Source organism: Schistocerca cancellata, chromosome 7 (genome assembly GCF_023864275.1).
Source record: "Schistocerca cancellata isolate TAMUIC-IGC-003103 chromosome 7, iqSchCanc2.1, whole genome shotgun sequence".
NCBI lineage: Eukaryota > Metazoa > Arthropoda > Insecta > Orthoptera > Acrididae > Schistocerca > Schistocerca cancellata.
The window spans coordinates 307,694,911-307,839,089 of record NC_064632.1 but is presented as its reverse complement, the minus strand read 5'-3'; the positions used below and the strand labels follow the sequence as shown (position 1 = coordinate 307,839,089).

Here is a 144,179-nt window from a genome sequence, read left to right as displayed (position 1 = left end):
CCAAAGTACTGTTATCCAAGATGGCGACGATGACGTTATCCAAGATGGCGACGATGACGTCATTCAAGATGGCGGCCATGACGTCAGCTGATGACAGAAGTACTGTTATCCAAGATGTCGGGTTTTGGCGGGAAAGTGCCCTGCCCCCCTCCCCCAGAAAAATGGCAGGAAGTTTATATTCCAACAGGATAATGCCTCGCACTGCGGTTAGATCTACTAACCTAAGAAAAATCGCAGGAAGATAGGTCACTTGAGCTATCACACAAACCTAAGTCATCTGACCGCCACTTCTTCCTATGAAGAGGCGCCAAGTTTGAATTTTGGTGCTAAACAAAGGTCAATTCCAGTATCTCTACTAAACTAAGAAAATGACGTGAAAGAAAGGACACTTGGACTAACCTCATTCACCCGACTGTCACCTCCTTCTAAGGATTCATATGAAAAGGACTTGTACATAAGTCTCTATTTAAACAATTTCATGCAGTATGGCTATCTGGTGTGTTCACCACAAGGTCCGGACTCCTACTGATTACGTATACAGTGCCAGAGGATGCTCTCATCTGTGATGTAACCCAAGATAGCAGGAAACAGTGTGTTCACCAAGAGGTCTGGACTCAAACTTACCTACTTCACAGCGCCACCACCAGAGAGCACTGTCATCTAAGACGGATATCATGATGTCAGGTGATGACACAAGTACTGTTAAACCTGTGATGTCACAGACACACTGATAGGGTTCCCACCCCAAATGCAAGATGGTGGCCGTGGGGAATTCAAAAAGTGCTATGCCCCCCTCCCAGGCGGGAAATTCAAATTTTGTCAGATTTTCGCAAGTACCATGCCCTCCTGGACTTGGAAGGAAATAGTTAAAGTCTCCACCACGATCCTCAACCGACCGCCACGTCCCCTTACCAACCAATGTTGGCGGGCTAACATGTACAAATGTGTACTAACGTACACTAATGTGTACTAACGTGCACTAATGTCTACTAACGTGTTAAGCACGTGACGTCATGGGGACCATGGTGTCAGTTAATGATGCAAGTGCCACTACCCCTGGCAGGAAGATAGAATTTTGGTGGGAAGATAGGTCAATTGGGCTACCTTCACTATCCTAACCCCCTCCCCTCCCCGCCCCCAGAAAATCTGTGGGAAGTTCAAATTCCAACAGGATAATGCATCACTCCATGGTTATCTCTACTAACCTAAGAAAATTGAGGGAACATATGTCATATGTCACTTGGGCTACATCCACTAACCTAATTCATCTGACCACCACCACTTCCTAGGAACTGGCATCACATTTGAATTTTGGTGGTAAAGAAAGGTCAATTCGTGTATCTCTAATAAGCTGAGAAAATGGAGTGAAAGAAAGGGTACCTGAACTACCTCCACTAACATAAGTCATATGTCCGCCACCTCATCCTAGGAACTGGTGACAAGTTTTAATTTTGGTGGGAAGATAGTCCAATTGAGCTACCTGTGCTACCTTAAGAAAATGACTAGAAAGAAAGGACACTTGGACTACCTACACTAACCTAAGTCACCCAAGCGCCACCTCCTCCTAGGGATTCATGGGAGAAGAACTCAGCCTGCACTGGGCTGGTGGAGAGAGGAAGGGGTGTCACAGATCGTGCTATCCAAAACTGTTCCATCGCTCCTAAATAATTCAGTACACTAATGTGTGGACATGAAATCAATTTGTAACCTGTCCAAATAACGCGTAGCACTGCCTACAGACCTGTTTGCAAAACAATCCAAAAGACATACAAAAGCACGGCCCACAGCCCCCTGTACACTGTACCACACTGGAGGCTACCAGTGAAGTGATGTGACCATCAGCTGCCAAGTCACACACAGCTGCCCACAATCATGAGGCAGTGAGATCCCATTCATACTCTGTACCTCAGAAAATCCTCTCAAAATACGTGTTCAACTGGGTACAGTTGGTGATGCAACCAGGCGAGAGTGAATACCTATTTTTTCAGAGTGCGCTCACGCCTGATCCGGACCGCATGCTTGTGTGTCTATTAACATTGCTTGCATGATCACGCTATAGCTGTGGTACGGGTCAAGTCAGAGGACCTTTCGCCTTTATTTTCTGCAGAGGAGACTTTCAGCACTAAAATTATTTTCCACAGAGCGCTAAATTGCACTCACAGTTAAACCCACAAAACTTGTCTACTGATCATGAAATACATACACACTAGACTCACAAGAATATCAGAAGCCAGGAACATATTTACTAGTCTAACTACAATTAAACATTATTTTGATTGCTGCAGCAGTCTGACACCGATTGATGTACATGTAATTTCTACTATTGACGGTTGTGGTTTGGGAACAATTTTTCATATCTATAGTGCACATAATTTTCCCTTTAAAAAACCTCTCTCATACCCTCATGGTTATCTATATGCTGAATCTACACATCCCTCATGATAGGACACACACTCATCTTCTCTAGTCATGCTACAACGTGAGCCATAGTAACTTTACAATACAATATATACACATTTTACACAAACAGTGCAGTTATCTTTTATATCTATACAGCATCCAAAAAAATTATGGTGTGCCTACAATCACACTGGCTGTATGTCAAGATGCTCCTCAGTCCTAGGGAAGCACCATCAGCCTTTTCTTTCTGCTGGCCGGTGTGGCCGAGCGGTTCTAAGCACTTCAGTTTGGAACCGTGCGACTGCTCCAGTCGCAGGTTCGAATCCTGCCTTGGGCATGGATGTGTGTGATGTCCTTAGGTTAGTTAGGTTTAATTAGTTCTAAGTTCTAGGCGAATGATGACCTCAGATGTTAAGTCCCATAGTGCTCAGAGCCATTTGAACCTTTTCTTTCTTTCTTTCTACAGACGGGACATTCAGTGGCAATAAACTATTTTGCGCTGATCACCATATTGCACCAACAACTAAACTTCGCATAGTGCCACACATATCATCAAATACAGAAAGACTCTCACTCAATTACACTGCTCTCCCGCTGAGGACAGGAGTTTGAATATTAGAGCGTGAAACCAATCTCCAACCCAGCAATATATCAACACATACCATGTCGATGTAGTAAACACACAATTCGTATCCTCCGCCATACAAAATCATCCCTTTTACAACAGAGCCAGCTCACCGAAGTCGCCCTCTGAACTGTTCTACAAATCCGAGATCGTTTCCCCTCAGCACAAAGGCGTTACTGTTTCTGCTCCGAACCTGCTTGCTGGCTCACCCACTTTTCTACACACACCTCCACATTCGGGGATTACATGAACACACATATTTTGCATGGTTCGCCATAACATTATACCATTTTTGCGATACTTCTCGATACCAAGCACTAGGCAGCATCCTACCGACCACTAGTGCAACATAATTCCCAAGATATAGACTGGAAATTATTTTTCTACAAACCCAAAACTTTAGCGATGTGCAGCATGCTGTAAACCACTGAGTAACTAGAAACAAATAAACTAATATTTCCACTCTCGAATATCGATGCCGGTGATTTAGCAAATTTAAAAACATACTTATAACTTACGAGGTCAACTAAGGTGTTTCTCTTGTCTAGAGAACCAACAAATGTGTCTTCCACATGCTAGATGCACACCCACAACCGATATTCTCTCAACTAAAGGAAGGCACGAAATGTGCAGAAGCAATCAACTGAACAATGGGAGGGAATAACGGTCCAGTGCAAATGCATTTGTGTACACAATGTTCTCAAATTTCCACTTGATCACGAAAGCAGCCCAACACATACTAGGTATTAGTTCGCTATATAGTCGTCTAGAGGAGGGCAAAGTTAAGTCAGATACATTCCTAAACTCCAATAGGACTCTGCATTCGGATGGCTGCTGCCATTAAGGGGAAACGTGAATCATACCTGCACAGATCACCAGTGCTGCAGGCCGAGCATGCACAAGTAGAATCAATCATCCTAATCAGTCAGATATATATTTTATCCCTGTCCTTACAACTAAATGTTACAATCACAGTCTCAATTGAACGGCAGCCGACATTGAGCGAAGTATAGGAGCTACACCCTGCTGAAGGCTGTGACTCTGGATATGGAAATATCTGTACCTTCCTTAAAACATAGTCATCTCCTTTCCACATGTCGGAACACAAACACATGCATTATAAGACTGATACTCAAATGTGAACATATCACGCTCCCCCCACTACTACTAAATATAATACTTGACATGTGGTGCATCTGCCTCTGAACATAGGTCGCGACTATAGTCACAGCAAATTCACACTCGAATGCTAACTCGGATGGGATATGCTGTGGATCTGCATCCCAACACTGATTCGTACATTGCATGTGGTGGATCCACCTTCAAACCCTATCCCGTGTGTGGCATAGGGAGGAGTGAGGAGTTGATGGACAGAGAGGTGGAAGGCGGAGATTGTGAGAGGCAGGAGGAGCAGGTAACCAGATAGGGGGAGGAGGTGACAGTGAGTGGGAGAAGGAGAAGATGGACGAAGAGATGGGGAGGACGAGGAGATGGGGAATAGGAGTTGGACAAAGAGAGGAAGGAAAAAGATTAGGACATATTTCTAAAGCCAATACATGTTTAGCAGTCGTGAACCTTTGGTGTGTTCACTAATACTCGATATAAGCAATGCCGTATTACTATAGAATTAGAAAATTAATGTAGCTTTTTATAATTGCAAATTAAGTGTGAAACTTGCACATCAAGTCAAGTAAGAAAAACCAAATAAATAAAATTAGTGATAGTTATCAAAAAGCATTTTTTGACATGGAAAAGTTACTGTCAAACACACTGTGAACAACAATAACCATCCTCTCAGTATCATGATAATGTCATTTAACATGCATAAATATAGTGTCTATTCATTTGCTGCAAAAGGCTGGTAGACGAAAATGACAAATAACTTCATGAAAAATACCTGAATAATGTGGATTCTATCAGTATTAAAAGCAGATTATCAATTTGATTATAATTTAAAAATGGAAAGAAACATTACACACTAATGTTAAGTCATAAAACGAATTGAGGAATTCAATTTATAAAAATGCATGTCAATAAAGCGGATATCAACCTTAACCTACTACTGTCAAACTGTGTAAAATGAAGCATATTAGCATCCTTTAATGTTGCCATATGTGAGAGTGATGGAAAATATCTAACAGTGAAAAATAAGTAAAAACAACTAACATACATAAGTATATAGTAACATCACAAGCCTTAATCCTGGCGGTAATACAGGAACAAAAATCAGTATCTTACATGGAAAAGCTACTATCAAGGACACTGAGTACTACTTTAATAATATTCTACATATCTGGATAATGTCGTATGACATGTGAAATACAGTGTCACATCATTTACTAAAAAGAAGTGAAAAAGACGTAAATGGCAAATGAATTAGAGGCAGACACACAAACAATGTGTATTCAGTCAATAACAAAAGCAGATTGTTAGCCTTGTCAATGCACAGAAACACAATATATGTAAGTAGTACATACTAATAAAAGTAATGAAAAAACTGAGGAGTTCATTTTAGATAAACCTTAACATACTACCCTCAAACTGTATAAATTCATGTATATAAACATCATTTGACCTAGGAAATATAGGGGAGCGATGGGAAATATCCATCAGCAAAAAAATAAGTAAAAACAAACTGCAGGGTATCTTGCAACATCAGAAGTCATAATTCTGTCATTAATACAGGGTCATGAACCAGTAACTTATCAGGGGAACCAAACAAGATGAAAACATGTAAGAAAACACAGGGTACATAAAACAGGAATTGAAACTCAAATAAAACTTAGTATCTAAAGTTCTGAACATTTTCGATAACAATAACAAATGAGCAATTTAAAGGAGATATCAGCATCCAGATAATAGTAAAGAAAGCTGTCCTTGTTATGAAAGGAACGAGCAGGGGTACATAATCTAATAGTGCATGGTATATGAAGTCAGCTTAAAAAAGTTAATCATGGAGTGGAACTTACTGGAACCTTAACAAGAATGTGTAACACAGTAAGAGTGTGGAGTGAAGGTTGTAAAAAAAACACAATATAAACTAGAATAACAAAGATGTGAAATCACAAGGCTTACACCCCAAAAACTACAGAGCCATGGTAAAGCACTGATCAGTGAGCATGTAAATGAGGATGTCACTCACAAGATTTTAATAATTTCAGTAAAATCATTTAAGTAATTTTTATTTTGACCTCACCCTACTTATTCAGAATCTTATCTGACAGTGTGATCACATTGGAAAATATTTCTGTTTCTTCCAGTAAATTCATACATTCTTCCATGCTGGATTTGTGTAGCTTTTCATTTGGTAATTTATATTACTAAGAGAGTGTTTGTGAGTTGATGCACAACTTGGGTGTGAGTGTTTTGTGGACCTAGTTTTTAGCCTCCTCTGTGTGTGAATTGTGCAGAATTTTTCAGATCTCTACCATTTCATTTTACACACTAGAATGAACATATATGGATTCATTCCCTGTACTATACTGTAACTTAATGTCAATGCTATTACTAGTATCAAAGAAGATAGTGACATTACTTTATCCTAAATATCTGCTTAATTCTCTCTGAAACCATGCCATGATAAGGAATGACAAAATACCTATTTTCTCCTTGTCATTTGCTTTTTACAGTGTAATTTCATCTCTGGTTATCTCTTCTTATATTTTATTTTCTTACTGTACAATCTGCCTGTTATCAGTGGTTCATAAGCATTTTGTACTGTTATGTGCTAAATGTTCTCAGTACTAACATTAACATTTGAAAGTGGCAACTTAATTATTCTATTCAGTGTCAAATGGGAAAAGGCATAATAGTGTGCCAAAAATACCTGTTTATAATCATATCAGCATTTGTTAGTTTTCTGCAAATATTAAAGTGTTTTCTACTCTAATTTTTAAATATTTTTAGAGCAAGGAAATAAATATTTCTATTTTCTTTCGTTTCAACAGTATATTTTATACATGGGTGTATACTGTTAAACAATTAGTATAACCTGTATATGACCTTAGTATCCCCATTTAAAAAAATATGGTATCATCAACATGTTGTTTGTAATAGATAGTTTTATTAACAATTGGAGATTTGTTGTTTAAGATTTTATGTCCAATACTATCCATTAATATGTTGGAAAGGGTACCACCTAAACAACGTATCAGCATCGAGCCATCTGGTTGTTTATGAAGTTCTCCACTGAAAGTAAAGTAATTGTTGGACAACACTAAGGTAAATAGTTCCAAAAGCTTCATAATTTATGGAATACTGATTTTCTTAAATACTGTATAATATGTTTCTTAACAAGCTTAATAGATTCTTTGAGAGGAATATTAGTGTATAAGTTACCACATCAAACGTACTGAATGTAGCATTATCCAGAATCTGAATGTCTTCCATATAAAAATCATGTCATTTGTATTTATAATCATATAACTCTCCAAGATAGAGATTTTAGTGATATTGTGGTTTAAGTTTTGGTTAAGCAGGTAACCTGGGCTGTCAATATAATTTACAGTGGATGTAAGCAGTGTACTCAATTTGTGAATATTAGTCTGTACTAGGAGTTTCAGTTTTGGATAAAGTAATTTTGTTGAACATTATTTTCGTCTGTTACATACAGCTTGGAGATTTAGAATATATAGGAAACTTTATATCTACAGTTGATAGATATTCTTTGTAATCAACGTTCTACAAAATAAAAATAAATATATATCACCTTTTTAGATGGGCATGGAGCAAGATTTTGTAAGATTTAGTATCATAAAGCTGTATTTAAAACATATAATGTCGACACATTCATCTGCAGTGTCCTAACAATGTAGCACACTGAACCTCCATTACAATCTATGTGTTTCATTTTATATAACGGATGGTTTTGACTGCTAACATCTGGGTAGTCATTTGGAGGAAGTGACCCTGAAACCACTTTGTAGATACTCTAGCTGAATGGGGGAGACTAAGTTACCATTACATGCTGAAGAAACTAAGTCACACAGCCACACCTGGTGAATAATATATCAAACATTCTTGTATAAAACCTTAATTAATTCTTGCATATACATTTACAGAGAATATGGAAAGATTCCAGATATGATTGGGGAATATGCCATATCTGTATTTACGGGAAATACTGATGGAAAGTGGTCATATGTTGGTATACTTGCAGAATGATGTTGGCTGTGAGAGTGTTAGCCACAGATCCTATAATGGCACTGACAAAAAATGCTGTACAATTTATTTGTTTTCTAAAAGTTGTTCCCTACAAATGATATTCCACAGGTCCTAAGTACCTTAAAATGCTACTGTTCCGAAGAGTAATGTTTTTTCCATATGTCTTAAGAAAAAAAAGCAATGTATCAAAAAGACTAAGTCTGGTCCCTATTAAAGAAATTACTCTTTTAAATGTAGTTAATATTGAAGATTTTAAGAGGTGGCATGCCTTTACAATGCACACAGTAACTTGTCCCCTCTCATATTTCTATCTTACTCTGAGTAATTCGATTTGGGAAAGTATGGCCGAGTATTGTCATTACAAGGCTGGTATTGAGAACTCAGAAGATACGAATATTTTCCTTTCTAATTGCATGTGGTGAAAAGTTGCTATTGCTTCACACACGGACTCTCCACGCAGTGTCTCTCGTCACCTGCGTGGTCCGGTGACAGGCTGGTTCTGCTGATCTTGAAAGGGTTATGCTGACGGGTGTGAGGGAGTCGAGTGGATGCTGTCCAGACGTCGACATTGTCATAAGAGCGTGGGGGACATGTCTACAGGGGCCTGAAGGAGCAGCTGGGACTAGAGATTCCGTTACTTCGCAGAAACTTAGTGAAAACACTTTCTGATGGGCTACCATCGAGGTGTGAAATGACTTGTGTTCCCAGGCAATCTTGGCAGGCAATTTCCCACGTTTTCTGCAAAATCATGACTGTGATTGGCTTGCTCAGGGGATAGCTCCGTGACGTAGCAAAATCGGCGCAGAAATTGGCATCAAGTATCTCCATTGGTGGAACAGTAGTGCTTCGGCAGTAGAGGGGAATTTTCCGCCGGTTTTCGAGTTGCTGATTGGCACGATTTTCCACGGTCATGGTCGTGGGGGCGGTAATGTTCTGAGCGCGGCCTGTACGTGTGCTCTTAAAGGAGTCGGCTCTCGCCTTTCGGTCGGAGTAGGTTACAAGATTGAGCTCTCGCTGCTCTGGACATCCTGCCTTGCATTGGCTGTCTAATATACTTTTATTTAATTGTAACTGTTTGACGAAGTTCCTGAAGTTTCGAGTTCAACATAACTTTACGAGTACAGTTGGCAATTAAACGTTCTGCGTACAAGTGGCCTATGTTGTCCGTCTTGAACAGTTTTGGCTAAAGTTGACCGTATCGGAGCTACTGTGTGACTTCGCTTGTTAAAATCAATCACCTTACTGTCAGTGATTGTGTGGCGAGCCTTTTTCGTCTCCATCAGAGGCGCATTTGTATTGCTAGGAAGTCTTTAGTATGGAACAACCAGACCAGGATAACTTGTTTTGGGCTATTCTCGCGACATTATCATCACCACGAAGGGCAACCAGCCATCGCCTCCCGTACGTCAGATCGGGTCCGTGCAGTTAAGAAGACAGCTTGGTAACATATGTCTGCAGCACCGGCAGATAGGGAATTTTGCTATGTGACAATCAGAGCTCAGCAGAGCGCGCCTGTTCCCGTCTTTTCTAATGTGGTTCTGTATTGGGTGTTCACTGTCTTGAGTTCTCACTAATGTAGCAGCAATTAATGTTGGGTTGGCTGGCTGTTTCTCTTAAGATTTGAGTTGCAAGGAATTGGCTCCACACACCACATGTCATGAATGTCACAAACTAGTTTATGGACAACTTCACTTTCACAGGATTTATTTGAGTATCCAGTTTGACGTATTGTAAATGTTTCATGTGTTTTGTTTATTATTTTGAGTTTAGTCATAATAAATCAAAATGTTATTTTAGACAGAACTTTCGTTTTGTAGATCGGTAGAGCAACCATTTCATTTCTCACCACATTAATGAAACTTTCCTTTATCAAATTAATTTCTATCAAATGAAATTATTGCTGGTGCCAAACTCTTTTCTACTCCGCTTGCAGGGTCGATTACAGTCAGTTCGCATTTCTTCTTAATCCATGTACAACAGCAAAAGTCGGAGTTAGAAAAGGGGGAGCTTAGAGCATCATTTCCATATGAAGATTCTAGACGAATTTAGAGTTAAAGACACTGCTAGCCCCAGCACCTCACAATTTTGCATGAGGGAGAAACTATTAACTGCTACTCTAACAAGAAAGATCATTACTGATATGTAATCAATGCTACTATTTATTTTACACAGACTATTTCACTGTAAAAATACAGCAACCAGCCACTTTTTAATTTATTTTATTTATGCCAATATGCATTTCGGGTTTGCATCCATCTTCAGCTGGCAAATTACATGGATCTTCAGTTACTACAGTAGCGCAATCTCGACAGCAGTTTGGATGCTGCAGCAGGCCTGTGCAAAAACGATTCCAATCATTCACTTCAATTTTGCGAGTTTAAAGTTACGCACTATCAGTTGTTCATTTTCCTTACATTCTCCTCTCCTTGCTTTTTCTTGGCTTTTCATCTTTTTTGCAACAACACAAACACTTTTTATCACGTATTTTACACAGGTGCACTGTGTTATCCGCCATGTTGTCGACTGACAGTTTTTGTTCACATACAAACTGTTTATCTATGGACAGAGTTATATTTTGCGAAAGTTTTGAGGTTCTAAGATAAGCTACTGTTTTCTAAACATTGACTTGGGTGACAGAAGTATTCTAAGTACGATGTATACAATTTTTTTTGCAGTATTGAAGATAATAAACTAACATAACACATTTATACAAAGCAGTAATTCATACATTTACAATATAACAATGATAGAATTAAGATTTTTATGTTTTATATTATTACATGCATTTGTTGGGTTTATATTAGATTATGTTATTTCTTGATTGTGCTTAGTAAGTGGTTTGATAAGTAGAGTGTGGAAGTATTTCAGAAATATTCGGTTTGGCAGCTCTGTTTGGTCGTTAAGTATGTCAGAAGGGGATGCATGTTTATGTGAATAAATTTCGATTTCTTCTAGGAGGTTCATTCTTTTTCCTTTGTTGGCTAGGTGGAGAACTTGTAGGTTATGAGATATGTCTGTTACTTGATGTTCTTCTTCTGCTACATGTTGGGCGAATGTGGTTTTATTTAAGTTTTTTAAACAAAGAGCATCCATGTGTTCTCGAAACCGTATGCTGAAGTTTCTCCCTGTTTGGCCTCTGTATGTTTTTGGACATGAGTTGATGAATGATCAGATTACCATAGGCCACAAAGTTAACAGTTTTATCATCAAACAAATAGAGAAAGCAAATAATAATAATAGTATAAAGCACCATGACAGTACAATACTTAAAAGTGTTAATAAGAAACTAAGTGACAATAAAGCTTGAGTAGTAAAAGCAGATAAAAGCAATGCTATTGTTGTAATGTATGAAAGAAGAAGAACATCAAGTAACAGACATATCCCACAACCTACAAGTTCTCCACCTAGCCAACAAAGGAAAAAGAATGAACCTCCTAGAAGAAATCGAAATTTATTCACATAAACATGCATCCCCTTCTGACATACTTAACGACCAAACAGAGCTGCCAAACCGAATATTTCTGAAATACTTCCACACTCTACTTATCAAACCACTTACTAAGCACAATCAAGAAATAACATAATCTAATATAAACCCAACAAATGCATGTAATAATATAAAACATAAAAATCTTAATTCTATCATTGTTATATTGTAAATGTATGAATTACTGCTTTGTATAAATGTGTTATGTTAGTTTATTATCTTCAATACTGCAAAAAAAATTGTATACATCGTACTTAGAATACTTCTGTCACCCAAGTCAATGTTTAGAAAACAGTAGCTTATCTTAGAACCTCAAAACTTTCGCAAAATATAACTATGTCCATAGATAAACAGTTTGTATGTGAACAAAAACAGTCAGTCGACAACATGGCGGATAACACAGTGCGCCTGTGTAAAATACGTGATAAAAAGTGTTTGTGTTGTTGCAAAAAAGAAGAAAAGCCAAGAAAAAACAAGGAGAGGAGAATGTAAGTAAAATGAACAGCTGGTAGTGCGTAACTTTAAACTCGCGTAATTGAAGTGAATGATTGGAATCGTTGCTTTTGCACAGGCCTGCTGCAGCATCCAAACTGCTGTCGAGATAGTACAACTGTAGTAACTGAAGATCCATATAATTTGCCAGCTGAAGATGGGTGCAAACACGAAATGCATATTGGCATAAATAAAACGCATTAAAAAGTGGCTGGTTGCTGTATTTTTACAGTGAAATATCATTATCCACGGCCACGGAGCTCAACAGTCCAAATATAATGTACAAATTGTTATTAAACACATTATATGGAAAAAAATCTGTATTCAGAAGAGCATGCAAGATACCTGCATTTACCGTAAATAGTAATGGGAAACGGTCATATATTTACATACTCACAGAAAAATGGTGGATTCCAGGGTGTTTACTACATTAGGAGATTTGTGAAAAAATTTGTGTGTAGACCCCCGATCCCATTTGGATGTCCTTAAGAAAGGCTGGTTATGTTGTATCAAATGTGGTGGACTGGACAACTCACTTCTTGTTATTCCACAGAATTTAAGAGAAAAGTACTATAAATTGCTACTGTTCATACAAGATATTTTCCCACAGATCTTCAGAAAAGTAAGCAAGTGGTGAATAGATTAAGGCCAGCCTCTATTAAATAAATTACTCTTTCAAGTGCAGTTAATGTGGAAACCTTTACCATGAAGGGAAACAATAAATTACAAATAACCTTATAGGTCAGGCATCAACATCTAAAAACGTTGTACATAATGTAAAGGACAATCAAATAATTTAAAATCAGAGATGGTAGAATAGTCTTCATAAAAATGTAGTGGAGGTCCATATTTGCAATACCTGTTTAAACAGGTGGACCTTCACTCAATTTTAATACAGACTATTTTACCATCTCCGATTTTAAATACCTTAAACAATAAACAACTACTGCGAATTAGGACTTTCACTCAATTTTAGTATAGAGAATTTTAGCCATCTATGATTTAAATTGTTTGATTGTCCTTGAAACTATAACTTGCAACTTGAACATGAACAGGACACTGCCAATGTGTAAACGAAATTTACAAATTACTTTAAACACATTATATGGAAAAATCTGGATCCAAAATCGTAAATAAGACATCTACCTTCACTATATCCTGTATATATCAATGGAAAGTGGCCACACATTAATATACTGGCAGAAAAATGATGAATTCGTGGTCGTTTACTACACTAGGAGCTACGAGACAAAATTTGCTTATAAATCTCCATTCTAATTCAGATTTCCTTAGAAAAGGGGTTATGTTACTTCAAAGTATGATGAACTGGACATTGTGCATCCTGTTATTCCACGGGTCTTAAGAGAAAGAAAAAAGGTATTGAATAAGACTTAAGGAAATTAGTTCTCTAAGTGCAGTTCATGCAGAATACTGGACAGAGAGGAGATCAAGGTCAAAAACACGAAAAACTGATGCATTTGGCGAAAACAATTGCCTCAAAGGAAAACTGTAAACTGCTACTAGGAAAAGAGCAGGCATTACCAATGCTCAAGTATGGCTTACAAATGACGTTAAACATAGTATTAGGAAAAGAACTGCATACAAACAGGGAATACCTGATATTTGCATTCACAGTGAATACTAATGGAGAGTGATCATTTGTGGGTTAACTGTCGAAAATAATGGTTTCAAGGACGTTTATTGTATCAGGAGATATGCCAAAAATCTGTTTATAAGCCTCCATTCCCACTTGGATCTGCTTAAAAAATGCAGCAAATAAAAGGCAAATTTAAAATCCTCCAAATCTTCTTGGTTACTGGCATGTTTAATATGTGCTGTCTTATTAGTAAATTTGTTACATTTTCTAGGTGCTCTGGTAATAAAATATGGTACTAATGTCACAGATAGCAATACATATTAGTTAACAATATACTTTGTACATAACAGAGACAGAAGATAAGTACACGTTTTTGGATATTGTGCATAGTTTGCACTGCATTAGAGATATGCAGTCACAGATCTTTTGGCGGAGTTAGCAAAAAATGCTGTCGAACCCATTTATTTTCTAAAAGTGGTTTCCTACAAATGACGTTTATCTATAGATCGTAAGAAAAAGAATTATAAACTACTCCTGTTCACACAAATAATGTTATCCCATATGTCTTAAAGAAAAGAAGCAATGTATCTCCATTAAAGAAATTAATATTGTAGGTACAGTTAATGTGCAAAACTGGAAATGGAGGAGATCGAAGTCAAGTAAACGAAAACTGGGTTATTTAGCGAAAGTAATCGCTGCCAAGAAAGACTATAAACTGCTACTGTGATTTCCTACAAATAAATCGTTGAAAATAATATTATTCCACATATCTTAACAAAAATAACCAATGCATCAAACACTGTAAAGCTAGTCCCTATTTAAGAAATTTCATCTTTAATTGCAGTTATTGTGAAAACAGGAAATGGAAGAGATCAAAGTCAAAAATACTAAACAAACTGTAGTATTTGACGAGAACAGTTTCCACAAATGGAGCCTATAAACTGTTACTTAAAAAAGAACACGTCACTGCTGATATGCAACATGGCTTACAAATCACTTTAAATACAATGTATACATGTTCTCTTTGTAAATATACAATCCTAAATTTGCCCTTAAGTAGTTGTTTTTGAGGTAGAGCATAATAGCAGGCAAACAAAACACAAGCATGGTTGATTAGTTCTTTGTTACCTTTTGGCAGAGATGGGCTAAGGTGATTCTGCACTCCTTAAAGAATTTACAAGGCTGCGACCCCCCCTCCCCTTACCCTGAAAACTACCAAATTTAGGAAATCTTGTAATTTGTTAGGTGGGTTTAATAAAAATGAAGTGTTACTGAAAAATGTTACTTAAATGGGATATGTAGATGAAAGGATACAGATTGCTGTTCCGTAGATAAAATCAGAACGGAGGAATATCTGCGAAGAGGCCAGTTCAACAGTGGTTCCTGTAGAGGGGCAGCACAGCCTTCTCAGTAGTTGCAGGAGCGACAGTGTGGATGACTGAATGATCTGGCCCTGTAACATTAGCCAAAATGGCCTTTCTGTCCTGGAAATGTGTACTGTGAATGGCTGAAAGCAACGAAAGCTACATTCTGACTTTTTTTCCCCGAGGGCATGCTGCTCTACTGTATGGTGAAATCATTATAGCATGCTCTCACGTATTAAATCTCAGAGGTAGAATAGTTCTCCATTTGGATCTCTGGCCTGGGACTACTCAGGAAGATGCCATCATCAGGGAAAATGAAACCCGCATTCGGTGGGTTGTAGCCTGGAATGCTGGATCATTTAATTGAGTAGTTAAGTTAGACGATTTAAATAGAAAATGCATAGGCTGAAGGTCTATATAGTGCAAATTAGTGAAATGTGGTAGCATGAAGATTGGGAGTTTCTTTCGGGTCAGTTCCAGCAGGAGCATGTCTAATAACGAATAAGAAAACAGGGATGCAGGTGAGTTACTATGAACGGCGTGTTGGAACGCATTATCGTAGCCAAGACAGACAAAATGCCAACAGCCACCACAGCAGTACAACTTTATAGACCATCTAGCTCCGCAGGTGATGAAGGGATAACAGTAAAGGATGATGGGATAAAGGCAGTCGTTGAGGCAGTTAAAGGAGATGAAAATGTAACTGCAGTGAGTTACTGGAAACAGGTAGCAGGAAAAGGAACAGAAATAAAAACAGTAGAAGAATGTGAGATAGAGGGGGGGAGCAAGGAGAAATGAAAGAGGAATGCGCCTGCTAGAGTAATTTAATCATTGCCAACACTTGGTTTAAAAATCATGAAATAAGGCAGTGTATTCACAAGAACCTTCAGACACTGGAAGGTCTCAGTCAAATTATACAGTGTTAAGAGTGAGGTTTCCAAACCAGATTTTGTACTGCAGGACATTTCCAAGGGCAAATGTGGTCTCTGACCAGTATTTATTGAAGACTAAAACTGAAGAAATTGTAGAAAGATAGGAAATAAAGAAGAAGGGACCTAGATAGATTGAAGCAACCAGAGGTTGTCGAGAGTTTCAGAAGTACCATTAGGCAAGTTGCACTATCGTGACCTTAGAAAAGTTCAATATATTTTAATACGTGTCAGATCACACCGAGAGAAGTGAGCTGGGTTTCGTATGCAAGACGGCCCGCATTTATGACGGAGGATACCGGGGGTAGACAATGTTTCCAAAGCAGCGTGACGCTACTTGCTGCTTAGAGATTCGACAAACATGTTATAAAGCAGCACAACGGCGCCGATAATGAAGGTCTATAGAATAATAGGAAACATCCAAAAGCGCGTATTGGAAGAAGTACGATGTAGTGAGTAATCGGACATTTAGACGATCACATGTCGCGGGAAGAGTCCAAGGGAATGTTCCAGAAAAAGACTGACGAGGGCAGTGTGCAACCAGAGTCAATTAGGAAAGATATAGAAGACTCATGTAGCAGTGAGTAGGGTCAGTGTTCAGTTACGACAGCGAGCGTTCAAAGGGCAGTGACATTCCGCAGCGGCATGTTATGGAGCAGTAAACACTTCAACTACGAAAAGACGGCAATAGGCTCTGGTGAACATACAGTTTCTGCAAGCTAAGTAGCATTTTACAATATTTATTATAATAGTTCTGAACATACTGTCTATCTCTGCCTGAAACAGTCTGAAAAGCGGAATTTCAGTGAATAGCAGGAAAAAGTTACTACCTGGTACTTGTCTTTTGAACAGCAGGCGGAGTGGCCTGTGAGTGCTAGTGAAGCAGTTCACGGCGCTGATCATTGATTAATTAGGCCAAGTGGCTGGCAATTAACAGACTGAGTGACAGTCAAGCACTCGTCTCTGATACAGATCCTTTGTAGTAATCATCTGACATTCTGATAAGGGGTATTGGTCCGACACTTCACTAAGTTAATAATAACTTGCTACTTCAGCAAACTATTCCTGCCAAAACCCCGAGACTTATGAGTCTTCTGAAACCTAATCCACCCCCAACCAAGGAGATTTCCTGCATCACATCTCTACCATAAAGCAAATTAAACCCAGAATGTCGTTAACATCATATTAGACCACGCAAGGGTAGATAACGTGGGCCAGGACACGACAGTACTGAAACAGGTGAAAGGAGTACAATATAAAACGAACTGGTAACTTTGAGACACAGTGAGGGCAGCAGAGGATCGCATAGGTAAAAATACAAGACTTGGTAGAAATCTTTGGATAACTCAGGAGATACTTAGTTTAACAGACACAAAAACAAATTATTTTTAAAAATGCAGAAAATGTAACAGGGAAAATATGTGTACAAAATTAGACTTACAGAAAGGGCAAAAAGATTACCCGGGAATGTGATGAGGACATATACAAGTCTGTCGAAGTACATATAACTAGAGGAAAGACAAATGCTCCGTATCGAAAAATTAAGAAGACTTTTGGTGGAAAGAGAAGCAACTGTAGAATATCAAGACCACAGAGAGCAAACCAGGTTAAGAAAAGAATCGAAAACTGCATGGCAGCAGAAGGAGGGAGTGAAGCAGTGTTGTAGCCTATCCCAGATGTTATTCAATCTGTACTCTGAATGAGCCGTGAAAGAAGCAAGGAGAAATTTGGAAGGGAATTTAAGATAAAAAACAGAAATAAGAGCTTTGCAATTTTCTGATGACATAATCCTGACAGAGATGGCTAAGGATTTGTAAGAGCATTTGAAGGGGATGTTTACTATCTTGAAAAGAGGTTACGCAAAGATCATCAATAAAAGTAAAACAAGGGCAATGGGACGTAGTGGAAGTAAATCAGACATGCTAAGGAAATTAGATTAGTAAATGATACATTGAAAGCAGCAGATGAATTTTGCCATTTCGAATACAAAACATCTGATGGTGGACAAAGTAGGCAGAATACAAAAGACAGGCAAAGCATTTCGGAAAGAGATCAATTTGTTAACATCCAATAAAAATTTATGTGTAGCCTTGTATGGAAGTGAAACATGGACAGTAGGCAATTAAGACAAGAAAAAAATATAAGTTTGTGAAATATCGGTTGCATAGGATGGAGTAGCATGGAAGCTGCATCAAACCAGTCTTCGGACTGAAGACCACAATAACAAATGAAAAATGTTGCACAGAATCAATTAAATGTATCACTGTTGTAAATAAATTAAAAATTGTTTATAGTTCCTATAGAAACTGAAAGTAAAAGAAAATCTATATCTTATTTTCTTATCTCAGGTACTGCACATTAATTTTAGTACTGTGTGTGGTAAAGAACAGATTTTATTGGTTCTTCATAAATTATTAATAGTGCATAAACTATTAACTGGAAATAAAAGTAGAAGGGCTACAATTAACTGTTGAGAATATATTCCTTTCCAGGCATTGTGTATTTATTACAATTTTAGTTTGCTTTGAGCGAAACAAATTCATTGGTTAAACCAAATTTTGCAGCTATGTCCTATTCTACAGATGTGACAACTAAATTTGATACTCTACTTCACCTACACTTGACCTTAAGTAGGTTTCTTATCATTTCTAGATTGCTGAAACTGCATTGATAAGATACTCCAGTCTCTGAGATTGTCATAAATATTCTCAAAGCTGTTTCGATGTTAAGACAAACATTTCGTAACCCATAATTTAAAATGTCAAAATTGGAAACTGTGTCGTGCACCTCATCAGGTCTTTCTAATGCAATTGGAAAGCCGCTGTTTTCTTAACTAGCTCAGCTGCATCGATATATCTGCTGTATTTGGTGCAAAAACTGCTGTATATTTTCCAAAATGAGATACAAAGCTGCCATTGAAGGCGGTTCTTATAGACGATTAAACTGAAATTAAATGTTATATTATGTGAGATCTGTTACCCATTTCCCTTTGGGCCTATTATTGTATCAAATAATTTGAAGCACTCAAGTTTAAACAGTTTCAATCCAACCATTATTTGGCAAAAACTAGCAAAATCGTAAGTCTTCGGTCGGGTAGTACTTTTGCTTCTGCACCCGCTCGCCAAGCTTTGAAATCCTACAATATCACAGCACAGGGTTTCTCAGACTGTGTTCCGTGGAACACAGGAATTCCGTAGGAACTGAATAAGTGCTCCATGAAAAACTATTAATAACAGTGCGTTTGTTTCAACATTCTTGTCTTATTTTATAGTTTTTTCAATGCGTTCTGAATTATTGATTATGCTTTAGAATTGCGAATAATCTCCAAATAAAACAAGCTTTTCTCGTTTTTGAAATTTTTATTAAACTTCAAAATAAACAACGTGTTCCATCAAAGTACTAGGACTCTCAAAATATTCCGGTAGATGTCATGTTTAGAAACTACTGCCGTAGCGAAGTTGCTGCAGTAATTCGTTTTTGAACATGAGCTAGCTGTGTAGGCAGTAGCTCTATGAACGGAGCGCACTGCTGTCGCACAGACTACGTGACAGCTGCTCGGTAGTTGTAATTTCTTCATGATCTTGCTTCGATGAAGTGGCTCTGTGACAGTAGTGAGTGTTACAGTCTTGGACCGAGGGAAAGTATTCTTCTCGGGGCCAGAAGGCAGGAACACGAGGGGTAAGAGAACTCACGTACCTCTCCCGGCTAATTCTTAAATAATTTTTTTCTCTTTTTATTTTTTGTTCAATGAATGGAGTAGAAACAGGGGGCTACAATGATGGAAGTACTCTCGACCACACACCGTAAGATTGCATGCAGGTGTTACGCATCTAATGACATCGTCCGGCCAAGTAAATTTGTTTTGCATTTAACAAATATTTCCGTGGTAAAGTCTCCAAGTTCATCTCTGTGAGACAGGGTGTCAAGTCAAAGTAACATTTCTCCTATGTTGGACGTTCAGTAAGTAGTGCAACATTTTTTTCTGAAAGCAGGTTGGTTTCATTCAGGATCCCAATACACTACATTATTCCACACTCTTTTGTATATAAAGCCCTATTTTTAAACATAATCTCCGTTCAGTGCGACACCCTTAAACACCTTACTGGAAGGTCCTCTATGCCCACATAGTACCACTCTGCTGGTCGACGTGGCACCCAATGTCTTATAACCAGCCAGGTATTGACCTCCGTGGAGTGTATCCTTCATTTGGCCAACCAGATGGAAGTCTGAAGATGCGGGATCCAGACTGTAGGGTGTATGAGGAAGAAGTGTCCAATGAAGTTTTGTGAGCTCATGTCGGGTGCGCAGACTCGCGTGAGGCCAGTTGTGCAGAGAGGTGTTTGGTTGTGATCCGTCGATCATAACGAATAACAGTGTTGGCACATTCCAACATTGCAGGAGAGAGAACTGTGTGCAGCCGGCCAGTACGTGAGAGATCAAACAGATTTACTCGACCTTGTTGCGGTGATGAGAGACGCCTTGCCAAACGACTCGCCGTGTTAAAGTTTTAACCGTGGCTACGTTGTCAGCGACCGTTACAAAGTAAAATTAAAGCAATAACAGCCCTCGGTCGCAGAAATGAAGGCTTTTTGACCTACGTTTCGGCCACTACTAAGGGTGCCTTCATCTGAAATACAACATTTTAAACTGACCTATAAAGTAAGTACAAAGTTTTGGGAAAAAGATTTTGTAAGTGTAAGTACTGACTTGCAGTACAAAAAGAAAAGGCATAGTACTTACATGTCAAATGTAAAATAAATATCAAGCGATAAAGCTTTAGTCACAAAATTTTAACATAGAAAACATAGAAGGCAAGCCACTATGGGCTGCTCACACACGTCGAGCTGCGGTAGCATCAAACTGAGCAATTGCTGGCAGATGAATATTACACCAAAAGTGCCATATAGTAGGCAGACGAATATTGTGATGAACATTATTTAATACATGAAGTAAGAGATAATATTTCATCTGACAGCAGCAGACATGGTAACAATTCGTCTACAAAAGAGCTTAGAAGTACAGTTTAAAGGCTGAAAACGCGATTGCAGAATGCAAAGGGAGCTGAAACCTCAGCGTGTAGAAAAACGATATAACATGAAATGTAGTTAATATAAACCATTTAATGAACAAAAAATTATGGATCGACATAGACAGAGAAAATATTTCGGTAACGGCACGAGGGAACACTAAATCAAATATCAAGTAACGGCTTTATACCGTTGAAGAGCTTTTATTACGTAATTATAGCTGCTCATTAAGAATGAGGCCATATTTCGAGAAAGATGTTTAAAAATTTCTAATTCTTCAAGAACATCTAATCTACGCCCTTTCTTCTCAGTGAGCAAAATGTTGATATCGTGAACAGCTTTTGGCGCGTGACCTGTAATCAGAAGGTGGTCGGCTAAAGACGAATTTGGGGTGCTGGTACCATTGTTTCTTAAAAGATGTTCTTTGTATCTGACTGTAAAGGCACGACCAGTTTGTCCTATTTAGTAAGAAGAGGAGGTGTCGCAAAGAATCATATAGACACCAGAGTTTTTCAAAGGGGAACGGGGCGATTTTAAATTATGAAGAAAATTCTTTTTCAAACTATTATTGGTTGTAAAGGCGACATTACAGTTGTATTTATAACGAAGAAGGCGTTGAATCTGGTAGAAGATGGTCCCCAAGAAAGGAATACTTCTATAGGTTGGACTCAGTGATAGAGGTGCCGAGTGTAGTAATCCTTCCTTTTTAAGGAGGTTATCTACTATGGTAGGTTCGTATTCGTTATTGACTGCTATCGTTTTGATTAAATTCATTTCTTCCTCGAATTTTTTCTTCTAGAGCGGAATAGAAGTAGATCTGTGAACAGCAAAAGAAAGCGTTCTTATGAGATAGTGGGTGCATAGAAGACGCAGGTACGATCTGATCGATATATGTTTCTTTACAAAAAACATTCATGAGATTTTGTTTTCTTTTACTGTAAGCGTCAAGTCAAGAAAATTCAATTAACGGGCCTCGTTTTCGAGTTCGCTGGTGAATGATATTTTCTCTTGAAGTTCATTCAAGACATTGAAAATAAGCTCAATGCCATCAACAGGTCTTTTGTAGATGATGTCATCGACATATCTGAAATATGGGAGAATGCCTAGCGGTGTTGCTGAGAAACAGTTGAAGAACTCTTCTTCTAGGGAATTGACGAAAATGTCAGCAAGGAAACCAGCTAACGGATTTCTCATAGCGAGACCGTCGGATTGCTGAGACAATTGTTCATTAAATTCAAAATAGTTGAATTTGACTACGACTGTAATTAGATTCATAAAATCAGTGATTTGTTCATCTGAAAGCTCTTTTTTGAAACGACGTAAATTCTTTCCTACGATTGTAAGCATTTCTTGTATGGGAACGTTTGTATAAAGATTTTTGATGTCTAATGAAAATAACTTGGTATCTGGGCTGCATTCTAAATCTTTTATTTTATGGACTAAGGCATGACTATCGGGGATGGAATAATTGTTCTCGAAAACGAATGATTTTTTTCAGAGTTTCAAGAAAGGTTTGATCAAAAATTTTGCGTCACCTGTAGCTGACCTGACTTCCTTTTTGCAGTTCCGGAGTCGGATCCTCATGCAGTTTCGAAATATTATTTTCGTTAAAAAATCTAAGGTTTTAGAAATATATTCAGAATTGTAGGCAATAACCAAAAAGCAAACTTTGTCAGACTTAGTTATTAAAGCATTAGCTTCTTTAAGTTTATTATTGACAGATTTACCAATTTCCTATCGTTATGCGTAACATTTTGAATACAGGCCGGGTTTTTACTGAGAATGTTAGCTACGTCAAAGGCGATTCTAGTTTGAGATACATTCAACACCAGTTTTTAGGTCGACAAGCATTTTTCTATTACAGTTTGTCTGCCAAGCTGGGCATGTAATTGTACTTTAGGCCTTTTTCGAGTAAGACAGTTTCATTCTGTGTAAAAGTGATGACAGTCTTATGTAAAATTCTTTTATAAGGTACATGACTGCTTTTCTTATAAGTACTTTAAAAGCATTTTTCAGCAGGAAACAGACAAAATTTCTTTTCGTGCTTTTGCAGTATACATTGTTTACAAATTTCTAAATGTTCGTTAATCTGTATCCAGAAATCGTCATCGTTAAAATTATAATTAATACGGCAGATATTTGTGAGCTCTAAATATAGATAACATGCCTCTTCATTGAGAATACCGTATCTTTTTTAGCATATAGATTTTTTAACATGATCTGAAATTAGATTTTTAACTATAGGCCTAAAAATTTGGGATCTTTCTTACAATTTGCGAAATCAATATAGACTTTCACATAATTAGGGACTAGCACCCTTTTTTCACATTGCTTATTAAACTGAATGGCCATACCTGTACTTTTGCTACTCGCTGAGTTATTCAGCTCTCTTTGTAATTCTGTAATGGCGTTTTCAGCCTTTAAACTGTACTTCTAAGCTCTTATGTTACCCTGGCTGCTGCTCTCATATAAAATATTACCTCTTATTTCCTGTATTAAATAATGTTCATCACAACATTCATTTGTCTGAATTTTGAACGTTAAGTAGCCTGTTCGTATATGCGGCTACTAGATGGTACTTTTAGTGTAATGTTCACCTGTCCGCAATTCCTAATGCGGGCGCCTCAGTCTGATGCTACCGCAAATCGACATGTGTGAGCACGCCATAGTGGCTTGTGATGTATGTTTGCTATTTTAAAATTTTGTGACTAAAGCTTTATCGCTTGATGTTTATTTTATACGTGACATGTAACTACTATGCCTTTTCTTTTTATACTGCTAGTTAGTACTTACACTTAAAAATACACTCCTGGAAATGGAAAAAAGAACACATTGACACCGGTGTGTCAGACCCACCATACTTGCTCCGGACACTGCGAGAGAGCTGTACAAGCAATGATCACACGCACGGCACAGCGGACACACCAGGAACCGCGGTGTTGGCCGTCGAATGGCGCTAGCTGCGCAGCATTTGTGCACCGCCGCCGTCAGTGTCAGCCAGTTTGCCGTGGCATACGGAGCTCCATCGCAGTCTTTAACACTGGTAGCATGTCGCGACAGCGTGGACGTGAACCGTATGTGCAGTTGACGGACTTTGAGCGAGGGCATATAGTGGGCATGCGGGAGGCCGGGTGGACGTACTGCCGTATTGCTCAACACGTGGGGCGTGAGGTCTCCACAGTACATCGATGTTGTCGCCAGTGGTCGGCGGAAGGTGCACGTGCCCGTCGACCTGGGACCGGACCGCAGCGACGCACGGATGCACGCCAAGACCGTAGGATCCTACGCAGTGCCGTAGGGGACCGCACCGCCACTTCCCAGCAAATTAGGGACACTGTTGCTCCTGGGGTATCGGCGAGGACCATTCGCAACCGTCTCCATGAAGCTGGGCTACGGTCCCGCACACCGTTAGGCCGTCTTCCGCTCACGCCCCAACATCGTGCAGCCCGCCTCCAGTGGTGTCGCGACAGGCGTGAATGGAGGGACGAATGGAGACGTGCCGTCTTCAGCGATGAGAGTCGCTTCTGCCTTGGTGCCAATGATGGTCGTATGCGTGTTTGGCGCCGTGCAGGTGAGCGCCACAATCAGGACTACATACGACCGAGGCACACAGGGCCAACACCCGGCATCATGGCGTGGGGAGCGATCTCCTACACTGGCCGTACACCACTGGTGATCGTCGAGGGGACACTGAACAGTGCACGGTACATCCAAACCGTCATCGAACCCATCGTTCTACCATTTCTAGACCGGCAAGGGAACTTGCTGTTCCGACAGGACAATGCACGTCCGCATGTATCCCGTGCCACCCAACGTGATCTAGAAGGTGTAAGTCAACTACCCTGGCCAGCAAGATCTCCGGATCTGTCCCCCATTGAGCATGTTTGGGACTGGATGAAGCGTCGTCTCACGCGGTCTGCACGTCCAGCACGAACGCTGGTCCAACTGAGGCGCCAGGTGGAAATGGCATGGCAAGCCGTTCCACAGGACTACATCCAGCATCTCTACGATCGTCTCCATGGGAGAATAGCAGCCTGCATTGCTGCGAAAGGTGGATATACACTGTACTAGTGCCGACATTGTGCATGCTCTGTTGCCTGTGTCTATGTGCCTGTGGTTCTGTCAGTGTGATCATGTGATGATCTGACCCCAGGAATGTGTCAATAAAGTTTCCCCTTCCTAGGACAATGAATTCACGGTGTTCTTATTTCAGTTTCCAGGAGTGTATTTTTCCTAAAACTTTGTACTTATGCTACAGGCCAGTTCAAATGTTTTATTTCTGATGAAGTCACTCTTAGCAGTGGCCGAAACCTAGGTCAAAAAGACTTCATTTTTGCGACCGAGGGCTGTTATTGCTTTAATTTGACTCACCGTGTTTTTGTTCACTGCCAGGCCTCCGTAAACATTCTGCAAGCGCCTATGAATATCTGCGTTGCACTGATTTTCCGCCAAAAGAAACTCAATGACAGTTCTTTGCTCGAGGCACACCTGTAACCAACGCAACTTTCAAGGCTACGTATAGTTCCGCCACCAAAGGAACTTTGTGAAACTATAGGGGCTGAAGCGGGAATATTACACACGATGTCCCACAACGAATTCCGCATTTTTTCAACCGAAATCGGCCGACCAAAAAGATAAGTGTTGCATTACTTATTTGAACGCCCCTCGTACATAATAACGATAATGTGTTAGCAAGAGGCGTATAATATTATGCTTCCGTTGCAGGAAACGAAATACTTAAAAAGCAAAGTAAACTATTTTATTGGTTGTCCTTCGGTAGGTGTATTAACAATATGCAAGAAGTATAGATTTATGGATCTGTGGTAACGAGTTTCTTTATAAAATAACTTTTATTTCTGCTACCAGTTCATAATTTTCTATTTTAAATCCAGTGTGCGCTTCGACATGTCGGTGATGATTGTGATGAACCCCCATAGTGTCATCTCCTGACGCTAGTTCTCGGTATCTACGTAAGATGGCTTCGCAAGAACTACTTTGTACTTCACTTATGGAACCACACTTAAGTTCCAACATGCAGGTTGTAAGGTGCTACTGCTGATCTAACTTGTAGCTTAAACTCATCTTGCTGACTGAATAGTTTGATCTTTGTAAAAAAAAGTAAAACAAAGTAATACCATTCACATGCAGAGATGAGAACCAGCTAGGGTATACTGTATGTGATGTCCAAACAACTCATCTGTGTACCAGGCAAATGAATAAATTTTGCAGTGAAAAGATTTTTCTTGAACGTCCTACATCGTTTTCAAAGTACCAGTGTTCACTGCCTCTGTTTGTTGGCTGGTGGTATTACACATGAATGGGAGTGCTGGCTAGGGTCAGGCAGGACGACCACAGTTGCATGAAATGTATGAACAGCTCTTTGAACTCCGCCCACCCTGTCGGAATCTTTCCTCACGCTAGACTGACATTTGCACTGTATTCCTGTTGGCGGTCAGACTACGGCTGCACTGGATGGTGTAATGCAGGACACAGTGTGGCACAGTGAGTGTTACGCGAGTCCACTCGTGGGAATGACAACGTTTAAATAAATACAAAACACAAGTGTATATCGCTCTAATTTCATATCTTATCCTACATACATATGGCAGTGGCATTTATTTGAGAACCATATGGGTTACATCAGTGAGGTATGTCTCTTTTTCAACATAGTTACCCTGGTGCGAACACAACGAGAGATCAATACCGTCACTGTTAAATGTTCTACTTCGCTGACAGAGCCACAACCTCACCTCTGAACTTCTTCATCATCAGCAGAGTGAAGTCCTCGAAGGTTGTTCTTTAAGCTTTGGAAACAGATGAAAACCGAATGGGGCCAAGTCGGGACTGTTTGGAGGATGATCGATGGCAGTGAACCGAAGGCATCGGATTGTTGCAGATGCCACATTGTTCATGTGTGGTTTGACATTGTCATGCTGAGGGAGAGGATGCTCCATGTGTGGACGAAGTTTTCTGCAGTTAGAAACTCGATTGTAGAAGGCTATTTCTCATGCGCCGACATAGTTACCTTACACACCATCATGTCACATTCTACAGTTGAGAGCCCTCTAGTAGCAGAGGGTTGCAACTAGCATCAGCAAAGTGGGAACGTCGACCATAATTTGCATGACATGTAATACTTCAATTAGTATTGAGAACAGAATAAAAAATCAGGAGGCATTACTTACCAGAATTCCTTACAATTAAGATGAAACATCCACATACATGTCAGAGACAGACAGACCACGCTATCGTTTTAATTTTTAAATGTGTTGTCATACAACACTATACATATCTGGGGTAGTTGTTTTAACAAAAAAAACTATCTTTCATTTTTTTAATTTCATGCCATGTTTTACTTATCACACAGCACCTGAGACGCAATGTGTGTCACCTGTGGTGTTGTATTTAAAGTGGTACTGATAAATAGATGTCAGAAGCGATTCTGAATGTGTATTCATTAAATTTCGTTTTATTTTTACAATGTAGCGCCAGAGGAATGACCTTGGGCAGACTCGTGGAACACTTTACACAACAAACATCTTGATGACCCTTTGACCGTGCACAATGTTTCATTGTGATTATATTGTGTCAGCCATAGTCGATTCTCCACCTTGAAAAATCTGGCAACCATGCAAGCTATCCTTGTACCACTAGTCAATAGAACAAATCCCATTTCCCATTATGAATTTCCCGCCAATTATATTTCACCCAATTGGCCTAGAAGGGAGGGGGAGAGGGAGTGATCTTGACCTTGGAGGAAAACTGGTTAACAACGCAGACTGTCTTCAAATTGGTACAGCTACACTACTATAATTAACTTGTGCTTGTGCTCCTAGGAATGGCTTGCCACCCAAAGTTGAATTAGAACTGAGTTATTAAAACTGTATAATTTTGCTAAGTGGGTGGTTCTCTACAATGATAACTGATACTTCATTTTCTTGAGGTTCAACCCAAAGCTGCTAAAGCTTAAATGATTCCTGCAGGTCAGATACCAATTTTTGCGAACTTTATGGGTTTAGTCGGCGAGGAATGTATCATCAAAATATAACATCGTTCAAGGATGTGGTGTATTAATATCTGCTCTTCATGCACTGCACTGTGTCTCTGCAATAACTTTTCTTGCAAGAGTTTTAGTCTCAAAGATATGAAGGAGGCCTCCTATGGATAGTGTAACAGCGGCAGTGGCAAAAGTTAAGCCGTGAGGGAAAGTCGCTAGTCATGCCAGGGTAGCTCAGTTGGTAAGATCATTGTCTGGGTAAGAAAGTCCATCTTATAGGCTAGATTCCTGGTCCAACAAATATTTTAATCTTCTGAGAAGTTGCAGAACAGGGAACACACTGCTGAAGAGTGAAGCATTCATTCAGGTGTACACAAGTCGAATATTGTTTTCCGCAAACAGTTTTAATCTGCTGAAAAGTTTCAAAACAGGGCACCCTATGTTTTCCGCAAACAGTTTTAATCTACTGAAAAGTTTCAAAACAGGCCACCCTTCGCTGTAGAATGAAATATTTATTCACGTGTAGACAAGTCAAAAAATTAGTACCATCAGAGTCCTGAAACATACACTATCTAATCAGAAGTGTATGGATATTTATTAGTGGACATTAACATAAGGTCTGCCCATATTTATCCTTTATGACTGTTTGAACTCTGCTGGAGACACTTTCAATGTTGCTTTGTGTTGCATGTGGAGGAATGGCAGTCCGTTCCTCCTCAAGAGCCGAAACCAGAGGAGATAGCGATGTAAGTGGCTGGGGTCTGGAGCAAAGTCGACGTTCTGTCTCATCCCAAAAGTGTTGCATGGAGTTCTGGTCTAGAGTTTAGCAAGACCAATACATTTCAGAAAATTATTGTCTAAAAACACTGCCTCACAGATGCTGCTTTAAGACAAAGCGCTTTATCATGCTGATACAAACAATAATCGTCTATGAAATGTTCCTGTACGCAATAAACAAAGCTGTCAAATGTGTTCATTTCTTTCTGAATACTGGATTTTCTCAAGCGCAATGAGGCGACCTCACCCTAGCCGCGAAAACAAAGAAATTTGGAAATTTGTGGTAAGGTCTTATGGGATCAAACTGCTGAGGTGCCTAAGCTTACACATTACTTAATCTAACTTATACTAACTTACGCTAAGGACTACACACACCCATGGCCGAGGATGGAATCCAACCTCCGACGGGGAGGGACGCGCGAACCTTGACGAGGCGCCTGAGATCGCTCGGCTACCCCGCACGGCCGCCACGAAAACACCCCCGTACCCTAACACTCTCTGCTTCATACTTCAACCAAGCGAGGTAGTGCAGTCCAGGTTTAGGGTTTCCGTGATTTCCCTAAATCGCTTAACGCAAATGCCAGGATGGTTCTTGTAAAAGGGAAAAGACGATTTCCTTCTCCGTCCTTCCCCAATCTAAGCTTGTGCTCCATCTCTAATGATCTCGTTGTGGACGGGACGTTAAATACTAATCTTCCCCTTCTCTTTGATACTTCACTGTCGGCACTGCAAATGATGGCATGTAGCGTTCTCGAGGCATTTGCCAGACCGAAACAATTCCATCGCGTTACCACAGGGTATAGCGTGACTCATCAGTCGTTTCCAGTCATCCACAGTTCAGAGAAGTCGCTCTTTACACCAACTCAAGCGTCATTTAGCACTGACTACTACAAAAATCGGTGGACTATGAAGAGCTGCTCGACCATTATACCTCATTCTTGTCATTGTGCTAGTTGGATTGCTGGTCATACTGTGGAACTGACGAGCGATTTCTCCCGCTGATTTCACGCAATTTTTTTACTACCACCGTCTGCAATGCTCAACGGTCATTAACCACATGAGAACTCCCTGCTCTTGCAAGGTGACGATCCAATCCGATATGCTGAAAACTCCCTTGAAATTTTTTCGTACAGGAAGAATACAACGAAAGAAACACAACGTCACAATTTTAGCTGCTAAGACACATTCCAAGTATTTTTTAAAAATTTTGAAAATTGTCAAATTCGTAGCTAGCCAGGCGACTGGAGGAATTCACACCCGTGTCGTAGCGGTAGCAGACAGTGCGGGAACATATCCTTGCTTGACGACACATTGATAAAATAGATAACAGGGCACAAAGTGATCGTAATGTGTAAAGTGAATTTCATTTGCCGTTGACAGTTTCTCTGACAGAATTATTCGAAGTTACCTTTGGCTCGAATTTGTAAATCATTTAAGATCCACAATTACCTCGAAGAAAACGGTCTATTGACACACAGTCAACATAGGTTTAGAAAACATCGTTCCTATGAAACAGAACTAGCTCTTTATTCACATGAAGTGTTAAGTGCTATTGACAAGGGATTTCAGACAAATTCCGTATTTCTGTATTTCCGGAAGGCTTTTGAAACTGTACCGCACAAGTGGCTCGTAGTGAAATTGCGTGCTTATGGAATATCGTCTCAGTTATGTGACTGAATTTGTGATTTCCACTGAATGGTCAAAACACAGTCCTGTTGCACTAACTCAGGTCGTTCTGTTTCTACATGGGTTGCAGAAGGTGGTGGATGCGTCTTTCTCTGACTTCTGCTCAGTCCCGACTAAAATTGGAACGACCACATGCGCTAATCTGTAGAAATGGGAGCACTTGCAAGATGCGTAGGGGCTGACTAAAACCACGTTGGAATTTTACTGTAGCAGACATGTTCGAGAAAAGTGTCTCATTTCGAGATATGAGACTGCCAGAAATATGAGTCACTTGTGGGTGTGATCCAAGCAGGTATTTGGTTGAAAGGAAAGACTTGATTCCAAATAATGGACATCATTTCTTGAAGATAGTGTATCACTAGAGATCTGAAAAGCTATTGTACATTTTCTTACGAACTAAATCAGCGCGTCATCTACTACTACTGTTTGCTACTATTTGTGTTCCTTCACAGTCATCGCCTATAACTCAGTCGATATATCGCAGAACCTCCGACATGATATTGAGTCAGAATACGTTACAAGTACTATAGAAATATCTAGCTGGGTCGGTGTGAGGGAGTCGCAAATACCGCTTACATACCACGTCCCTTACCTGAATCACTTTCAAAATTCAGCTATTTTATCACGAGGCTGCTTCTTGGGCTACGTGTAACCAGAGTGCTGGTCTGATAATATACACTCCAGCGATCACCCTCTCGGCATTTGTCCGGACAGAAAAACCGCCTCATTCAGAGGTAATGTCGTACCTCGATTGATAAAGCCAGTATAGCCTTTAACATGGATACTTGTGTGCACCTGCAGAACCATGACCGCTTGTGACAGTAACATACAGTAGTTGTTGTGGTTGGGTTTTTTAATATCTGGCCGACTACGTCTCTCTTTCTAAGACGCAGAGGTAGCACTCGCAAGAAAAACTTATGAGACATGTCCAGCCATCGCTGATTTCCTTTCAGTATTATTTCGTATCGTAGGAAATCAGTTACTGATGAAGTATTATACTTAGCAGTTGTAGGGGCTGCGTGATAGGCTCACCTTGAGCATCAGGCTTATAAAGTATGTGTTTGTGTTTCAAAATATGCCAAGGGAGGAGTATGTCAAGTCATAAGAATGGTGCAGATATTTCTATTTCCAGAGGCATAGCCATCAGCAGGATGTATTTCCGATACTTCGCTCACTGTCGAATGTCGTTCAACTGAAACTGTAATCGTAACATTTAATAGTAAGTATAGCGATCAAATATATATGAGGCCAGTTTTTTTTCCTTGGACGATTCTTCTATGCTTGCTTTGCGGGCAGCGTCGGTAATTTTTGGCAGGAATTAATCACGTTTCTCGTTAACTGTAGGAGCCGTCCGAATGCAGAGGCCTGTTGGAGTGCAGGAATGTAGCTGACTTAACTGTTGTCCTTTAGACAACCGAACAGCGAACTAATTCTTCGTATGTGTTGGATAGCTTTCGTGATGATGTGTAAATTTGAGAAGATTCAATATGGATGTGTGTTTGTGCTGGACTGTTATTCCCTTCCATGTAAATTGTCTGGTTGACCGCTTCTGCTCATTTCTCGCCTTTATTTAGTTGTGGGAAAATCGATTGTGGTGAGTCCATCTATCATGTGGAAGACACGTTTACTGGAACTCTAGACATGAGAAACACCTTAGTTGACCTTGTAAATTATAGGGATGATTTGGAATCTGCTACATCACAAGCATCGGTATTCGTGAGTGGAAATATCAGTTTTCTCTATTTTTCTCGAGTTTCTTTTCGCAGACGTGACAAGTTTCTAGTTAGGTAGTGGTTTACAGCATGCCCCACATAGCTAAAGTTTCAGGTGTGAAAATAAATAATTTCCAGTTTATAGCTTCGGAATTATGTTGTGTGAGCGATCGGTAGGATACTGCTGTGTGGTTGATATCGAGAAGTACCGTGAAAATGGTATAATATTATGGCACCATGCGAAAATACATGTGTTCCTATAATCCCCGAGTCTGGAGATGAGTGTCGAAAAGCGAGCAAGCAAGCAAGTCCGGACCAGAAACAGTAACGTGTTTGTGCCGAGGGGAAACGAGTCCGAATTTGTAGAACAGTTCTGAGAGTGACTTTGGTCCACTGAGAGCGCTCTGGTCACCTGTCAGGGGTGGATGACCGCCGACCTCACATGGAAATATCCTGCGCTGCGAGGAGTATATATGGTGCTGTCTGTCTCCGCGGTATGTGTATGAAAGATGTAAAAGGGATGATTTTGTATGGTGCAGGATAGGAAATGTATGATTACTACATCAAAATGGTACATGGTGAAATATTGCTAGTTTGGAGATCTGTTTCATGCTCTAATATTCATGCTCCTGTCCTCAGTGAGAGAGCAGTGTAATTGAGTAAGAGTCTTTGCATATTTGACGATATGCAGGGCACGTTGCAGGGTTTAATTGTCGATGCAATATGGTGATCTGCACAAAATACAATCATAATGCTCTATTCATTCACAAGACATCCATTGTGCTGGGATGTAGGAACGTCTAAAACTGATTTGAACAAGATGGAGGCAAGGTTTGTACAGAAATTTTTGAGAAAGCAAGTGTTCAAAGACAAGTTGAAGGAGACCATCTATCTCTGGTGTGGATGTCGTCACTCATTTTCCACTGTGGCATTAGGACATCTCCAGACCTCTAGCTGTAGGATACCGAAAATTCTGGCCATTTTTTTCTCTTCTGTAAGACAGTGCTTCGAATTCTGTTTGCGTAATTGTTCTGATTTCCCCCGTCTGTGCTTAGAGAGTGCTCTTTTTCCAAACATCAAGTATGCTTTTATGATTAACAGTGTTTTCGTGAGCATGCACAGGTTTTTGGCGGTGAGAACCTTTGCGTATGTTGAAAGCAGGAAGGGTAACATGTGATGAACGGTCTGCTACGTTAGGAGCGCGAGGAAGAATGCTTTCGACGTTTATCTGCACTATTTTCATAAACAGGTTCTGTTAGGGCAAGAATTTCCGTACATACAAGCCGATAAATCACGAAAACTCCTACAAAAGTACATGTTAAGTATTTCTGGGACACTTATGCAATTTCTGAGAGTTTGCTATAGATACTGAGATTCGTTCCAGAACCACATCCATCAAGAGGAGACATTACCTGTACATTGATCGGTATCAGACTATAGCGGCAATCAGAATATTTAATTGTAGTTACACTGGTAAATATGTTCCCGGCTTCCAATATTCTTGTGCATCTTGTATGTATTTGACCATCGTAGACAACTTTTGCGGCGCTTACCTGTCAGTGGAATTTAGGGATCTGTGCAATATAACTTCACCACTGAAAGTCTCATCTGCGGAAAACAATGGCGGAAGGATCGCTATGAACAATGCACCCTCTGCTATTCTAGGAAGCATCAGAACATCTCTCTTGGTGCTGGACTGTACCACAGCTATGCGTCATCAGATGTGGGACCAGTGTGAGCGCGCCTTGGAGTTCTGTGACGTCAGTATAACACTCTAAGAATTCTAACTGTATACACGAAAATAGACCTAACTTTCACCTGCAGCGGTGCGAGAGCAATGGCTCACACTGGCTTGCGTGTGGTGGTGGCTCGTGGCTGTGGCGGCCGCTGAGGGGAGGTCAGCGGCAGTGTCAGGCGTCAAGTGGCAGGATGTGTTTTTACTTAGCAATCTTTTGTTTAAACTATATTTCATCGATTTCATCGACCAATAGGACACTGTGAATTAAGGAAAACTACCCCATACCTGTGAAGAATACCTATTTAATTAATTTGCATAATTTTTTTGTATCATTGTTGTGTTAGCGATACAGTAGTTAATGGGAGGGAGTGTGTGAGTGGGTGACATGGAGCAGAACAGCAGGTTATGTACAGAACACTACACTAATTTGCTTAACTTTTATGTCAAATGCAGTACAATAGTTTAAGGGGGTGGGTGACAAAGCAGAATGCGCCAGAAATGGCGTTGAAAAGCATGTGAAATTCATAAAGTGTAGCAGAAAATGGTGGGAGAACATAACTGATTACTTAATTTGGTATCAAAGCCTCTACAATAGTTTAAGGAAATTGGGGGGACATGGAAAACCAGTTAACGGAACCATAGATTAAGTCCTGACAAAGGCCCAAACATTAGGTTAAGACACTCAGAGTACGGCGCTGAATGTTAGGTTATGCAGCATGTTTGCCCCATGCTTCTTGCAAAGACCTACATGTTTCCAAACGGCAGGAAACGATGAACAAGAGAAATTCAACCCCCCCAAAAACTGAATTAAAAAAGAAAAAAGTCTGCTCTTGAATTTCCTGTTATAAGATCCTTCCTCTCCACCAATTTCCATATATTCCATACAGTGCCTTGAATCCCCTAAATTGTTTAAATAAACAATATTTCACACAATGTGTAAATTGTGTAAACAATATTCCATACACTACAATCGAATACTCTTCAAATGATCGATCAACTGAGTCTTTTTCCCACCAGTTCCTAGAAAGAGGTGGCAGTTGGATGACTTAGGTTACTGGAGGTGCCCTTTTTCCCGCCATTTTCTTAGGTAAGTATAGGTTGCATTGTTCTGATGGACACCAGGGATGCATGACAGGGGGCCTCAGCACTTTCCCAATTAATTAATTGAGCAATTTAATTAAGTAGTGAATCAAATTGATAAGAGCGATAGGGGGGCCTATTCCAATAACTCAGGCCTGAATGTGTGCCTATAGCAGTGAGGGGGGAGGGGGTTGGGGGAGGGGGCAGGGGGAAGAATAGATTAAGTGCCTGTCAATCTAAAGGTAATGGCAGTGACATGGAAAAGCACTTTCCAGAACAATAGATTAAGTACCTGTCTATCAAAGGAGAACAACAGATTTGCCCCTGAGTGCATACCAGCCTCTGATGTAGGCAACCTGCACTAACAAAATGGCGCAGCTCTCTCCTGGTCCTACTACTATCGTATTGTGATGTAATTGCAAAACTAGGGTTCTTTATGGCAGTGTAAAGTTTTATTAGTGACTGGAGATTGAGTACAGAGTTACGCCATAATTTTCAGTGTATTGAGGGATTTCTTGGTGTATATTTTTAAGTGAAAAATAATTGTTTGCTGCGCGATCGCCAGTTGTACTAACCACAGCAGACAACTGAGTAAGTCAGGAACTAAATAGCATGTATTTACTAGAAACAATGTGACAAAACGAAATTGGATAAATGTTTGTAAATGTGGAGATTAGTTTACAGTCGAAAATGGTCTTGTCTGATCAATAAATTTAATGGATTCGGATTATGAAATTAATTTGAAAAGTGAACTGTTGAATATTCTTTCGAAACGCAAGAAACCGACTGAAAGTCTTATGGAATTCTCTTTGAAAATGGAAAGAGAATTTCAGTGATTCCACAGCAATGTCATTGATCGTACCCCAAAAGTTGTAAGGTAAAATAACATTATAAACAAGAAGTATCCAGGAATTGAGGAATTTGCTGTAATTTGTTTCATAAGTACATGCAAGCTACTCAGAATGAAAGCTACTTAAAAAATGCAAAGGTGGTAAGTGAACTGCGAGTGACCAAAGAAATAAACTCAAAAAGAGAAAGAAAACCTGTTAATACAGTTAAAGACTTTGAAATGGGGTTTCTCCATACTACACATCTATGTGGTCTAAGCCTGTGTGAGCCTCTTCGCCAGAGAAAAAGTAGTGCCCTCCGAGATGGTGAAAGAGGTTGATGTCCTTCAGAGGCTTTACACTAGCATTTCACCAGCTATAGAAAAAGTAGTCTAAGTAATTTGAAGCTTAATAATAATTCGCTAAAATATGTAAATCTCGGTTAGTTCATACCCGCGTATGAGTTAAACGTGTGTGTATCGTGTGTCCATATGCTTTAATGCAGTGAGGCACGGCGAGAGAGTTTGCTGACGTCACACATTACGGCCCACCTGATTCCCCACCTACCGATTGCACTGTTTTGTGTTACTTCCTGTCCAGATTTTACGGCGCTGATTCCACCGTGTGTTCACAATAATAATGACGGGGCAACAGCAAACGCTAAAGATAAGTTTAATTTATTGAACACTAAAAGGTGAAAAATCATTTTAAAAGCGTTATTCTATGGAATTTTCTTTAGCATTTGGTACATGTCTCCAGTTTTTCTTAACAATTGCAAATCAGAACTTAGGCATAGAGTAGGAATATCTATAGAGTGAGCATTCAGATGCGGAAAAAAGAGTGTTTCTCGCCAACATACGTTGGCTCCAAAATCCGGAGCTTGCATCTGGTTAGCGAAGGGTCCTGGGTTGGATTTCCGGCTAGGTCGAAAATTTTTTTCGCTCGGGGACTTGGCGTTTGTGTTGTCCTAATCGTTTGATCTCATCAGAATCAACACCGAAATTGCAGAAGTGACCTTAAATAAAAGGACATGCGCAGGACGGAGTCTCCAACTCCAGACGGAGTCTCAGCCAGTTTCTTTGACTCGAAAAGTCATGTAACTATAGTGAGGCACATGGTTTTTGTCCGTTAGTGCACTGTAGATTTTCAGTGTTACTATATTGCTAAAAATGGCAAATCCCATTCAAAAATATCATGGATTCTGTAGATGCGTTTTATAAGTGTCTTAATAATATGCATTCGATACATGGAATGAATTTGGCGAAAAGTTTTGAAGAAATGCACGAGAGGTCATTTCACTTGTTTGCAACAAGCGTCACAGCTCTGATATCGCCATTTTTTGTTACAGAAAAGAACGGATAACCAAAGAAATTTTTTAGGCTATGTACTGCCGAATCCTGGTTCAATAAATTATGCTGCCTAGTCATTTCGAAATGGCTTCCTACCTACCATGCTAAAATGAAACTTTGGACATGTCCGAAGGAACAGATAACACCTTCATATAGATAAGGCTTACCGGCCAATGATCTTCTTCAGTGCGGGTGCACTCACATAACCGGAACTCTTACGGGAATCCGTAGATTGACTACCGCAGGTAATGAGTATAGTGGGCAGGGACACTACAAATGTAGTGGTGGACAGAGAGTTGGAAATGAGGGTCTCACACGGAGCGTGGCAGAGATAGTAAGTCCCTGCAGTCGCACTATCCCCTCTGTCCTCGATGGTTCAGTGGGATAGAGAGCCTGCTCTGTAAGCAGAAGATCCCGGGTTCGAGTCCCGGTCGGGGCACACGTTTTCAACTGTCCCTGTAGATATTTATCAACGCCTGTAAGCAGCTAATGGTCTGGATTTAATTGTAATTTCATTTCTCTTTGTGGTTGAAGAATTTCTATGCTCACCCCATAGATACTCTTACTTGGTGAATTTAATTCTTTATACAGTTGCAACTGAGTGAATGTACTGAACTGTAGACATAATAAGATATTTGGAAGAGGTGCATGTCATTACAGAAGTAAACGTCATAGTTCTGATAAGAAACAGACATGGTACTATATCCAGCAGTTTCCTTGAATTCTCCAACATTATAATAAACAAGCACTTACGCATTGGAGTAACGGAAAGATCCAATAAATCTCACTTCATGGAATATGGGAGTGAGTGGCAAGCGTGCATTGTCAGTGCCCACACCCACAAGAACGAAGGTGCCTCCATAGCGTGTAGCCTGTGGGCAAAATAACAATATTATGCTTATTGTATGGTGCGAAAAGTGGCAATTGACCCTGAATAAAGAAATGTGTGAAGTTATTCACATGAGTACTAAAAGAAATCCGCTACATTTCAATTACGCCATAAGTCACACAAATCTGAAGGCTGTAAATTCAACTAAATACTTATGGATTACAATTACAAATACCCTAAATTGGAACGATCACATAGATACTGTTGTGGGTAGAGCAAACCAAAGACTGCGTTTCATTGGCAGAACACTTAGAAGGTGCAACAGGTCTAGTAAAGAGACTGCTTTCACCACTCTTGTCCGCTCTATTCTGGAGCATTGCTGTGTGGTGTGGGATCCGCATCAGATGGGACTGATGGATAACGTCGAAAAAGTACAAAGAAGCGCAGCTCGTTTTGTATTACAGCGAAGTAGGGGAGATAGTGCCACAGACATGATACGTGAATTGGAGTGGCAGTCATTAAAATAAAGGCGTTTTTCGTTACGACGGGATCTTCTCATGAAATTTCAATCAGCAGTTTTCTCCTCCGATTACGAAAACATTCTGTTGGCACCCACCCACATAGGGAGAAATGATCATCACGATAAAATAAGAGAAATTAGGGATCGCACAGAAAAATTTAAGTGCTCGTTTTTTCCGCGCACCGTTCACTGACCCCTCTGCCAGGCACTTTATTGTGAATAGCAAAGTAATCACGTATATGTAGAGTGTAGATTGCTAGAACTATACATCGGACAAAAATCTGCTCATCAGAAGACAACAAGGGTTAGAAAATTAATAGTGACAACTATTTATTTACAACTTGTATAATAATAATAGTGGCGTGTGACGAGGGCCTCCCGTCGGGTAGACCGCCCGCCGGGTGCAAGTCTTTCGATTTGACGCTACTTCGGCGACTTGCGCGTCGATGGGGATGAAATGATGATGATTAGGACAACACAACACCCAGTCCCTGAGCGGAGAAAACCTGCGACCCAGCAGGGAATCGAACCCGGGCCCTTAGGATTGACAGTCTGTCGCGCTGACCACTCAGTTACCGGGGGCGGACTACAACTTGTATAAAATAGATACATGTTTCGAAGTATAACTGTCCTCCAAAGCAGTCACCAGCATTGTATATAGCCCGTTACCAGCGATTTGGAGGCAGTAGTATAACCTTAGTGCGCCAGTTGTGTTAACAGTTCGAGAAGAGAGGTCTGTCGCCAGATGGATCTCCGTTAACAGCTCTGAAGCGAATGCCATGAAGAGCTTTCTTCATCTTAGGAATCAAGCTGAAGTCACAAGGGCTTCAGTCTGGGGAGTGTGGTGGGAGAGCACTTTCCAGCCCCATCGATCGAACAAATCAGTCACAACTTGCACCACATGCACCCTAGTATTGTCGTGGAAAATGGTAGGCGGGTCATTCAGAAAATGTAGCCACTTCTGCCTCTCTGCCTCTCCTCTGTTTACGTTTGGAACACAGCCGGTGTCCAGCTGAGAAAAAGAATCGGCGACACTTTCAGCAGGACCTGCCCACCATTTTGCAGAACAGTGCTCGGACACGTATGGCCCAAGTTGTGACTGATTTGTTCGATGGATGGGGCTGGGAAGTCCTGTATCACCCACCCCACTCCCCTTGTGACTTCGGTTTGATTCTTAAATTGAAGGAGGCATTTCATGGCATTCGCTTCGAACTGTTACAGAGATTCGTCAGCATCGGCGCTGCTAAGGATATCCTACGACTTCCATATTGCTGGAGACAGGCTCTACACATGCTGATAACTACTTTGAAGAACAGTAAAACTTTGCATCTTGTATCTGTTTTGTGTAAATCGTAAATAAATAGTTGCCAATACTGAAGTTACAAGCCTCATATAAACTAGAAGGCAAAACTAGTTAACAACTGCATAGTTTGGCCGAAATCGGTGTCCACAACGAAATTTGTATTGTTGTCCGTCAGTCTTTCCACCTTAGAGGATGAGGTCCAATCCCTAAGATATGGCCGTCATCAACTTTGCGACGGATATTTAAAGAGTTTTTGTTGTTTGTTAAATTCGACTGGTAGAGTGCAAAGAGTCGGTGGGACAGCAAACGATAGGCAATTGGGTGGTTGATTCTATAATCGGAAATTCCAATGAGCAGTTCCCAAGAAATTAATTTATTTCACAGGACATCCTCATACACCAGGGCCGGTCAGGGCGTGCCAAAAGACTCGCAAGCCGGGTGTGTAGGCTACGTGTGAGCTGTGGCTCAGCAGTTCCCGGCTTTGCTCGGTTCTTTCCGGAAATATTCGGTACAGCATGACAGTCCATTTAGTATTGCAGTGAGGCAGCTTTCAGTCGGCACAACTCTCATCAGTTCGACGGAATCATGGTGTCAACGCTGTTTACCCTTTGCAATTTGTCCGTGGTATGGAGGATGTTCACAGATCCAGTGGCGGTTTGCACAAAAAGAGGCAGTCTAGCGATCTATCATCACAAGCCTTTAAAACTGGCAGCAGTGAGGGACCGAAATTCTCAGTATCTTTTATGCAGTTGCATGATCGATAGGTACTGAAAATTTGCTACGAAACGACATTACAATATCATGTGGCAAGAATTTAAGGATTTAGTTGACAATGAAACAGCAATAAACATTTTGTGCTAAATTTTTAGGCATGGAAGACGTTAAGAAATTGGTGGGACGAATAGTAAAATTTCTGAACACACACGTATTATTCCACTGTCAGTTGAAACAGTTTTCGATGGAACTGAAATAAGGGCATGGAGACTTTATATATTAATGCAGAGTAATTTGGCTAAGTCAAGAGGCAAGCCTGGAACGATGTTTCGATTTTAAACCCGCTATTGTTGAATTTATGAAGAAAAAAGGAGTGCAGGAACGAAAATTAAAACATCCCGAATGGATTGCTGACCTCGCATTGTAAGTGGGCTTGACTGCACACTGTCCACAGTGATACACTGCAAGGTGAGAAACAACGTGTTTCTGATTTGATAGGGATGCATTTAAATACAAAATTCCTTTGCAGAAGGAACAATTTCTGACAAACACAATCTAGCTCCATAATTTCACTGGATTTAATTGAAATGCGAGTTTTGACAAATTCATTTTGATCTTGGAATAATTACAAAGACAGTTTTGTAAACATTTTGAGGGCACTGCAAATCTTACACTTGTTTCGAGCTGTTTTCGGGACCGAGTGCCGTTTCAGTTGAAAGCATACCTGTGTATCATCAGATGGAACTGACTGATCTGCAGTGCAATTCCCGATTTAAAAAAGAATTATTTTACGTTAAAACTGTCTAGCATGTCTACATTGTCTTCGTCAGTTAGAGGTCCCACGTCTCTATATGATTTAGCAAAAGTGCTATCTTACTTTCATCAACATATGTGTGTGAAAACTCTTCTAGATTATGAAACTAAGTAAGTCACGATTACCTGGCAACCTGAATGCGGAAACCTCTGAAATTGTCTACATCTGTCCGTATGCCTACAGTTTGTACCAGACTAAAATTATGTCTTCAGCGACTTAAAAATAAATAATACTGAAAATATGTGTTCCTTGTCATCTACGTTGTTGAAAAAGGTGAAACATAAAACCAAGTCGTGTACAGTGCTACTGCATTGCCATCTAAATGTGGCACTTTCAAAGTTTTCCCCTCGTCGTCTTCCTCTCGCTCAGACAGCGTGCCGTGGCAGCGGGGAAAGTGTGCAGCTAGGCTTAACGCTATGAAATGCTTGTCTCTTGAGCCGAAACCTTGGTCGCCCCGCCTAATACTACAACGGTGCTATATTAAACATCTTAACTGATGTGACTAACGCAAAAGAAATTCACTCTTCTAATAATCTACCAACGATGAAGAGTCCAAAGCATGCTCAACAAAAAGCAAATCCATAGAAAGGCATTTTGTGCCATGCTGAATAGATACATAACCATCAGGGCACTTCTGCTTCCAACGAGCTAAACTCAGTGAGTCTACTTCTAATCTCAACAGTATTACTAAGTGCACTCACTCCGCGGTCAGGCCACGAGTGGCCTACCGGGACCATCCGACCGCCGTGTCATCCTGAGAGGAGGATGCGGATAGGAGGGGCGTGGGGTCAGCACACCGCTCTCCCAGTCGTTATGATGGTATTCTTGACCGAAGCCGCTACTATTCGATCGAGTAGCTCCTCAATTGACATCACGAGGCTGAATGCACCTCAAAAAATGGCAACAGCGCATGGCGGCTGGATAGTCATCCATCCAAGTGCCGGCCAAACCCAACAGCGCTTAACTTCGGTGATCTCACGGGAACCGGTGTATCCACTGCGGCAAGGCCGTTGCCATTCCTAAGTGCAGCAGAGTATTTTAAATCCACATTTACACTAACACACTGAGGTTGCAAAACTCATGGGATAGCGCCATGCACACATACAAATGGCGGGAGCGTCGCATACAGAAGGTATGAAAGGGTGGTGCATTGGCGAAGTTATCATTTGTAGTCAGGTGATTCATGTGAAAAGGTTTCCAATCTCATCATGGCAGCACGACGGAAATCAACAGACTTTGAATGAGAAGTGGTAGTTGCAGTTACATCCATGGGACATTCCAGTTCAGAAGTCGTTAGGAAATTCAACATTCCGAGATCCACAGCGTCAAGCACGCGCCGAAAATGTTAAATTTCAGTCATTACTTCTCACCATAGATAACACTGTGACAGACGGTCTTCACTTAACGAACGAGAGCAGCGTCGTATGCGTATAGTTGTCATTGCTGAGAGAGAAGCAACAGTGTGCGAAATAGTCTCATAAATCAAAGTGGGGCGTGCGGCGAACCTATCCATTAGGTCAGTGAGACCAAACTTTACGTTAATGGGCTATGGCACCAGACGACGGACGCGAGTGTCTTTGCAAACAGCTCGATAGCGCCTGCAGCGCCTCTCCTGGACTCTGGACCATATCGGCTCGACCCTAGACGACTGGTCAGGTGAGTCCCGACTTCAGCTGGTAAAAGCTTATCGTAGGGTCGAGTGTGGTGCAGACCCCATGAAGCCATGGACCCAAGCTGTCAAGAAGGCACTCTGCAAGCTGGTGGTGGCTCCATAATGGCGTGGGCTGTGTTGATATGGAATGGACTGAGTCTTCTAGTCAAACTGGTCCAATCATTGACTGGAAATGGTTATGTTTAGCTGCTTGTAGACCGGTTGCAGCCATTCATGGACGTTATGTTCCCAAACAACGATGAAATTTTTATGGATGACAGTGCCTCATACCAAAAATTGTTTGCAGTTGGTTTGAAGAACGTTCTGGACAATTCGAGCGAATGGCTTAGCCACCCAGATCGCCCGACATAAATTCCATCCAGCATTTATGGGTCATAATCGAGAGATCAGCTCGTGCACAAAATCCTGCACCGGAAACACTTTCGCAATTATGGCTGGATATGGAGCCAGCAGGGCTCAATATTCCTACAGCGGACTACCCACGCCTTGTTGAGCCCATGGTACGTCGACTTACTCCACTGCACCAGGTAAAATGAGGTCGACACAATATTAGGTGGTATCCCACGACATTTGTCATCTCAGTCTAATAATGGATTTTGTATAGGGGCGCACATTGGGAATGTGCTTAATGTTGGGGTTATATTTACTGATTATGAATTATTGTACTTTAGTACAACATTTGCAATTAATGATCAATAAAGCGATAACATGAGAACCGTATTATTTTCACACACGTGCGTTCACCGCCGTACCACCCATCAAGTTTTCCTCCTCAATCCAATATCCCACTCCACAGCTAGTCTTTACAGCTCCCACGATCCGTTAGTTGCACAACTGGCCATTAAAATTGCTACACCACGATGATGACGTGCTACAGACGCGAAATTTAACTGACAGGAAGAAGATGCTGTGATATGCAAAAGATTAGCTTTTCAGAGCATTCACACAAGGTTGGCGCCGGTGGCGACACCTACAACGTGTTCACATGAGGAAAGTTTCCAACCGATTTCTCATACACAAACAGCAGTTGACCAGCGTTGCCTGGTGAAACGTTGTTGTGATGCCTCGTGTAAGGAGGAGAAATGCGTACCATCATGTTTCCGACTTTGATAAAGATCGGATTGTAGCCTATCGAGATTGCGGTTTATCGTACCGCGACATTGCTGCTCGCGTTGGTCGAGATCCAATGACTGTTAGCAGAATATGGAATCTGTGAGTTCAGGAGGGTAATACGGAACGCCGTGCTGGATCCCAACGGCCTCGTATCACTAGCAGTCGAAATGACAGGCATTCTTCCCGCATGGCTGTAACGGATCGTGCAGCCACGTCTCGATCCCTGAGTCAACAGATGGGGACGTTTGAAAGACAACAACCATCTGCACGAACAATTCGACGACGTTTGCAGCAGCATGGACTATCAGCTCGGAGGTCATGGCTGCGGTTACCCTTGACGCTGCATCACAGACAGGAGCGCCTGCGATGGTGTACTCAACGACGAACCTGGGTGCACGAATGGCAAAACGTCATTTTTCGGATTAATCCAGGTTCTGTTTACAGCATCATGTTATGGTCGCATCCGTGTTTGGCGACATCGCTGTGAACGCACATTGGTAGACTGTATTCGTCATCGCCATACTGGCGTATCACTGGGCGTGATGGTATGGGGTGCCATTGGTTACACGTCTCGGTCATCTCTTGTTCGCATTAACGGCACTTTTAACAGTGGACGTTACATTTCAAATGTGTTACGACCCGTGGCTCTACCCTTCATTCGATCCCTGTGAAACCCTACATTTCAGCAGAATAATGCACGACCTCATGTTGCAGGTCCTGTACAGGCCATTCTGGATACAGAAAATGTTCGACTGCTGCCCTGGCCAGCTCATTCTCCAGATCTCTCACCAATTGAAAACGTCTGGTCAATGGTGGCCGAGCAACTGGCTCGTCACAATGCGCCAGTCACTACTCTTGATGTACTGTGGTATCATGTTGAAGCTGCATGGGCAGCTGTACCTGTACACGCCATCCAAGCTGTGTTTGACTCAGTCCCCATGTGGATCAAGGCCGTTATTACGGCCAGAGGTGGTTGTTCTGGGTACTGATTTCTCAGGATCTATGCACCCAAATTGCGTGAAAATGTAATCACATGTCAGTTCTAGTATAATATATTTGTCCAATGAATACTCGTTTATCATTTGCATTTCTTCTTGGTGTAGCAATTTTAATGGCCAGTAGTGTAAGTCTGCATTTAGGTCAGGTGTAGTGCGTATCAGCAAAGTTGCGTCCAGTGAAATGCCTTATTTAGAAGTATGGTTGACTGGAAGCTTATATTGTGTTCTTCTTGTACATAAACAAAAGCCAATGCGGATACGAAAAGAATACGAAACATTAAAGTGAGGGATAAATCACTAATCTAAATGGCCTGCCAGTGAACACTGCATGTATTGTAACAAAATAGGTAAAGTGAAACAATTATCTTTTATTTTATAGACCACTGATAATGTCTAGTACCCAGTGGGCGAAACATGTTTGGTTTAAAGCAAAATAAATAGTATGTTGCAAAACACTAGTAATATTTATTCTGATCTTCGTAAAAAAATAACTGAAGCAGCAACTATGGAAGAATGGCTGCAAATATTACATTCTGAGAATATACGAGTTGGTGACAAGGTGTTGTACGTCCACGCCATTCATAGAACGTGGAGGTTGAAAAATTACCCGCTCTGTAAAGCAGAATAGGCGGTGATGTGTGGCAGATCTGATGACAGTGTATAACACCGCAGTAAGCAAAAGGGTTTCGAAGCACACCGTTCGGCGCATATTATTCAACATGTGCTTCCACAGCAGATGACCCATACGTGTTCCCGTGTTGGCTCTACGAAATCGTCAATGCAATGGGCATCGAGATTGAACAGTGAATCAGTGGAAATACATCACCTGGTAGGATCAGTTACTCTTATTCTCTAACCAGGTCGACGGTCATATTCTGATAATTCATCATCCAGGCGAACGGCACCATGCCACGGACGCAGGTCAGTGGAGGCAGTATTTTGCTAAGGGGAACAGTCATTTGGGCTTCTTTGGGACCTGTAGTAATAATCGAAGGTACCACGAGAGTTGTTGTTCATGTGAACATTATTGCAGAGCACACGCATCCCTTCATACTTGAGATCTTCCCTACGTAGACTGTGTAAGGTAGCAGTATTTTGCACCTTACTGTAATATAATAATCGTTGCAAAGACGAGTTATATATCGGTTATTGTGTTATTTATCAGGCAATCAGCCTATTGAAATTAATATAGGGAGTATCAGACGGCATAAGACGCGTATTAACTTTAAGAAATTCGCATGTTGCATGAAGTCGGGGTTCAGGTGATATTTTCACGGAGTTTGGCTGGCGCGGACGAGCGGCACTGCTCAAAGGCAGGGCAGAGGGGTGCGGAAGTCTACAACCGACCATTACGAGTCGGCATGCGAAAGCGTGCCACTCGGGGAGACGCGCCGCCAGTGCAGGTAGGCACCCATAGCGCGGACAACAGAGGCAGCCCTTCGAGGGAGGGCGCCTCGTTGTCGCTGGGCGTCACGCCGACGCCACTATGTCGAGATGAGCTGGCGGCTAAGGGAGCCTTCCCACGAGTCTTAACGTTTTCTGGGGCTTTCCAACAAACGCGGTTAAGCTACTGCAATGACGTTTTTCCCGCGCGAGGGCGAGCAGAGGGACACAAATGGTGGGTTCAATTTTGAACGGAGTTTCAGTTTGTTTCAGAACATGCTAGGCGCAGTCAGGTGCGGAATGTTTTGATTGGCTGGAAGAAGCCAGGAAATAATAGTGGGAGCGAACTGTGCTGGTCTAGAGCCAGGGATTGGCCAGCTCGGAAAATAGCGTGGGGGTGCTGATTTTGCAGAGGGAAGCTTTTGGAGCTGTTATCAGGGGAGAAGCGTCTTCGCTCCTGTAGCGAGCGGACGTCGTGCTTTCGGCTCTGCTGTAGAAGAGTTAATTCTTTTCAGTGTGCTGTGCAGGACTTTGAATAAGTCTGCCAGCTGCAACTGAAACTAGTATTCAGTTAGGGGAACTGTCATGTTTTACCGTTAGAGACAGGCTGATTCTACTAATTACGGTTTGGAATACTGTGTCACAGGAAGCATACAGGAGCAGAGCAATTTCCTTGAGCCACACTTTATCAAAGACGTTACTGGATTCCGCCTTTGGGCTGGTGAGTCCCGTCTTAACGAGTGCGAGACGATTGGAAAGAAAGCAGAATTAGCTTTTGAATAGGAGTTTACGAGCAGGAAGCCTGTTCGCGAAAATAAATTCAGTTTTGCTACAATTGAGGCCCCTCGACGACGCAGACGCCATCGGCAGCTTGCTGACCTGTCCACGACGCTGCATTTGGTAACGTGATGCTCAGCTTCGGCATTTAATCCGATATTACCCACGCCTGTGATTACCAGAGCTCAGTTTTCCAGCCACGCTCTTATTGAGAATTTGGTAATTGAAGCAGGTTTGTCTGACGTATTTTATGCCGTCTAACAAGGGGAGAGAGTATAAAATAACAAGTACAGATGCGTTATCCGACCTTAAGAGTTAGTTTTGGAATTTAAGGGCCATTGCCATTACTAGCTTGATTTTATGACTTATAAATGTATGTCAGTGTTCAGTTTGATGTTAGGAAGATTATTATTCAATAAATGTGTTCAGTGCTATCCTTGTTTGTTTAGTAGTGATCAGTTCCCTGAACACTATTTAGTTATTAAATATTAATCAAAATTAGAAAAGGGGCAGTTTTAATTAACAGGTTGGGTCTCATAACAGGCCTTCAGCCAGAGCCAACGACCCGATCCAGCAGGGAAAGTAAACAAGTAAAAGCATTCTTGTTAAAACCCCCCGACATTTGGCGGACCCGTCTAGGATCCCTCATTATCATTTATTGAAATAAACCCCTTCCAACTGCATCTTCCAGAAGGATTACTGTCCATTTCACAAGGCCAGAATCCTGTTAACAGTGGTTTGAGGAGCATGATAGTGAACTCCAGTTGATTCCTTGGCCACCAAATTCGCCTCATTTTAGTCCGATGAATTACGTTTGGGACGCTATCAGGTGCCAGCTCCGCGTCAACAAACCACCAGCTGCTTAATTTACTGGAACTGAATGATCGTTACCAATGACTTGTCGAATCCATGTCACGCAGAATCGCTGCTGTATTGTATTTCAAAGATGGACCAACACGCTATTAAGCAGGTGATCATAATATTGTGGCTCATTAACATCTATATCACTCCTTCAAATAATCTTAAGATAGCAGTAATTTGTAATTTGTAGTCACTCTGTAGTGGAGTATTGTACGTCAAGGCAGTTCCTCCATACTCTGCTGCGTTCTGTTGTAATTGATTCTGACGGAATGAAAGAGACAAGTAAGCTTACCAGTAAGCCCTGCTTGATGGAAGATTCGGTGCCACAACACTCGATGGTAACATGGGCGGGTCCCCCTAGCTGACACTGCACCTCGGCCGCTATTTGTGTCTCTTCCATGCCTTCACAGACTCTGACAGTTGCATCCACCCCCAGTTTCTTGGCAATCTCTAGCCGATGCGTATTCAGATCTGCAAAATAATTTCAAAAGAAAACCCATAATTATAAATTATTGATACTTTTACATTAATTCACAGACAGAATAACAATCTGAAAACACCACAAGCATTCAAGTATACTGTGTCTTTAATTACACTGTGCAACAATGAAAATGTATATCGAATGAAAATAGCCAATTCCTATCAGTTCTAATGTGTTGATCGCGAACAGCACAAAGACAATTCAAAATTAGCTCTAGTTTTCATTTTCTACCGTTTTATTATGCTGAAATAGTTATGTACGGATTTTTATGTTAAGTTTAGAATAAAAAATTATAATGATCTGTCAAATTCATAATAACTAGTAACAATGGATTATATTATTGTCTCTGGTCTTAGCTGTGCGCAATATTTTGGATATAAACATTTTTATATCACCAGAATGAGATTTTCACTCTCCAGCGGAGTGTGCGCTGATATGAAACTTCATGGCAGATTAAAACTGTGTGCCGGACCGAGACTCGAACTCGGGAGTTCGAGTCTCGGTCCGACACACACTTTCAATCTGCCAGGACGTTTCATTTTTATATCAATTTTAGTGATTTTTTTTGTCTCCCTCCTCTTCAACTTCAGTGACTTTATTAATGCATGTAATAATTTTTGCGCATTTGTTTCCAGATTAACTACCTGTTGTTAAAGTTGACTGCTATTGAAGTGAACAAAAATGCCACGAGTTTGTGTTAACAGTGCTGACACGTTTTGCTATGTGTGTGGAGAAGTGACATTTGCCTCACAAAAACAGCAAATAACTCCATTGATTAAAAATGCTTACTGTTGTTATTTTGGGTGCAAAATAGGTGATCAGGATAAACCCTGGGCTCCACATGTGATCTGCAACACTTGTGCCAGCAACCTCAGGAACTGGATGCGTGGCAAAAGACGTTCAATGCCCTTTGCAGTGCCCATGATCTGGCGTGAGCCAACTAACCATATCAGTGACTGCTACTTTTGTATGGTTCCTCCTATCACGAATGGAATATCTAAGAGGAAAAAGCGGACAGTGAACTATTCTAACATTCTATCTGCCATACGTCCAGTTCTACATGGGGTAGGATTGCCAATACCTGAACCACCGACAGAATACGAGATTACTTCTGATGGAGATTCTGAATTTCCTGAACCATGTACGTCACAAGATCCAGAGTTTCTTCCAAATATATCATCAATTGACGATCCACAAAAATTGTATCAAAATGAGTTAAGTGATCTCATTAGAGATTTGGAGCTCTCTAAAGCTAAGGCTGAGATTTTAGCATTAGGACTGCAGCAGCGCATTTTTATGGAAAGCAAAGTAAATGTTTCATTCTACCGCAGAAGAGAGCAACAGTCCACTCCTTTTTTTAACATGCAAGGTTGTCTTGTGGCATGAGTAGACAAAAATGGTCTAATGAAGGCTCTCAGAATTAATTACAACCCTGATGAGTGGAGACTCGAAGTTGAGCTTAAAAGCAGTGCTTTTACATATTGGTAATGAGCTTCCTTCTATTCTAGTTGGGCATAGTGTGCATATGAAAGAGTCATACCATATCACGAAAATTTTACCAGAATCCATCAAGTATGATGACTCTCAACGGTAGATTTGTGGTTACTTGAAAGTGCTTGCACTGCTATGAGGTATGCAGTTAGCGAGCTCGTGCATCTCATTACAGTAAACATTAATGTCCCACCACAAAATCTCTTCTACCAGGTATAAAGAATATTAAGAGTGAACCTCTAGTAGACCCTAAAAAGCTTCTGCTCCGGCTCTTGCACATCAAGTTGGGCCTCATGAAATACTTTAAGGGGATGAACAAAGATGGCGACGCAGTTAAACACTTAAGGCAAAAATTCCCTTACTTAATTGATACCAAAGTAAACGATGGCATCTTTTTAGATTCTAGAGCTTTTTGGAGACCATACTTTTGATGGAATCATACAAGGTGATGAGAAGCATGCATGGAAATGTTTTAAGACAGTCTGTTTACAGTTCTTAAGGAACAAACGAGCAATAAATTACAAGGAGATTGTAGATAACATGTTGTCTCTTATGTACAACTTGGTTGCAACATGCCACTGAAGTTGCATTTCTTACATAATCATCTTGACTTCTTCCCCAAAGATTGTTGTGCTGTAAGTGACGAACATGGGGAGCGATTTCATCAAGATATTGTCACATTTCAGAAGAGGTATGCCGGAAAGTGGAGTCCTACTATGTTAACAGATTACTGCTGGACTGTTATAAGGGATGGTCCCGAGTATGTGTATAAACGTCAAGCTAAGCGAAAATGGTCGTCTTCTGAATTTATCTCTGAACAAAATATGTAATTGTATATATTGTACATATGGACATTTAATATTTGTAATCCTTTGTATACATTTGTGACCAGTTAATTTATATATTTTCTTTTGTGCTTTACATAGTGCTGGCACAAAGTAGACTTACAAAGTATTTTCATTCAAGTAATATTATCATCTTCGTTTTTTCTTAATTTTTACTTTTGGACTTCCAGAGTGGCACTTAAATTTATCAATGCATAACACATAATATAATTCAAGTAATTATTCACTTAAAGTTTGTTATGCTGGATCTTGTAACATGAATGCATATTTAGTTAGTGAGTTATTTACACAAAAACGTAGATTACTTAAAAAAACTAGAGCTAAATATTCACGAAGATGATGATTTTGTATCATTTTATACTGAAATAAATATAGCTAACTCAAAATCATGCAATTTACGCAATTTCTCTTCAAATGTTTTGTCCAGTGTCACAGTAGTTTCTACATCAGTCCTTGTAGAGCTACGAATATTTTTATTTTTCACCATATAAGCGTACGTATGATAAAGAGGCAATGATTATATAGCTGTTACCTGTGGCTGCGCTCGCATATCAATAATTCTGTTATGATAAGTGATGGTGAGGCAGTATGTTAGTAATTTAAAAATATCTGTGTATGTAGTGGTATAGATATGTACATGTGTGTGTATGAATAAATGTTTGCAGAGTTGTATAAACAATGTTTTTCGTCTTGCCATCTTTTTCAACCACATAGATATTTTGTGAGTTTGGTACAAGTCAGCGTGCCACATACAGTTGTCCATGAGAAAAAACAGTTTTTACCTAAAAGAACCCCGGCAACTTTGAGTGTGTGCCCTTCGGCTTTATTGATGACCATTACATAAACAATGTTCAGCGACATTTGCAATCTTTTAAATTCAAAAGACAGATCCGTCGGAATAATTGAGATTTGTTGAATCGAAACACTTTTTCCTTTAGCTGAACTAATTTAGTAGCCCTAAAATATTTGGCCCCAGATGTGTAATTTGGAAGCGGGTACCATTACACACACTGTCTTTTATTCTTTTGTTTACTGTTTACAACGAGCTCCATTGCAGTATTTGTAAGACTGCATATACGTATTGCGTGTGTATGCGTGTGTGTGTGTGTGTGTGTGTGTGTGTGTGTGTGTGTGTGTTTGCGTGGACTGTAGTGTGAAGTTTGTGTTGTATGATGATGATGATAATGAGAGAAGGGAGACGGTGAAATCCGGGGCCAGCACGTAACTTGCTCCTCGCAAATAGCATCATGGGTGCCGCCAAGCTAAACGTCCTCATCCGACGGACAGATAACTAACAATGTCATATGCCCTCACTTCATGAGACACTGCGGAAAGTTTTCGTATTTAAACCAGGACGTTGACGCAAAGTCTGTTTTTTTTTTCTTTTTCACCACTAGGATTCGAACCGGCTTACCCACGGGTCGAACACATTACGGTCGCACCAAGATTTATCACTAAGGGTACTGGAACACTAAACTTTAAACTTAGTTTATAAGAAGACACTGCTGACAATTTCAAAAAGTTAAGAAACTTCATAGAGTAAGGTATGAATTGTTCAGTGTCTATAATATCATCAACAGAGAGGTACTCTGCAATATCTCCTCCTACTTGCGACCTAATTGTTTGAGTTATCTGTCTCACAAATTCATTAGTCGGCTCCATAATTGCCCTCCCACTCAACCACTCAACCATCCGTTATTTCTCATATCTTCTTGGAATTCACGATAAACTTTGCTCACTAAGTCTTATGTACTGTGTACAATACTACAGAATTCACGATGTAAAGTAATCATGCCTTGGCATCTGAATCAATACGATCTTCGCCGATTTTGAGGAGGACATCCCGCGTATTGTGTAGCTTCTGCGACACTGAACAGATTTGTTTTTGCATTAAATTTTTTAAAATGTTGCCATAAGGCTGACTTCTTTGAACACGCATTTACCTCATCCGCCGGTGTGCTTTTAGTTATTACGAGCAGAATCTGTCAAGACATTGTACATTAAGGACGAACACAATACGAGAACTTATCGGTGTCTCAAAAACTATTCGCCTAAATATTGTGATATACACATATACTACGGTCGCAGGTTCGAATCCTGCCTCGGGCATGCATGTGTGTGATGTCCTTAGGTTAGTTAGGTTTAAGTAGTTCTAAGTTCTAGGGGACTGATGACCTCAGTAGTTAAGTCCCATAGTACTCAGAGCCATTTGAACCATTTTTACACATATTTGAAACCGTCTTTTTAAGCCGATTATATTACGCTAAAATTTAACATAGGGTTCCATTAAAAAAAAAAAAAAGATGGCCTCATATCTCTGTAATAAAAAAAATAGCACAAACATGAAATGCGATCTATTCAAGTAGCCCCTGTCCCTGCAATTCACTGTTCAAACGGCATCTTTGTGTCTATTACTGTTGGGGAGATACAAGGGTTACTATGACTTAGCTGCCTCACCCTGTATTGTAACAACAACGATTCTAACATGACAGAACAGTAGAACAGTGGGCTGGGAGAAAGATGCGGGTACGACATTCCATGCTGCTTCAACTCTTTACAAAAAGTTAATCAAGCGTAGTGGCTGGGAGGTGGGGGGGGGGGGGGGGGGGGGTACTGGCTTGTCAGAGTTTCAGCAACTCATGAGCAGATGTTTACAATGGCTTGGAGATGCGGAGAATGTACTGAAGAGGGCAGGTCAGGACAGCACGGACAACATGCGGCCTTGCATCATCATGTTGAAAGATTAACTCCCAGAGACCAGGAAAACTGATACAAACACAGGCCTCAACACGCCAGAAAAGCACTGTTCAGTCACATTAATGTCACCACCGTTCAAAAACCTGAATAAGAACCTTTCGTGGCACAGATCGCTACGAGACGTGCAGGAAGAGAGTCAGTGAAGTTGTGGAAGGTACTGAGAGGTATGTGGAGCCATCCTGACTCCAGAGCAGCGGCCAGCTGTGCTAGTTTTCTGGGCTAGGTTCTGTGGCGTGTACAGCCCGATCGAGGTGGTCCCACAGATTTGCGACTGGATTTAAATCCGGGGAGTTCAGTGGCCAGGGGAGTACGATAAACTCATACTGATGCTCTTCGAACTACGCAATTACGTCGTGAGCTGTGTGACACGTTCCACTGTCCTGCACGTAGGTGCCATCATGCGGAAGAACAAACAAACTACGGATAGAGGTGAACGTGGTGCCCGAGAACAGATGCATACTTGTATTGATGCAGTGTGCCTTCCAGAATGACAAGATCACCCACGGAATATCACGAAGACGTTCCCAAGACCATAATGCTCCCCCCTCCGGCCTGGACCCTTCCAACGATTGTTTCAGGGTCATATAAGCCAACGACTGTTTGATTCATCTAAAGAAGCCAGATGTCGTCACTCAGTGGCCATCCAACTGCTTTACTGGCGTGTAAAACCCCGCCTTCGTCGACGATGAATAGCAGTCAGCATTGATGTGCTCACCAGGTGCCTGCTGCGGAGGTCCACACGCAGCAAGGTTCGCTGAACGGTCATTAATGAGACTCTGTTGGTAGCCCCTTGGTTCACCTGGCCGGACAACTGCTCAACAATTGCACGTCTATTCGCCTGTTCACCTCTCCTCAGCCGTCGTTCACCCTATCATTTATGGCTCATGATGCAACACAGTTGTCTCGATGCCAGGTTGGATAGTGCCACTTTGTCAGGTGCGGTATACTTTAACTCGGACAGCACGCGAAGATTTTACACTCTTAGCCGTTTAGGAAATGCTTCCACTCTTGTCTGAAAACCGAATAATCATACCCTTTTGTACGCCAGCTAAATCACTCTGCTTCAACATTACAACGACTGCAGTACTTTCCGTGTGCCTCCGACATGTCTAATATACCCTTCTCCGCCTTCTGTGAGTGGTTGTGCACGTTGACGACTGGTGCGGGTTGCACTTAGCCTAGCCTCGTGATGTCATCTGAGGATCTTCCAGACTGCAAATATGACAACAATGGGCGGTTCCTCGGAAAACTTCAAAACAGGGTCTTCTTACTGTATTTTCGCCGTCACCAGCGGACCAAAACCCAGCTGAGTATTCTAAGGCAGCTATGCACAGCGAATGGCTGAAATTTTTACAATATATTCAGTATTCCCCCGATCCAGAACTCGAACAACCTTGAAAATTTTCTCCGTGTCTATATCCTTTTTCGAGATTCAGAGGTTCAAAGTTACCCTATGTGTACACGTAAAACCAGCACGTAAAATCAGGCGTGAGGCGAAAAAGTGATTTCAGCACGGAGAAATATGCTGTAAAGTGTCTCCGTTACCATCTGGGAGCCCATGCTGTAGTCGTAAATCACAAGCAAAATTTTTTTGCATGTAAAATCTGGCCTGAGGTGTAAAATTTGTTTATTGATGTTTCAGTTGCCGATAAGTTCAAATGGCTCTGAGCACTATGGGACTTAACATCTGTGGTCATCAGTCCCCTAAAATTTAGAACTACTTAAACCTAACTAACCTAAGGACATCACACACATCCATGCCCGAGGCAGGATTCGAACCTGCGACCGTAGCAGTCGCGCGGTTCCGGACTGAGCGCCTAGAACCGCGAGACCACCGCGGCCGGCTGCCGATAAGTGACATATCTAAATTTTACTCACCAATACATTACTTTCCATATAAGTTACATGCCCTGCTGCAACAGGGAAAAGAAGGGAACCAGCGGAGCACAAAAAATACGAATATATTCCTGTTTATTTAAAAGACTCTGACTGAAAAGTGGGATAACAGGTTGGTTGGTTGATTGTTTTGGGGAAGGAGACCAGACAGCGTGGTCATCGGTCTCATCGGATTAGGGAAGGATGGGGAAGGAAGTCGGCCGTGCCCTTTCAGAGGAACCATCCCAGCATTTGCCTGGAGTGATTTAGGGAAATCACGGAAAACCTAAATCAGGGTGGCCGGACGCGGGATTGAACCGTCGTCCTCCCGAATGCGAGTCCAGTGTCTAACCAGGATAACAGCTGTCTCATTCTACCTTCCTCAGCGCCTTTAAAAATTTTCCCAAAAATTTTGGCACGTAAATATATTCGCGCTTTTTCATTCTGAGAGAGAAGAAGACAGTGGCCGTGGCAAAGAGATGGTGAAGTGGTAAATACTGGAAGATAGTAGACTGTGGTTGTCTTACAGAAAGAGCAAAGGAGACAATGGCAGTGTGAGAGAAACAGAGAGACACAGTGGCAGTGGCACATAGTTGACAGTGACAGAACAGTGCTAGGAAGAGAGTGAAAGTGACAGTGCCTCAGGGAGTGGGAGGCGGAGGGAGGAGGGGTCGAGGAGGGAGGAATAAAGAGAAAGAGAAAATGGAAGTGGGTGAGTGTCAGTGGTAATGAGAGACAGAGTACACGACAATGACAGCGAGGAAGAGAGATAAAGTGGTAATGAGAAGAGACAGCAGCAGTAGGAAGGAACGAATGAGATATTAGCGGTAAGAGGGAGCACGAGGGAGACAGTGGCATGACAGGGGGGCCAGTAGCAGTAGGACAGAACGAAGGGACTGTGGCAATGAGACAGGAGGTGCTGATAGTTAGAGAGACACACAGAGATAATGACAGTGAGTGAGTAAGAATGGACAAGTGGGAGTGGATGGGAATGAGCGACTAATAGCGGTGGATTAGTTGATATCAGCGAGTTATAATTAGGGCAACTTATGGGAATGAAAGGAGAGTTGAATGTTAAAAAGAAGGAGAATATGTTCGCATGTCGAAATTTGAGAAAATATTTAAAGGCACTGCGGAAGGTAGAATGAGGAACGCCGCTTCTCTCACTTAGCGTCTTTTAAATAAAAGGTACATATTCACATTTTTGATGCTTCCATAGGAACATTTTTTCCTGTTATCTGTACGTAGAGGCCTATTAATAAATTAGCTTCCCTTGACGCATTTTTCCGTCCGTATGTGAAGACTAATTTGAGGAACTACAGGAGGTATTCTCAGACGATTTTTGTTAATAAACAATTGCTCCAGAAGGAAGGTTTGCATAACGCACATCATCTATTACCTCTACGCTAGACAAGTCGTCCAGCTGTAGATACTTAGTGCTGCACAAGCAAAGATTCTGTGGTTAATGTTGTTTTCTATTATTGTTACGTGTTAACACAGAGAACTTGTGTTATTACCTGATAATGTCGTTTCTTATCACTTCCATCTGAATAACAATAAATTCAACGACGGCTGTGTATTTTTACGTGCAATTACGTTTCTATTCTTTTCTTTCTTCATAGGTACTCTACTAAGCGGCGGCTCAACTTACCGGTATGTGGTAATGACCAAAGTGCATTATGACAGTCGTTATCGCCTCAAGATATCCATAGATTTCAGTCGAATTTTATGCAGTGAAATATGAAATAGATTTTGAGCATTTAATTTTGAAATATATAAAGACACGCCCAACAAAAAAAAACGGCGTAGAAAAATGAAAACCCCGACGCAGAGACAGCAAGGGCGAAATATTTCATTCCTCCTCGTAGAGACGGACGGATTCCACAGTGTTTAAACATCTTTTTCGTGAGTATTAAATGTGCCTATGTTTCGATCCTATTCACAAAAAATTAAGGACAAAGTGGATATCTTCCAAACGAAGTGCTTGGAAAAGACAGAAGAAGTGAAGAGCGAAAACTCAAAAACAACAACAGCATGCTATTTTTAAATTGGTTTCGTTGTACCGAGTCTTATTATGAAATAACTACTGGAGGGCGCTGCATTCCTCCTGAACCTCACAATTGTGGATGATGTACAATTTTAGAATTATACAACAGCTCAAAGTCAAACAATGGTACTTCAAGAAAAACCACAAATTATGTAATTTAATAATTGAGTCTGCTACATTCAGTATTAAAATTATGCATGTAACATGAAACTAAGTGTTATATAAAATAATATGTTTTAAGTCCAAAAGGTTATGTAAAGTGTTCTAAGAATCACAATACTACAACAGACAATTCAAAATTTTAAATTCGTCTTTGTTTCAAAAATCGTATCATCTTTTAATGTTTGCATCAAAACTCACTGTCTCCATATTTGTGCGAGAAAATGCTAATGACCACACTATACATTTTTACTCGTACCTCTGTTAAATTTACAGGTTTGAAAAAACGCTTCACTATTTCTAAGCACAAGTAACTACACAATAAGCTAGTGAGTTAGTTATATGTTCCAAAGATCCTTTGAACGATTTTTCTGTCGAATTGACGTGCAACGAGACAGGTTATAGGACGTATTTATATGATTAGTTTCGGTGGTGGTTACATGCTGGCCGTTCGCATAGTCTTAAATGACACAATTGTCTAAATTTAACACCAAGTTTCTTTTTTTTCCTGATCATGGAACTACACTTAAAATTAGGGACGTTTCCTGCAGGATACAATTTTTTTAAATAACAGTTCGTCCATGGAAAACAACGACTTTTCCAGAAAGAAAGATTTTAGATTACATTGAAAGCTCATTTCTGCTGGTCACTCAAATGATCAAAAAATTTTGCTGACGCATATGGAACTGTTTTTATGGGCCTCTGGAAGCTTTAGAGTAATAAAGATCAATTTTGCTCCTAATGTTATAACTATGGTCATCGCTAATCCTTACTTCTTTTGTGCAGCATGTATATACCCTGTCATTATCAACCACTGCGACGCAGAAGTATGAAATTTGGTGAAATGGAACCTACAACCTTGTTCTATAATTGTGCAACAACGTGGCATCCTGCGATGTCACCCTCGGCCAAGATGTCGACTCACGCGAGAGAAAGGTCAGGTGTCAAAAGTTCATGTGAAGTGTAAGGTGAGGTCACGTTTGCACCAAATTTCACCACAAATCTACCCACATTGCACCCCTTCTTTTGACGTCTACACGATGGAGTTCAGTGTCGTGCCACCCAGCATTAAACTCACGCGACTTTCCTACGTGCACCTAAAATCGCAATACAGCTCAAAAATTGATGTTGCCATACAAATGGTGTTATCCTGCCAAGAAAAAATTTCACAACACCCCTCGAAACTGGTGGTAGGCAGACTCAAACTCTACCCTTCACCTACAAGCTGCCGGGATAAAGGCGGGAGTCGAAGTACTATATTTATTTCTTGTCAGGAATTGTGTTCAACTGACTGAGATGCTGGTGTTGGACAGAGAGGAGTTTTGAGTATTACCTGTAAGCATAGAGCTGAGGACTATATCTATCGCTATTTGACGTCAAGAGTTCACTACAGAGACCTCCCCCTGCATTGCTTCACAATCACCTTGCAGCTCAGGTAAACGAAATTCAGGAAAGCCAAAACACGCTACCACTGCTTCACTGTCCTAACTAAGCATCGAAATTGTCGGGGAGAAAACCAGCATTCCTTATCAATGGGTCATAATGCAACACATGTTCTGGGGGCTGGGGAAAATCGTTGTCCCAAAAGACTGCACTAGGAGAGAGGGGTGGTCGATATTGTAGCATCAATCCACTATCCTACAAAACACTCTATGGAATAGCTTAAGTCTCATAAACGCATTGATTCTTCTCCTTAATACTTAAGGAATAACATTGTTTGTTAGAACCAACCGTAATTCGGTAATATCTATATTCGACAGCATGTGTAAGAACACAGTTCTGGATTGGAATACATGTTTCCCCTGCTGTAATATAGTGCCCCCTGTGTAATAATTATATCGCCTTTGTTGAAGTATATCTTACAAAAACCAATGTAGTTTACAGGGGGAAGGGGAAGGGTTAAAACTGAATGCAGACAGAGCATAATTTTTAAGTTTTTCTCGGTATTGAGTGTTGGGGACCCCCAAACCCCCACAATTCCCACATTTCATGGTACTTTTCCTATAATTTTACGTATTCTCAGTCAATTTACGTAATTTTAAAAGTCTTTGGCGATTTTATATATTTCGTCGCATTTCCCTCGATTTTCGTTGTTCCCATTATTTGCTGCAATTATACCAGGTTTTTCGCGATTTTTACTAATTTATGTCGTTCTTCATTTTTTTCGATAGTTTTCCATATGTATGTGGTCGTATTGCTGGCATACCCATGTGTTGTTTCAATTTTATACAGGGATATTTGCATGTCCTATATACCAATCTACTGAAAAATTCTCCTCTACATGCATGCATTTTGGATAGATAGTGAAAAGTATAGTAACAATCGCCTCGTACCTAGATGAGACTCAGGGAGTGGTGCAGATGATACCTCGTAGACTGGAAACAAATCCGTGTACTGCTAAGACGCATCAGAGAGCTTGTCTGCAGACTCATGTAGCGATGCCCTTGATGGAAACTCAAAGCCCGGCACAGTTCTACATGGTCACTTGATCTCCACTCTACCATGTAGGGATCTGCAACAGGGAGCTGACATGTGTACAGAATTGATTTCTGCTGCTACTCTGATATTTTTTCCCACAGTTATATGCTCTTATTGCTTACCAGATAAGTTTCGCTACTTTTGTTAATATTCATACCATCCAACTCCGATGCGTTCCCACAACCCTGTCAGGATATCTAAGAAATGTACATCTCAGGTACTTTTTTATCCTAGTAATAAGTTATTCATTAGTTGACAGTGTGTCAACTGCACTTAGCATTCTGGAACATGAGAGTTTCCCTTCTCTGTTCCTACAAAGTGCGCTTCCCCGGCAGTATAATTTACAAACAGTTAGCAAGTTATGCATTCGAACCGCAACAATACACCGCTGACAGCACTACACACATGTATACAGACTATGCCTGCATATTACCAACTGCGAAATCTCGAATTCAGCCACTTGTACGTTATTTTCGACAGTGCTACAGCCCTGCAAAGAAAAAAACTCTTAGCAAAACGGTTCTATAGGGGATGTAAGCGCATTTAAATTCATTCTGCTAAAGAGCATAACTTCTTTGATGCATGTTATGCTACCGATACTTTGTAACAATATTCTCTAGATTCTCCAGTAATAACAACAAACTAAACATGCTGCTGCGCCTATCACACCTTCTTTTATACTCTTAAAGGTCTGTGATGACGGCACATGATCATTCCAGTTTCACTATTTCGTGTGCTAGATGTCTGTTGGAAGGAGGGAGACAGTCCTTCTTAAGTATTATTGTCATGTATGAGATAGGACAGCACATTAGTCGAATGGTATGGTATAGCACTGTACTTGAATGCACCCAGTCACACACAATCAAATATTCTATAGATGCCAGAATGAGATTCTCACTCTGCAGAGGAGTGTGCGCTGATATGAAACGTCCTGGCAGATTAAAACTGTGTGCCGGACCGAGACTCGAACTCTAAACCTTTGCCTTTCGCGGGCAAGCGCTCTACCAACTGAGCTACCCAAGCACGACTCACGCCCCGTCCTCATAGCTTTACTTCTGCCAGTACATTGTCTCCTACCTTCCAAACTTAACAGAAGCTCTCCTGTGAACCTTCCAGAACTAGCACTGCTGAAGGAAAGGATATTGCGGAGACATGGCTTAGCCACAACCTAGGGGATGTTTCCAGAATGAGATTTTCACTCTGCAGCGGAGTGTGCGCTCCTTTCTTTCAGGAGTGCTAGTTCTGCAAGGTTCGCAGGAGAGCTTCTGTAAGTTTGGAAAGTAGGAGGCGAGGTACTGGCGGAAGTAAAGCTGTGAGGACGGGGCGTTTCTGTAAAGTTTGGAAAGTAGGAGACGAGGTACTGGCAGAAGTACAGTTGTGAGGACGGGGCGTGATTCGTGATTGGGTAGCTCAGTTGGTAGAGCACTTGCCCGCGAAAGGCAAAGGTCCCGAGTTCGAGCCTCGGTCCGGCACACAGTTTTAATCTGCCAGGAAGTTTCATTCTATAGACGCATTACATTTGCTCTATTTTCTGAATGTCTGTGTCTATTTCTGTGTTGCAGATGGATCGCATGACTCAGGGTAAACCTGAGTTAGTGTCAGAATGTTGACGGTCAACACTGGAACAGTCTGCACAATGAGGTAGCAATGCTCTTCGAAACAGAACAGTGAGACATCTGCTACCCCCATCACTGTAGAAGATGAGATTAACTGTATAGGTCATAACCTTCGGATAGCTGTTTGAAAATGCTCTGCAATGCCACAAACACTTCCAATTTCCATATGTTGTAATGTCTTCCACGTTTTTGACAATGAGTAACATCACCACTGTGTTCTTTTTTTCTACCATCCTGTGCGTTGTGGAAGCCGCATAGTTAACACCATGCAATGTTCACCTTTCTGTGAGGCCAATGGATTGAAATGTCTTATTGTCAGTTTAGCAGCACCTGACACAGACCTCTAGGTTATGGTAGAAAAACAAAGTGTATGCCGATGTACAAAGCTGTAGTCATACAATGTCTGGACGTGTAACAGCTGACGAAAATCTATTAAATTGCTTATGAAAGAACAACACGGGAACCTTCTCTTGTGATTGACAGTCTGTGGGTTACGGTCTTCCTCCAGTACAGGTCTGTGCAAGCAAATTCGGTCTCTGGCCACCTTCTCCAATGGAGCAATACATCTATATGTAATATGCTCGATGTCAACCCACAGACGGTATTTGTTTTTCGATATATCAGAAGAGAAATATGCAGTAAAATCTAATAGGAGGTTTATTACAAAGAGTTGTATGACTAGTTAAAGTTTGGATGCAGACAGGTTGTAGTTGTTACCTACTTTAAATGTTACAAAATAACGACGAGGAGTGCTTGCGAACATACTATATGACTGTATAGACGATTAATTGTATTGGTATTTCATACATCTGTAGTGAATGTAGCGCCCTCATGTATGACAATTTGTAATCTGAACATGTGGAATGCTCTCAAACTACATCGATTTTGCTCATAAAAACTAATATAAATCGACTGTATCTACTCTCGTGGAATCAAGACTGATTTCATTATTATCGCCACGATTGTGTGTTTAGAAATACACTACTGGCCATTAAAATTGCTACACCACGCAGATGACGTGCTACAGACAGGAAGAAGATGCTGTGATATGCAAATGATTAGCTTTTCAGAGCATTCACACAAGGTTGGCGCTGGTGGCGACACCTACAACGTGCTGACACGAGGAAAGTTTCCAACCGATTTCTCATACACAAACAGCAGTTGACCGGCGTTAACTGGTGAAACGTTGTTGTGATGCTTCGTGTAAGGAGGAGAAATGCGTACCATCACGTTTCCGACTTTGATAAAGGCCAGATTGTAGCCTATCGCGATTGCGGTTTATCGTATCGCGGCATTGCTGCTCGCGCTGGTCGAGACCCAATGACTGTTAGCAGAATATGGAATCGGTGGGTTCAGGAGGGTAATGCGGAACGCCGTGCTGGATCCCAACGGCCTCGTATCACTAGCAGTCGAGATGACAGGCATTTTATCCGCATGGCTGTAAGGGATCATGCAGCCACGTCTCGATCCCTGAGTAAACAGATGGGGACGTTTGCAAGACAACAACCATCTGCACGAACAGTTCGACGACGTTTGCAGAAGCATGGACTATCAGCTCGGAGACCATGGCTGCGGTTACCCTTGACGCTGCATCACACATAGGAGCACGTGCGATGGTGTACTCAACGACTAACCTGGGTGCACGAATGGCAAAACGTCATTTTTTCGGATGAATCCAGGTTCTGTTTACATCATCATGACGATCGCATCCGTGTTTGGCGACATCGCGGTGAACGCACATTGGAAGCGTGTATTCGTCATCGTGATGGTATGGGGTGCCATTGGTTACACGTCTCGGTCACCTCTTGTTCGCATTGACGGCACTTTGAACGGTGGACGTTACATTTCAGATGTGTTACGACCCGTGGCTCTACCCTTCATTCGATCCCTGCAAAACCCTACATTTCAGCAGGATAATGCAAGACCGCATGTTGCAGGTCTTGTACGGGCCTTTCTGGATACAGAAAATGTTCGACTGCTGCCCTGGCCAGCACATTCTCCAGATCTCTCACCAATTGAAAACGTCTGGTCAATGGTAACCGAGCAACTGGCTCGTCACAATATGCCAGTCACTACTCTTGATGAACTGTGGTATCATGTTGAAGCTGCATGGCAGCTGTATCTGTACACGCCATCCAAGCTCTGTTTGACTCAATGCTCAGGCGTATCAAGGCCGTTATTACGGCCAGAGGTGGTTGTTCTGGGTACTGATTTCTCAGGATCTACGCACCTAAATTACGTGAAAATGTAATCACATGTCAGTTCTAGTATAATATACACTCCTGGAAATGGAAAAAAGAACACATTGACACCGGTGTGTCAGACCCACCATACTTGCTCCGGACACTGCGAGAGGGCTGTACAAGCAATGATCACACGCACGGCACAGCGGACACACCAGGAACCGCGGTGTTGGCCGTCGAATGGCGCTAGCTGCGCAGCATTTGTGCACCGCCGCCGTCAGTGTCAGCCAGTTTGCCGTGGCATACGGAGCTCCATCGCAGTCTTTAACACTGGTAGCATGCCGCGACGGCGTGGACGTGAACCGTATGTGCATTTGACGGACTTTGAGCGAGGGCGTATAGTGGGCATGCGGGAGGCCGGGTGGACGTACCGCCGAATTGCTCAACACGTGGGGCGTGAGGTCTCCACAGTACATCGATGTTGTCGCCAGTGGTCGGCGGAAGGTGCACGTGCCCGTCGACCTGGGACCGGACCGCAGCGACGCACGGATGCACGCCAAGACCGTAGGATCCTACGCAGTGCCGTAGGGGACCGCACCGCCACATCCCAGCAAATTAGGGACACTGTTGCTCCTGGGGTATCGGCGAGGACCATTCGCAACCGTCTCCATGAAGCTGGGCTACGGTCCCGCACACCGTTAGGCCGTCTTCCGCTCACGCCCCAACATCGTGCAGCCCGCCTCCAGTGGTGTCGCGACAGGCGTGAATGGAGGGACGAATGGAGACGTGTCGTCTTCAGCAATGAGAGTCGCTTCTGCCTTGGTTCCAATGATGGTCGTATGCGTGTTTGGCGCCGTGCAGGTGAGCGCCACAATCAGGACTGCATACGACCGAGGCACACAGGGCCAACACCCGGCATCATGGTGTGGGGAGCGATCTCCTACACTGGCCGTACACCACTGGTGATCGTCGAGGGGACACTGAATAGTGCACGGTACATCCAAACCGTCATCGAACCCATCGTTGTACCATTCCTAGACCGGCAAGGGAACTTGCTGTTCCAACAGGACAATGCACGTCCGCATGTATCCCGTGCCACCCAACGTGCTCTAGAAGGTGTAAGTCAACTACCCTGGCCAGCAAGATCTCCGGATCTGTCCCCCATTTAGCATGTTTGGGACTGGATGAAGCGTCGTCTCACGCGGTCTGCACGTCCAGCACGAACGCTGGTCCAACTGAGGCGCCAGGTGGAAATGGCATGGCAAGCCGTTCCACAGGACTACATCCAGCATCTCTACGATCGTCTCCATGGGAGAATAGCAGCCAGCATTGCTGCGAAAGGTGGATATACACTGTACTAGTGCCGACATTGTGCATGCTCTGTTGCCTGTGTCTATGTGCCTGTGGTTCTGTCAGTGTGATCATGTGATGTATTTGACCCCAGGAATGTGTCAATAAAGTTTCCCCTTCCTGGGACAATGAATTCACGGTGTTCTTATTTCAATTTCCAGGAGTGTATTTGTCCAATAAATAACCGTTTATAATCTGCATTTCTTCTTGGTGTAGCAGTTTTAATGGCCAGTAGTGTAGGTGTTACCACAAGTCCTGTTTTATTTCATTCTCGGACGATTTGTTTCGTAAACGCTAGTGATATATAGCATTACCCTGGTAAAATAGGACCCGCCATAGTGTACAAAACATCGAAGTCCTGTTGAATTACACGTTGTTGTTGCTGTACGTAAAATGATTGCGTTTTTTCTGACATGTAAGCAATGGTGTGAAAGACTGCATTCTGTAATGTCATTTCCCATGTCTGAAATGTTTATAATACACATGTGCATGACAGTGTATTTACAGACACTGATTTGCATGTGAGGAACGCTCTCAAGCCATGCAAGTTGTCTATGTAGCTGAAAGATATTGCTTAACATAGATTTTTTTCTTCAGGGTTCAAATTCTCGCTTTTTCTTTGCTCTAATGATTGTTTCGAAATAATGAGGACATTCTTCAGAAATCAGTAGCTTTCGCAGCTAAATAGCGGAATTTTCTCCTAGATTTTATTTTCAGTGGGCATGTATAGAAGAGGTGAGAACATCACATCTGTCAGATGTGTAGCCCAACTCTGCAGTATGGTCATCAGTAATCGGCGGCATTGCTGTAGTTTATTTTTCGTTTCATTGGATGTCACAAAATAACAAGAGGCAGGGGAAGAGTGAGATGTGTATTGTATCCTGCAGTCGAACGTAAAAACCATACCGATTTTACTCAGAAACTAAAAGAAAATGGACTGCGTCTATTTTCGTGGAACCAAAACATTTATTATTGTCGCAATTGTGTTTCCTTCTTTTTAAATACATGCTCTCTTATAGGAGGTACGTTGATGTTAAATAATGTTCTTCATTGCAGGATGGTATGCATTTGTGGGTGGGGTTGCTGGAGGCATGTGGGCAGGATGGGTGGCGGCGTGGTGTGGCTACATTTTAGACAAACACGGTGCATCCAGGGTGACCATCATTTATCTCGCTTTATTCAGGGGCGATGTGACTGGTTGTGTATGAACATCTGAGATGTGGCTTTTTTCTCGCATGTCTCGACACCTTGTTGTCTGAAGCGTCGTCGAATGCGAGGGTGACGTCGCAGGGCACCACGATTTATACGTACACTGTGAAGATTTAGTTAAAATGCCTAACTCCTTAAAGAATTTGACTGTGGGTGAATACATACTATTCTTACTGCTAGATTTTGTGCAATCAAAATATCTTTCTAACTGATGAGTTACCCCAGAAAATAATTCCATAGTACTTTATTGACTGGAAATACGCAAAAAAATTTAGGATCTTGACTCGTTTGTTTTCAAGACTAGTAATTACAAGAAGAGCAAAAGTAAGTGAACTTAATTATTTGAGCAGCTCAGTAACAAATTTCTTCCAGCTCAAGTTTTCATGAAAATGTACACCCAAAAATCTGGGGAATTCTATCCTGTTTACTGTCTCCTGTTCATGTGTTTCAGACAACAGTTGCTATGACTCTGTTGTACAGAGCTGAATATAGTGTGTATTTTTAAAATTAAAGGGAAATCCATTTTCAGAGAACAACTTCATAATTCTTTCAAAAAAATCTTTAATCATTCCTTCTGTTTCTTTCTGTCTAATGGAGTTCATAATAACATTAGCATGATCTGCAAAAATCTAGAGTGATATACGTTTTCCTGTTCTTCTAAAATTTTACTAAACTAGAGAATGTGAGTTCTGCATGTACACCCCTTATATATCATCTGATGGTGGTTCAGTAATAAGTCGAAACCGTTAATCATAACATCTGAGAAATGTAAGTCCGAAACGTACAGATTTAGGGGATTACGTGCAGATATTGTGATCATTAGTACATCTTGTCACACATACTTGGTAGAACTGACCAACCTAAAAACATACTAATGCTAATAGCTATAATTATTAGTCTGCAAATGAAGTAAATAATGATGTAATGCTGTTCAGTACACCGTCCTCAGTCATCAATAAAAATGTATGCACTTATACCCCTGACAACCTGTATAATAGAAAGGTTTTTACGCTGGTCACCGTCTTTGCATGAGACAGCACGCCTAGTCTCTATAATCACTTACTACAAGAATACTGTCACAAGCTCTGTTCAGACGGCGATTGGAAACAAGAGCTGTTGACACCATCGTACCTGTGATAACAATCCTGACCGCTCCGTACGCCCTGGCTGCACAAATGGTGGCCAGGCCAACGGGTCCTGCCCCTACAATTAAGACTCTGGTGCCACAGGACAGATTAGCTCTCCGGCAAGCGTGTACGGCCACAGATAGTGGTTCCAGCAGCGCTCCATCCTCCAGGGTCAGACTGTCTGGCAACCTGCGAACACATGACTTTATTAGACAAACACGTTACGTCTGTACAGTCATATCGGTATTTACACTTGGTGACCAACAGAATAATCGCTCAGTCTGGAACCGCACGACCGCTACGGTCGCAGGTTCGAATCCTGCCTCGGGCATGGATGTGTGTGATGTCCTTAGGTTAGTTAGGTTTAAGTAGTTCTAAGTTCTAGGGGACTGATGATCTCAGATGTTAAGTCCCATAGTGCTCAGGCCCATTTGTACCATTAGAATAATCGCAGTTTCAAGAATATACAGCAACTAGAAGAGCAGGTCGTGACTTGGCTCCGATGTTGCTGGCCAACATGGTTTAAGTACCGACCACCCGACTATTCTAGCACGCTGTCTTGACCATTGCCCAAAACATCAAACTATTTTCCTACTTTAGGTTTAACTCCCTTTGAAGTCTACATCTACTTATACATCTACATATATACTCCGAAATCCAGCATATGGAGAATGGCAAAGGGTATCTGTGCCACTATTAGTGTCACTTCCTGTTCCAATCACTAACAGAGCAATGACTGACTAATTTTTCTTACCTTGCTTTGGCGGTCCTTACACGGAATGTACGCTGGCGGCAGTAAAATCATTCTGCAGGCGGCTTCAAATGCCGATTCTCTAAATTTACTCAATAGTTTTCTTCGAAAAGGACGACTTTTTTCCCTCCAGGGAATCTTATTTGAATTCCCTAAGCATCCCCATTGATGAGGAATTGAATAGAATTGGGGAGAAGAGGAGTTTGTGGCACAACTTGACAAGAAGAAGGAATCGGTTGGTGGGACATGTTCTGAGGCATCAAGGGATCACCAATTTAGTATTGGAGGGCAGCGTGAAGGGTAAAAATCGTAGAGGGAGCCCAAGACATGAATACACTAAGCAGATTCAGAAGGATGTAGGTTGCAGTAGTTACTCAGAGATGAAGAAGCTTGCAGAGGATAGAGTAGCATGGAGTGCTGCATCAAACCAGTTTCAGGACTGAAGACAACAACAACAACAACAACAAGCATCCGCATAATATCTGCATGTTGTTCGAACCTACGGGTAACGAATCTAGCAGCCCTCTTCTGAAATGTTGCGATGTCTTCCTTCAGTCCGATATGGCGGGGTTCCCAAACACTCGAGAAGTACTTAAAAATGGGTCACACTACTGTTCTAAACGCGGTCTCCTTTATAGATGAACGACACTTTCCAAAATTTTCCCAATTGACCAAAATCGACCATTCACCCTCCCTACTACCGTCCTTAAGCACTCTTTCCATTTCATATCGCTTCGCAGCGTTGTGCCTTGACATTTAATCGGCGGGACTGTATCAAGCAGCACACCAGTAATCCAGTATGCGATCATTACCGGATTGTTTTACCTACTCATCCGCATTAACTCGCATTTTTCTACATTTAGAACAAGTTGCTATTCATTTTGTCTAAGTCATAATGTATCCTGCTACAGTCATTCAACGGCGACACCCTCCGTTACACCACAGCACCATCAGCAAACAGCTGCAGATTGCTGCTCACCATGTCCGTCAGATCACTTATGTATATAGAGAGTAAGATCACTCATTAAACATTTCTCTGGGGCACACTTGACCGTGACCTTATCTCAGATGAACACTTGCAGTCAAGAACTGCGTACTGGGTTCGTTCACTTAAGAAGTCTTCGATCCACTGTCATATCTGGGAACGTATTTCGTATTAGCGTACCTTGGTTAGCAGTCTAAATGGGGCACTGTATCAAACGCTTTCCGGCAATCTAGGAATATGGAATCTGCTTGTCGTCCTTCATTCATTATTCGTAGAATATCATGTGAGGGAAGGGGGAAAAATGGCTCTGAGCACTATGGGGCTTAACATCTATGGTCATCAGTCCCCTAGAACTTAGAACTACTTAAACCTAACTAACCTTACATCACACAACACCCAGTCATCACGAGGCGGAGAAAATCCCTGACCCCACCGGGAATCGAACCCGGGAACCCAGGCGCGGGAAGCGAGAACGCTACCGCACGACCACGAGCTGCGGACGAGGGAAGGGGAAGCTGAGTTTCGGACGAGAGATGTTTTTTACATCCGATCTGATTTGTGGACAGAAGCTTTTTGCCTCAATGTAATTTATTACACCGGAGTCCAAAACTAAAGCAACAAATGGAAATTTTGCAAAATTGCTTTATTTTGCCATGAAACAGTACAAAGAGGTGACAGTAAAGTAGTAACCATGTAAAGAATGAAGGACATAAGTAACTGCTATATGCATAATGGTAGAAAACACTTTCTCCGTTTTTTCCAACTTAACAGATTTGCAGACACATTCCGACAACTGGTTAATGTGCTCAGAACGGGCTGCGACCACCTCTGGCAGCAATACAGGCCGGACAATGACGGGGCATCCTGCGAATGATTCCATCAATCTCATGTTGAGGCAATAACGTCCATTCTTCCTGCAGATCTTCTTGCAAGTATTGGAGAGTGGTTGGTGAATGCTGACGTGATGCAACCTGTCTTCCTGGTGCATCCCAGACATGCGCTATCGGATTCAAATCGGGAGAGCGAGCAGGCCGCGCCATGCGTGCCATATATTCCGTGTCCAGGAAAACATCAACTACACGTTCTCTATGAGGTCGAGCACTGTCATCCATCAATACGAACTCTGGGTCCACACTATTTCGCAACAACCGCACATGAGGTCCCAAGTTCTCTTCGCGATAAATAACAGCAGTTAAACCTTGCCGATTTCCCCATACAGTTTCATGAAGAGTTATTCGAGTGGTCCACATAACCCTTGCAAACATCATTAGGTATCCCCCTCGCCTTTTCCACAATGTTTGTGTTCAGTAATCGTGTTCCGCGTACCTTACCGGGACTCATCTGTGAGAAGAACATTGGCCCATTGTTCGGCGTCCAGGTGGTATGTTGACGACTAAGACGTTCCCTTCTGTGAAGACGCATCAAAGGTACACGTACAGTAGGTCTCCGACAATAAAGGCTACTATGCCGAAACCTTTTGTCACCGTTTGTCTCGATACAACACGTCCAGCGGAAGCTGCGAGGTCAAACGCCAGTTGCCATGCAGTATTAGGCGTTAGCGTCGTGCCGTTGCAGCCAAACAACACTCCTCTCTTTCTGATATCACACATGGTCGGCCCTGTCCTGGTCTTCGGGATAATGTTCCGGTCTCTGCAAAGTGTCGCCACATTAGATAAACAACAGAACGATACACATTAAGCCATCGGGCTACATCAGTTTGCAACTGTCCTGCTTCCATTCTTCATGTGGCCCTCGACTGCAAAGAGTCTGGTAGGCATGTTCTTTGTGCCATACCGTCCCATCTGTGACAGTATACACAGCGATCGTGGATGTGGAACTGCCCACCACACACTAATGCGTTTGATAGGTGCCCTGTCGTCAATGTTGGCGTGGTTTTCCGTTGACCAAAATGCCACCATCCGTGCAGAACACGATTGTACGGACATCTGTTTGTATGATTATGCCCTTGATTAGACACAAGACGGGGAAATAACGATTTGTTGCTTTAATTTTGGACTCCAGTGTATATTCGAAGTGAGAACATGTTCAAGTATCCTGTACCAAACTGACGTTAAGGATACTACTCTGTAATTCTGCGGGTCCACTTTTTACCGTTGTTAAGTACGAGAATCACTTGCAGTTTTTTTTACGCTAGAGCATAGAGATGGTGGCCAAGTGTAACTGAAATTGAGGGTAGGAGGGGAGATAGCTTCTTAATAACAGTCAACAACGTACTCAATGAAAGAGATACACTGAAGCGCCAAAAAAATGGTATAGGCATGCGTATTCAAATACAGAGAGCCGGCCGGAGTGGCCGTGGGGTTCTAGGCGCTACAGTCTGGAGCCGAGCGACCGCTACGGTCGCAGGTTCGAATCCTGCCTCGGGCATGGATGCGTGTGATGTCCTTAGGTTAGTTAGGTTTAATTAGTTCTAAGTTCTAGGCGACTAATGACCTGAGAAGTTAAGTCGCATAGTGCTCAGAGCCATTTGAACCATTTTTTGAAATACAGAGATATGTAAACAGGCAGAATACGGCGCTGCGGTAGGCAAAGCCTCTATAAGACAACAAGTGACTCGCGCAGTTGTTAGATCGGTTACAGCTGCTACAATGGCAGTTATCAAGATTCAAGTGACTTTGAACGTGGTGCTACATTCAGCGCACGAGCGAAGGGACACAGCATCTACGAGGTAGAGGTGATGACCATTCCACGACTGTATCGTGAATATCAGGAAACCGGTAAAACATCAAATCTCCGACATCGCTGCGGCCGGAAAAAAGATCCTGTAAGAACGGGACCAGCGACGACTGAAGAGAATCGTTCAACGTGACAGAAGTGCAACCCTACCGCAAATTGTTGCAGATTTCAATGCTGGGCCGTCAACAAGTGGCAGCGGGCGAACCATTCAACGAAACATAATCGATATGGACTTTCGGAGCCGAAGCCCCACTCGTGTACCCTTGATGACTGCACAACACAGCTATACGCCTCGCCTGGGCCTATAGGTAGCGACAATGGACTGTTGATGAAAACATGTTGCCTGGTCGGACGAGACTCGTTTCAAATTGTATCGAGCAGATGGACGTGGGAGGGTATGGAGACAACCTCATGAATCCATGGACCCCGTATGTCAGTAGGGAACTGTTCAAGCTGGTGGAGGCTCTGTAATGGTGTGGGGCGTGTGCAGTTGCTGTGATTTGGGACCCTTGATACGTCCAGGTACGACTCTGACAGGTGACATGTACGTAAGCATCCTGCCTGATCACCAGCATCCATTCATGTCCGTTGTGTATTCGGACGGACTTAAGTAATTTCAGCAGAATAATGCGACACCCCACACGTCCAGAATTGCTACAGAGTGGCGCAAGGAGCACACTTCTGAGTTTAAACACTTCCGCTGGCCACCAAACTCCCCAGACATGAAGATTATTGAGCATATTTGTGATGCCTTCAACGTGCTGTTCAGAAGAGATCTCCACCATCTCGTACTCTTACTGACTTATGGACAGTCCTGCAGGATTGATGGTGCCAGTTCCTTCCAGCACTACTTCAGACTTTAGCTGAGACCATGCCACGTCGTATTGTGGTACTTCTGCGTGCTCGCGGGGGCCGTACACATATTAGGCAGGTTACCAGTTTCTTTGGCTCTCCTTTGTCTATTGTTTAGTAGCGATCATTGAATACTCTTCCAAGAAGGTTCACACATTTAATAAATTAGAAAACTACTGAAATTAGTGCCAAACGTGCTGTTATTGTAATTTTAAAAACAGATCATTTTAAAACTAGGGCACTCACAGAATGTAGGTGCAAAATACAGACATAGGCAAGTCACTCAGCAAACCCATATAAGAAGACAAGGATTTATTAAAATTCCGGTAATGACTGTACTCAAAAGCACATTGGGCAAGCTGGTAGAAGTTTCGAAATCATCTTAAGGAACATCTCAATGTAAGCAGTTTGATATTCGAACTTTCATCCCACTTCAGTGACAATCAACATTCTATTTCAGATCTCCACAATCATTTGGAGATACTACATAAAGAGGGCAAGGGTGGTGTTTTAAAGGCGCTTGAGGAGATACATATAATACTGACCAACAACCAACAACCAAACGGAATTAAGACACCGGGCTTCATTGATCAATATTGACTATTTGCAATTTTTAAGTAAGAGGTCTCTGTATCTAAGTAGTTGGTTAGCTTATTACAGTTTTTGTTAATATCCAAGTTTACACTTACTGCCGGTCCACAAGAAGGTCATCTCATCCATTCAATGTGTACTCTGTTTTAATGTAACAGAAGTAAATAGCAACGTCATTATATTTGTATCACCCGCTTCCTATTCTTATGTTATATGGAGAGTCGAGCCTAACAGTTCGTGTGGCGACCGCAGTTCCTCAACACAGCACTAGCAACGCGCTTCTCTTATCTTGTGTGTTGTCCGCGTTAGCTCGATTTACTTAACAGTCTCAGTACTCATACGGCAGCCACCGCACACACTCCGGCAGCACAATGTGAACATCTCACTGCTTGTGTTGCCAGCTGCTACGATAACCATTATGTTGGTGACGAACACATATAAGCGTGTCGGCTTCCAGTAAATTTGATCTTCAGCATAGTCTTCTTACTTTCGATCATTGGTGGCTCCCAAAACATGTAAAAAACAATTTCTTTAGAGTATTGCTATATATTAATTTTTTTTAGTTTTCGCCCTTAACTTTTTTATTCTTCAGTTACTCCAGGTCCCAATACATTCCTGGATAACATTTACGAAGGACATTGTTAGTTGATTGACATAGGCCCACAGGAACATAGTATTTTAATCGCTTAAGTGGCGACAGTTCGTGATTTTAACAGAGATTAGCCCCGGTTTTGGCAAATGTTCAATGTTTCATGTGGATCGTCCCGAGTTTATTTGCTGTATCACTGTTTTTTAGTCTAGGTTCATTTTCTGATTCCTAATTCCATCCCGTCGTTTTTATAGACTGAACATTCATCATTGATGACTGAGAACATTGCCTAGCCACAGCATTCTGTAATAGCTCCGCACACCATATGACATGGCATTGTGAATAGCCATCTTTAGGTATGAAATTACAAATCTCATTCATTAAATACACGTAGGCCATTTTTTGTGGGGCATACGTGATACATACCTAGTTTCATGACTAGAAGTATATTATTTTCTTCCTTTTTTGAGTTTATTCACTCAGAATTTTAAGATATATCAGATAACTTCATTTCCCCATTATCAAAGTAACTGTTTATAAAACTTTCTGTAGATATATATACCAGAAGGCGCAGCTTAAAAGTTTCAAAATCGGTTGTGTGAGTCTCTATTCGACTTCAGTAAAAACATCTACTTCGAACTATTGGACTTTTAATTCAGTTTCATGTTTCAGTAATTTTAAAACATGGAAACAGGGTGATTTTTTTCCGCCGTGTACAAACTCTAGCGATTGATCGATGGAAGGATAGAGAACAAAAAAGTCTAATGGTCTTATGTTCGGAAATGCATGGTTTCCATGCTAGAGACCATTTATTCTGTCGTACATCATTACAGAGACTGCTGTGTAATACGCGCTGTACCATTCACCCACAGTTGCAGTATGTGTTGAAAATGGTTTCCACGTGCCTCAAAGCATGCGGAACGCGCTGTAGCACGTTCTGTCTCACATGCTCACATCGGCCAGGCTGCACACAAACAGTGTCAAAGGCAGCATGAATACGCTGTCCACTCTTTCCATATCTGGAATGGTCTCTGCATACACGATACTTTTGAGCTGCCTCCATAACCAGAAATCGCACGCGCTGAGATCCGGTGAACGAGTGGGCCATGCAACTAGACCCTCTCGTCCGATCCCCCAACTAGGAAAGACATATTGGGATGTGTCCGGATGATAAGGGCGAAGTGGGATGGAGCACCATCATGTAGCAGCCACGTAACCCTTTGAACCACCAATGGCACGTCTTCCAGCAAGAGAGGCAAAGTCTTCACAAGAAAAGCAGATAGTTCCGACCTGTTAGGCGATGTGGAAAGAAGACTTGTCCCAAAAAAAGGTTACCAATTATCCCGGCCCACACATTCCAGCTGCACCGACGCTGATGATTCACTGTCACCACACAATGAGCGTTCTGCATATTATCCCACAGATGATTGTTATGAAAGTTGAAAAAATGGCTTTGAGCGCTATGGGACTTAACTTCTGTGGTCATCAGTCCCCTAGAACTTAGAACTACTAACTAACCTAAGGACATCACACACATCCATGCCCGAGGCAGGATTCGAACCTGCGACCGTAGCGGTCACGCGGTTCCAAACTGAAGTGCCTAGAACAGCACGGCCACACCGGCTGGCCTATGAAAGTTGAAGATGCTACTCTGCGTAAAGGTAGCCTCATCTGTGAATAGGATGGATGACACAATCGCTGAATAGTGGTTGCCTGGTGAAGAAACCGATGTGGTACGTCTGTCGGTAGTAAGCCCTGCACACGCTGTAAGTGACAAGGGTAGTAACAATTATCATGGAGAATGTTCCACACGGTCGTCTGGCTTACTCTGTACTGGCGGTCCAACTGCCTGGTATTGATACGGTCGCCTTCCACATTGTTAATCGCATCTTCCTCCACGTCTAGTGTCCGAACATTGTTTCCTGCTTCCTGAAACGATCCTGTCTCAGACAAACGGCAAAACACTGTTGCAAACATTGAATTCTGTGGTTGTTGTCGGCGCGGGTAGGTCTCCTGATACAACGTTACTATCCGCCGCCTGTTGCCATGTGCCTTTCCGTAAGTAAACACAATGTCGGCAGGCTCTCAAACCGAATACGGAATCATTGAGTACAACGCTGTATCACATCCACTATAAGGTGAGTCAGCAAGAGATGTGAATCGGACACAAAATTACTAATTACTATGGCAAGAGAGGACGCTAGGGCATGACGTATCAAGACCCTCTAGGAGGAAATCATGCGTACTGTAACTGTGGGTGCTTGGTACAGCGCGCATGAGACCGCAGTCTCTGTAACAAAGTATGATTAAATAAGTGGTCTCTAGCATGGAAACCAAGCGTTTCCAGACATCAGTTCATTATACTTTTTTTGTTCCGTATCTTCTCATCGACCAATCCCTAGTGTTTGTACATTGTGGAAAAAATCACCCTATAGAGGGCGGTCCATTGATCGTGACCGGGCCAAATATCTCACTAAGTAAGCGTCAAACGAAAACGCTACAAAGAACGAAACTTGTCTAGCTTGAAGGGGGAAACCAGATGGCGCTATGGTTGGCCCGCTAGATGGCGCTACCATAGGTCAAATGGATGTCAACTACGTTTTTTTTTAAATAGGAACCCCCATTTTTATTAGATATTCGTGTAGTACGTAAAAAAAATATGAATGTTTTAGTTGGACCACTTTTTCCGCTTTGTTATAGATGGCGCAGTAATAGACACAAACATATGACTCACAATTTTAGACGAACAGTTGGTAACAAGTAGGTTTTTTAAATTAAAATGCAGAACGTAGGTACGTTCGAACATTTTATTTCGGTTGTTCCAATGTGATGCATGTATTTTGTGAACATATCATTTCTGAGAACCCATGCTGTTACTCTTTGATTACCTGAAAATACCACATTAATGCAATAAATGCTCAAAATGATGTCCGTCAACCTCAATGCATTTGGCAATATGTGTAACGACATTCCTCTCAACAGCGAGTAGTTCGCCTTCCGTAATGTTCGCACATGCATTGACAATGAGCTGACGCATGTTGTCAGGCGTTGTCGGTGGATCACGATAGCAAATATCCTTCAACTTTCCCCACAGAAAGAAATCCGGGGACGTCAGATCCGGTGAACGTGCGGGTCATGGTATGGTGCATGTTGGAAGTACATCGCCATTCTGTCATGCAGTGAAACATCTTGTAGTAACATCGGTAGAACATTAGGTAGGAAATCAGCATACACTGCACCATTTAGATTGCCATCGATAAAATGGGAGCCAATTATCCTTCCTCCCATTATGCCGCACCATACATTAACCCGCCAAGGTCGCATTGAGGTAGTACCATGTGTAAGCGAGGGCTGCGACATGATCCTAGGAGCAGATTTCTTGCATCAACATCATGCCAAAACTGACCTTGGACAACGAACTGTGGAACTTGGTGGAGTGTTATTTCAGTTAGGGGAAACTGTTGTCAATGCAGAACTGTCCCGAGGGGCGTTCAACATAACGAACAAACCATTTGAACAGCGTACATTATCATTAGGCTTAATTCGCATGATTATGCGTCTAGTGGCACCAGGAAGTCGCTTTGGGTAAGTGTGGAGTCAAATCTACCTGTGGGCACAGTATGTGTTATTGAACCTTTGGAAGATAATGAATTTTTCGACCCATTGCGTTGTTTTGTGAAACATAGTGTTGTACACGTACAGGAGGGGAACGACGGGCGAGTAGTTCCCGTGAACGTGGATAATTTAGCGCTGTAGACGCGAATTTGGGGAAAGGAGTTTTAGTATCAAATTTGTATGTGCCAGATGACGAAGACTGGTGTTCGAGAGGTACGCGAAGCGATCAACCACTAACTGCCGATAGAACTGCAAAGCGTGACAAAATTAAGCATTTGAAAGGAGGAGAAAGAGAACAGGTGGAAGAATTATTGTGGGAAATTAAGGATTTTTTTTTCCACAAGGTCCGTTACCAGCAACTCCATTAGTTCAACATAGGATACCAACAGGGAATGAAGCATCTGTTTACCGTAAACCATACAGAATACAGTCGATTGTGGAGGATTTCATTGATCAGCAGATTAAGGACGGTATTATAGAGCATAGTAATAGTTGCTGGGGAGCGGGCATTGTCGTTGTGCCTATAAAATCTATGGATGGAACTAAGAAATACAGGTTCTGTTGTTACTACCGATACCTCAATAATAAGACGCATACCCATTCCAAACATTTCGGAGACTTTGGATCACTTAGGACAGTGCCAGTACTTTTCTACGATGGATTTGATAAGTGGTTATCATCAGTTAGAGGTGGCCCCAGAGGATAGTCCAAAAAATGCTTTCTCTACACCTGGAGGCCATTGCCAGTACATTAGAATGGTATTCAGTTTGAAAAACGCTCCGGCAACGTTTCAGAGGTTGCTAGACCGTGTGTTGAGGGGTTTGAAACCACGGTAGTGTCTGGTCTATATGGATGACATTATAGTGTTTTCAAGTAGTATGGAGCAAAGCGGTTATTGGAAGTCTTTATGAGGTTAATAGCAGCTAGTTTGATGTTGAGCCTGGAGAAGTATCATTTTGCATTAGAAGAAGTAAAATATTTGGGTCATATTATCAGTAAGGACGGAGTGCGAACAGATCCGACGTTGGTACAGGCAGTAAGGGATTTTCGGGAACCGAAAACATTTAAGGAGGTGCAGTCATTCATCGGAATTTGCAATTTCTATCGAAAATTCATGAAGGGTTTTGTAGATTTAGCACAGCCGTTGATGTGATTGTTACGGAAGGGTGAGAAATTCGAGTGGACAGAAGAGTGTCAGAAAGCGTTTGACAAACTGAAAGAAGTGTTAACATCAAGTCTGGTTCTTGTGTTTCCAGATTTTGAAAAGGAGTTTACACTAGCATGCGATGGATCGAATCAAGCATTAGGATGTGCTCTTAGTCAGGGAACTGATGGAAAGAACATCCTGTAGCCTATGCGTCTAGGCAGTTGAATACAGCAGAGAGGAATTACTCAACAACAGAGAGGGAGATGCTTAGCGTAATCCATGGAATCACATATTTTAAATGTTATTTATATGGGACAAGATTTCGGGTAGTGACAGATCATGTTGCGTTGAAGTGGTTGTTGGGGTTGAAGGATCCGTCCACTAGACTCGCTCGATGGGCTGTAAGGCTTAGTGAATTCGACTAAGAGGTGGTGCGCATGAAGCACAGTAATGTGGATGCACTAAGTAGGAAGGTGGAAAAAACCGAAGTCATAGGTTATGACCTAGCAGTATGGCAAGAATTAAAGGATGCGGACAACGATTGTAAATTGTATCGGACACAGCCACAGTTTAATGTTTACGACGGTCTTCTGTGCAAGGAAACGAAGTTAGGGCCAAGAGTAGAAGTGCTAGCGAAGTTGAGGGATGAGGCTTTAAAAGAAGCACATGATCACGTGTTATCTGGTCATGGAGGGTGTACAGCGACGAATAGGATAGTGGTGGAGAGGTATTGGTGGAGAGGTAGGAAAGGAGATGTAGATCAGTATGTCACGAATTGTATATCATGTGCGCAGATAACAGATTTGAGCCGGAAACAGATACAGCTACAACGATTACCGGAAGCAACATGTCCATTCTCTTTGCTCAGAATCGATGTATTAGGACCATTTAGGCGAACACCATAGGGGAACAGATTCGTTCTGACAATAATAGACCATTTTTCAAGGTATGTGGAGATGGTGGTTATGCCAAATCAACAGGCAGCAATGGTGGTGCAAGCATTAGTAAACAACTGAATTTTGAAGTTTGGTGTACCAGAGACAATAATTACTGACAAAGGTACCAACTTCATGGCGGATTTAATGAAGGAACTGTGTAAATTGTTGAATGTAAAGAAGTTGAGGACGAGCGCGTTGTATCCACAGGCCAACGGAAGGACAGAACGGGTACACAGAACAATCGGGAAGATGCTGAGTTTTTATGTGGATTCTCAACACCATCAGTGGGACGAGTGTTTGAAGCATATTGTATGCGCATAAAATGCAAAAGTCCATACAAGTACCGGTTTGTGTCCATATGAGGTAGTGTAAGGGCGAAAAATGCTGTCACTGTTTGATTTAGTGAAGCTACAGAAAGGAAGGACCGGTGAATCTGTACGTCAATTCGCTAGAGCCATTCGGGATGTTTGGAAACGAGTACAAAAGGCGAATACAAAGGCTTTGGGAAGGCAGGAAGACGCAGTGAAGCGGAATGGAAGTTTACCACAGTTTAGAGTGAGGCAATGGGTAATGCTGTCCAGCCCCTACACGCAAAAAGGGAAAACGAAGAAGTTTCTCACGAGGTATCAAGGGCCATACCAAGTTGTTGAAGCCACATCCCCCATTAATGTTAAAATTCAGCTGCCAACGAGAACAACGATAGTACACATTGGGCAGTTACGGCCATTTACGGGTTGCCCGGATGTGGTTCCATGTGTGTCACAGGAAGGACAGAGGAAGAAAGAGAGAGTGAAGAGAGGTGCTAAGCACAGAGAAAACGAGGAAGATAGAGTACAGCATGAAGTACCGGATGCTTTGTGATCCAGAAAGTAGTAGAGTATTTGTAGTTTTTTATTTTTTATTTTTGGTGTCATGTATCATTGGGTTTGTGTAGAGTAATTAGGCATTGTATTTTCACATGTTGTATGTATTTTCGAATACAGCCTGCTGCGGATAGCAGTCCTTTTGAAGAGGGAGGAAAGGTGATGGTGATACCTGTCCTCAGGTCACTGAAAAGGGAAGTTTAGCGTCTGACGTATGTGGAGTGTTGTTGGAGGAGAAATCAAACGCTGTTCTGGAGAAATAAAGGCGTCTGAGTATATTTTGTGGCAAAGCCGTAATAAATATGCGTTGAACGATGTCAGAGTCGTACGATTTACTGCTTAAATTTTTTGTTATCGACAGTGCTCGGTCACGAAAGTCGTGTTTATTGCACCAGTTCATATAATGTAAATTTAAGGATGAACGTAGTCACACAATCGGTGTTGAGATTGAATCAAAAATAGTGACTATTGGAGGAAAATCTGTGAAGCTACAAAAATGGGACACACGCACGGTGCAGTTATTATTAGCCAGGGGGAAAGGAATAGACTATCGAAGGGACATCGTGGAGCCAAAATTGAGCTTGCAACAAGTCGGGATGCATTAGATCTTCTCCACCTACGAGAATTTGGTTCGAATCCTGCCTTGGGCATGGATATGTGTGAAGTCCTTAGGTTAGTTAGGTTTAAGTAGTTCTAAGTTCTAGGGGACTGATGACCTCAGATGTTAAGTCCCATAGTGTTCAGAGCCATTTGAACCATTTGAGAATTTGGTAGTAGTAGCAAGTTGTTTTGAGCGGGGAGTATTTGCAGAAGTGAAACGTATAGAGCTCGAGGAGAGCGGAATTTTAATCAATGAAACTAAGTGTAACATAATAGGAGCAACCTTCCAACTGCCAGTGTCAATTTCAGGAGTCACGCCATTGAATGTTTCGCAGCCACAGCTGTACTGGCCAAAAACCACTTCAGAGTTTTTGACAAGGCAGAATCTGACATTGTTAAATCAAACTCTGGAGCCAGGTCTGTTGAGATCCGTAAACCAGTTCATTTTATAGCAAGAGCGGTGCATATAAGCCGAACAGCTTGTTCAACATCTTGCTCAGTATAGGGAAAGGCAACACCAAATAACGATCATTTTGAACACCTCTGTGCTAAGTGTCATCGCAGCCTTAACTTTGCTATGTGTTGTTTTCATTCTGATCACGTGAAGAGCCAATTCCATATGGGAATCAAGGGTAGTCCAAGTCCCAGTGGATTGGATATTGAGAGCATGAGATGCATAGGTAAGGGGCTGATCGAGCAGTGGTCGTCCAGTACGGAATTTTTATGTTTTGTTTCATGTCATGGTTTTAGGGGGCACTAAACCACATTTAAGTTTTCTAGTAGTAAGGAAATATGCCATATTCGCCGACTCAAACAAGTTAAGAGCTAGTTAAGGGGCGACGTGGGGACCGGGTCTTTCAGAAGAGGGTGATAACGTAGCGGCACCACCCTTTAGGATAGGGAAAGTTAGTTTTGTGCAATATTCTGAGCACAAGTTACCGCCACGTGTGGGCCAGATTGCAGTGAGTTATGCATACCATAGTTGCGAAGTAGAATGGAAGCCACAGGACCGTCGAACCACTGAAAAGCGTAAATGCAGCGGTTTGCATGGTGCAAATTACAGGCAGAAGGGGCCAACTGGCGCAACTGGGGTGTGGTGGACTCGGAGCAGCACGTTAGCAAAACAGAGGCACACAACCGCATATAAATAGGTGCTATTTACTAACGAGATACATTCAAGTGTTTCAGCTCTCTCGGACGGCGACGCGTGTCACACCACTGGGCTACACGCAGCAACAGATGGGGCGCCAGCATTCCAGTCCATGGCAGGTCGTTGGTTCGACCTTCTGAAGCCGATGCAGGGTCTGCAGCCAGCCAGCGGCGAGCCACTCTTCGACTTGCTACCATGGGTAGTCATCTCTGTTCTCAACACTCGCCACAGATTTCCCGGGGCGAGGGAACGCCGGATAGCGGGCACTTGTTCATCTACATCTACATCTACATCCATACTCCGCAAGCCACCTGACGGTGTGTGGCGGAGGGTACCTTGAGTACCTCTATCGGTTCTCCCTTCTATTCCAGTCTCCTATTGTTCATGGAAAGAAGGATAGTCGGTATGCCTCTGTGTGGGCTCTAATCTCTCTGATTTTATCCTCATGGTCTCTTCGCGAGATATACGTAGGAGGGAACAATATACTGCTTGACTCTTCGGTGAAGGTATGTTCTCGAAACTTTGACAAAAGCCCGTACCGAGCTACTGAGCGTCTCTCCTGCAGAGTCTTCCACTGGAGTTTATCTATCATCTCCGAAACGCTTTCGCAATTACTAAATGATCCTGTAACGAAGCGCGCTGCTCTCCGTTGGATCTTCTCTATATCTTCTATCAACCCTATCTGGTACGGATCCCACACTGCTGAGCAGTATTCAAGCAGTGGGCGAACAAGCGTACTGTAACCTACTTCCTTTGTTTTCGAATTGCATTTCCTTAGGATTCTTCCAATGAATCTCAGTCCGGCATCTGCTTTACCGACGATCAACATTATATGATCATTCCATTTTAAATCACTCCTAATGCGTACTCTCAGATAATTTATGGTATTAACTGCTTCCAGTTGCTGACCTGCTATTTTGTAGCTAAATGATAAAGGATATATCTTTTTGTGTATTCGCAGCACATTACACTTGTCTACATTGAGATTCAATTGCCATTCCCTGCACCATGCGTCAATTCGCTGCAGATCCTCCTTCATTTCAGTACAATTTTCCATTGTTACAATCTCTCTATACACCACAGCGTCATCTGCAAAAAGCCTCAGTGAACTTCCGATGTCATCCACTAGGTCATTTATGTATATTGTGAATAGCAACGGTCCTATGACACTCCCCTGCGGCATACCTGAAATCACTCTTACTTCGGAAGACTTCTCTCCATTGAGAATGACATGCTGCGTCCTGTCATCTAGGAACTCCTCAATCCAATCACACAATTGGTCTGATAGTCCATATGCTCTTACTTTGTTCATTAAACGACTGTGGGGAACTATATCGAACGCCTTGCGGAAGTCAAGAAACACGGCATCTACCTGTGAACTCGTGTCTATGGCCCTCTTAGTCTCGTGGACGAATAGTGCGAGCTGGGTTTCACATGACCGTCTTTTTTGAAACCCATGCTGATTCCTACAGAGTAGATTTCTAGTCTCTAGAAAAGTCATTGTACTCGAACATAATACGTGTTCCAAAATTCTACAACTGATCGACGTTAGAGATATAGGTCTATAGTTTCGCACATCTGTTCGACGTCCCTTCTTGAAAACGGGGATGACCTGTGCCCTTTTCCAATCCTTTGGAACGCTACACTCTTCTACTAGAGACCTACGGTACACCGCTGCAAGAAGGGGTGCAACTTCCTTCGCGTACTCTGTGTAAAATCGAACTGGTATCCCATCAAGTCCAGAGGCCTTTCCTCTTTTGAGCGATTTTAATTGTTTCTCTATCCCTCTGTCGTTTATTTCGATATCTACCATTTTGTCATCTGTGTGACAATCTAGAGAAGGAACTACAGTGCAGTCTTCCTCTGTGCCACCGCTATCTCAGATATGCCAGCGTGGAAGAAGCATTGCGGGGCTGGCCTATGGCTCCTGGCGGAGCACCACAGAGACAATAAGGACAGTGGCCGCTGAATCGGCTGCTGGCGCAGACATCCTGACATAATCGAAACTCTGCAGCTGGCATACAAGGCAGGCTTGACACAGCATTGCATTACATTGGCCGCTGGGATGCTCCCTCAGCATTGTGGGGCCCTGTGACGTGGACTGAGGTAAACGGAGCACTGTAGTGGAAATCAATAAATCATTTGGAAAGTTCTAGCCGAGTTTTAATACATCCTGATACATTTGACGGCAGAAGTTTCCACTACAATATACAACATTCATAGGTGAACCTGCATCTAGGTCGTAAGTTGGTTCAAGGGGAAATAAAGCTTTATTCTCATAGCGCAGGCCTACCTATGGTATACGACTACACAACCTAGTCCGAGAGGCCTGCTTGGCAGTGTTTGCACTGCAAATGCCGTTTCTGGCCACCGTGCTCTCACATTCTAGGACATTTCTCAAATTTTTTATGCCAGATTTCAACGTCAACATTAACAAATGCTATATCACTGTAATTACCTTCTTAAGAGCTATCGGATGCATTTATAAAAAGTATACTGTTGCATTGTTTGTACTTACTTCAGTGTCTCAATTGACACCAGCGATAAAAACATTAACCAAACAAAAATATACATGTCCCTCGACGATCTAACATTTGCCACAAACCGTGTATCGATTTGGGTAACAGTTCACGAAATGCCTGTATATGGAAACAGCTCTCAAAACGGCTCGCCTGAAACCAAAGGCACGTATGTGGATGACATATTAATGATTTATCAGCACGATGAAGAAAATCCACAGGAATTTCTGTGCCATCTCAACATCACGTTCATCATGGAGATGGAAGAAAATAGATGGCTACCATTCTAATAAAGAAGAATCGTGATGACATGATACGACATTCCGTCTACAGGAAGAAGACACACATGGAACTGTACCTAAACACCAGTAACTGCCAACATCCAGTGCTCACAACCCTGGCATACACAGTGTGAACCATATGCTACAAGGAAAGTCTGTCTACCGAGTTACACAGCTCTGCGAAATCTTTCGCAACAATGGCTACTCGGAAACACAAACAGAACGAATCTCCAGCCAAGCTGGAACAAGAAAGAAACAATACAGAAGAAGAAACCCAGCGCCCCGTGTTTGTTTGGTATACAGGGCCACCAGCAGGCTAGATTGCCAGAATAGTGGAAAAGGACAAGATAAAAACAGTTTTCCGCTCAACAGTTAAAATCAAGAATATGTTTGGCTCAGTCCAGGACCAACTGGGGCTATGGACACCTAGCTCTACTGCATCAGCCGCAAGTGTGGCAGGCAGAATCTCGGCGAGACAAAGTGATGCATCTCGCAGTGCTGTTCAGAAAATATGAAGAGTGTTCGCCTTGACCAATCCGACAAGTCTATTGTGGCTAAGCACAGCATTAACCATGAACTTGTTTGTTTTTGAACAAAGATGCCGTGCAGCCGTAATGGGTCCTGGGACTTGGTTATCAAAGTGACAGTGGGAATACGAATGCATGACGACCTTGTCAATCGGGATACTGGTTTCCAATTGAGCTCCAAATTGGATGTGACGTTACCCGTCATGTCCAGTGTCCACTCTTCCCCCCATTCCTCCCCCCCTCCCCCCAGCGGCCACGCCGTCTCTTTCGGATCTATAGTGACGCGATAGGCTCACCTGTTGGGCTCACGGCTATGGAATCTGCTATCCAGCGAATATAAAGGAACAAACTGGACATGGGCCCGACTCTTCGCGAAAATTATGAGTACGAAAGTCATCGACACATTGCAGCAACATGACATTTCATCAAAAAATTACTTGAGTGATTAAATGTACTACGACTCTCTGGTCAGCATCCCCAACGGTTTAAACACAAAGATGACCTGCGTAAGCTGCTTAGAAAGAAATGTCATAATTACTGTCTTGTTGGTAGCATCCTTACACATGAACAAATTAGCAACGTTTTTTTCAAAATTGACCTTATGGGGATAAGCGTTACTTTCTGTCGTTCCCAATCCACAAAACTTTATCATGTCTATGCAGTCCACCGTTTTATAACCGTTGACACAATTCAATATAATGAAAGTAATGCACTGTTGATCCTTTGGGCTGAAGAATAATGAATTTCATTACAACTTGTAAAATTAAAAACGCCATATGACAGTACTGTATTTACGCTCGTACAGCTTGCGTGTCAACGACGAAGATGTAGTGCTCTGCCGTAAGGCCCAGTAACTCATTTACCCATTTCTTAATCGCATAATTACAGCTGCACAGACCATCAGAATTGATTACAAGACAGAAGCTAATCATGTATCTAATGCGGCTCGCTTACTTGTGGCAGAAATCTGCTGTGTGCACGTAGTAACGGCACATGGTTCCGTCAACCGGCGGAGTTGCACAGAAAATAACGTCAGGGCAGAGGTGGTAGCGACCTTCTTTGCAATAAGAACACATTCTGCACGGTGTGCCAGGTTCAAGGGCTACGCGGTCACCTAAAACAAACAAACGGCATTTGCAAGAAAAAAAAAGTTTTGAACAGTGGCTTAGAGTGCAGAGCTTATGTGGCAATATTGTAAGTGAAGACCCCAAGACTTGCAAGCTCTATAGAACGGTTAGTAAGAGCTATAACATGAATATAGGCAAAATTAAAACACGGGGAATGAGATGTAGTCTATTAAAATCACTAGATGCTTCGAGAATTAAATTAACATGTGGAGTGCCGAAAGCAGTAAAAGTTTTGCTGCTTGGGCAGCAAAATAACAAACGATGGCAGATGTAGAAAAGATATGAAATGCAGACTAGCAATAACAAGGAAAGTGTTTTTGAGATAGTTGCTTTTCTTTAAAATTTCACCGCTGTAGCTTTTATAACAAAGGAGATCAAAGCCAATTATTAATTATTATTGCGTACTGTTGTAAAAAAAGTCCCTTGCATTATAAAGTTAAATTCTTTGGGCCTACATCCAGTGAATTTGAGCACCATGGACGAAGTATTTACTAAACGTCTAGAAACGTCTGAAGTCATTTTACACTTCTGTAGTACAAAACCAAAATGGAAATTTTGGTAATACATTTAAAAATCTCCTACAGCAAACAAAATTTAAATTTTCTACACGACTATAAACTTATGTGATCAGGTTTAGTGTTTCATTGTTGGAACTGCAGTGCATCTAACATCGTGTGGAAAGCAGAAAATTCTGAAAATAGTGCGTTAAACACGAATAAAATATTTATACGGCAAAAATCTACTCCATTGACATAAATTCAATTCAGCTAAGGAACTTTACAACATTCCTCCTTACTGGTTAGCATGCGACTGGGATACATACTAGATGTTACAACTGTTTGTTCATATCACTAATGTTCTCTTCTAGCATGCAAAAATTGCGGAAATTATCAGAGTGTTTTCTATTTTATCCTTCAACAAACGAACGCCATAATATACTCTCATAAGTTCAAATTCATTTCATTTTATAAATATTCTTTTGACGAGAACATCAGGGTAATTCGAGTTGATACGGAGGCTTGCTAATAGTTTTTCTTCACGCACACAATTTGCAATTGGAACGGGAGAAGGAGTAAATTATATTGGTACAAGGACTACTCTCCACCACACGTCTAGAGGTGTCTTATAAATTATAAACGTAGATGTAGGTGTTAGGTGAGGAAGAGCCGGACATTGATGATCTATTGCCAATATAGCTATGAATAGTACTGATTATCATGTAAATTAGGTTCGTTTATGTAATTATCCAAAGACAAAATTCTTCAGTTGTTTTCTTTACTGTACAGTTTTGCACCATGAAACGCGTTTCCTTATGTCCTGTAATACTAAATTAGATGCATACTTACCCTCTTTCAAGTCTTTCACACAAGGCCCAAGTTTTTCAACTGTGCCCGATGATTCATGGCCAAGTACCATGGGACCCTTAACCACAAAGTCGCCTATTCGACCATGCACCAGATAATGTACATCTGAGCCGCATATCCCAACACTGCCCATGCGTATAAGCACTTCTGCAAAATACAAAAATTTCGATATTGTTTAAGCCAAGCTGCATCGTTTAACTGTAACAGGTTACTACAGGTTACTGCAGTGTTACACTAATATACCTATAGACCGAATTGCTTATCTTTCTTTTTTCTTTTTTGAGTCATTAAATAAAGCAGACCGAAATACTTATCCCATTTCGATACCGACTAACAAACTGTATCGTTTATGTGTAAGGCATACAATTACGAAACATCCGGTGGTGAAATATAATGTTATAATTAGCAATTTCCTTGCTTAACTCATTTCTATGGAAAACTTATATTTAAGTACTACACACATGAAAAAAAGTTTTGCATCACCTCAGTTCCGAGAGTTCCGGAAACTGAACAGAAAATTATAACATAGATCAACGTAAACATCATTTCAGCCTTTTCTATTGCTCATGAAAACCTCACATTGCATGTTGTACTATCACACAGCGAGACCTTCAGAGGTGGTGGTCCAGATTGCAGTACACACCGGTACCTCTAATAGCCAGTAGCACGTCCTCTTGCATTCATGCATGCCTGTATTCGTCGTGGGATACTATCCACAAGTTCATCAAGGGATTGTTGGTCTAGATTGTCCCACTCCTCAACGGAGATTGGGGTAGATCCCTCAGAGTGGTTGGAGGGTCACGTCGACCATAAAAAGCCCTTTTCAGTCTATACGAGGCATGTTCGATAGGGCTCATGTCTGGAGAACATGCTGGCCACTCTAGTCGAGCGATGTCGTTATCCTGAAGGAAGTCATTCACAAGAAGTGCATGATGGGGGCGCGAATTGTCGTCCATGAAGACGAATGCCTCGCCAATATGCTGCCGATATGGTTGCACTATCGATCGTAGGATGGCATTCACGTATCGTACAGCCGTTACGGCGCCTTCCATGACCACCAGCGGCGTACGTCGGCCCCACATAATGCCACCCCAAAACAGCAAGGAACCTCCACCTTGCTGCACTCGCTGAACAGTGTGTCTAAGGCTTTCAGCCTGACAGGGTTGCCACCTAACACGTCTACGACGATTGTCTGGTCGAAGGCATATGCGACACTCATCATGCCAATCCTGAGTGGTCCATTCGGCATATTGCTGGGCCCATCTGTACCGCGCTGCATGGTCTCGTGATTGCAAAGATGGACCTCGCCATGGACGTCGGTAATGAAGTTGTGCATCATGCAGCCTATTGCTCACAGTTTGAGCCGTAATGCGACGTCCTGTGGCTGCACGAAAAGCATTATTCAAGATGGTGGCATTGCTGTCAGGGTTCCTCCGAGTCATAATCCGTAGGTAGCGGTCATCCACTGCAGTAATAGCCCTTGAGCGGCCTGAGTGAGGCATGTCAGCAACAGTTCCTGTCTCTCTCCTCCATGTCCAAACAATATCGCTATGGTTCAATCCGAGACGCCTGGACACTTCCCGTGTTGAGAGCCCTTCCTGGTACAAAGTAACAATGCGGATACGATCGAACCGCGGTATTGACCGCCTAGGCGTGGTTGAACTACAGACAACTTGAGCCGTATACCTCCTTCCTGGTGGAATGACTGGAACTGGTCGGCTGTCGGTCCCCCTCCGTCTAATAGGCGCTGCTCACGCTTGGTTGTTTACATCTTTGGGCGGGTTTAGTGACATCTCTGAACAATCCGAGGGACTGTGTTTGTGATACAACATCCACAGTCAACGTCTATCTTCAGGAGTTCTGGGAACTAGGGTGATGCAAAAGTTTTTTGATGTGTGTGTAACAACAATGAACTTTTAGCCACTTCTGTTACGTGGCAGGTTACGCCCAAACTGCCATGTAACCCACTATTAAATTTTAAAAATGTGTTACATGACAGTTTGGGCATAATGTAATATGCTGACCCCAGTAGCCAGTGCAGTCAGTTCTTTGACGTTACTTGAAAACTTCAGACAGTATTCACTATTGTCAATGATGTGCTGCCAACAACTTCTTCTTCTCCTTTCCTCTTAATAGGGTGTTGCAGACTTGTTATTTCTGCAGCCTTGGTGGCTTTCTTTGGCTGGCTCGTTGGGGAACTTGTTTGGTGCTGGAAACATTCTCTATGCAGGCATTGTACAGGGAAATGACAGTTTCCTATATCCCCACAGCAGGAGTATAGGTGAGGGCAGAATGAATTCCATACAAACAGCATTGTGCGAGACACGTAAAGGAATCTTTTTGGCTAGATAAGACCTGAAGGTCAGATGAAAACTTTTCATAGAGTATCAGACCGTGGGACCAGCCACTGGAAAGTCGAGGTTGAGCTGGACTCAGAACTTTCAGCCACTACTGCAGCTGTCTTCCATACACACACCGTTTAAGGGTGGTAAGAATATGCCACCAATGCAGCCATCGAGACGAAGGGAATGCAAAGCTAATTAATTTGCATCAGATTTTCATTACATAGCTAGTTGCACCCATCATTCACTTTGGCGAAAGTGTTGATGTTCGTTGTTGGTTGTCCCGGGATCTTTTTTTAAATCACTATCCTTTGGGCACTCGTTGGCCGTGTCTACGATATAGTACCATATTATGTTTTCGTGTGTCCATACACCTGCACCAACCCTTTAATTCGTGTTTGCAATCTCTTGTGTATTTATTAAATGTATATATGCTTGCTTCAGCGAGCAAATCATTTTGCTTGACATTTTATGGCAATAAACCAGACTGTTACAATGACCACTCATTTACTTTTGTGGTTCGATGAATTCTTTCATTAAGATATTCACGTGACGTGAGGTACCCATATTTTCATGCTTCGCTGGGACACAACTAGTAGTTTCCTTTTAAATAAGATGTTATCCATTGCATGATGTCGTTTCTCTTAAATTTGCATGATCTTATGGGGAGCTGCCCATAGCTGCAGGTCACCAGAGATCGAATCTACAGCAGCATAAGGGTATGCTAAACTGCTCAACCGACACCTCACACTTCCAAAGCTCAATTTAATATATTTACGAAACATGATAATTATTTTTCGAGATAATGATGCCATCTATTCAATACACTGTAAATTTATATTGTTTACTTATATTTCTTTACTTTACTCATCTACAGTATTGTGATAGGAAGTTATAGCAAGCCATGTTTCTTCTGGCAGAGGTAATCATAGCCCTTATCTACAGGATAGAATATTATTGAAATTTTGACAAAATGGTCATTTCAAATGAGTCAGATGATGCAACAAAATGATTTTTCTCCAGAAAATACCATAATCACTACAATTTTCGATACATTGGAAGAAAACTAAGCTACCTACATCATACCAAGATTTATTCAATAATTTAGGCCTTGTTATCTTCAAACATAGAGAAAGTTCACACATCTTTTATCCCAACTTGTCGACTGGTGGCTAGTGCAACAATATACTAATATTATTTTAATACCTTTAATGTTGCAATGATACTGTCACACCATAGGTAATTACATCAATGAGGAGTTGAGAAGATGTTATGAAGTAAGTGATTACCTAAATGGCTCCTACTAAGATTCCTGTGATGATACATCCCACCATCTTTACCCATCTAATTCTCTTTCTCTAACGGAGGAGATGTATGGATAAAACATTGCTCTGGTTTCCAGTGCTATTGTTTTTTTGTAGGATACAGGAAACCGTTATTTGATGACAGTTCAACTACTGTTTGATTTTATCAACTGTCAGGAACAAGTCAATGTTGGCTGAAAGTCATACTAGAAGTGTTTTATTTGGTATATCAAGAACAAAATATTGGCCCATACATTATACAGGCTTGTGTAGTTATACAGAAATGTCTCTCTGAATGCTATTCACACAAACATATTGTCATATACAGTGATAGAAGGCCTACCAAAGGAGTGAAACTGTTAGTTTTATGATTCAAATGAAATAATAGCACAGTTTTTGATGAATGTTCCTCTTTTTTTGTTCATAGTAAAAATTTGAACATAATAGGTATCAAATGAGGAGAAAACGAGTTACGATAATATTAAAATTATTTTGTAAATAATTCAGTGTGACTACTGCCTAATTGTGTATAGTAAAAAGTAATTTAAAATTACAACTAAAAATATAGAGAACGTTCACTATAACTTACGGTTTTCCTTTGGCTCTGGTGGCATAGGTCTCTTTTCCTACAAGAAAGAAGAAGAATTTCAAGTTCAAAAACTAACTCACTTTCAGGAATAGAAGATTATAGAAATAATATTCTGTGTAGCCTCAGATCACTTATCAAATGCAAGACCGTATACAGAAGGAAAGCAGACTCTGTATCAAAAGTTGAATGCTGATGATCTGCCCAACAGTGACATGCAATTGCCAAATTGCAAATTTACTCTGCATTTTAGGTAATGGACACCTTTCACTCAAAAGCAAAAAGGACATCAAGTATATCTATACCGAATTACACAATCACATCAACACATATTGATTATTTCAGGTGTATTCATTAGCAAATGATAATTATAATGTTGACTTTGTGATACAATGTGTAAAAGAATTTCAAAATATTGGAATAATCATAAGCTGATGCAAATAATTTTTTTCTGATACGCTACTGCCAAATTTACGCACAAATAGAATTGAAGTCTTCAACCGATTCTCTGGCAATAAGAAAGTATTTCTAAGTCAATAGAGGAATTTGCTCATGTAACCACATAGAGTCACACTGACAACTTCGGGAAATGCAACTGTCTCTGACAATAGCAGCTTACAACAAACTAAAAGGATATAATATAAATTACAATGAATCTACAATAACAAAATTAATTTTATATAATATTGAAATCAAATATTTATTGAGAAAGATTGTGTATAATTTGAAACAGCCATTTTATCACTGTGTTATATGTTTGAGTCCATATATAAAATGATATACAGTGTGAGGTTTTTTTATCTTGAGACAACGAAATATCTCATAAACTATTCATTGAAGAACGGAAAAATACATGTTCAATATTTTTAAAAATGCTACCCAGCATTACCAACGTTGATCCCCTGACCCACCCACATGGGATTGGGGTGGAAAACATTGAAATTTTAAATAGGAACATCCCATTTTATTTTAGAATCGGACACTCTAGGAAAAAATGCGCAATTTTTGTACACAGCACTTACGTCGTTGCGTGATATATGGCTCTGTAATCTACAAATAACACAGTTGAATTTCAAAACGAAAAAAATGAATAGAATAAAAAACATAAAGACAGACGTGTGTGCCAAACGACTCAGTGTGTTCTGGTTTTTTCCTTGTAGCTGTTTTGAAACACTCATTCATTAATTATTTTATTTGATCTCGTTGGTTGCATGTCGTCCCTCATTCTTAAGTACGTTCATCCATAACGTTACTGCGATGTTAGTTGGAATGCAAGCTATTACGGTAGAAGAGAAAATTGTCAGGAATATGTACAATGCTCAACGTTTTCCAAACAGAGTGCGCTCACGTGGTGCCGAATTAGTCGACATTTCTCCACTGAGAGAACTAGACAAGCACGCAAAATGAACCATCGAAGGACAGTTACTGGAGAGAATAAATGAACTGCGATATTAGCTGCAGTGAATCATAATCCCCACCTTAGCACGTGAATTAGTCAGACTACCGTTTGCCGAAGCTCTCTCCGTCAAGGATTCGTGGCAATGATTTTCAGAATCAAATATCATTTCGCCAGTGGTCACTTCAACAAATAAACAGAGATCCAAATTTCTCTCCTGGAGTAACAACACACTTAATCACAGCATGCACTGCTTGAATGTGGAAAACTCTCATTTATTACCCCAAGTTGAACATCAGATCCGTGTTTTGTGAATGTTTGGCGTGGAATAATTGCTGACAAACTCGGTGATCCATTCTCTGTCGATGGCACCCCAAATCGTGATTAATATCGAACTTTCTTGGAGGACGATTTTCCAGTATTGGTTGCAGGCCTTCCCTTGGACTTTGAAAAACAATATGGTTCCAATATGGTTGTTGCCCAACATGCGATCTAACACTTATTCTGTAGCAACATGGGAAGTATTATATCGCATGTACAATCGTCGGTAGATCGGAAGAGGCGGTCCATTGTCTTGGTCTGCAAGCTCATCAGATCTTATTTCTCCTGACTTTTGTTTGTGAGGTTAGTTGTGAAGTTTTTAACGAAGTGCCAACAACGCTCAATAATATGATTCAGCGTCTCCGCAGTTCATGTCAGAATATTACGTCGGAAACACTTCTCAGTTGTGTCGAACCATTCCATGGCTGGCAAAATAATTGCACAGAGGCGGACTCGACATTTTTGAGTACATAAAAGGGAAATAATTCTTACAAAAAAGCATTCGGTGATGGGCGAGAGGACACACCTCAAACGAGCACGCCGTTGACGAAAGGTAGGGAGCGACGCTTCATACAAACACATCTGGCTTTCATTTTTTGTCCAGTGCATTTTATTAACATAATATCGTTTTTAAACTCAATTGTTTTGGCGGTCATAGCGCCATCTTTCACGCAACGAAAAAAGTGGTACTTAGGAAAGTTACGTATTCTTTCCCGTAAAATCCGAATTTACGATTAACCTGAGATGTTCCTATTAAGATTTCAAAGCTTCTTCCCTGGTCCATCCCGATGGACTGCGGCAGGGGTTTCAACATTGGTACCGCCGGATTTTTCCGCTTTTTAAACCGATGTGTAGTTTTCGAGATATTTCGTTGTCTCAAGATAAAAAACGCGCCCTGTATATTGGTATTGCATCACAGCACCATGATTGAGTTTAGTTGTGTTTATCTGAGATTTTTATGTAACTATTACATTTTGGATATTGGTCAAATCCATGTCAAATCAACGAGTGTTACAACCTGACCCTCTCAGATTTTATTGAAATTAAGTATGTGTATATTACTCATAAAGAGCTTTGATATGATACCAAACATCATTAGTTTAATATGTGTATATATATATATATATACACTGTTTATAAAAACAACAATGTTTTATTTATCGAATTTTGAAAAACTGTATTTTTAAAATTCTCAAAAAAATATATGTGAAAGATACACTTTACCTCTACATATTCTGAACGTTTCAACTTGGGATGAGCATGGGATCACTATCAAAAGCAATTTTATGTTAAGGGTGGTGCTTTAAAAATTCGTAAAAACTAATTTATTTTAGATATTAGGCCTACTTCTCACTAGCTGTATGTTGTTGTAAAATGTGGAAATTAAAAATAACTTATAATTGACAAAAGAACATATGTTTTATGCTTCTGTAATTAATAAATACAAAATGAAAACTTTAAAAAAAATAAAAAAACACAGAAAGATGAATACCTGAAATCAGACCTAAATTCAGTTAGTAATTACTATTATTTACAAATAGGCGTCCTATTAGTGCACTTCTTCATACTTCGAACTTATCAGTTTGTTGCACATCAACATTTCTGCACTGGATAACTTATATGTTCGCCCTGTAGCAGTTTGATGGTTCACAATTGCCACTACTTCCCTACTGCTTATGGAAAGAATTTCTGGATGACTCGTAAATGTAAAATATGGTGACGGTCCATGTGGATGTAAGAAACTAACTGTGATTTCATCCTTCTCCCGATTTTTTTCAAGTACACAGGTTAACCACCAGTGTCCATTATAATCACGAGCAATATATCCTTTTATGTCTTTCAACGGTATTGTATCACTGTCAGAAACTGTCACCAATTCAATTTTACTATCATCAGAGTTTGAATACACTTTTGTTATTATTTTTCCCTTGCTAAAAGGAACAAAAGTGTGAAGTTTTTGTGTCCCTACAATTTTGCAGGATTTCTCAAATCTCTCCGTAAGTTTAATTTTTTCATTTTTGTGATCTTCTTTGGTAGCATACTTGAAGTTCATTCCTGCTATGTTATCCTTGGCAAACATATAAAGTTGTTTTGGTGTCATTATTTGATCACTGTATGGCCGTTGCAGACTTGCTCGAGCTACAAGTCGTTTAACTGTTCCACCAACACCATCACTAGCTCCCTTCCCATGCGAGGTGGCTGAAAAATGCCATTCAGCTTCATTTTGGAAATCTTCTTTATGATGGCACAGATTGATAAAGTTCTTCCTATTTTTATAATGAGCTGCTGCTCCATCAGAGAAATAATATATTTTTCTTGGTTTTCTACCGGATTTAACAGTCAGGGAGTCCATCAAGTACGATTGGAACAAATGCACAGCAACAGTGTCATGTGTTAGGCATTCTGATATGATTAGAAGACTTGTGTGCTCGAGTTTGTTCCCATCCTTGTAATAAGCAACAATGGGATGAATCATTGCTTGCATGTTTGTCCAGTGATAGCTTTGAACTTCGTCCTGGATGACAAAGGAGTAATTCTCACAAAAGTCACAGATCGCTAAGACCTCGCCTTCTTCAAGTTCATTTCTCAGTCTCTTTTGGAAGGTTGATTGTTGACTAGCAATAAATGAATGTCGTGTAAGCGATTTTAATTTATCAAAAAAACCATCAATAAAGTTGTCAAATGATTTTATGATTGTTTCTAGAGATGTGTGATCAACGGAAACCCATTGCTGATAAGATATATTATCAATATCATTCGAATTCAACAAATCTTGTAAATATGTCTTAAATGTTTCTGGGCCAGGGCAGAATTTACATTCACCAAAATGACGAGCAGGTAATGACCGATTGCATACAACTCTTGCAATGCAGTCTTTGTAAGTTTTTATTGGATTATCTTCATCCTTTGTCAGCTGAGGAATGTTACATCCAGTCAGCATGAGTTTGAAGTTTTGATGGGTAGTACACACACAGACACTATGTGTACCACTACTTCCAGCTAAAACACAATTTTTGGGACTTAAGTCTGCAAACTTCGAAAATCCAATGTGCAACTCTGGATGGTTGTCTTTAAAGTTCATGTAAATTTCTTTCAAATTACTTAAAACTAGCCGTTTTTGTACTTGCAGTTTTTCTCCGTTATCTCTCACAAGCACAAAATCTTTTTTCCCAGGCATTTCCCTGCTTATCTCATCAGAACAATAAAAGTTTCTAACAAAGTCAGCATTTGTTTGATCAAGAGTCTTGCCAGGTTTTGGGTTTGGTGAAGACAAAATTCCCTTGGCCTTCACCAAATCTTTTACTCTTCGAGCCACGTAATTTGTTGCGTTAAATTCATCTTGAAGCTTCTTAACACTCCAGCTTTTTCTCAGATTCTGCATGATCATGCACCTCTTCTTCTTTTTCGGAAGGAAGCAATAATACCTTTGTTTGAATTGTTGAAGTTAATTCAATTAGTTTTTCCTTAGGATATTTTGCTTCATACAGTCGTTTGTTCTTAATTGGCGATTCACCAACGGACTGCAAAGAAGCATTCAACAATCCTAAGCCCTCACTTGCTGCAATGTCTTGTACGTCACTATCACATAAAACCTTTTCACTTTCTTGTTTCACCACAGAATACAGTAGATCATTATCATTTTCTGTGCTAGACGTATTACAAATTTCTACTCGTGCAATGTTGTTTTCTAAACTATATATATATATATATATATATATATATATATATATATATATATATTAAACTAATGATGTTTGGTATCATATAAAAGCTCTTTACAAGAGCTTTCCAATGAAGTAAATTTTATTGTTCTACCTTAATTAGAACACGAGTTATAAAGAAAACAACATTGTTCTGCGAGTCAAAAATTTGTCATTTTTCCAAATTTTGAAAGTCCATTACGCGGTAACTTTTTATCAGAAAAATGTGAAAAAATTAATTTTTGGTACTGTTTATGAGTACTATAGGCATACTTAATTTCATTTAAATTTAAGAGGGTAAGGTTGAAAACGATGGTTTCATTTGTTGATTTGACGTGGAATGACCCTATTATGAAATGGAGAAGTAGAGAAAGTACATTACAACGTCTCGTGGCTCAACCCAGATAGAGTTCAAGGCACATTGGTGGCCAACAATAGGTGGACAAGGGTGTACAGAACAATCCAAACTAAATCGTCTTTCTCATGGGGTGAGCGCAATAGTCCCTTGCTATGCAGTTTTCGTAAATACGAGAACACCATGGTTGTGAAATATACACTGCTTGACAATGGCTAAGAAACAAAAATATTGTTAGACGGGAAAGATCACAGACAATGATGGACGATATGGAACACAGTACATACATAATAGAGGTGGAGTGGTATATGTACAACAAAAAATGGTACAGACTTCACTGCGTGGGAAACCTGTATTGCACGCATAAATAACAGTCATGTTTGACGTAGGTCAGTCTCCCAACATAAAGATCGGTGTCGGGCTCCCGGTAAGGAATATGCCCTCCTCGGGCACTAATGCACATTTTGCACCTGTTATTCATGCTGGCCACCAAACTGTTGAGGAGTCCTTGAAAGATATTGCCTCACTCCTCCATCAAGGCGGTTTTCAGTCTCGCACCAATCAGGCAGGGAGCATTCATTGAATAACACGTCTACCAAAAAAGCATCCCAGGCATAATCTGTAGGGTTTAGTTCCGGGGAGTATGCAGTCAATTCCATGAGTTCAATATCTTCTCTTGGCAGTGTGTTCAGCACCTCAACGATCTTGTGTGGGAGGGCATCGCTGTCCATAAACAGAAAGCTAGCGCGTACTGCAGTCTAAATGACTCAGACCTAATGAAGAATATCTCCCTGTAATACCGCTGTGCTGTAATGGCATCTCGCTCAAGGCTATGCAGCGATGTTCGGCCATCGCGCATAACGCCTAGGCCATACAGGTGACATTTATGAACATTCTGTGATGTGTAACGTGTTCCCCTTTCTCTCCACACTAACTGATAGCCAGAATCACTTGCCACAGTGAAGCGGGATTCGTCGGAGGACAACACTCTGGACCACTGTTATGAGCCCAAACAGCGTGCTCCCTAGACCAACGAACTCTTTCTGGGCAACTGCGTGATTGAAGTGGGATGCATTTAACAGGCTTCCGAGCATACAGAACAGCCTGATTTAATCGCCGTGAAATGGTTCTGACAGAGACACGTGTAACGGTAGCAGCCGAAATGTCTGCAGCGATCTGCGTAGGCGTGAGATGTCTTTTTCTCTTCGTCACTAGGGCTACGTATCGATCCTCCTTTGGGATGGTGGTCCGTCAACGACCTCTGGAATAGTTTCGCACAGCATTTCCACCTTCAGTGGCCTTTTTTAATCGTAAGATGGCACTTTTGGACACACTCATTACTGTGGCCACAGTAGTGACACTTGGCCCGGATTCTAGTTGCCCAACTGGTCGTCCACGATCTTCAGCGCCCAAATTATGTCTTGCAGACTTGTTGCCGTACCAAACGGAATGTTACGCTAATCGGTTCCACAACACCCTTCGTCAAACACTGTGCTGCATGAACTGTCAAATGCATGCAGAGCGTTCGTGCACAGGGCTGACTGCAGTTAATACGTCTGACCCTGCAAACACTTACTTAAAGAACTAGGGATCTTCACTGTAGCCTCACAATATATATATTCACTTATGACATTTGTTATTAACAATCCGAACGAATTCAAACGTAATAGCAGTGTACATGGCTACAACACTAGGAGAAAGGATGATCTTCACTACTCAAGGTTAAATCTACCTTTGGCTCAGAAGGGGGTAAATTATGCTGTCACAAAAGTCTTTGGTCACTTACCTAATAGCATCAAAAGTCTGACAGATAGCCATATAGCATTTAAAAGGAAATTAAAAGAATTTCTGAATGGCAACTCCTTTCACTCATTAGATGAATTTTTGGATATAGTAAGTGGGTAATCCCCCCCACCCCACCCCCACCCACACACACACTAAAAAAATTAAGAATATTAAGTGTCATGTAAAATTTTGTGTAATGTAATATCTTGTATAGATACCTTTTATTAACCTGACACGTTCCACATCATTAAGAAGTGTCATATTCATGATCTATGGAACAAGTACTAACCTAATCTAATCTCTAACCCTCTACATTTGCTTTTACTGTCATGGCCGGGGATTCTGTAGCGATTATCATCAGTTGCTCCATTGCAATTGTCAGTTGTTCCTTAGAAAGTGTAAGCCATTCCCTAGCAATTGTCAAGCAGTGTAGTTATATCTTCTACTAAGCACAAGTGGTTCATTGACTCATCAACGTCTTGGTCTTTCTAGACGGCTGACAGGCTTTCCCAGGATAGTTTGCGTCTATCTTCAAGGGTCTGCCAGTTCAGTTTCGTCAGCAACTAGTAACGCTAAGAGTATGTGGGCGAGTTATTCGTCCTCCTAGGGCTGGTACTGAGAAGAGATGCGTTTGCTTGGCTGGGTGAGAGACAGTGGGACGAGGATATCGCGCAGCCGCTCCAGGCGAGCTCAGACGCTCCTTGTAGCGCGTGGCCGGAAATGGGTAAATCGCTGTACTGGGTATTTTGACACTTTAAGATGACAAACAATGCTCCAATAAATGGAGATATGTCAAACAAGCTGAAAGATGCTTGTCACAGCTCACCAAGATTCTATAATAATTCACAGTCCAGAATTAAATCAAATCTGAGTACATTTGTGATCTCAGAAAAATGAGGCGCATCCAGTGACATAACAATATTTCGATATTTTTAAAACTGCAGAAGCTAATATTTCACATCGAATAAATACTTCCACAATCAGCCTCTGAATTAACAACTTTTAAATACTTCATGCGATTTCAGTATACAATATCTCAGCACTGCACTGTACCTATCATTTCTAAAAGCTACATATCTGTATCTGTTTTATTTCTTGATTTATTACGTTTTTTATATATTCTCATTATGCAAATATTTGTCAGAATACCGTCTGCTCCACAATTACACAACAACTGAATACAGCATGAATACCTCACATTTTGTCATACTTGTTTACTTATTTAATGACCAGAACTGTATTATATATTAATTACAAATGCTGATACAAGATCATGTTAATTCAAGAAGAATCACAAGAGTTAGCTAACACAACCGTTGTAAAAAAGTACCAGTAGACGCTTCTGACAACCGCACCTAACTAATTGTTTAAACAATATTTAACAACAAACTGTTGTCGTTTGTCAAGAACGTACTTGGACAATAATATTGGCTTCTTTATTTATGGACAAATCTTTATTCATATTTATTGTGAATGGTTTGAGTGTGACCAAGTGTTTATATCATTTCTTTAGTTAAATATTGTTGTAATACATTAGTTTAGTCCGGTAAGTGGTAAGTCAAATCACGTCTGTATAACTTACCAACAATGCATTTTTGGTGGGGACAGCCTTCAGCCAATGGAAAAGCAGGAAATAGCGATGAGCTCAAGGGGGAGATTCTGGGAACTTTACAGGAGTTCCGAAGGAGACAGACTTGCCTGTGGTAATTACTGGTATTCGATCATTGAAGTGTTCGATCCTGGGCGGTGAACAGCCGCTATCATACTTTAACTTTTGAAGGGACTTTATATTTCGAGAGGTCTGAACGTGTTCCAGCCTAGGACCCTAACTTTTTCAGCTTGTATTACGGGAACTGAGGATAGACAGAGTACGAGTTACTGTTCTTTGTATCACATGTGACAATTTGCAAATCATCATGTTGAACTCTAAACTATTTAGAGCTGGTGAATATTTCACATATCGTCGTGACGAAATGGACGCAGTTTTTAAGTATCTTTGATTACAATTTAGTTTATGCATTTTGCTATCATTCTCGTAAAGCTCTCAACGTAACGTTACTGCATTTGATAAGGTTATTTTCTGTCTGTATTTTATCTGACTGTCGTAGGACCACTTCCCGTTTATTTTAGACGTCCTTTCTTGAATAAGCATTATTTAACATAATTCTCTGTCGTCTACATCAATTACAGATGTTAGAATAGAACCCTGGTTATTAAATTATTCATTTAACTTGTATTTTGTATTTCTGTGTATTTTATTTACTCGCAATTCTAGCCAACGCATACAATATTTGAGTGCAGTACCACAGCTGCAGGTTATTATTTGCAGCGTATTAGCTATGGGCCATGAAAGCAGACATGCGCGGCTCTACCCTACATCGAGCTTCTCTCTTTCAACAGAGTCATGCGTAACCCAAGTACGAGTAAATATCCATCTGGTTTGCTCGTATGGGATGCTATTTAGAAGAGCAACTCATCAGTAGAAAACCGTTAGGTACAGTCGCAAACTTCGTGAAACTTCCCCCTGAGTCAAAGAAACCTGTGATCTTTCCTGAGCCCTTCTTTATATTCAGTATCGCCTGTTAGCCATTTTTGGTACGGATGCCACAGAACTGAGTAATATTCTAGGGTAAGCAGTATGTTTTGAAGATTTTCTGTATTTCCCTAGTACTCTAGAAATGAATCGAAGTCTAAGACCTGCTTTATCGAAGTCTAAGACCTGCTTTATTTACGACTAACAAGTGGGCATATGCGATCTTTCAATTTCAGTTACTTATGAGTTGACCGATTCCAACAGTGACTCATTGATCTTGTAGTCATAGGATACAGCGTTTTTTTAATTTTGTGAGATGTACAGTTTTACATTTCCTTGACAATGAAAGCAAGTTGCCAATCTCTGTACCACTTTAAAATCTTACCTAGATCTATCAGAATATTTTTCCAGCTTCTATAAGTCAGTTCCAACGGCCTTACCGCAGTGGTGACACCAGTTCCCGTCGGTTCACCGAAGTTAAGGACTGTCAGGCTTGGCTAGCACTTGGATGGGTGACTATTCGGATCTGCGCAACGCTTTTAGCAACAACGTTGCACTCAGCCCCTGTAACACCAATTTAGGAGCTGCTTGACTGAGAAGTAGAGGTTCCGGTCACGAAAGCGGGATGAGAGAGTGATATGCTGACCAGGTCCCACTCCCTATTCGCATACAGTGTTGCCTATAGACTGAAGAGGATGACACGGCGGTCTGTCGATACCGTCGGGCTTTCCGAGGCCTGTTCGGATGAAGTTTAGTTTTCGTATTGTCAGTGCTTCGTTACAGATCACTTCATCACCTGCGAAAAATCTGCAAGTAATTAATATGCAAAAACAACAACAATGATCCCAACACACTTCCTTGACGCACACCTGATATTTCGTCATCTGTAGATGACTCGACAACCAAAATAACATGCTGCGTCCTCCTTACCAAGAAATTGCCAACTCAGTCACAAATTTCGCTTGGTATACCATTCGATGGTACTTCCGATAACATGTCTGTTACTGAGTCAAATTCCTCTCGAATATCAAGAAATACTGCATCACCCCGAATGCCTTGATGCATGGTTTTCAGGATGCCATGTGAGAAAAGTTCGAGTTGGGTTTCATATGATGACGTTTTCAAAATCCACTACGTACTGGCTGGGATGCAGGATGTCATGTTGTTGGAGATGTTGGTTGGTTGGTTTGGGGGATGAAAGGGACCAGACTTCTACGGTCATCGGTCCCTTTTCCAAATACAAAGAACACCCACAGAGAATAAAAACGAGGAACAGAATAGATCACAGACGATACAGAACAAGAAGTCTCATTGCGTTTGAGCTCAGAACATGTTCTAAGATTATACAAAAAACGGATAATGAACGGCTGTTTTGTGGATCATTTCTGCTAACTTTCTTGCAGCTGCGTATGTACTGGGCTTTCTTGCAGTTGAAGATCATTGTTTTTTGTTAAAGGAATCTACGATAGATGACGGTTAAAACAGGGGCTGATTCAGCTCCAGATTTGATATAGAATCCGATAGGGATTCTATCGGACCATGAAATTTGTTCAGCTTTAGAGATTTCCGTTGTTTGTCAACCCCATTGTCATTAATATCTATTTCACTCACCTTTCCGCGGGTCCGAGAATTAAGCTGGGTCAATGCTTCTGGAGTTTTCTTTGTAAAGAAAGATTTGAAAATGGAGTTTAGCACTTCTGCTGTTGCTTTAAGCCTCCGTTTCTGTTCCACAATGCCCACGAATGTCTGGACAATAACTTCGATGTCATTAACAGCATATTCGTATCACAGAAATCCTTTGTTTTTTTGTGAAGGATCTTTCGATAGTATTCTGCTGCACGTTGCCATCTTGATAGCCGAAACCATTTAATTCAGAATCATTTTATCTGTAACCCTACTTCAGTTTCACACCTACCACACAGTACTCTCTCTTTCTTAGACGTTTCCTTACAATTACTATATATCATTGGAGGTCCTCCCCATCACGAACTATTCTACTAGATACGTATCTAACAAGCGCATGGTCTGATCAAATTGGTGCCATTGGATCCAATATATTTTCATCAGGAGTGGGCTTCTGAACTATCTGTTCCAGATAGTTTTCGGAGAAAGCATTGAGTAATGTTTCGCCGTACGTCTTTTCACACCCTACACTTACAAAATTGTAGCTTTTCAGTTGATTGTTGGATGATTAAAGTCTTCTCCTATGATTACAGTATGTTTGGGGAACTTAAATACTAGTGAACTGAGTTATATTCTAAGATTTTCGATTACACATGATTGTGAGATTGCTGCTTTTTAGACAGGTCCATTTATATGTTTATGCCCACCATGGATACTGGTTCTGACACAAATAATGTCCCATGCAGCTTCAGTTTATATCTCGGTAGATTTAAGAGTCTTGCCTACCGCGAAAAACACGCTTCCATTTTCCATTAGGCTGCACGTAAATTTTCTCCAAAAATCGCACATCTATCAGTTTCGTGTTTCAACCAGCTTTCAGTACCTAGCATTATTTGAGCTCTATTGATTCTTACACAGTCTAGCACTGTGTTGTGAATGCTTCGGCAGTTAATCATTAGGCATTTATCCAGGATCTTAACACTGATATTTCCGAGTCACCTACAGTTAACAAGAAGGACGGACTGGATGGTGATTCACCTACTCTACAAAATCTTGTGTACACCCCACAAACAGTCAGCTACCGGTGTACTAACCTCTGTTGTGTAGTGCAACCTGACAGACTCACCGTCAAGTGGTCGAGTAGTGATAGATCCCCTATTTCCCTTGGAGAACAGGGGATAGCACTTGCGATACGTTTGGTTTTCTGGTACACGACTTTTGGGAGCCCCACCAACATATTCATTCCCAGCAGCTTCCAATAGCTTGACAATAATCATGGCGATTCCCAGGTGCTGACGAAGTCGCAACAGCATTCACAGTGGGGCTGTAATGTGCTTGTTGAAATGTTTTAGAGAACGGTAAACAATTACTAAATTTAAAATAAGTTTGCCAGTTTCCTTTCCATTTCTTGAGCTGATCTTGTTTGGACAGAACTAGTTATGACAGTTTATGTAAGACACAAGAAATGTACTGTAGTTTAAATGTCTTATCGCTTGTCACTACTAAGCTAATCTGAATTTGGTAATTAATTCGGAATTCGCATAAAATGGCTACTTGAGCACCTACTAGGTGTTATTTAGAACGGTAAATGTCGCATCTCTCCGTTGCAAAACTCACTGTGCGGTTCAATGTGAGGTTTGATCTCGTTTACTTCCTGGCGACTTGAAATAATAAAAAGTTCTTGGATATCCACCTGTATCAGTTAGCCAAAATGGCGATATGATTCGACGAGTGTCACTCCTGTTATCTTCTGTAGAGATGGGCAAAACTGTTCTTTTCAGAGATTGGATCTGAACTGTTCACTCCCTGAAATGAATTAGCTCTTTTTCATGACTCACCACTCATTTACAATAGAAAATAAATGGAAGGCACATTGCCCTTTAAACTTGGTTTATACCAGTACTATACCTGTATTTTGATCTTATTTGATCCTATTTTGAAGTAACACAGATATTGAGTAAGAATTTTGTATTGTTTATTGAAATTTCCACGATATGACAAAGTTTTTGATTATTGATTTATTTTGCACTATCGTGGTTTTTTGGGTGATCGGAAAATGTTGTAACTTGAGATTTACATTAACAATATATTTGGCTATAATGTATTAAAATTTCATTAACCTCATACAAATACATCGCAAGCCATATATTTTTAAAGTGAACGTTTCCTTCCGAAGACGCCTAAAATCGCAAAATCCGTACCAGAATAAGAAAAAAAATGTAAATTTCACTGTAAAACGAAAGTGCTGCATATAGCCTTACGCAGAATAAAACAAGGAAAATATTGGTGTATCACATTTTGCGATACGTTTATCGGTTCGCTCGTAATTAAAGCGTAAATTCGAGTGTCCATAATAAAAATCGTATAGTAAGAGGAGTCATCAGGAACCTAATCTAATCAGTTTAAACAAATAAAAATAAAATAAAAACCATTGATGTATACATAACATAATAATGTAATATACATAGCAGTATTACTACGAAGAACAATATCCAGTAGGGACGAACTCCGATGCAGAGGCGCTGAGTCGAGCAGGTCGAGCCGCGAGCTGTATTACTGCGTGAGCTGAGACCGCAGAGACCACAGTGACACCTGAGTCGCTTTGCTCAACGCTCTGGCTAGAGTCGAGACAGTGGGGTGAGCGTTGAGCGGGCGAGTTCCGAGGGTGGGGGGAGCGGTGAACTCACCCACTCTGAGACAAATCGTCCGTTCCCTTGCGAGCAGGTTGTTGCAAGTAGTTCCTATGTTATCCGCTAGGTGGCTCTCTGTCCTGTTGCTCGCATCAACTGCCCAGAGGGCAGGACGTGCGACTGAAACGATCGCCGACAGAGTGCGATGCGAAGTTACGCTGCGCCAGACACTGCGCGGCAGACGACGCACAGAGACGGCACGGCATATGTGAAACACAAAATCCAATGGGGCACTGCACAATGCAGGCAGCCAAGGTAGAAGCAGGGCAGAGGCCGGCGCTGGCCGTTTTGTGTGGCGTGCACTGTGCTCTGACCAGCAGAGGCGCTGCTGATATGCTCCGTCTCTCTCTCTCTCTCTCTCTCTCTCTCTCTGCCGTGGGAAACGTTTGGAGCTACCGTTCTTTTTTTCTGAATCACTGATTGTTCACTCCTTTGAAAGATTGAACTCTATGAATTAGTTCAAGAGCGGATCCCCCATCTCTAATCTTCTGGTGTATTTAGAAAGACTCTACATTTCTCTTGTCATTTTTATCGTAAACAGAACAAAATCAAAATGTAATGGGTAGGCAGCCATATCACAAACAAACCCAATAAATTCATTTTTCCTAGCAAAGAATTTAGATAAAACCTCTCGAAAGGATCAAAGCATCGCTAAGTTTGTTATTCACAAAGCGAAATCTGTATATTCTAGTCAAATAAATTCAATGTTAGTATTTGCAATGACAACATTACAGTGCATAATTCTGTCACTGATGTAAACTTCAGAAAATACATATGTCACTAAGTTAAAAAACCTGACAGTGTAATCTATTGGGTCTTTGGTGTACTAAGAAACTAATAACGCCATCTATTGGTTATTTTATGTACTAAAAAACTGCGCCATCTATGGTTATATGGTGTACTACGCCGTGCTGATCATGTAAGTGACATAAACAATCGAACTACTAAGCTGAGAAGAATATCTCAGACAAAATTCTACATAACTCATTTCTGTACTCCGATTTTGATGAAACAAAGCCTAAATTTTGTACCAAGCTACGCTCAAGCTATCTATGAAAACCTCATTAAATTTCTTCTAGTAGTTTTGATTATTAGCATGTTCAGACAGACACAGCGGTTTAGGACAAAATTTATGTTACACTGCCTTCTTTGTGTGACGCGATTTAGATGAAATAAAGCCAGTACGTTGCCACAATCTACACTCAAGCTTTCCGTGAAAACTCAATGAAATTTCATCTAGTACTTAAGAATCCAAATGTGAAAACGAGAAATCATGTAACATACCCACTGAAGATGCCTAGTTAAAAAGGCTGAACGGTTCTGGATGTGCAAATAAAAATAAAAATTAATGTGCAGCATTAAAAATGCGTTTTCTTGCTAGCTACTAGTATGTGTGGTGACTCTATACATTAGTGGTTATGAAGATCTGCCACAATCTACACTCAAGCTTACCGTGAAAACTCAATGAAATTTCATCTAGTAGTTTTGGAGATTAGCTTGTTCAAACAAACAGAGAGATATGATAATTTTAAGGTCTTATTTAGATGTATACGTGAATTCTTTTAAACCTAAGAACCAAAATGTGAAAACGAGAAATTATGTAATATACTCACTGAAGATACCTAGTTAAAAAGGCTGAACGCTTCAGGATGTGCAAATAAAAATAAAAATTAATGTGCAGCATTAAAAGTGCGTTTTCTTGCTAGCTACTAGTATGTGTCGTTTCTCTATACGTTAGTGGTTATGAAGATCTGCCACAATCTACACTCAAGCTTTCAGTGAAAACTCAATGAAATTTGATCTAGTAGTTTTGGACATTGGCTTGTTCAAACAAACAAACAAACAAACAGAGAGATATGATAATTTTAAGGTCTTATTTAGAGGTATACGTGAATTCTTTTAAACCTAAGAACCAAAATGTGATAACGAGAAATCATGTAATATACCCACTGAAGATGCCTAGTTAAAAAGGCTGAACGGTTCTGGATGTGCAAGTAAAAATAAAAATTAATGTGCAGCATTAAAAGTGCGTTTTCTTGCTAGCTACTAGTATGTGTGGTTAATCTATATATTAGTGGTTATGAAGATCTGCCACAATCTACACTCAAGTTTTCTGTGAAAACTCAATGAAATTTCATCTCGAAGTTTTGGAGATTAGCTTGTTCAAACAAACAAAGAGATATGATAATTTAAAGTCTTATTTAGATGTTTACGTGAATTCTTTTAAACTTAAGAACCCAAATGTGAAATCGAGAAATCATGTAATATACCCACTGAAGATGCCTAGTTAAAAAGGTTGAACGGTTCTGGATGTGCAAATAAAAATAAAAATTAATGTGCGGCATTAAAATGCGTTATCTTGCTAGCTACGAGTATGTGTGGTTACGCTATACATTAGTGGTTATGAAGATCTGCTTTGCTGAAAGAACGTCTAGTACCGCCTGTGTACAGCAACAGTGTATTACACGGATGAGATGAACTCACTACGCGTAAGTCGTTGACAGCGCAGAGAACAGCGGCCAGGTTCTCCGGCTTGTCACAAGACGCGTGCCTGACACTCCACACCCTGTGTGGAATGCTGGCAGAAGTGAGGATCCGGCGTGCTGCCTTGGCCAACTGTGGCAGCATCGTGGAGTCAGCTTTGTGCTGCTAACTTCGCCGTGGACTTCCTTCCTGCGAAATTGAGCATTGACTGTGGAAGATGCAAGTCAGTCTTCTTCCTCACATGAAGGTTTCAACAACAGTTACACTCACCTCCTGCTGTCTCTCACTACAATTTTTATTTCTGTGGAAGGAGGATGTTTTCTTCCGTGGCCCCACAGTTTTTCTCTGTATGTTATCGATGGAACCTGCATCTGCAAATTTTGAATGAGAGTGAAGAAACGAAGATTAAAATATTAAGACACTGAATATTCATCACATGCAATACAAATACCACCAATAATGTACTTCGATTACTTTTTGTTAGGTAATGGTTTAAGCTATTCCCGTCGCGGAGTACAGCGGACAGGAACTTCTTCTTTTCACAGGACACGTTTTTAATACATTGACGACTTATTGATTTTATTAAGCCATTCGATAGTGTTGATAGAGAGAATCAGTAGAGAATTGTGAAGAAAAGGGGATATTCGTTAAGCCTAACAAGAATTTTGAAGTCTTTATCAACCAGTTACTGTAATTAGGCGTAAGCGGTAGAGAAGAGCGTTATGCCTGGAGGATAGTGTACCTAGGAACGCGTTATGTTTCTAGTCAGTGTTTGAATCTAGAGAGCAGGTTAGAATTGCATGAAGGAATATGCACTAGAAACCGCCATAAGCAGTTTCTGACATTTTCGACTGTTCTTGTTCTTGTGAGACATGTGGTTGCGTATTGTGCAGCATTTTCGAATGTTACCAGTACTACATACTTAAGTGTCGTTCATGATACTATTGCTGTTTGGAGGATACCGTTAATGCGTCAGTTATAGTTTTATGATGAGTAAAATTCTGTTATTTTTAAATAATAATTACATAATGTGTGGACAGTTGAGACATACTTCGTTAATCATGCGCCATCTTGCACCTTCAAACGGCAAATCTTCTTCCATGGAACACGCGATATGTTGAGTTTCTACAATCTCTGGACAATTTTCCCTGTCTTCAAATTAGCAATTTGTGTCAGTTGTCAATAGCCTCTGTTTCAAAATGTTTTTATCTTATAACTGGTATTTCGTAATACTCCTTCTTAACTTGGTTTCACTTACTGATTATTGCTGTACAGTAGAGTAATAATGTAACATACAGACTATTAAATGTAGCATTGGCCAGATTTTCTCTATTGAAGCACTTTTAAATTTGAGTAGAACATTTGTTACTAGCTGCATGACCATGTTCTACCTGGGAACAGTTTTTCGCATTTGGAAAAACCTTACTTTTACCGAGTAATTTATGTAATTTCAGAAAAAGACTGACGCACCCATTAATTGAATGCTCTCAATTCAAAACGTAATAAGAAAAAATATTAAACGTCTATTACAGGAATGGCTAGAGACGAAAATCTAGCAAATGTTTCAAGGCATAACACTCTCCCCTAATGTAATGCAGTCTGGAATCACAAAAAAGGAGCTAGACAGAGTTGCAGCAATACACCCTTGACACAACGAAATCGCCGTTGTCGAAAACATACTGACAGCATGTTACACTTCAGCAGTCTCTTCAGTGTCATAAACAGCTGACACCTTCAGTTCAAAAAATGGTTCAAATGGCTCTGAGCACTATGGGACTTAACAGCTGTGGTCATCAGTCCCCTAGAACTTAGAACTACTTAAATCTAACTAACCTAAGGACATCACACACATCCATGCCCGAGGCAGGATTCGAACCTGCGACCGTAGCAGTCGCGCGGTTCCGGACTGAAGCGCCTAGAACCGCGAGACCACCGCGGCCGGCACACCTTCAGTTGTTGAGCTTTCTTACATAAAAGCTCATGTAACAATCGCAAATAAATACCCACTTAATAAACTAAAAATAACTTCGTTATACCAGATGTTTCAAACTGAATATCGGGGTTTTTAGGTTTTGTAGCATTTATGACATCGAATCGATAGGCAACTTCTTCCCAAATCTTTATCAGTGTGTCTGGAGTAATTTTTGCAAAAATTGCTTCAAATCTGTTTCATGAGTCGGGTAGATTAGCTGGTAACGGACTTACGTACGCATGATCCTTTATCAACCCGCAAAGGTAGAAATCGCTTGCTATCCGTAGGGTGAACGTGGAGGCCATGTGAAGCAAGCTCTGTCATCCGGCCCCCTGCGGTCAGTTGAGCTGTCGGATACAACGTCGTTTAACGAATGGAGTAATGAATTGTGCCTGTGAGGCGGCGCTCCATCTTTCTGCCAAATAAAGTTCAGTGATTCAGCTTCTTCCAAGTGAGGAAAGAGCTATAGTTCTAGCATATCAAAATAAAAAACATCGGTTACACTTGCTTCATTAAAAACGAAAGGCCCATAAACTTTCCTCCGGGATATGGCATTAGAAACATTCAGTTTAGGAGAGTCCTATTGAACTGTACCATCTCATCAGGATTTGCTCACCCCTGATGCGCTCATTATGTGTGTCCACATTTCCACTTAGCCGAAATGCCCACTCATCGTCGCCGGCCGCTGTGGCCGAGAGGCTCTAGGCGCTTCAGTCCGGAACCGTGCGACGGCCGGACAGGTTCGAATCCTGCCTCGGGTATGGATGTGTGTGGTGTCCTTAGGTTAGTTAGGTTTAAGTAGTTCTAGGTTCTAGGGGACTGATGACCTCCGATCTTAAGTCCCATAGTGCTCAGAGCCATTTGAACCCACTCATCGTCACTGAAGACACGACCCAGCAAATCTTCATCGTCATGCAAACAAGATTCCCTTTACAACATTGGCATGTAAACCGTAGTCTGTAGGCTTTACAGCTTCTAATAACTGCAGACGATAAGGACGCAGTTGTGTCTCCTTAAAAGTCTCTACACGGAAGTCATTTGAACTGCCAATTCACGACTAGCCTTCCGAATTCATTTCTTAAGGCTACGAGTGACCGACTCTCTCACTCATTCCCTTTGCAAAGACACCCGGTGTCTTCAAAATGATGATACCACCTACGGTTGTTATTATCACCTGAAGGATTACAATGGAACTTAATACTGGACGCACGTTGCACTGTAACAACAGACTGAGTCCTCGCAAAACACAAAGCTTTGAGTTCACTAGTCGTCGCGTTGTAATAGAAAGCGCAGGAAATAGTGCATACACAGATGTCCACAAACAAAACTGTTTGAGTTGCTCTTTCATTTGATGCATTGTTTATAATTGTAAATTCAAATGGTTCAAATGGCTCTGAGCACTATGGGACTTAACATCTGAGGTCATCAGTCCCCTAGACTTAGAACTACTTAAACCTAACTAACCTAAGGACATCACACACATCCATGCCTGAGGCAGAATTAGAACCTGCGACCGTAGCAGCAGCGCGGTTCCGGACTGAAGCGCCTACAACCGCTCGGTCACAACGGCCGGCTATCATTGTAAGTCAAATATAATAAATGCTAGGAAGCCTTAAAACCCCGACATTCATTTTGAAACAAACTGCACAAACAAGAGATAAGTGAAGCTATTTTGTCTGCTCACCTGAGAGAACGGGACAGGGAATGCTGTGGAGGTATAGTCTGTTTATAAACTGAAAAGCGAATAGCAATTGTGGTGTAGGAAGTTGCCTTTCCCGGAAGAACACTTCAACTGCGGTACAGGATGACTAAGAATCAATTTCCCTCTATATTGGACAACAGTGCACAGAGATTTTCGTAGATTCTGCCCATATGGGATTCTTGTGTTAGTATTATTAGTAATTCATACCTGTATTCCATGTAGTCTTAACGAACTTTGTGCAAAATAAACAACCGCAGGCTTGTCTGTACACTGCATCGCCAGTGATCCATGAGAGAGCAGCGGAAAGGTTGGTATAATTTTGTGAAACACCCTGTAGCTGCATTTGTGTCATGGTACGGTAGAGAGAATGGAGAATTGATCTTCGTTTTGCAGATCTATGAAGGAGGGAAGCGCATGACCACCTACCTCGTGCTTCTTACCTCCACCCCCACCTTTCCACCCTTTTACACGCCCAGAACATAGTTTATCTCTTAATACGGTTCTACTGCACTTAGAAGTGATACAAACGTTTAATGTTTGTTCTTAAATAACATCATTTTAAAATGCACATCAATTTTATACAATGAAAACATTATTTTTAATATCAGCGATCTTTCCATCCCCTGCAATGACGGAACTATTAGTCCTAGAGAAAAAATGAATAGGGCCTCTTTTTGTAGGACACTTAATTTAGTTTATTTTTGTACTGGGAAACATTTTTACTGGAAGCCTCAGTTTTTGATATAGTAAAACCAAAAATAAAAGAATTACCTTGAAATGCCCGGCCCCCTCCCACGCTCCCACCTCACCGGTCAGGATTTGTAGTTTGTTTTTCGTTTCGCTCCCCCTACCAATGTACAAAAATTCGTAACTACACGAAATTTTTTCCTTTACTTTCCTTCGATGACAAGGCTAAAAACTGGTTCGTGCCAGCTGGTGTAATAAAATGCATAAAACATTTAACCGGTAACTGCAAAATCCATATAGAACATCGACACAGGAAACGGACCAGAAACTAAACACTAATTAGATTTTGAAAATCTCAACTTTTCCGAGCTGAAGGTTAGTGTCTTTCATGTGCTCATAGTTTTATTTCTCTCTAGGCTCTAGCCATTTCCACTACACACAAATTCTTCGCAGATAATATAATAATAATGATTCAATCATTTTTACAGTTCTGTGTTTTCCAAGATATACATGCACAAATATGACTTATGCAGGAACAAAAGAGTAAACTCACCGTGTTTGCATTATGCCCACCAATTGGCGTTACGAGTGCAGTGCTTAGACAAAATGACGATAAACAAGAAAAGAGGTTTTGTGTGACTTTATATGTGAGAAACATCGGTTACAACGGTGCAAAGTGCATTCAGAAGAAATTATGGAAAAAATCACCATGTAAACAGAGTACTGTACGTTGGTACCGACAATTTAGGGAAATCGGTTGTGTCTGTAAACAGAAAAGTACCTGTCGACCAAGTGCACCAGATGCAACCACGGAGAGGATGAGAGAAAAATTTTCGTACATAGTCCTAAACTAATCAACGGTCCGCGCAAGACCCTAATTTCGAATACCAATGCAGACTGTATGGAAGATTTTGCAACGTCGGTTACATTTTAAACCGTGCCGTCTGCAGCTCGTGCAACAATTATAACCGGAATCTATGTCGGCGCTTTCAATTTGCGTCGTAATTCAGAGAGCACTTTAGGATGAACATTTCGCATCCAACCAACGTTCCATCGATCTGGAAAGGTTAATCACCACAATGTGAAAGTGTAGGACACTGAATATCCTCATAAAATTGTGGTGCATGCACGAGATTCGCTGAAGGTTGATGTTTTCTGTGCAATCTCACAGACGAAGCTGAAGGGTCATTTTACTTCTGTGTCAAGACTATGACAGGCACCTCTTGCCTCGATATATTGGAGTTGTGGTTGCTTCCACTACTGACTGCTGATTCCGAGAATTCCGTCTTCCTACAAGATGGGGCACTCCCTCATTTGACCATCGATATTCGTCGCTACCTAAACATCGAACTTCCTCAACGCTGGATTAGGCTTAATGGTGTAGATGATGTGGTTCTATTCCCTTGATCCCAGGTCGCCCGATATGACGGCTTTCGACTTTTTTCTTTGTATATACATTAACGATCGTTTCTACGTACCGCTACTGCCAAGAACGCTGGAACAGCGCTGGGAACGCATCAATGCTTGCTACATAAAATATGGAACGAAATTCCACTCATAGATCATCTGGACAGTGCAAAGTGCACATTTCGTGAGTTTACGGTTCTATTATACATCAATCATATTTGTACACGTAATACATTGGAAAATATAGATATCCGAAAACGAGTGCATCTTGTATGGTACCCCTGTTTAATGATACAAGGATCGTATTGGTCACATTGAGAGATAATTTGCTGAGCCGTACTTAGAATGGAACTGCAAGAAAAGTAAGTTCAAGTTAGCATCCAAATTGGATGGATTCACCGACGATCATCATAATTATCAATAATTTTCTTTCATAAACTACAACAGCAAGGTTACACGTTGTGAAAGTCTTGGCGGCTCGTGTTCCAGCTAAATTTCCAACAAAATTCAAGTGTGCACTTATCGTGAGTTCAGGTATGAAAATGATGATCAACTCGATGGCACTGCGAAGAGATATATACGTGCAACGCATTGACAATAATGGTCCATCATTGCAACGGGATTTAAATCAGTAAAGCACCAAATAAACTTTTCACAGGCTGTACCTTCAACTGCACGAAAGGTTCTGAGATTCTAGGAAGTATAGACCAATTATCAAATAGTGTAAACAAGGGGTTAAAATATTTTCCAATAAATGACGAAGTTATAAAATTGAAACTCATTATAGATTATTCTTTAGTTACAAAAGTTCGATTATTCTTCAATTAACCGAAGCTGTCGTAGTGTGAAACGCAGTTATTTATAAAAAGAATGTAGTGAAGACATGGCTACCTTGGAATACAACAGTAATACACTTTTGCTGCAGATTCCAATATTTCAAATTAAAGAAGACTTCAAGGCACGACACATTTCCAACAGAACTCTCATTCAGAAACAGGCAAAACAGAATTAATTATTTGATTTCGGACAGTTTGTACAACCAGAAAAGTCTTTATGCTTTCTAAATCGATAACGCTTACTTTAGTTTTAAATGTTCAGCTGTGTTGAAGGTATTCCATATGATATTTAAATGACTCTGCGCTTCGAACTCAACCTCCACTTGTCTGAGTTAGAAGCTACTGGAGTTAAATTACATCCACTACGTGAGTGATGTTTTCTGCTGGATTTTCCAAGTTGTTGACGAAGTATGGCTCTTATCATTAACCATCATTTTAAAGTGAAGTCATTTTTCGGTTTTAAAAGCAGTTTCCAAGGACGGAAGAAACTGAGAAACTGCTCGGAGGGGAAAGAAACAACCTATTTGCCGTTACAGGCCGCAACAAATTTCTGCGAAGTACAAAATGCACCAGTGTTACTAATGGTCAAACTCAAATAAGCCAATGAGATATTTGTTGCATCAAGAAATATATTTTGAAACATGTTTCTCATAAAACATGAAAAGATGAATAGTCTCACAAAATCAGCCTTAAGAAAAGCACAAACATGAGAACAGAAATGGGACACCGGTAAAAGTTGTACTAATGTAATCGTTCCCCGTGCCACTGCGTTTGTTATTAGACCAATTTAACAAAGGATTATTGATTTATATGGCTTGTAAACATCATTACGCGCGGTGTCTTTTACTTTTGTAAAGGATTATTCCGTCAAAGCCGCGAGTCGTTTAACCTTTTCAACAGCAAGGAGTTGAAAATATCTTAAAACGCATGAGGAATGTAGAAAACATGCAACTAACAAAGGAAAAAATAGATTGCTCAACTATAGAACAGTAAAAAATGAACAACTGTTGTTCGTCGATTTTTGCAGCAATTAGTTTTTAATATGCTATTATAGTTATCGTTTAACAAATACAAAGAAAAGTTATGATATCCATACATGTGTGAACCTCAAAGAAATAAATTTCATATTTCTGTCAGCCATAGTTTAAGTGTAAAATGAGATGGAGAGTCATAAAGAAAGACATCACAACCCATTGAGAAACATGTCACGTGTGACTTGGTCTAAAAATTTAGTGAAATCAGTTTTGTTATAGTGTTCCATACGTTTTGTCATAGTATGTCACCTCCAGACTAACGCTGGATCGCATCAAGAAAAGTGCTATTCAAAGAAAAATGTGTATTGTGGGTATTACGGAATCAGTAATTCACGTGAACATGATCACAATATGGACGTATCAAATGCATCAAAATTTATGTCAGTCAGATTCTTGGCATGGGAAAGGATTTCATTCCACTACAGATGAAAAAAAGTGAAAAGTGTACCGAGGTTGTACCTTAGCAATGTGATAAGAAGCTACGTACACTTGATAAACTGCAGCTACGCTGAATGAAAGCAATTTGTCTACCTCAACCATACACACATCAAGAACATAAAAGGAATCACTGAACAATACCTACATAGTATTCAGTTACTGATCACTGTCACATAAATATTTCATAGTGATCTTTGGAACTGTTCTTGCTGAATACCTTCTGGGGAAAGAAGGTCTATTTTCCGTTTGATCTTAACATAGATCTACGTTATATATGACGACGGACTTACCAGTTAAATTTCAGACAGCGTACATCACGATTATTGATGAAATTGCTTGTATATTAACCACGACCTGAATGGAGACATTTCTTGGCGTTAAAATCGGCCCTGTACGGTAATCTTGTTTCTGAACATGGAAGTGTTATGTTTTATCATAGTCTATGGTCTCCAGGCAAAGACGTTATCAATCCCACCTCGCCAAAGAACTGCTAATTTCATTTGACAATCGCTGGCTCATTAACATACTCCTCAAAAATTCTTTTGTTTCTTCAGAGTGCCCATAACACAGTTCAACCACACGTTAGACTGTATTTTCCCACGCAACAGTTCGTTGGTCTTAGAGGATAAAAGACGGAACAATGGAAATATACATCTTCTCGGCATCAGAATAAATACACCGAACCATTTCTATTTGCCCGAAAGCAGCGTTGTCGATGTCTAGAAACCTATTTTATGTCTTAGTGCCATTTGCATTAATTTTTCGGGGTCAATAGAAGAATGTGATACAACCCTTCGGCTTTGACTAATGACGTCATAGTTTACTCATAGATATTACTGTCTTTATTTTTGAGCCAGAGGCAATAAATCGGTTATCTTCTGTGGCGGGGCGTCATCACTGTAAATTGAAAAAATGAACATGTTTTTAAAAGAAAGGGCTGGACATTGTGTATGATTTTTGTCACTTGTATCAGTTTAAATCATTTGTTCGTTCCAATTCATTCGGTACTTATTTTCATTCTTGGTGAGTTTGTGACATTTTGGAAGAATCGTTTTTCATCTTGGACAACTTTTACTTTTTGATTTTCGTTTGTAGGTATGGCATTATCTAATCCTACGAAAATGGAAAACTTGAAGCAGGATTTGTCAACTGGAGTATGAAATACAAATTTTACTGTTGTTGCTTTTTTTCGCCTTAGTTAGCACTAGTATTACTACGATATTTTTCAGTCGATACTAGTACTATCGAAGGCGAAAAGACCGACATCGACAAATTTGCGTCCCGTACTTCAGTTGACCTACATAGGTCAGCTGAAGAATAGGATACTAGTGTTATCAGAGATGGAAAAAGCTACTGCATACGTAATATTTGTACCCTGTACCTCAGTTGAACTACGAAAGTTGTATACTGTTCTTCATTTGACCTGTATGGTTCAAATGAAGTTCGGAACATAAATTTTACGTATGTCGATTTTTTTCGTCTTCTCTAACACTAGTATCCTATTCATCAGTTGACCTACACAGGTCAACTGAAGTAGGGTATACAAATTTTACTGTTTTAGGCTTTTTCGCCGTCATTAGTACTACTATGATAATCTTCAGTCGATACTATTAGTATCAAAGACGAAAAAAAATTGTATACCGTACATCAGTTGATCTATATAGGTCAACCGAAATACAGGATACAAAATTTATGTATGTCGCTTTTCTTTCGTCTTCGGGTAGTTCACCTCAAGTACAGGATGTCAATGTTACGTACACTGATTTTTTTCGTCTTCGTTAGCATTAGTATCCTATTCTTCAGTTGACCCATATAGGTCAGCTGAAGTATGGGATACAAATTTTATGTGTTTGTCTTTTAGCCTTCGCTAGCACTAGTATCAGCTGAAGAATAGGATTCTAGTAGTAGCGGAGGAGAAAAATGCACCTATAAAATTTGTATCCCGTACTTGAGTTGACTCGTATAGGTCAACAAAAGAATAGGATACTAGTGCTATAGCGAAGTTGAAAAAGTCGACATACTTAAATTTGTATCCCGTACTGCAGTTAACCTATACAGATCAACTTAAGTTCGGGATACAACTCATACATGTCATCTGAGGTATTCCATGCTAACGTTGCTTTTTTTTCTTTTTTGCACTAGTATCCCATTCTTCAGCTGAGCTACATAGAATCAACAGAATAGGATATTAGGACTCAAAGAAGCGAGATACTTAACATTATATTCTAAATATGGATGTACGTGTTACATGTCTACCATCTGTTTTCTGTGTGCTGCATTCCTTTGTTTCTCAACATTCGTCTGCTGTTGAATCTGTGCAATACTCATCTCTGGTAACTTCTGACGTCATTGGCCAAAGTCGGCGGGTTGTATCCCATTCATTCTTCAGTAAAACCGATTTTTCACGTATGTCGCGAAATTTCATTGGTTTTTTCACACACGGACTGAGTACGTACGGAGAGCACTAAGCAATTTATGAATGAGATTTTGCAATCATCCGTTGGAAGACGTAGCGTGGAGCTGAATCTGTGCCGAAGAGTCAATGCTTGCTAATTTAGATACTGGTATCGTTAAGGAATTTCGTCTCTTGAATAGCCCGCCGAAGTGGCCGTGCGGTTCTAGGCGCTACAGTCTGGAACCGAGCGACCGCTACGGTCGCAGGTTCGAATCCTACCTCGGGCATGGATGTGTGTGCTGTCCTTAGGTTAGTTAGCTTCAATTAGTTCTAAGTTCTAGGGGACTCATGACCTCAGAAGTTAAGTCGCATAGTCTCAGAGCCATTTCTCTTGAGTAATACGACTAAGACTCTGCAACAGCTTTCGGAGTTTTCGTAGTCTACTCCAGAGCAAATATTATCCTCAGCCCTTTACAATGAAATGCCGTTGGGGCTGTCTATTATGCAATCTTATAAACTATAAAATTCCTAGTTCTAATACCAAATGTTGGAGTCCCTACAAGTTTAGGAAACATTCTGGCTTGCTGAGAAATTATTGTTAAGACACAAATTCGATACGTTGCGTCGTTTACGAGTTACTTAGTATTGGAGTTAGCCAATCAGGCCGTCGTGCGCATCTTCGAAAGGCCCACTAGAGACGGTGTTGCCAAACATGTTTTTGTTTGGTTTCCTGATGGCGTCATTGCCCAAAATAGAAACTACCTTACTTTTCATTTATTGGATATGCAAATTTCTCGTTTACTACATTTGGCAGGATCAAATGTAACATTCTACTAGAAATTAAGGTGAAAAATTGTAATTAGATAGCTCTGCTGACTAACGGCAATGATTAGTGCGCCGCTAACGACGTAAACGTAGCGTTTCAGTAGGCTAGCGTCAAATTCTAGAGATTCTAGCAAGAAACGTACACAATCAATCCTTTGGGAGTGATGAGATTGGAAGCTAAAATCAAAAAACACAAATGTATTATAGGAGTGATGATTATTAGTAACGAAAAAACTTGTTAAGAAGAGCTTGCTTGAGAAAAGTACAAATGACTAATTATTTTTACAATTTCATAAATTTTTTCAACTCTGGAAAAAGTGTGTAGGGGTTTATTAGTTACACGTTGCGTATTGAATGCATACTGGAGAAATACAGGGTGATTAGAAACAGTTTGAAAATATTGTAAGGATGTTACAAGGTAGGTTTTGCTGAGAAATACACTCCTGGAAATGGAAAAAAGAACACATTGACACCGGTGTGTCAGACCCACCATACTTGCTCCGGACACTGCGAGAGGGCTGTACAAGCAATGATCACACGCACGGCACAGCGGACACACCAGGAACCGCGGTGTTGGCCGTCGAATGGCGCTAGCTGCGCAGCATTTGTGCACCGCCGCCGTCACTGTCAGCCAGTTTGCCGTGGCATACGGAGCTCCATCGCAGTCTTTAACACTGGTAGCATGCCGCGACAGCGTGGACGTGAACCGTATGTGCAGTTGACGGACTTTGAGCGAGGGCGTATAGTGGGCATGCGGGAGGCCGGGTGGACGTACCGCCGAATTGCTCAACACGTGGGGCGTGAGGTCTCCACAGTACATCGATGTTGTCGCCAGTGGTCGGCGGAAGGTGCACGTGCCCGTCGACCTGGGACCGGACCGCAGCGACGCACGGATGCACGCCAAGACCGTAGGATCCTACGCAGTGCCGTAGGGGACCGCACCGCCACTTCCCAGCAAATTAGGGCCACTGTTGCTCCTGGGGTATCGGCGAGGACCATTCGCAACCGTCTCCATGAAGCTGGGCTACGGTCCCGCACACCGTTAGGCCGTCTTCCGCTCACGCCCCAACATCGTGCAGCCCGCCTCCAGTGGTGTCGCGACAGGCGTGAATGGAGGGACGAATGGAGACGTGTCGTCTTCAGCGATGAGAGTCGCTTCTGCCTTGGTGCCAATGATGGTCGTATGCGTGTTTGGCGCCGTGCAGGTGAGCGCCACAATCAGGACTGCATACGACCGAGGCACACAGGGCCAACACCCGGCATCATGGTGTGGGGAGCGATCTCCTACACTGGCCGTACACCACTGGTGATCGTCGAGGGGACACTGAATAGTGCACGGTACATCCAAACCGTCATCGAACCCATCGTTCTACCATTCCTAGACCGGCAAGGGAACTTGCTGTTCCAACAGGACAATGCACGTCCGCATGTATCCCGTGCCACCCAACGTGCTCTAGAAGGTGTAAGTCAACTACCCTGGCCAGCAAGACCTCCGGATCTGTCCCCCATTGAGCATGTTTGGGACTGGATGAAGCGTCGTCTCACGCGGTCTGCACGTCCAGCACGAACGCTGGTCCAACTGAGGCGCCAGGTGGAAATGGCATGGCAAGCCGTTCCACAGGACTACATCCAGCATCTCTACGATCGTCTCCATGGGAGAATAGCAGCCTGCATTGCTGCGAAAGGTGGATATACACTGTACTAGTGCCGACATTGTGCATGCTCTGTTGCCAATACTATGTGCCTGTGGTCCTGTCAGTGTGATCATGTGATGTATCTGACCCCAGGAATGTGTGAATAAAGTTTCCCCTTCCTGGGACAATGAATTCACGGTGTTCTTATTTCAATTTCCAGGAGTGTAATTGTTAAGAAAAATATTCCATATGTTCCGTTTCCGCGTAATTAACACAGAATTTAGCCAGTCAGGCCTTTGTGCACGCAGATTCAAACTGCCTGCTGGGTACAATTAGTGTCAGTTGTCATAGCGTAGATCATAGCACACGAGACTGGTCAGCCTTTGGCTGTGGTTCAATCCCCATGACCAATTCTTGTATCGCACCCTTTTTGGTTATTAGGAAACCAGACAAAAAGATATTTGGTGACACTGTCTCTAGGGGGCCTCTTGAAATTGCCCGCGCAACGGCCTGACTGGTTAACGCCAATGCTAAGTATCTCGTAAACGGCACAACGTATCGAATTTTTTTCTTAACAATTATTTCTCAGCACAGACTAACCTGCAACACCCTAACAAGATTTTTAGGCTGCTTTGTCCATCCTGTATACAGAAAGTAATATAATCAGATTGGGATTGATTTTTATGTCGATTTCAAATGTTTTAAATGCATGCAGAATATAGTTAAAATATGTGTACTATTCTAGCTCACTTTTCTTTACCTAGCTGCAGGACGAGGTCTTTTTTAACTAATAATTATCTAATCAGGATTGTAATTTGAGTGATTTCTCGGTACATACGAGATCGTTATGGCAACTTTTGTGTAATGACGACAATCTTTTTTAAAAAGAGATCTACTCCAGACTAGAATCCCATATGACATCATTCTCTCCAATCATATAGTCAGGTGAAACAGGTAGCATTAGCTGGGAGTAAGTCAGTTGTTTAGTTCTGTTGACTGTGGTTGTTGGTTTCGAAGATGATTCAAGCATAGGCATCTTCCCTCGTCGACTGCCTTTAACAGAGGCCAAATGTTCCTAAGCCGTATTTACATGCAACTCTGTGAAAGGTTACAATCATTTGCTGCCTAATTTAAACGAGAGTACAGAGATAGATGTCAATGATGATAAGAAAGAGGTTAGGATAAGAAGAGATGTCCGGAAAAACTGTCCTCCCTCTCAATCTTTATTTAATTTATTTGCAGAAAACGTAACGTAAACAAAGAGAAGCGGCACAAAAAGGGACAAAATTAATGGAAAACAAGTACATTACATTCTATTTGCCGGTGATACAGTAATTTCAGCAGATTCTGGAAAGAGTATGAAATATATTTTGCAAAATTTGACTGAAGCGATAGCCACAAAAGAAATAAACACAAACGAGATTATAATACGACAATACATATATCGAACGGACAAATAAGGGTAATCATTAAGATAGGAGACAAAAAATATTGATGGAAGGAAATTAAGTTTGCTACTTGGGAAGTACATACGGTAACATACTGTATGTTAACAGAAGTTTGATTTTATCCATGATGAATATGAGGTCGTAGTTGTTACAGTTAAAGTTAAAATGTTGGCTCAACTACCTATTTACAGTACAAAAACCACTAATGAGACCGTTGAGGTGATCAAAGCAAATTTGCCAAACTATGAAGGATCTCAGCTAGAAATTGTCGAATTTATGGAACTTTTAGAATTTGTTCTTAAATATATTTACTTTTATTTTGCTAATAAATTTTATACGAAAGAGACGGATTGGCTATTGGCTCATAACGAAGATTTTCATCAATCATCTAGAAAAAAGAATCCCCATCAACAGGTAAGACCCCGTGGATAAAATCTTATACTACAAGCGCTATGTGGGCGATACGCTGCTTTTGGTCGATGCGAGGGGAAAGGGAAGTTACTAAGTTACTGAGATTTTAAATAAATTTAATGATATGAATGATAAAATTGAATTCAACGTACAACAAGGAAAAGCATGGTGAACTGCAGTTTCTTAATCTAGATATCGTGAAGCCAGAAGCCTTCAAAGTGTACTGGAAACCGACAACAACGGATATCTGAACGGCCAAAACCTTTCTGTCTTTCACTGTTTAATAGACAGAGAATTTTAAGTCTCGATGAATAAACAAAACAGAATGACTGAGCTGAGCACCACAAAACAGCTAGCTAGAGCTAACGGATATGATGAAAGCACTGCGTATAAATTAATACACAAGTAACTGTGGACGATTGTAAATGAGAATTCCGAGCAGAATGCTGAGTCACGATTCCGTATTTCGGTAGTTTACCTCAGAAAGAAAGCTTTTTTAAGTGTAAGCTGCATATAAAACAAGCTACGATTTAAGTTAAGGAATAATTTAAAACATGAGGTTGTCAAATACAGTACATAGAGTACCAACACAATTCAGTGTAACACTTGTAATGTGAACTACATCAGCCAGGTAGGTAGATCATTCAGGAGGAGGTACAAGGAACACAGGAGCGCTTTCTGCTTACTAATTTCGATAAGTCAGCCGTAGACATCCATATTCGTGAAACTGTCCACTCTATGTTGGGCGCTGATTTTGATCCAGAGCGACGTTTGGTTTACGCGCATTACACTGCACTGGTGGCACGCAGGAGGGGCGTGGTGGATCTGGTGGCGAGACGCTGAGCACGTGGAACTGTCACACTCTGGACGCTGTCCTGTCATGACACCATGCCCGCCCGATAGCGCGCACACCGAACTACAATGAAGAGCCAAGGAAACTGGTATACCTACCTAATATCGTGCAAGGCCCCGGCGAGCACGCAGAAGTGCGCAACACGACGCGGCATGGACTCGACAGATGTCTGAAGTAGTGCTGGAAGGAACTGACACCATAAATACTGTAGGGCTATCCATAAATCTGTAAGAGTACGAGGTGGTGGAGATCTCTTCTGAACAGCACGTTGTTAGGTAGCACAGATATGCTCAATAAAGTTAATGTCTGGGGAGTCTGGTGGGCGGCGGAAGTGTTTAAACTCAAAACAGTCTTCCTGGAGCCATTCTGTAGCAATTCTGGACATGCGGGGCTGTCGCATTGTCCTGCTGGAATTTTCCAAGTCCGTCGGAACGCACAATGGACATGAATTGATGCAGGTGATCAGGCAGGATTCTTACGTACGTGTCACCTGTCAGAGTCGTTATCTAGATGTATCAGGGGTCCCACATCACTCCAACTGCACACGCCCCACACCATTACAGAGCCTCCACCAGCTTTACAGTACCCTGCTGACATGCGGGGTCCATGGACTCTTGAGGTTGTCTCCATACCCGTACACGTCCATCCGCTCTTTACCATTTGAAACGAGACTCGTCCGACCAGGCAACATGTTTCCGGTCATCAACAGTCCAATGTCGGTGTTGACGGGCCGAGGCGAGGCGTAAATCTTTGTGTGGTGCAGATGTCAAGGGTACACGAGTGGGCCTTCGGCTCCGAAATCCCTATCGATGATGTTTCGTTGAATGGTTCGAACGCTGACACTTGTTGATGGCCCAGCATTGAAATCTGCTGCAATTTGGGGAAGGAATACGCTTCTGTCACGTTGAAATTCTCTTGAGTCGTCGTTGGTCCCGTACTTGCAGGATCTTTTTCCGGCCGCAGCGATGTCGAAGATTTGATGTTTTACCGGATTCCTGATATTCACGGTACACTCGTCTAATGGTCGTACAGGAAAATCCTCACTTTATCGTTATCTAAGACGTGCTGTGTTCCCTTACTCGTGCGCCGACTATTAACACCACGTTCAACCTCACTTAAATCTTGACAACCTGCCATTGTACCAAAAGTAACCGAGGTAACAACTGCACGAGTCACTTGTCTTATATAGGCGTCGCCGACCGAAGCGCCGTATTCTGCTTGTTTACATATCTCTGTATTTGAATACGCATGCCTATATCAGTTTCTTTGGCGCTTCAGTGTATAGAGTACTGTACTGTGCTGTGTGAAAAGAAAGCACGATGCACCGTCTTCATGTCCACAAAGCAGATCAACCCAACAGTTTATAATGCTCATTAATAATCATCGATTGAACTGTATACATGTTTAATTGCATACGATATCGACCAGTGAGGAGCACTTTAATTCGACACAGAATTTAAGTCCGCATCAAAATTAATAAATCAAAAAAGTTACTCTATCAGCATGACAGGATGTGCTATCAATCCTACACACTCTTCACCAACAATATTTTGATTGCCGTTATGAGAGCTGTATGTTAAATCGTCAATTTAATTAATAATTTGATGTTTTGCGTAGTTTAGCCTGTACTTTAAATGTTGTTAGAGATACATGAATTCTGACTGAAGCAGTGAAAAGAAAGAGCTAATACATGTACAGTGCATATCTGTACAACAATTACTCAAGGTAGAGAGAGCAAACATTGAAACTGATCGCTGCAGTTTAAATACGTATTTATCCAGCTTTGATCTGTGGTCAAATTACTTAACTTAGAATCAAGTGTAATGTGTACTTTGATTCAGATTCTTGCCCACTTCTGATGATGTATCTAGTTTTAAGACTGAAATATTTTATAAAAAGTTTTTAAAAAAATTGGTGGTTGCTCAGAGTCGTTAAGTGACGTACATAGTTGGGATTTTCGAAGTAAGGAGGACCAAACTTATAAAAAGGTGGCAGTCACCTTCCTCGTTCGCACTTGCTTGGAAATAGTTCAAGAGGCAACACCAATGCTGTTTTGGGTGGTAATCGAGTCCCATACTTTTAGGACATACAAGGTTTTTTGTGACGACAGTCGCTACACTTACAAATATTCTTTGCCGTTGTTCAGTGGGGACATAAAAAATCCTTGGGGGTTAGCACTCGGATTTATTCTGCCAGTAGTTCGGTGGAACTTGTTTGGCGCGATTTAAGTTGATTCGGACTGAGAGTGATCTTATAGCGAGTCGAACTCTAACTCATTCTCTTTAGGGGGAACTTTAGGGATAATGATCAATAGTTAGGATCATTCCATTGTGTGACTATCGGACTTTGTGTTTTGTGTATAGCATCGATGCTAAATCTGAAATGTTTTGATCTGTGATGTGTTACCAGGCATTTTAATTGAATAGTCGCTTTACTAACCACTGCATTGGGCTCGAGCTGTTTAACTGTGCTTAACTTTGCTGATGAAATTTATCACCCATCAGCATTCAGTGCATGATTAAGCAGAATAAACTACTACTATTGAACTTCAGAAATTGTACTTGGGGAACGCTATTTAGACTTCTGCGCCTATTTTCAACCTAGCATTGTTTAATCTGATTCATATATCAGCAACAATTTATTATTTTGTTTAGGAAAACGACTCAAGTACCGTTGATAGTATCCCCTACCATAACGCAGTCAGAGCCAAAAACTTTTATTTCTTAATATTTAACTCTAAAGTTAGAGCTATCTGAGTGTACTACGAACATCGTGGAAAACCGAAATACATTACATGAACTGCTTTGAACTTCCGAGCTCCCCGGCAAGGTTACGCAAGATCTTCGTTCTTCGGTACCCGTTTGATTTCGTGTTTGCTGTCACGTAGTGCTCAGTCACGTTACTTCTGTGTTTATTTTCCGGGTGTGGCTTTCATGGAGATATATAGTCTTGCGATTTGTAAATTTGAAAAATTTGCGATGCAGCCAAGAACATAAGAAGTGAACTACCGAAGAGTGGGGTCTGCTCTTCTCGAATAAGAGTAGATTCAGTCAGAATAGTGGTTCTGGACGTACCCTCGTATGGTGAGAGCTGGGAACACGTAACATATCCAGGAAAATCGTCGAACATAATCGTTTTGGCGGTCTAAATATCAGGGTGTGGGGTGACAATAGAGTTGCATGAGCGTACTGCTCTCGAAATGTCTGAACACGGTACATTCACCACTCACCGTTATTATGACACTGCAACTCCTCTCCATGCGCGTCTTTCCACGCGTTCATTCGTCCTTGACTTCATTTTTATGGATGACAGTGGGCGACCCCATCGAACAGAGCAGGCCGTTCCCCGTCTTAAATCCCATCGAGCATGTGTGGGATGTGAGGCACGTTGCAGAACATGTAATTCCGCCCGAGGTGATCACACACACTATTAAGAACCAGTCCTGCTTTTATGTCCAAGGGACCATCGCATACCGCGATGACTTCAATGTAATGATTGTCTTTGAATGAAAGTGTATTTTCTGTCAGTTACTATTCGTACCCTACTACTGCAGTTCTTCTACTTATGGTCCAACTTCCATAGAGTTATGTTACTTAGCAGTGACACATCATTCGAATATCAGTTTCGTCCCTAAATTTTGCACAGCAGTGTATGTTGTTTCTATAGAAAATAGGTGGTTGCTATTGCGTACCTTATGACGCTCCTGTTTTTACTATTACATTGAGACATTTCTCTCCAGAGGTCCAAGGCCGTTAAATGGAATCAGTGTATGACAGAGTTAAGCTGAGTATACTACCCATTTCAGCGCCCGGATAAGGAGATTCCTCAGTGCAAAAAGGATCAAATCGAAATGCTGGAAAGCTAGGCACGTCACAACAATACACAGGAAAGGAAGTAGGACTAATTCACTGAATTGCAGACCAACGTCATTGATATCCGTTTATAATAATACTTTGGAGCAGACACTATCTGAGCAAAAGCTTCCGGACACTCCTATGCACTGCCGAGTTCACTGCTACTAGATATCAAGAGAGGCAGACTCCCCTGTAGAAAAGGAGGAGGGCGGAGAGTTGTAGAAACTCGTATGAAACCAGTGGAAGCAATCACTCGTGACTTAAAAGTGCTCCTAGCACAATGACTACGTGGGAAGTTAAAAAGAATGCGATATACCAGTCGAGAAGCTCATCATTAGCCACAAATTTCTATAGTCAGTGTTAAGCGACGCCTGAAGGGTTACGGCGTTGTGTACTACACCACTGCCCATTAAAATTCCTACACCACGAAGATGACGTGCTACAGACGCGAAACGTAACCGACAGGAAGAAGATGCTGTGATATGCAAATGATTACCTTTTCAGAGCATTCACACGAGGTTGGCGCCGGTGGCGACACCTACAACGTGCTGACATGAGGAAACTTTCCAACCGATTTCTCATATACAAACAGCAGTTGACCGGCGTTGCCTGGTGAAACGTTGTTGTAATGCCTCGTGTAAGGAGGAGAAATGCATACCGTCTCGTTTCCGACTTTGACAAAGGTCGGATTGTAGCCTATCGCGATTGCGGTTTATCGTCTCGCGACATTGCTGCTTCCGTTGGTCGAGATCCAATGACTGTTAGCAGCATATGGAATCGGTGGGTTCAGGAGGGTAATGCGGAACGCCGTGCTGGATCCCAACGGCCTCGTATCACTAGCAGTCGAGATGACAGGCATCTTATCCGCATCGCTGTAACGGATCGTGCAGCCACGTCTCGATCCCTGAGTCAACAGATGGGGACGTTTGCTAAACAACAACAATCTGCACGAACAGTTCGACGACGTTTGCAGCAGCATGGACTATCAGCTCGGAGACCATGGCTGCGGTTACCCTTGATGCTGCATCACAGACAGGAGCGCCTGCGATGGTGTACTCAACGACGAACCTGGGTGCACGAATGGCAAAACGTCATTTTTTCGGATGAATCCAGATTCTGTTTACAGCATCATGATGGTCGCATCCGTGTTTGGCGACATCGCAGTGAACGCACATTCGAAGCGTGTATTCGTCATCGCCGTACTGGCGTATTAGCCGGCGTGATGGTATGGGGTGCCATTGGTTACACGTCTCGGTCACCTCGTGTTCGCATTGACGGCACTTTGAACAGTGGACGTTACATTTCAGATGTGTTACGAACCGTGGCTCTACCCTTCATTCGAGTCTGTAAAACCCTATATTTCAGCAGGATAATGCACGACCGCATGTTACAGGTCCTGTGCGGGCCTTTCTGGATACAGAAAACGTTCGACTGCTGCCCTGGCCAGCACATTCTCCAGATCTCTCACCAATTGAAAATGTCTGGTCAATGGTGGTCGAGCAACTGGCTCGTCTCAATACGCCAGTCACTACTCTTGATGAACTGTGGTATCGTGTTGAAGCTGCATGGCACCTGTACCTGTACACGTCATCCATGTTCTGTTTGACTCAATGCCCAGGCATATCGAGGCCGTTATTACGGCCAGAGGTGGTTGTTCTGGGTACTGATTTCTCAGGATCTATGCACCCAAGCTGCGTGAAAATGTAATCACATTCAGTTCTAGTATAATATATTTGTCCGATGAATACCCGTTTATCATCTGCATTTCTTCTTGGTGTAGCAATTTTAAAGGCCAGTAACGTACGTACAGCACAGAAACATTTCGAGTTCCTTGTATCAGCATGACAACCAACGTATCCTGTCGTAAAACAGCGTCTGTGGGCTGATGTTTTGTGCACAATAGCATATCTGAAAGGACTGTAGTGCTCTGACTCTCGGCATGAACCCCATGAAACACCTGTGAGATGACTCAGGACTTCTACGTCGCTCCACACTACACGTCTAAAATCACTTCCTTCTTTGGTCTCGGCTCTTGACGAAGAATGGGCTGGCATTCGTCCAAAGATCTTAAGACACCTCACTGAAAGTGTTCCCGGGACACTTCAAGGCGTCATGAATGTGATGGGTGGACACACCCATATTAATGTCAGTGAAAAGGTATCTGGATACTTAGTATATACTTATTTCTTTGTCGTTTATTTAATCTCACCAGTTTAGGGCTTGAAAGCCCTTTCTTACATCTCACCAGGAATAACACATACAAAAATACATAATAATCACATAATAATAATTTGCATTATTAATAAAGTAATAATAACAAAAATGATGATAACACCAATAACGATGATGATATATTGTAGGAATTAAGAATTATATTGATTATTTTAGCACTTTTTAAGCCTTGTTTGGTATCACAAGAAGTGGAAGGAATAATGAAAGAGGAGATAATTGAGAAAGTGATAACGGCTGCTAGGAAAGAAGAGAATTTCAATAGGGAATTCTGCAGACGAGGGAAGAGAAAAGTGGTGGGGAAGAGAGGGCTGACGAGAAGAGATTTTTACTGTACTAGAAGGTGGCATTTAGCTGTCTTTTGTTCTTTGAAGCGATTTTAATTTCTCTAATATTTTGAGCAAGTTTGTTTCAACACGGGTTGCTGGTGTAGAATATTATTTAGACATCATGGTAGTTTAGTGTAGTGGTGCAAAGAGGATTTTACTTTGTTGAGAACGAGTATTTCCGCTATGTTGTTCAGATAGTAGTGTAAGGGTTGAAGATAAATAAGGAATGCAACGATTGAAAAGACGATAGAGCAAACACAGGGTATGATAATCTGTACACTTATGTGGACGTAGCCATTACAATTTCCCATAGCAAGAGTGATATGGTAGAAATAGCGAGCATGACAAGTGTACCGCACACAAGCATTGATCGCCAGTTCCTGCTCTCATACAAAAGACCTAGGATAATAGGATCATCATAATCAGGGTTAGGGAGTATTAGTGGCTCTACCAGTTTCTTATTTTATGTACATAGTGAATGAAGTGATGGTGATACCTTTTTACAGACTGCAGTTGTGTATTCACTCAAGTCTAGGTAATGGTCCAGGATTATCCATAAATTTCTTGCAGAAGAAGAAGAGGTGATTTCTGCGCTGTTTAGGATTAACGCTGGAAGAGATTCTCTGAACTGAGGAGTTATACGTCTTTTGTGAGCGACTGACATCGGTTCTTGAAGGCTGTGTGCAGATTTTTTGGGCTTGCTCTTAGGTATAATTGAAAGTCATCAGGGTATAAATGATATTTATAATGAGAGACACATCATGAACATATAACGAAAAAAGTAATGACCCAACACTGAAACTTGTGACTCTACTGGTACTAGGTTCTTCCATTTTGACCTCTTTTGATAAAATAATGTATACTGTGTTCCATCATCGGGAAATACCTCAAGGAAAATGTTAAAAAAAAATGGTTCAAATGGCTCTGAGCACTATGGGACTCAACTTCTGAGGTCATTAGTCCCCTAGAACTTAGAACTAGTTAAACCTAACTAACCTAAGGACATCACAAACATCCATGCCCGAGGCAGGATTCGAACCTGCGACCGTAGCGGTCTTGCGGTTCCAGACTGCAGCGCCTTTAACCGCACGGCCACTTCGGCCGGCGGGAAATGCTCTATTGACACCTTACGAGCAGGGATTCACAAAATGTCGTTGTTGTGAAACGGAATTAGCTCTTTAATAGTGAGCTTACGAGTGTTCTTCCGGGTTATTGTTTCCATTTTCTGCACAATATTTCGACGTCCCCGACCCAGTTGTCCTCTTCGGCTGCTGTGATTTTGCTATTAAGTGTAGTCGCTGCCTGACCTCCAACCAGATCATTGTTAAATTTCGCGCCCACTTCAAAAATGCTACCAACAGCAGATTGCATGAACTCCATGGAGCATATTGTGGCTTCTTTCCCACCGGAAGCAACAGAAGATGTTCGCCCCGAAACGATAGGCCACTTACCACGGTGCTAATGCTAAATCCAACCTCTCCAAGGAAGAACGAGTAGTACTGAAAAATCTGCGGGAGGACAAGGAAACTGTAGTTTTGCCAGTTGGTAACGGCAACGCTACGGTAATAATGCCACGTGTGGGCTACCAATAAGAAGATATTCTATCTTCTCAATGAAGTTGCATACAGCCAGACAGATGTCGATCCTACAAATAAAATCGAGAGGAAGATGATGGCCCTCCTCAATGAGCCAGGCTTGGCACATAAAGTATTTAACGGTCTTAAAACACGAGCAGCAGTACCATAATGACTATACGATCTTCGTAAAGTACACAAGCCCATAGTCAGTATTGGCTCACCTACACTCCAGCCAGCAAAATACCTGAAATGCATACTCAGTGAATATGTGAGGATGTGCGAACATCACTTTCGCTACTTTGCACATCGCGTCAGTCAACTGTGGTTCCAGGATATGGTTCTTATCGTCAATTTCGACGTAGTCTCCCTCTTCACGAGAGTTCCATTTTCTAGTTTCTTGGAACACATCCCAGAAACGTTCGACGATTACTTCAGAGAACGTTGTATGCATGATCTGATATTAACTTATTTCTTGTTCGATGCTAAATATTATGAAGAAACGGATGCAAGCGTAAATTTCGGTTAGATGATACATAACACAAATTCAAAGGTAGATCCAACGAAATGCCTAGGGCCTACAATTACAAACGACTTAAATTGAAAGTATCACATAGGAAATGATGTTGAGAAGACAAAAAATGACTGTGAGTCTTTGGAAGATCACTTAGATGACGCAACAAAGCTACTACAGAAACTGCCTTCACTAAGCTTGTCCGTCCTCTTCTGAAGTATTGTTGAAATGTATGGGATTATTAACAGATAGGACTGACGGAGGACATCGACACTGTTCAACGATTATGTAGAATGGTGCTCACTTTCAATAGTGCGAGAGTATATAGACCCTAATCCTGTCGAATGGGTCAAAGTACGTCGTGAATGACGTGTAGCGAAAGCATGGACGCCAAGAACGTTCATTTTACGACCACGTTTTTGGTATTTGGAGGAGGGCTATGGGAGAGGCGTTCAATGAATTCGAAAGTAAACTTCTATGTACTGAGTTGGCAGAAAATCCTAAGAAATTTTGGTCTTATGTCAAAGCGGTAGGTGGATCAAAACAAAATGTCCAGACACTCTGTGACCAAAATGGTACTGAAACAGAGGATGACAGACTAAAGGCCGAAATACTAAATGTCTTTTTCCAAAGTTGTTTCACAGAGGAAGATTGCACTGTAGTTCCTTCTCTAGATTGTCGCACAGATGACAAAATGGTAGATATCGAAATAGACGACAGAGGGATAGAGAAACAATTAAAATCGCTCAAAAGAGGAAAGGCCTCTGGACCTGATGGGATACCAGTTCAATTTTACACAGAGTACGCGAAGGAACTTGCCCCCCTTCTTGCAGCGGTGTACTGTAGGTCTCTAGAAGAGCGTAGCGTTCCAAAGGATTGGAAAAGGGCACAGGTCATCCCCGTTTTCAAGAAGGGACGTCGAACAGATGTGCAGAACTATAGACCTATATCTCTAACGTCGATCAGTTGTAGAATTTTGGAATGCGTATTGTGTTCGAGTATAATGACTTTTCTGGAGACTAGAAATCTACTCTGTAGGAATCAGCATGGGTTTCGAAAAAGACGGTCATGTGAAACCCAGCTCGCGCTATTCGTCCACGAGACTCAGAGGGCCATAGACACGGGTTCACAGGTAGATGCCGTGTTTCTTGACTTCCGCAAGGCGTTCGATACAGTTCCCCACAATCGTTTAATGAACAAAGTAAGAGCATATGGACTATCAGACCAATTGTGTGATTGGATTGAGGAGTTCCTAGATAACAGGACGCAGTATGTCATTCTCAATGGAGAGAACTCTTCCGAAGTAAGAGTGATTGCAGGTGTGCCGCAGGGGAGTGTCATAGGACCGTTGCTACTCACAATATACATAAATGACCTTGTGGATGACATCGGAAGTTCACTGAGGCTTTTTGCAGATGACGCTGTGGTGTATCGAGAGGTTGTAACAATGGAAAATTGTACTGAAATGCAGGAGGATCTGCAGCGAATTGACGCATGGTGCAGGGAATGGCAATTGAATCTCAATGTAGACAAGTGTAATGTGCTGCGAATACACAGAAAGATAGATCCTTTATCATTTAGCTACAAAATAGCACGTCAGCAACTGGAAGCAGTTAATACCATAAATTATCTGGGAGTACGCATTAGGAGTGATTTAAAATGGAATGATCATATAATGTTGATCGTCGGTAAAGCAGATGCCAGACTGAGATTCATTGGAAGAATCCTAAGGATATGCAATCCGAAAACAAAGGAAGTAGGTTACAGTACGCTTGTTCGCCCACTGCTTGAATACTGCTCAGCAGTGTGGGATCCGTACCAGATAGGGTTGATACAAGACATAGAGAAGATCCAACGGAGAGCATCGCGCTTCGTCACAGGATCATTTAGTAATCGCGAAAGCGTTACGGAGATGATAGATAAACTCCAGTGGAAGACTCTGCAGGAGAGACGCTCAGTAGCTCGGTACGGGCTTTTGTCAAAGTTTCGAGAACATACCTTCACCGAAGAGTCAAGCAGTATATTGCTCCCTCCTACGTATATCTCGCGAAGAGACCATGAGGATAAAATCAGAGATATTAGAGCCCACACAGACGCATACCGACAATCCTTCTTTCCACGAACAATACGAGACTGGAATAGAAGGGAGAACCGATAGAGGTACTCAAGGTACCCTCCGCCACACACCGTCAGGTGGCTTGCGGAGTATGGCTGTAGATGTAGATGTAGATTACTTCAGTATTAAACATGTAGTTTATTCATCGACGTGTATTCCGTCCATGAAATTAAATGAAAGGCCGTTTGTTTTTTTACAGTACGCGTTTCGCTTCTTCATTTGTGAAGCATCTTCAGTGACCTGTAATACATGTTTCTTTTTATACATATAATACATTTTGCCATTTGTTCTCTTGGTATTCAGACTAGAAACAACCTTTGTAGCACAAATATCGTGATGCTAAATTATAGTTTGGTATAACTCACGATTTCCAGTGTTGTTAGTCCATATGTGTGATCCTGAAGATGTGTTCATTTGTCCCCATGTTCCGCTGGCCGATTTCCCGTTTTTTCGCCCACATTTTTTATAACATATCACTTGCACTTTTCATTTTGTGTTCAATATGTGTGTGTTTACGGAGTGTAGTGTTGCGAACTGTCGCTGTGTGTTTATCTTTCGTCTTCTGATTGTGTTGTGTCTGTTTAATTGATAATTATCATTTGTCTTGTTTGTTTGTGCGTGTGTGTGTGTGTGAGAGAGAGAGAGAGAGAGAAGGAGGGGTGGGAGGGAGGAATAGGGATAAAGAGAGAGAGAGAGAATGAGAAGGAAGCAGTGGGAGAGGAAAATTCATCAGTTATGTACTGCAGTTATGTTTCAGATTTCTGTTTCTTATTGTTTTTGTGGCTAACATTATCAGCGAGTTTTTGTTTATGTTAATTTGGTCACTAATTACCATATTTTTCATTGCAACGGCTCTTTGTATGTGAAAGTTTTATTATAGTGGCAGGAGTTTCTTTTTTTTTAACGATCTTCATGAAAATTATTAGCGTGAACAGTCATAACAAAAAATTCTTGTCAACAATAAAACTTTCATAAGCAAAGACCCCTTGCAACCAAAAAGTAAGTAATTATGACCAAACCTATACAAGCTATAACTCTCTGATCACATTAGCTACAAAAACAATAACAAACAAAAATCTGAAACATAACCGGAGTGTATAACTGATGAATCTTCCTCTCCCAATCCTTGCATCTAGTTCCCTCCTCTCTCCCTCTATCCCAGTCCTTCACTCTCTCTCCCTGTCTCTCTCTCTCTCTCTCTCTCTCTCTCTCTCACACACACACACACACACACACACACACACACACACACACACAAAACAAATGAAAACTATCACACTACACAGAGACAACACAAACAAAAGACGAAAGATAAGAACACAACAACAGTTGGCAACACTACATTCTGGAAACACATTCATATTGAACACAAAACGAAAAGAGCAAGTAATGTGTTATAACAAATGTGGGTGAAGAAACGCCGGAAGTCAGCCATCTGGAGCTTGGGGACCAAATGAACACGTCTCCTGGAACACACATCTGGACTAACAATACTGGAAATTGTAAGTAACACCAAACGATAATTAACATCACTAAATTTGTACTACAGAAGTTGTTCCTAACCTGAAAAACAAGGGGAAAACATGGCAAGACGTAACAAAGTAACGTATTGTAACAACTACATAATACATTTATTATATATATAAAAAGAAACATGCATTCCAGGCCACTGAAGATGTTTCACAAATAAAAGAAGCGAAACGCCTATGGCAAGAAACAAACTACCTTTCATTTAGTTGCATAGACGGAAGCAACTAAGGAACGACGGAAAACGAAAAAATTACGATATATTTTTTTCATCTCCATCCATTACATCCCTCCAATTCATTTGTCTACTGGTTGATTCACTCAAATACTCTCAGAGAAGGAATATACATTCGGAATTCTATACTTTTATTATCTCTTTGGAATTACATTTCATTCTTTATTATCTCTTTAGAATTACATTTCATTCTATCTTTTAATGATGTTATAACCCGTTACTAACTATTATTGTCTTCCCTTTGTCTCACGATACTCGATGCATTGGAAGAAATACAGGTTGTTCCGGAAAGATTCACCCCATTTCACAAGAGTACATCGTCTACATAAGTCAAGATAGAAACTTAGGGTAAATTATTATTTAGTCATAGAACTACAAAATTTTTGTTTAAAAAGGTCCTATCTCATTTTTATGAATGCACGTTGTGAGACAAAACTTTTCTCTGGTCTTTTCGAGGAAAATCTAGGAAATAATATTGAAAGCACATGTTTTAATTTAGTATATGCAGATATTTTCTAAACACACAAGAAATTGCAACGAACAAATTAATGCTTTACTCGTTAGGCCAAGTAGAAGTTAAAGAAGGAGAAATAATGTGCGTCTTCGTTTTTATTTTTCACTGAAATGCATCAATACTGAGCCTGGCCTGTATGGCTGAAACGGAATATGCATGCGCCTACCAGAATTATACATTAATTGCGAGTTTAATTTTCGAACAGCTTGAACAATGATCAACACCTTATCGTGCATTACATCCTCGACCTAGTACAAAAGTTCAAAACAAAATCACTGTCTTATCTTGGGTCAAAGCGTATAGTGGAATACCAGGTTATGAATAAGTTGACGTCGCAGTGAAGGAAGCAGTGTTTACAGAACAGACTAGGAGTACGATAAAATAACACCTAGCGCATCCCCATAGCATCAAAATACAAACTGAAATCTAATCGTTGTCTTGTAACATTATCTAAAATACTCAACAGAAATTTTAAAGCGAATTTAAAGCTAATTAACGTGCATTTTTTCAGACATGGGTAAGCTTGTGATAACGCTGCCTGACCGGAATGAGCGACAAATGGTTAAACTCTCGCAAGCGCAACGTGGGTTTCACTGGTGTCTTACTGAAGGAAAATGATTAATCAGCCTAATTACGGAATTCTACAAAGCTCGTGTAATGAGTTCGATCTTACAGACGAAGGCTCGTGGGGTGCCAATGTCTTTACGATTTGTACGATCCGAATCGAAGTATCTTAAAACAGAATTTTTGAAGCATAATAATATCGACGAAATTTAGTAGAGAATTGATCTGAGTTTGTAGCTTCTGGTGGAACTGCATTCAGCGGAAAACGGTAACGCCAGTACTTACCGTGGAACTGAAAATATTACAGAAGAAGAAGAATAGTGCGTAGCAGTCCAAAGCGTTAGCATTTCTTGCAGCAAAAGAGCCATTAAATTAGACAAAGAATCTTGAGACATCTGTTAAATCGCAACGCAAGCTACTACTACTTCTACGAAATGTTAATATAATTTTAACTCTGTGAAAGCTATCTGAAGTTCAGAGGCAAGAGAGACTGTTTAACTTATCGCTGCTTTAATGAATTTCGATCCTCTAACGCTTTAACTTGATGTGCAGATTTCTTGAACTCTTTCTTCGCTCTTTTCCGCGTGAGCATGCAAGCGATCGACACGCAGCTATCGACTGCTCTGTGTGACTCTCATTATATTGCAATTACACGCTTGTTTAATTTAATGTTTAAGTAAAAAGATATTGTAAAGTGCAGACTGAGGTAAGAAATAATTAAAAAAGCAAGATAAAATTTATGTTTCGTGTTACTTTATTGAGCAGCTGGATCCAATAACAAATGCAATCGCGATTAACTTATTTTCTGTGTTGAAGTCAGGTTATTCTTTAGTAAAATCTTTGTGGCTGTCTATGTACGAATTGCTGCGAAAGAGGTTACGAAAGGTAACACTGAGAAGAATTGTTTTCCTCGCACATGCATTCATTGTTATTAAAGAAACTGAATTCCTTGATTAGGATAGTGATTGCTAGTTTCATTGTATGTACATCGTTATGTGACTTTTTGAAAGCAAATTTCAACCAGTTTAATTAACATTTTCATCATTAACTTTGACTGTGACTACATGCAACATATTTGCATATACAATACTAATCTTTTCTCTGCAGCCGCTACAAGTACAGTACTGGTCGTGAACAAGAAAAGTCATGTGATTTCGTGTTCGCACAAACGTAAATTTAATACAATGATTACATGAATGCTGATACTTTCGTAAAGGCCAGGAAATAATTTGATTACGTGATAGACAGCCCTAAATGAAAGACTACGAACCACCTCAAATGTTACACAAAACAACACAAGCAAAGAAATAACATGAACAGCATCATCTGAGTACTGGCGGTTAAGAGGGACAGAAATTGATTTGCACGAGGGCTCATGGCTGTGAGAAGCAGAACTGGATACCTTTATCCTAGCTGATCCATGATTCCAAACCTAGCACAAAGGAATACTGTGTTCCGTTACAGTTTGAATCAATATTGTGAATAAGAAATTACTACACACGAAACATGTATCGAAAAACAATACATACAACAAGAAACGTAACGCTTAGCCTAGCATGGTGTCTCTTCCGCCAGAATATGATCTCCGTAACTGAAGGCCTCTGATTGGCTCCACAAGCAAAGTCCTTAAACTTTGTGAGAGTTACCAAAGGCAGCTACACAGAGTTTGTGCTGCAGCTAGTGCTAGCTAGGCTGTGAATCTACAATACTTTGGAAGAAAATAGAATACTGCCGGGTGGCTCATTTGTGCACCGACGAAACAAGTCGGCGCGGGTCGCCGACTTGTTAGAAAACATGTGAAACTCAGGGGACACTCTATGCCCAGAGTGTACCATCGCTCCGAATTAAATCATGGTATGAAAAGTGTAAATATAACAGAAATTTCACGATCACGGTGACTAGCATCAGTTTTTATAATAGAAGTTTCTGGAAACGCATGTATCGCTCCCTCCTTGCTGTGCGTGTCTATGAGTAGGACTTAAAAGAAGATGGTTGACCAGCTTTTTCTTCATCGCTCACGAAGGTGTCAAAAGACAGAGGAACTACAACAAGGGCTGATGACAACACACACAGCATTACTCATGAATGTAAAAGTCATGTTGAAGGCTAATGACTTCTCAATATATTTTTATTTGTACCACTTCATAATACAAGAAAAAATTACTGCGTAGATCAGTACTGTGATCCATCAACCTTTTGACCAGAAATCATTTGTTTCACCTTATACTAAATGGTGCGGTGTCCAATAATAACAATCATTTATTATTCATCACATTGTGTTCCTGTCAGTTATGTAGTATGTACAAAATTTTTATGTCTATAGGGGTAATTTACGAAGATAAATGTCAAAAAACTAAAAGTAATGTAGCATTTGAGAAACGATTAATATCTTATAACTACAGTAATGTGATGTTTGTGTTATATGGGGCTGCAGATAGCGGATTGGCCTCTCCCCTCTCTGTTCGGACATGGAAAGGGTAAAGTGTCTTCTGTAGAAATTGTTTTTATGTGTAATGAAATATTAGGAAACAGAGAATTAATGTAAAGATTCAGAAATTATATTAGAGAAAAAGTATTTAGTGAAATCATTGCTACAATGTAGAACGATCTAACATCTTCGCCAAGACTATATTATAAGTAATACAATGGAAAATGTTTGGACAAATTGTCAATAAACTGAGATAAAGTTTTGAATAATTTTAATTACATTCCTGTAAAAAAAAAGCTGTGTAACATTATTTCACGCGATTTGCCGTTTTTCCGTACTCCTGAATGGGATTTGATACTTTTCGCTAATTAACAAAGTAATTTTTGGCATAATGTGTATAATTTTGTTAGCTGTATTGATGGAATTTCAAATGGCGTTTTCATGTAGAATGTATTAGAAGCGAAGTGACGCTACGAGGAGATTCGCTAGAGGGAAAAATCCGTTTGTGGCTGAGACTACCGAAGCAAATACATAGATTTCATTGTGTGTCACACGACATTGCGAGAAAGTCGTTACAACTACGTATTTCCAAATTACGAAACTCTTTTAAAAATTGTCATTTACTGGAAGGAGTTTGCTTATTGTGTGTTTTCTGTGAAAACAGAGCAGCCACACGCTTTCCTGAAATCTGAATATTGTGAAGTTTCATGGAGAGAAAATGTTGTTCTGCTCAAATGTTCATGTGGAACCTTCCTCTGAAAAAGTGGACACCCGATTTTGTTTCTATACTTGAGTGTCTCATTTCATTATCCTCTTCATGTATTAATATCATTACTATTTCTTCGGGTTTAATTCCATTAATAGAGACAGCACGTTGATTTCAGGTACAATTCTGTTGGTACTCGGTATCCAGGTGACCACATTGTTTCTTTATTACCTTTGTTATGTTGAGAAGTACTTTGTTCGCTTCCCGAAGTCCGATAGCACACGGTTAACCTTGATGAAATAAGCTAGCGAAGTGCCCAACAAAGCGTGAATTATACTAATGAATTTCTTTTGAAGGTGTAGGTTCGAAGCGATTCTTTTTGAGCACCAAAGTATTGGCGTTGCTGCGAAACTTAATTTTAAAACGCCTCCCTCTATTGTCTTTACAACGGGATATTTACATTGGTGATGTACGCTGCCTGACAAGAAAAGTGAAGCACCCAAAAGACACGCTTGGATATCAATGGTACACATCATCGGCGATATGTAAAAATGATTAGATTTGTAATATCTGTGACAGAACGGCCATCGGAGTGCATTAGTGTCGTTCGCGTTTAGTGTTGGGACCAGGCCTAGTGCGGCATGTGAGGGTTGTGAACAGCGTCATAAATTTAACGTTCAGTGTGAAGAACAAGGAAATGCCGCGTACTTTTGCGAGACAGTGTTATCAGCATCTGACAGAGATTGAAAGGGGGCTCATTTTGTCTCTCCATTTGGAGGCTGTTCTAATCACGCAATATTCAGATTAGTGGGGCATTTGGATGTGACAGTGGCCCGATGCTGGACTGCATGGCAGCGTGAGGGCAAGGATACTTACTCATCGTCGAGGTTCCAACCGGATATGTGTGACTATCACAAGGGCGGATAGGCACATTGTGCGGGACGCACGCCGTAACCCCATCACATCTGCGTCCGCTATCCGAGAACAAGTAATGGACTCCCTGCAATATACTGTGTGATCCTGCACGACTGGTTGGTGAAGCCGGACTTAGTAATTACTGTCCCATGCGTATGGCACCATTAACACGACAACAGAAACGGTTGCTTTTAAAATGGTGCCTTCACTGGTAAGCGTCGACTGCTAATGAACTGCGTCGCATTCAGTTCAGCGACGAATCGCGGTTCTGCGCTGCCCCGGCTGACGATCGTCGTCGACAATGGTGGCGACCGGGGCAGGAGTCTTATCCTTCCAGTGTTTTGGAGAGTCAGTGTTAATCCTGACACAGTCGCGTGGTGAGTAACCGGGTACAATTTCAAGTCATGGCTGTAGTGACAGAGGGAACAACATAATAGTGCGTCACGGATATCCTGTGTCCTCACGCGCTACCTCTCAGGCGAGTGTCGTGATGCCATTTTTTGACATAACAATGCTCATCCGGAAATGGCACCTCCCTCTACGAACCGTCTGCGTGATGCTGAGGTACTCTCGCGGCCGACAGCATCCACAGATGTGTCCCCATTAGAAAACGTGCGGGAGCAGAGAGGATGTTTCTTGAACATACTCTCAGCTCAAATATAATAAACTTTCTTGAGACTGAGAAGCTTACGTCCACGAATCAGCATGGTTTTAGAAAGCATCGCTCGTGCGAAACTCAGCTTGCCCTTTTCTCATATGATATACTGCGAATTATCGATGAAGGGCAACAGGCAGATTCCATATTTCTAGACTTCCGGAAAGCATTTGACACGGTGCCCCATTGCAGGCCGTTAACGAACGTCGAGAATATGGAATCAGTTCACAGATACGTGAGTGGCTCGAAGACTTCTGAAATAATAGAACGCGACGGCGAGTGTTCATCAGAAATAAGGTTATCGTCATGGGTGCCCCAGGGAAGTGTGATAGGACGGCTGTTGTTCTCTACATACATAAACAATTTGGTGGGCACGCTGGCCAGCAATCTGCGGTTATTCGCTGATGATGCCGTGGAGTACGGTAAGGTGTCGAAGTTGAGTTCAAAAATGGCTCTGAGCACTATGGGACTCAACATCTTAGGTCATAAGTCCCCTAGAACTTAGAACTACTTAAACCTAACTAACCTAAGGACATCACACACACCCATGCCCGAGGCAGGATTCGAACCTGCGACCGTAGCAGTCCCGCGGTTCCGGACTGCAGCGCCAGAACCGCTAGACCACCGCGGCCGGCCGAAGTTGAGTGACTGTAGGAAGATGCGAGACGACTTAGACAAAATTTCCAGTTGGTGCTATGAATGGCACCTAGCCCTAAATGTGGAAAAATGTAAGCTGATGCGGATGAGTAGGAAGATCAAACCTGTAACATTTGGATTCAGTATTGCTAGTGTCCTGCTTGACACAGTCA

The 144,179-nt window shown here is 41.3% G+C and overlaps 1 pseudogene; it reads right to left on the bottom strand.

Moving 5' to 3' along the window:
- Positions 1 to 37,999: 37,999 nt before the first annotated feature.
- LOC126092744 (sorbitol dehydrogenase-like) lies at positions 38,000 to 96,557 on the bottom strand (annotated as a pseudogene).
- Between the last annotated feature and the right edge of the window lie 47,622 nt (positions 96,558 to 144,179).